Raw genomic sequence first — 103,374 nt, 5'->3', positions numbered from 1 at the left:
ATTCTATGTACTGTGATAACACATGTAAGTCCAAATGAATTTTAAATTAAAATTACTAATATTGAGAACAAAAGTTTTGGGGAACGTCTATTACCATCACACCAAACTTAATATTTGGGCTTATATTCTCTACCAATTCTAATTGTTTAAGGTAACTTTTCACAATCTACTGTTGTGCTGTTTTGATTAAGGAATCCTTGGGGAAATAAGTTTCTTCACGAGGAAGTTCAAGGTGTTAAAGCCAACAAAAAGCTTCGTAAATCATGCAAAGTGAGGCTTTTTGAATGTGTTAGCAAGACAACACCACCTCTGTACAGAGCTTCTATTTTATCCCTGCTAAGGTGAAGATAAAATTCCCTTCGGGGTAATTATGAAGTCTGCAAACTTCGTGTTCTTCTTGGGTGCAAGGCATACTGGACCTCTGCAGCAAGAGAGAAGCTCTGGCTTGGCAAAATAGGGGCTCCCCCGGCTGGTAATGGCCGCAGTGCACTCAGCAGTGCTGTGGTTTAGTAAACCTGGGCAGAATCCTGGGGCTAATCAGTGGTTGGTCAGAGCACAGAGGGAGGGTTTCTGAGCGGTGGTTCAGTTTAGGAGCCAGAAAAGGCACTTACCAAAGTGTTCATTATGCCAGCAGGCAGGGCACGTACTAGCCGGATCCAGTCACAGGGAAGCCAATGTGGTAGGAGCTAGTTAGGTTTCCATGGCACTACTCACCATGGGGCCCAGGGTGGAGCCACATGGAGAAAGGATGGCAGTTGGTATCTATACCCAGACCCAGGGAGACACTGTGAGTCTAGGGAGCACAACTGATTCCAAGCTAAGAGCCGAGACTGAGCCTAGGAGGTGTATGGGTGAGCATCAGGAGACCTGGAATTGAGGAGGTAGGAAAACAGAAGCAGTCAAAATGAATTAAGGTTGACATCAGCCTCCTCTTTCTGTGCCCTTTTATCAACTCAGGAGTGACCTGTTACCTGCTTCAGACTCCCAAGTCCTTCTTGTTTCCTTCACCTCCTTGCCCCTATCAAAAGTAGGTATGATATGATTTTGCTATTGATCAGTAGACTGATATGATATTGCTACTTATTTTGATGACTAACTGAAATTTACTAAGCATTTTGGGGGCTGCCCACCCAGAGCTCATTTTGAAGATGTCCCACCTCTAGCTCATGCTATGTGAGTGGTCAAGGGCAGACTGGCTAACCAGGGCCTCTGAGTGACTCTACCACAAAAGCCTCTGCCCCCAAATAGGTGATCCCAGCTAAGGGTTTTCCTTTCTGGGGAACTTAAATTGAAAGATATAGAAGTAAGCAGCCAATTGATGGGGTATTGGAACTGAAAGATTATGTTGAGTCAGGCTGGGACAGCCATTTAGGGACATGAAGAGCTAAAGTTATGGAAAGAGTAGAAATTACCCTCAAGGAGAAGAGGCCAGTTGTTTGAGAGCACACAGAGCAGATGCAGAAGGAGTCTCGTCTCCTTGTGGCCCTCCAGCGCCTGGTTCCAGAGCCCTGGGCATCTGGCTCAGCTGTACCGGGTTCCTGTCCTTGGGTTTCTATGAGAGTCCTCCTCACAAATTTCTTGAACTGCCTTGAGAAAAATATTGTTCCTTGCAACAAAATGATCCCCAATCTACAATAAAACCATAGTGTGCTCAAATCAATGCATGAATTCAACCTGTCACTGTATTTTTAATCTTTATGTTTAGTTGCAATAAACAGATGTTTTATTCAGTGGGAGCAGGAGAAGGAGAATCACAAAATCATTCAGGCCTATTTTTAAAGCTGGCCCTAAAAGTAAAACTGAGCCTCTCCTTTGTTTTGGGTGAATTATGGGTGTAAAGGTCAGAAGAGATGTCTTCCCTTTTTGCTGCTGCCAGCCTTCTCTCCACGGCTTCATGTATGCACCAGCACGTGTGTGCACCTGCTGGAAGCCTATTTTCTGTCGCCTCAGGCTGATCTTGTCATGGGCCTGTCCACCAGGATCTGCAGCACGCCCTGCTCTGGCTCAGCGCCTCCGCTTCTCACACCTGCCTTTATCTTTACTAACACTTACCCTGTCAGCCCTGTGCCCTAAGAACCTTAGATATATTTGTTGTTCTTTCTGATCCATTAATCTTTAGTACTTAATGAAACTGCTATCCCAAAACTTTCTTATCTCTCTGGAGAACATTAGCCCAAACCGTGCATATTATTAGACCTAGGGTAATAAGTTTCTGATGATATAGCATTGCTGCAACAGTTTCTTTCATTAATAGTGACGTATCTGAAAGAAGGATCACAGATTTACTTTGCTGTATTTCTACTCACCCGTGCAATAAGCCAGAACTAGCTGGCATATGATAAACATCATTCACCTCTGGAGGGCTTCTTCTTTCCCAGCAGGAAGTTAGCCTTTTCCTCTCGGGGGCTGCTCTAGTCTCCTGCTCGGGCTTCATAATGTAGTGCAATTACCTGTTTTCATGTCTATCTCCTTTGGACTGAGCTCCTTTCAGAATCTTTTATAGACTGAGCGCAGAGTACACAGACTAAATATGGGTTATGATAGAGCCTTCCTTTTGGGGCTCTTATGAGAATTAAAAGTAAATTAATTTAAATTAAGTGCATGCAAAGCATTTGCAGTGTTGCAAGTGTTCGGTAAATATTAGCAGCTATTGTTACTATTATTATTAATAATAAAATTTGCTTCCTCACACCTGGATTTGTCTGGGTATCTTTGCGGGTGATGTGCCATGTAGAAACAGGGAATGCAAAAGGAGATGAAATTTGGGAGTTGGAGCAAAATAATAAGTTCATTTTTGGACATTAGCTTCAGCGCTTGTGAAGAGACCCAGGCATGAAGCTGACTTAAAAACATATAAACCCATAGCTGGGACTCAATATATGCTGACTAAATGAAAGAATGCTCATTCAATAAGTCATTCATTCATTTAATGAAAGAGTTCTTGGCCCTGATTTAACTCTAGCTATTCAATAACTTTAAGGGAAAGGATCAAAGTTTACTTTAAAATGTATGCACCATTAGCGCTATTACGAGTGTCATAATACCAAAAAACTGGAAAACATTGATCTATTAGATGTTTTTAAATCCCTCTCACCAAATAATCAAATACTTATTTAGTACCTTCTAATATGGGGCTGTATGGCCCTGTATAAATCACCAATGTTCACTGGGTTGCAACCAATTTTGGATTTATTGCTCAAACATCTAAGCTGACCATGAATGTTCTCTAAGGACTTAAGAAGCCTGACTTCCTGAGTATCCCTTCTTGCCTATGACATAGTCCTTAAGTTTCCCTAGTATATGGATGTCACGCTAACTTTGAAAAATATTCCTAATCTGTTCTGTAAACGTAAAAATGTAGAAGAAAATGAAAGAAGAAGGAGGAGGAGAAGGACGAGGAAGTGGAGGAGAGGAAGGAGGAAGGAAGGAAAGAAGAAAGGAAGGAAGGAAAAGACAAAAAGACCGTTCTATGTCCACATCACTAAATAGGTACACGTGGGGGAAATCAATTGCTCTTTTCCCTTCCTCTTTTCTGAAAATAAGATGAGTTGGGATTATTTAAAAAGAATAAGTTGAATAACAATCTGCTTTCTCTGGTTCTATCAAAGATAAGAGTTGTAGCAGTGACCAAGTGGTAAGACTTAATAACAAAGCATTTGATGCAACTTCTCTTTCCTAAGGGGCTACTATAAATCCTTTGTATTTACTAACGTTTCTCTGTCTCCTGAAGCAACCCTTTCATATCACCACCATCCTTACTTCCTTCTTCAGGGTTCTACCCTAACAACCTCACTTCTTAAAACATATCTGTCCATTTTATTCCAAAAGATTTTGACTGGTAAAGTTACGTTTCAAAATGGTCAAAATCATGTTCCATTTCTAGATTAGTAAAAAGCTCAAATTATAGGAAATTGCTCATGTCTTTAACCCGTCAGGTTTGGTTGAGTGCAATTCACTGAGACATCACTATGGAAACCACAGGTTGTAGAAGGAGGTAGTGCCAATGACTCAGCAGGTGGTACTTCCTTTCAAGTCAATAGTACCCAATGCCCTGACAAGATGCCAGGCAAACACCATACTAGGGTTGTTTTGTATTTTAGGTGGTATATACATTGACATTCACTGGGCTAAGGTGCAACCAAATTTTAGATCAGCCAAAACACGAGCAGGAAAAACAGCAAAAGAGAAAGACTAGAGTCAAGCAGTGGAAGACAAAGAAAAAACTATTAAGTAAACTTCCATTGTACTCAACTTTGGAAATCACTTAAAAGTTGACCTCAGTGACTGGAATTGATTACCCAGAGGGAGGCTGTAAGGGAAGGATGCTCTTTCCTGTTAGACTCATTCTTATTGCCTGTAAGAGTAAGATATTGCTAGATAATGAAACAGCTTTCCTACCTGGAAATTTTATTTTCTTAATGAATTACAAACCTCTTAAAATTTGTGGTTTTGAATTCTGATTTAAAAAGAGAAGGATCCCTGTTGTTATTTCTGCAGTGGCTTGGCTAAATTTGACTAAAGCAAGGTTTCTCAACAATGGCACTATTGACATGTTGGACTGGATAATTCTTAGCTGTGGGGGTGCTGTCCTACGCATTGTAGGATGTTTAGCAGCATCCCTCCCTGGCTTCTACCCACTAGATGCCTATAACAAGCCCCCAGCCCCACCTGGTCATAACAGTAAAGAGTGTCTCCAGACATTTTCAAATGTCTCTAGGGAGACAAAACTGACCCCTGTTGAGAATCACAGGACTAAAGGTAAAAAGCCCTGCTCCCAGGTAACTGGGACCTGTGAATCCAGACTCTTCTTAAATATTTTTGAGAAAAAAATTAAGTTTTTTATTGAACTTTTAAGCTTCAACGCCAGAGGAATAAGACTCATTTCAGAAGTGTTTCCCCTTCCTGGATATTTGCAATATATGTACCAAGTGTTCTTATTTTTTTAACATTATTTTATACTGTTCTCTAAAAAATGCTAGATGACATGATATTATATATAGAAAACCCTAAAGACGCCATCAAAAAAACTATTAGAACTAATAAATTCAGTAAAGTTGCAGGATACAATATCAATATACAAAAATTGGTTGCATTTCTATATGCTAACAACAAACTATCAGAAAGAGAAATTAAGAAAGCAATCCCGTTTATAATTGCATCAAAAAGAATAAAATATATAGAAATAAATTTACCTAAGGAGGTGAAAGACTTGTACACTGAAAACTATAAGACATTGTTGAAAAAAATTGAAGAAGACACAAACAAATGGAAAGTTTTCTGTGTTTGTGGATTAAAAGAATGAATATTGTCAGAATGTCCATACTACCCAAACCAATCTACAGATTCGATGCAATCTCTATCAAAATTCCAATGACATTTTTCACAGAAATAGAACAAACGATTCTAAAATTTGTGTGGAAACACAAAAGACCCCAAATAGCCAAAGCAATCTTGAGAAAAAAGAACAAAGTTGAACAAAGTTGGGCATCATATTCCCTGATTTCAAACTATACTACAAAGCCATGGTAATCAAAACAATATAGTATTGGCATAAAAACAGACACGTGGATCCATGAAACAGAAGAGACAGCCCAGAAGTAAACACATGCATATACATGACAAGGAGTATATGACTCCTTGACTCCTTTCTATATTTTGGAAATTAACTCCTTGTTGGATATATGATTTAGGACAAAGGAGTCAAGAATATGAAATGGGGAAAGGACAGTCTCTTCAATAAATGGTACTAGGAAAATTGGACAGCAACATGCAAAAGAATGAAACTAGACCACTATCTTACATCATACACAAAATTAACTCAAGATGGGTAAAAGACTTGAATGCGAGACCTGAAACCATAAAACTCCTAGAAGAAAATATAGGCAGTACACTCTTTGACATTGGTCTTAGCAGTATCTTTCAAATACCATGTCTACTCAAGCAAGGGAAACAAAAGAAAAGATAAATAAATGGGACTACATCGGATTAAAAAGTTTCTGCAAGGTAAAGAAAACCAGGAACAAAAAGAAAAGACAACCCACCAACTGGGAGAAAATATTTGCAAATCATATATCCAACAAGGAGTTAATTTCCAAAGTGTATAAAGAACTCATACAACTCAACAACAATAAAACAAACAACGCAATCATGGGCAGAGGATTTGAACAGTTTTCCAAAGAAGATATACAGATGGTCAACAGGCACATGAAAAGATGTTCAACATCACTAATTATTAGGGAAATGCAAATCAAAACTACAATGAGATATCATCTCACATCCATTAGAATGGCTATTATTAAAAAGACAAGAAATAACAATTGTTGGAAAGGCTGTGGAAAAAAGGGAACCCTCATACACTGCTGGTGGGAATGCAAATTGGTGCAGCCACTATGGAAAACAGTAAAGAGACTTCTCAAAAAATTAAAAATATAAATACCATATGATCCAGCTATCCCACTACTGGGTATTTATCCAAAGAACATGAAATCAACAATTCAAAGAGATTTATGCATCCCTATATTCATCCCAGCATTATTTTCAATAACCAAGATGTGGAAGCAATCCAAGTGCCCATCAGTGGATGAATGGATAAAGAAGATGTGGTATATATACAATGGAACGCTACTCAGCCATAAAAAAAGACAAAATCGGGCCATTTGCAATAACATGGGTGGAATGTGAGGGTATTATGCTAAGTGAAATAAGCCAGACAGAGAAAGACAAACACCATATGATTTCACTCATATGTGGAAGATGAACACACAGATAAGGAGAACAGACTAGAGGTTATCAGAGGGGAAGGGGGTGGGGGGAGGGTGAAAGGGGTAAAGGGGCACATATGCACAGTGACAGACAAAAACTAAACTATTGGTGGTGAACACGATGCAGTTGATATAGAAACTGATATATAATAATGTACACCTGGAATTTATACAATGTTATAAACCAATATGACCTCAATAAAATAAAATTTAAAAAGGTACAAACTTCCAGTTATAAAATCAATAACTCCTGTGAATGTAATTTACAGCATGGTGGCTATAGTTAATAATAGTGTATTGTATATTTGAAAGTTGCTAAAAGAGGAGATCTCAAAAGTTCTCATTACAAGAAAAAAAACTGTAATTATGTATGGTGATGGATGTTAACTAGACGTATTGTGGTGATCATTTTGCAATATATACAAATATGGAATCATTATGTTGTACACCTGGAAATAGTATGTTATATGTCAATTATATCTCAAAAGATGCTTATCCTGTATATCCACTTTATCGCCATCTTCCTTTGATTTCAAGTTGAGAACTCAGTCATCATACATGACAGTAAGCTCTGTGACCATTCACCTTCCATCATTCCCCTCAGCACTCTCCTCAAGTAAAAATGAAAAAGGAAGATGGCAAATATCTAAACTTTCAAAAGTGGTCAGATGGCTTGTGGATGACTCTGTAATAGCGTTTTTCCACCACTGAAAACTCTTGCCCATTCTCTTCAATAAGTAGAGAAATGTGCGGTCCTCCTTACATTTTGTAAAATTAAAGAAAAAAAATATCATAGTGAGAAAGAAATAAGGCAAGGGGGGAAACTAGGGCTTTGTTTCTTAAGTGCACCATCTGATACACACATTCTCCCCATGCCTTAAGAATCATGGTTGGGGGGCTGGCCTGCTGGCGCAAGCGGTTAAGTGCGCACGCTCCGCTGCGGCGGCCCGGAGTTCGCCAGTTCGGATCACAGGCGCGCACCGATGCCCCTCTTGGCAAGCCATGCTGTGGCGGCATCTCATATAAAGTGGAGGAAGATGCGCATGAATGTTAGCCCCCATGCTGTGGCGGTGTCCCACATAAAGTGGAGGAAGATGCGCGTGAATGTTAGACCCCGGCCAGTCTTCCTCAGCAAAAAGAGGAGGATTGGCAGATGTTAGCTCAGGGATGATCTTCCACACACACACAAAAAAAAGAATCATGGTGGGGGCCTGCTTTAGTTATAGTGATTATTCTTCAACAAAACAACAAAATCAGAAAGATATTTTGTAACATCCATTTGGCCCCATTTAGATATTTGAGTGCATTTTTGTGTATGGATATATTTTCAAGGATTTTAATTAATTATTTTAATTAATTGATTCAAATTGAGGGAAGGTATAGATGACAAAAAATAGCTTGAATATTTTCATAAAGGTGAATTTAACCAGTTATGATGCAGAATTCAATGGCTTGAATTTAATTAACTATTTATTTTATCAAATAAATTTTTTGATATTAGCATCATGAAAATTGTCACATTTTTGTTAATGCATATGGACAATATATTTTTTAATATTTCAGGACAAGGTATATTTTAACAAGGCACTCTCCTTAAATAGGGATATTCTGCATTCCCAGGCTCATGGAGGACAAAGGAATTAGGAGAAAAGGGTTAAGTCGAAAAAATATATAGTAAATATTCTACCACGAACATGAGTCTGGGTTTTATTTTATGTCAACAAACACTTAATGAGCACCCTCTATGTGCCAAGTGCTAAGTGTTGAACTTGGCTCCTTTCTTTCCCTTGGTCACTTCTAATGCCATGACAGTTAATATCACTTAAGACCACTATTAAGTTAATATCACTTGAGACCAATATTTTAAATAGCACTTTGCAGATGAAATGCACTGTCACTTACATTAAGTTTAGGATAAGTAAAAAATTACTGTGCACTTAGTAAATGATCTGAGATTTCCTATATAGAAATACAAATAGAGACTAAATCATAATGACAATGGGTATAAAAGTGGGTAGCTGTGGCAGCCACGGAAATGTGCCACTCAAGTCTCCTTCAACAGAATTGGCAGTGGGGAGCATAGTTGACTAAGAACCCCAACTGCAACCCCCCTAGATCCACCACAGGCTCCCACCAAGGCTACACTTTCCTCAGCTGTTCCCAGACAATGACTGAGCACCGCGGGGGTGTTAGTGCTGGCCCATTCCTGTGAGATTTAGGACTTCTCTAATAGGCAACTTTGGCTCAAGGACTACCTATTGGCTTGGCTAAAGCTTTCTTAGAACTGCACTGCAGTCTCAGGCTCTTCCTACCCAATTCTTCTTCTTTTCCAATTTCCTGTCACAGATGTCAAGCCTACAATACAGTCAGAAGTTTCTCCCTGCCTACTCCTGCTCTCTTCTCTTTATCCTTCACGGACAGTTCCCTCCAATAAATCTCTTGCTTGTCTAAGCCTGTTTTGGTGTCTGTTTCTGAGAACCTGAATAGACCTAGGTCGTAGTGGGGGTCGGTCAAGAAAATAGGCAGTAAGATGGAGTTTGGAGATAGGCTCACTCACTGCCTGGCTGATAAAAATGGCCCCATTCTAAGCGGCCCAATTGCTGAAGATTTCAGGGGTGATGACCTAGGAAAACGTCCTGATGGAAGAAACTTCCCTTCTAGGTGTGATGATTCAGCATTTGAAATATATGAGCGGTGCAACGTTTATAAGGACCACAGTGTCACTAGTTATTAAATTGTATTGGTGCCTTGCAGAGGAATGATGAGAAACTGACATTAACAATTAAAGGCTAAGCAGGGAGCCAGAGACCAGTCTTTGCTAGCTTACAGAGAAGCCCTTATCTCCTACAGTGAAAGTGCAGACAGACCTGAGGAGCAGAGAGAGGATTTGATAACAAGAATTGCAGAGTTCCTGAGACATTTAAATGCTCAGCCAATGTAAGTCTGTTTTGCTAAGGACAGAGCTCTGGTAGGGAAAACACAGGACTTTGACACATGAGGTGGGAGATCTCTGAGGATGTGGAGGCAACAGGCGTGAAGCACTCCCCACCTACACTCTGGGCAGCCCAACTAATCACTAGAGTTAAATTCCAGCATTTCTTGGCTGGACATATGTTGGGCCTGACAAGAGAGGAATGAGATTACACACCAAAGGAGCAGCGAGAATTAGCTTGTGTATACTGGCAGGAGCCAGGGGAGTACTGGTGGGATTGGATTTTGAGGGTACTTGATCAAGGGACAGGAACATAACACTGAAAAAGGAAGAATGCATCGAATTGGGGGCACTTTCTTATGTCATGGGTTTTAGCACCCTGGCAAGGACCCTAAGGGATGGGGCAAACTCACTGCTAGGGTGGCTCTTAGAAGCCTGGAGAAAGTGCTGGTCAATATTGAGCAAAGTGGAAACATCTGTGTTGCCCTGGAAGCCAGTAAAGGAAGAAATAAAGAGCTGAGGGGAGTTGGCATGCTGGAGGGATATATTATGTAAGGCCAGAAGACTACCAGATTATGTTCCATGGGAAAGCCTAGAAGACACATCATTCACCAAGGTCAACAGGAATGTGCTGGAGAGGGGAGCACTAACATCACCCAAACGTTCAGTGCTGGTTCTCCTCTGTAGGCCAGAGCTAATGGTAGGAGAGGCAGTCACAGAGCTGGGCTCTTTAAATTCCATAGTGCTCATGCCCTTGCCCCTAAACACATGCCAGTAATAGGGGCCAGGTGGTGGTGCTTAACCATTAGAAGCCAGGAGGCCATAATGGTTTGGAGAAGCAGCCAAATAGCTTTAATCTGCAGGGATTTGTGGAAACGAAGCATAGTGTCCTTGAGGCAAAATACATGGGCATCCAATGAGGATACTCCTTGACATCTACAACCAGAAAAAGGCAAGAATGGAGGAGTAGGGGCCGAGTGTAGTCACAATAAAAAGGCACAATCTCTTGCTCAGTTGCCAGACCTGAGTCAATTTTCATCTCTGGAACCACTGACTGAAGAGGTGGCTGTTCCTTAGGGGGAAGGATCTCGCAAACCCACAGCAAGTATATGCTATAATAGTTCCTCAAAAGGACCTATGGCCATTTACTCAGGTACCTGTGCACTGGGGAAAAGGAAATACCCAGATATTTCAAAGACTATTGGACCCAAAGTCTGAGTTGACATTTGATTCCCAAAGACCTGAAGAGTCATCACAACCCCGTTAGAACGGCAGCTTATGGGGGTCATTTAGTAAATGGATATCTATCTAAAGTCTAACTTATAGTAGGTCCATGGGTCTCTGGACCTATTAAGTTGTCATTTCCTCAGTTCCCAAGTGCATAGTTGGGAATGATATAGTTGGAGTAACCACCATATTTGGTCCTTGATCTGTAGGGAAGAGCTGTGATAGTGAGAAAAGCCAAATAAAAACCTCTTAAATCTCACTCCATCTCCCCACCAAGATAGTAAATCAAAAATAATATTGCCTTAGGGGTGGGGAGATTAGCACCACCATTAAGGACCTAAAAAATGGGGGAGCAGGTGTGGTCTTTCTCACATCTCACTTTAATTTGCCAGTCTGAACTCTGCACAAACCAGATGGATTCTGGAGAATGACTGTAATGTAGACCACCACAAGTGGTCAAAAGTAGTAGCCTTGATTAATTGCTGTGCTGGACATCGTATCTTTGCTAGAGCAGATACGTTGCTAGGCCTCAGGTACAGGATATGCAGCTATCGATTTGGCAAATGCCTTTTCTGTTCTGGTTAGAAAAAAGGATCAGAAACAGCTCAATTTCACATGGAATGAACAATATTCATCTAATTTTCCCCCAGGGCTGTTAACTCTCTTGCACTCTCTCATAGTCCAAAGAGATCTAGACAGACTGGACATCCCACAAAACATTACATTTATCCATTACATTGATGATTTCCTGCTAATTGGACTGGACAAGCAAGAGATGGCTAGTACGCTGGAAGCCTTGGTAAGGTACATGCGGTCAAAAAGGTGAGACAGTAATCCTACGAAGGTTCAGCCATTTGCCACACCAGCAACTTTTTAGAGGTCCAGGATCATGCCATGATATCTCTTCCAAAGCATAAGTGCTGCACTGGAAGGAAGCACTGTGCTTGGTAGGCCCCTCCGAGTTCTACAGCCAACACATTCCACACCTAGGCTGACTGCTCTGGCTCATATGTTAGGTAATACTGAAGGCTACCAGCTTTGCATGGGGCCCAGAGCAGGCAATAGCTCTGCAGCAGGTCTAGGCTGTGGTGCAAGCAGTCCTGAAGCTTGGACCACAAGATCCAGCAGACTTTACAGTGTAGAAAGCATCAGTGCTGGGAAAAGGCGTAGTGTGGAGTTTACGGCAATTCTCCAATGGGAGAATCACAACACAAGACTCTAGGGTTCCAGAGCAAGGCCATGCCATCTGCAGCAGAGAATTATACCTTTTGAGAAATAGTTCCTAGCATGTTACTGAGCATCTTGATCATGAGCACCAAGTAAACATGTGTCCAGAACTGCCCATTATAAGGTGAGTTTAGTCAGACCCACCAAGACATAAAATTGTATAAACTCAGCAGCAGCCCATCAGAAGACAAAAAAGGTACATCTGAGATTGAGTCCAAGCGGGACCAGAGGGCACAAGTAAGATGCTCAAGTAAGCAAGTAACACAGAACTCCACGTCACCCAGCACAGTTGCATCAGTGCCTTCCTCCCACTTGCACCTACAGCCATATGGGGAGGGGGTACAACCAGCTGGAGGAGGAAGAGAATGCCCAAGCTTAGTTTACTGATGGGTTGGCTTGGCTCAAATTGTGAGTGTAAGACACAAACGGACCACGGCTGCAATATATGCATAAAAAGAGGTAGCCTTGAAAGATGGTAGTGCGGGAAAATCTTCCCAATGGGCAGATCTGTGAGCAAGGTAACTGGTCATTTTATGTAGAAGTTGCCTTAGGTGAGATTCCTGGGCAGTGGTCAATGGCTGGCCCTCTGGTCAAAGTGTGGAAGGAAAAGGGCTAGATCAGACGAGGAAGTTTGGGGTAGAGGTATGTGGATGGACATGACGGAGTGGGCATCAAGAGTAAATACTTTTGTATAACATGGTAACGTCCACCTGAAAGCATCTACCATGGAAGAAGCACTGAACCACCAAGTTGACAAAATGACTCCACCAGTTGACATCAGCCAGCCTGGAAGAGGCACAATGGGCACATGGATGGAATGGCTTGTGGCAGATAAAGAGGCTATGAACGACCTCAATAGATGAACTCCCACTTACCAAAGCTGATCTAGCTACTAGGTCTGTGACTGTCCCAGATGTCGGCAACAGACACTAATGCTGTGCCCCAGTACGGCACTATTCCTAGAAGAGAACAGGCCACTTGGTGTCTACTTGCCTACGTTGGATCCCTCCGATTCCAGAAGGGTCAGCAAATCATCTTTACAGGGATACCTATTCTGGTGTCCCTAGATACCAGAGCCATAAACTTCAGCCAGCACCATTACCTGGGCATTTATGGAATGCCTAATTCACAGGCATGAATCCCACACAGTATAGTGTTCATCCAGGGAACCTACTTCAAAGCAAAGGAGGCGAGAGAGTGGGGCCAACCGTAAGACCCACTAGTTGTCCCACATACACACTACCCTGAAATACAGCCTCATAGATCACTAGAATGGCCTACTAACGACACAATGTAAGCACCAGCTCAGATATGACATGCTGAAAGGACACAACATCCTTCAGGATGCAGTATATGCATCAAGTCACAAACCTTTATACGGGTCCGAGAACCAAGGGAAAGAATCAATTACCATCACTCCCACTGACCCACTGGAGGACTCTGCTTCCCATTCCTAAAACTCTGGGCTCTGTAGGGTTGGAAGTACTGGTTGCCAAAGTGGGTACACTCTTGCTAGGAAACACAGCAAAAATCCTACTGAAGTACATGCCATGACTGTCACCAAGGTACTTTGCATTTCTTATGTCCAGGGACCAGCAGGCTAGAGCAGTCATCCTCCTGGCAGAAGTAATCAACTTTGATCAGCAGGAGTGGGGAAGATGGGCAAATACATGCAGAACACAGGCCATCCATTTGGTGCCTATTGGTATTCCCTTGCTCCACTGCAACTGTGAATGGATATATGTAACAACCCCAGCCTGAGAAAGCTATGATTACCAAGGGTTCAGACCCCTCAGGAATGAAGGTTTGGGTCACACCCGTAGGTAGGCCACCAAGACCTGCTAAGGTGGTAGCCGTGGATGAGGAAAATTTTAAATGGATGATGGAAGACAGAGAGGATGAGTACTAGTTGTGGTCCTTCAGTGACAGGGGATACCAATCATCCAACCAAACTCCCTCTTCTAAGAGAGGTACATGGGAATCATGGAGTTGCTCCCCAAACCTGTGAGAAGTAGATCTGTGTGGTACAATGGGTGCAGCTATAGATACACTCTGTTCAGAATTCCTCCAAGAGAACTGGCTGCAGGAAGCACAGCTGACCGAGTCCTAGCTGAGGGGTGCTAGCTGCCAGACCTCTGGACTCACCACTGCGTTCACGGCAAGGCCATGCTTCCCCAGGGCTGCTCCCTGCCACTGACTGAGCATGGGGAGGGTACTAGCGCTGGCCCATTCTTGCACAACATGAGACTGACTCCCCATCAGCCTGGCCCAACGTTTTTTAGAACTGCACTACACTCTGAGTCTCTTTCTACCCAGTCCTCCTTCCTTCCCCCTCTCCTATCACAGGAGTCAAGCCTACTGTAGAGACAGAAGGCTCTCCCCACCTGCTCCTGCTCCCTCCTCTTCATCCTTCACAGACAGTTCCCTCCCATAAATCTCTTGCACGTGCTTCTTGAAGGACTCAGTGACACAGAAGCTCATGTTCATGAATCAGTATTTGTGTATTTTCTTTGAAACCACACCCAAACTAACAGCAGTATAGGCACACAAGAGAACTTGGTTCACCTTGAAAATCAAGTAATCTGAGGCCTACAATAGATCATAAGGATTACAAGGTAGATGACTGATCTCTTCTTAGCCTTAAGAAAAATATAATGAAATATTTAAGATATCCAAGAAAGCACAAAAAATAATAGAATTAAACACAGCTTAAGAAATAATCTTACTAAAAGAGCTGGTGTCTCCTGTGTATCCCACCCTGACTGTATCCTCCTCCCACTCTCCAAATTCTGATCCCTGTGTATTTCTTTATGTTTTTACTACAAATATATGTATTCTTAAACGTATTTTTTCTTTGGATTTTTAAAATCTTTTCTTCACTGAAAATTTCCTAAAATTTAGGTTTATATATATAATAGAGTATATATAATGATTTTAAAAACACAAAAACCAAAGCTATGTCACACAGAACTACTTACAATTTAGTGAGATTGAAGAGAAATTATTTAGCAGAAATGGATCAAAGCTACAATGTTGAGAAAAAGGATGTTTTATTATCTTGACTTGACCATAAACTACAATTATTACTATTTATAAAAGTTATATAAATGCAGGCTGATGATCTTTACAGTCTCAAAAACACAATATAAATAGAACACAAAAAACAAATGCAATTAAAAAAACTTTTGACATAATTCTTTTACATGTTATGTGGAATTGTAGGAAGAAGCACTGCAATAATTGCCCAAAATAATATTAAAGGTAACAAAGGAGATGTCTGGTCTGAAATGTAAATTCAAATGTACAGTGTCTATAACAATAGATCAGAGCGAAGGTACAGCTGAAACTTCTAACAGCAAAAAATCAGTTAGTTTGCAATACTGTATTCTTCAACGAAATAAGAAAGCAGATCACAGAAAAAACAGTGCATAGTCTTATCAGCCAGGCCACCTTATTTAAAGGTAATTTTTCAGGGTAGCTAAAATGACCAACGACAAAGCTCTACACATTTGACTAAACCGTTCATTACGCTAGAGCCAGTACTTTTATTTTTAGAGTTCGCAAATTAAAATGTAACAAATAATTATACATCAGCATTGGTAGGAATATCAAATATTATTTCACAACTGCCACTATGTGTTTCTTCTTCTCTGACACAATTGGCACAGATCCAGGCTTGCTATGTTTGAGACGATTCACTTCCCTAGAAATAAAATAAAATATACAAGATATAAGCAAGTTTATGAGGAATCACCTTAGCCAAAGAAAACTTTCTCAGAAAAATCACAAAGCGTTTTCTTTCACTGGAAAACTACCAACTGAAAAAAAGGTTTTCACCATGAGATTAGGTAAAAAGTAGCGAGAAATCAAATTTGTTAACTTATTTAATTGCTTCTTCTAAGACATCAGTGTCCTTAACTAAGTTTAAAAGCCTGCAACAGTTATTAAAACATTCAAGTGACTCAACCCTGTATCTTCCCAAAGGCAGCAAAATAATAATCATTTGTACAGTCTAATTAAAAAAAAAAAAAAAGGAGCTCTGCCTTAGAATTTCTATAATACTTTGCATGAATTCAAGGATTGCAAAGAAGAGACTATTTCACAGGGGAAATGGTGGTGGCAGTGGTGGGGAGCTCTGCTTTAGAGCCAAAATGTTAGGTTCCAAATGTTATGATGAAGCATATTAGAAAAATTTTTATTTAAGAAATGTGTACAAGGAGCTCTTTGCATTCTCTAATTTGGAAAAAACACAATACCCCCTTAGTTCCAGCTACATTAGAAATTATTTTTTATTTATTTATTGTTTTGATTGGCTCTGAGCTAACATCCGTTACCAATCTTGCTCTTTTTGCTGAGGAAGATTAGCCCTCAGCTAACAGCTGTGACTGTCTTCCTCTAGTTTGTATATAGGACGCCACCACAGCATCACTTGAGGAACCGTGCTTAGGTCCACTCCCGGGATCCAAATCTGCAAACCCTGGGCCGCTGAAGCAGAGCACGCAAACTTAACCACTATGCTACTGGGTCGGCCCCTAGAAATCATCTTTTAAGCATTATATATTTACAACAGTTTTTTTCAGTATGAGCAGAAGCATTTTCTTATTTTGATCCAAGTTATTTTCACTATTTGTCTTTTAAATATATTCTCAATGGTAATTGTCACAATCTTAAATGATCACTGCTCCCCATTTTATCAAGAAAAAGAAAAAAGCCCAGCAAAGTCTTCAAAAACACCTCTAATGTACAACAGCACATAAACTATTCCCTTGAAAGGCAGGTTTTTGTTTGTTTTTGGTGAGATGAGAGTGCTAAGTTAGAAAAGAGTACTGAGATACAGTCAAACGCCCCAAAACATACTTTCGTCGCCGAGCTTCCCTCATGATGCGCTGTTCCTGAATCTGGCTGTAGATAGATTTTGGTAGATGTCGGTGTCGAGCAATACGTTTTATATGAGGATGATGTTGAAATTTTTCCTTCAACTTCTGGTTATAATCTTTGGCTGCTTTTTCTCGTGATGTGAGCTGAAAAAATGCATTTTGATATTTTAATGAATGGTGTGTTCTTTGTTTTGCTTCAGTATAACAAAGCTAGGAAGCACCCTTTCCCCCCAAAACTAAAATTTTATGACATGCAACCAAATGTAATTCTACCCTTTACAAGGTTACATTAGTAATACCAGCTCTGCGAGCACTAAATTTCCTTTTAGGCAGCACGCCTACAATGCAGATAGATGCCACCAAACGAAGAACAGCTGTGCTGAGGGAGTAGGGCTAGGCGGACCACTGAGCTGGACCTTACCTAGGCATAAATAACATAGAATAAGCACCTAAATTAATCACTCGAATTTTTATTCTGTAAAAATAACTACTGAAACAGAAAAGAAAAAGTCTTCAATTCTGTAATAACTAGGCTTTGTTTAACAAATGTTAAGGATGATGTGATTTACAGGAACATTTAATGATGAACTGAAACCTAGACATAGTGTAATGCTTACCAATCATTAAACTTAAAACAGAATTGTCTTTACTGCTTATCATATCTTGATTTTCCTACTGGGGCTAAGTATAAAATAACTCACACTAAGCCTTTCCTTCTTAAACTTAATATTTGTTTCTGATATAAGCACTCTATAAGTTTATTAAAGAAAACACGAGACATTCAGAAAAACATCAAGAACAAAACAAAAATCAACCATAACCCCACAACCCAGAGGTAGCTAGCCAATGATAATATTTGTTTTATCTCCATTGAATCTTTTATAAAGTCTGAAGCCTTTTGCATTTTTTTTTTTTGTGAGGAAGATCAGCCCTGAGCTAACATCCACGCTAATCCCTCCTCCTTTTGCTGAGGAAGACCAGCTCAGAGCTAAAATCTATTGCCAATCCTTCTCCTTTTTTGCCCCCAGAGTCCCAGTAGATAGTTGTATGTCATAGTTGCACATCCTTCTGGTTGCTGTATGTGGGACGCGGCCACAGCATGGCCGGAGAAGCGGTGCGTCGGTGTGCGCCCAGGATCCAAGCCCGGGCCGCCAGTAATGGAGCGTGCGCACTTAACCACTAAGCCACGGGGCCGGCCCTGCATTTTTTTTTAAAGTTAAGTGTTTTACTGTGTCTTTGATATTAAAGACAGGGACTTGCAGCCTTTGATCTGCCTGATTACTATTCCTGTAACAGAAGAAATAGGCGTTCTAAGCTTCTAGTCCCTACATCTTCTCTCCCTACCTTGAGGAAAACATCAAGAATTAAGACGGTTCAAATATCATCAAACATCTGAATTAACAAAGGCCTCTGAAGGTGCCTATGACACGAGAAAAGTAAATCTAAATACAGCAGTGTCTGTTTTGTTGCTAACTTATTTTTTTGTATCACAACAATGCCAATTTTATCAAAATATCTAAAGCACTTCAAATAAATTCTCTTTACAATATAATGATATCCAATAAAATTAGTTTCTAGCTTTATGACAATGAAACAAAATGGGGTCTCTTACCACACCCAATTTCTCAGAAGCATTAGCTTTCCACAGACGAATGTTCATTTCATCAGATCCACACATAATGTACTTGCTGTCGGAAGTCCATTTTACACAGATGACATGTTGCATTCTCTTTGTGTGATAGACTTCCCTATAGAAGAGGAATTAAAGTTAAAACCCTTCAGATTTTGATACAGATTTTCTTTAACCACTGCCTATCAAGTATCAGGATACCATTTTTGAGTCCTAAGAGAGTATAAAAGAGAATTCAAATTCATTTAAATGTATTTTTATTGAACCAAATCAACAAGATTCTATGCTAAGTCCTGGGGAATTAAAAAAATTCCTACTCTCAGAGAAGTTACAATCCAATAAGAAAAACAATACAAGTATACTAAGCAAAACTAGATGCCCAGAAAAGTTCACAAAATAACTGAAGGCATATAATACAAATAAAATATGTTGAAGCTGGAGTAATTTTGTAACAATAAGAAACGGATTGCTTTTAATAAGCCTCCCCCCTCCAAATCAATTCAGGTCAACCACTACACTTCTTTTTTTTTTTATGTTACTGGAAAATAAAATAAATGCAATGGCATTCAAAGAGCACGTCCTGGTATGTTGATTCTAATGTCTGATTTTTGTTTTGTCCAAACTTTAAAAAGCTTAATTGAAGTGAGACTTGATGATTTACACGTGTGAAAAGAAAGAGAAGGCTACAGAATTGTCTGATGAGTTGAGGTAAGAATCATTTAATAAATGGAGATGTCAAATATCATACCTAGTTGAAAAGGCTGTGAAACATGCTAAGTGAATTCACAGAAGATACTATATTGGGAAGTGTTAAGAAGAGCATTAAAAAGCAAGCAAAAGACAAGGTCAGAAAAAATAAAAAGAGCAGACTTCTGGAGAAATAAATTTTCCATACCTGGATTAAATGATTCAAAATGCAGACTACTTGAGAGAAAGAAAACAAGCTCTGCAAACTCTGTCCAGTAGAAGAAAACCCACAGATGATGACCAAACCAAAGAGGATTCGTATCTATAAAACATCTCTCTGGGGCCGGCCTGGTGGCTTAGTGGTTAAGTGCGCGCGCTCCGCTACTGGCGGCCCGGGTTCGGATCCCAGGCGCGCACCGACGCACCGCTTCTCCGGCCATGCTGAGGCCGCGTCCCACATACAGCAACTAGAAGAATGTGCAACTATGACATACAACTATCTACTGGGGCTTTGGGGGCAAAAAAGGAGGAGGACTGGCAATAGATGTTAGCTCTGAGCTGGTCTTCCTCAGCAAAAACAGGAGGATTAGCACGGATATTACCTCAGGGCTGATCTTCCTCACACACACAAAAAAAAACAAAAAAAACCCAAACATCTCTCTGAAGTACACTCACAAAAGTGTACTTTTTACACTGTTTCTAACAGATACGTTTTGAGCTCCAGAATGAACATGTAGATAAACCATAAGAAATTTATTTCTAAAAGGAGGAGGATGCTTAGAAAGAATGTCCTATTAAAATGAAAAGTAGATGAGACAAAGACTGCTTTTTCTTCTCTCAATGCTCTGCTTTTGCAAGACTCAATTCTTATAATCTCTACCTATTTAAAGGCCTCTTTTTTCCCATGGCAACACAATAAATTTAAATACTAGGAAATTCAATCAGGCTTTGGTAACCATTAAAAATCACCTGTTCGTGTATTAGACCAGTCAAATCCAACGGTTTAGTCACTTAATCAACTTAGAATCCTCCTTAATGGTAAACTATGCAGAGCTCTTAACTTCTCGATATGTTTATGCTTGCACACATGATGGATACATAAAGCTCACTACAAGTTATACTATTGGGAGATAAACACATTTTCAATCTTAAATTCTTTATATACATAGTCAAAATAATTGTTCTATGTGAACGCAATTGATTTACTTGTTTGCTTAGTAAACATGGAATGAAATCCCAATAGAAGCTTACTTTCAAATACTGATTCAACTGTAGTTTTTAAAAATCTACTCAAAATTTATTTTGAAAATACTAGAACCATTTTAAGGTGTTTCAAAAGAAAATATTTTAAAAATACAGATCATTCAAAGCACTGCCTATGTTATTTGATGTTTGCAATGATAGGAAACTAGAGCAGACCACAGAAACAAACTAGAACTAGCTTTCAAGCAGACGAACGCAAAGGTCAGAGGGAACACCACTTATATCTAAACCCAAAAGGAAGTAACACATATTTAGACTGTGATTACAGAATCTCCAAGTGATATCAGGAGAGAATTCCCCAGAAATGGTGTGTAAGAACTCCACACTTCATACAATTTTTGAATAATTTGAGCTTCTTAGCTAGACTTGCATGTAGTTGTCCACATTGGCTTTGGAATAATTCAGCTTGAACTAAGCTGCTAGGCCCTTGGGAACAAAGGTGCTTACACATTCCATTTCTCTTACTCTTTCTTTGTTCTTTTCCCATGCTATGTGTCTGCTTCTGTACCATATTAGAAGAGTATTGTCCTACTACCTTTGGAGGTTCTGGCGCCAAGAAATGATGGAGGGCCACATTCTCCTGATTCTTAATATTTTCCAGAGAGGTGAGAAGAATGGAAACTATCAGCCTTGCCTTGGGCATGACTGAATAACCCCAACAAACCATTCGTGACAGTTTGGAGAATATCAAGTTAGTTGCAACAGCCATATAGGAACCAGCACCATGAGTTCTACGATGGAGATGATGGAATGAAGATCTAAGTCATCAGAACACTCCAGTCAGTATGCTTTTGATTCCAACACATTTTTGATTGATTGTGATGATGACAATTATTTGTTGGCAATAAATGATGGTTTAGGAATTTATACAGCTTCTTGAAATTAGAGGGGAGAAAGACGCAACTATCACAAGTAAAAACACCAGAGAGTTAGACAAGCAGATTGGCCATGACCAAAAATGGACGAGTTGACCAACTCTCAGGAGGAAGCTCTGTCTGAAGGATCTTTTGGTTGTAAATACAGGGCTGGGACTAGAGTGAGGCAAGTGAGGCACCTACAGTGTCAACTTTAAGGAGGCTCTCACTTTCAGGGTGGTGCAGATGCAGGGCTGGCACTTGCACTACCCTGAGATGAGTAACTCCTTGAATTCTGCACCCTAGGCACCTCACTTAGGTGCACCCTAGTCCTGGTCCTGCTGGAACAGAAAGGCAGTGAGCCAGGAGAAGGTCATGATATGCCTTTAAAAATGAACATCATTCTTTCAGAAGGTTCAGAAACCTTCAGCACTGTAGAAACTAGGATAGTTATCATTAAGAGTAAGGATCAAAATTCTCATTATTGCAGAAAATGGTGAGATTTCTTCACTCTGTGGTAGCTACACCACCAAATTGTACGTTCTACAGATTTTTAAGTGAAGGAAGGGTCCCAGAAAAATTCTCTGCTATCATCAATCTTTATGAAGCTGGGTAAACTGCTTTACCAGCTCCACACTGTTGTTGTCCAGCACAGATCATCACCTCCCACCCTCATTACACAGGTTCTCTGTTCCTTCCTTTCTCTGATTCTACTCACTTGTCTCCTTTCCTTTTCTACCACCACCAATCATTCCCTGTTATCTTTCACCAACTCCATCTTCTCCCCAATGAACTAGAATTCCATCAAGCAAGACTAGGCCACTCAATCAAGTATGTATGTATGTGTGTGTGTGTATATATATATGCATATGCATGCATTTATTGTTTATATATATACTATATTGCATTTTAGTTTTATAGGAAAATTTCTTCCAGTTTACTTGGATTTGCTTTGAATATGTTCCCAGGAATACATATAAAGCCTTACTAAGGAACAAGAATGTGTATGAAAGTGCTCTGTAAACCATAGTATGCTATTACGAGAGGCTGTATTTTCCACAGGAGTTAGGTTTTAAAATCAGCCTGTAAAGCAAAAAATTAAACACAGTCAAAATTACCCTTGAAAATCTTAAAAATGCCATAGTTTTCTGTAAACTACCTCAATACAATTATATATGATATAATACAATATAGACGTATAATTCTATACCATATTCAGTAATGTATAATATGTAGTAGAGGGCCAAGCTGTACAAAACAACACACGTCTTAAACACTACAATTACACTCAGTGTGCTTATAGGATGAGACACACACAAACAGAGAACAGGAAAGCTGAGTATTCCTCTCTCTCACCTCTTCATCATTCCAGGTCAGATACCTACTAAGTGGAATGGACGGACAATGGTCCTGACAATTTAAACTGTTATTTTTCTTTTTAATTTTTGCCTTAGGGTATAAGAAATGAATTTGAATAAGTAAGAAATAACAAATGTAAGGTATTATTGTTATTAGTTGCTCTTAAGTTGTACTGGGGAAAAACTTATATAAGTTCTTCATTATCAAATTAAAATTTTTAAAAGTTCATCCTATTTTAGAGCAGTGAATATACTCTGTATGATATTACCATGATGGATACACATCATTATATACTTGTTCAAACTCACAGAATATACAACACCAAGAGTAAACCCAAAGGGAAACTATGGATTTTGGGTGATTATGATGTGTCAGTGCAGGTTCATCCTTGGTAACAAAAGTACCATTCTGGTGAGTGATGTTGATAACACGATAGGCTATGCATATGTAGAGGCAGGGGATATATGGGAAATCTCTATTCCTCTCAATTTTGTTGTAAACCTGAAACTGCTCTAAAAAAAATAAAGTCTTTATTTAAGAAAAGTTTACTATAGGGGCCGGCCCCGTGGCTTGGCAGTTAAGTGCGTGCGCTCCGCTACTGGCGGCCCGAGTTCGGATCCCGGGCGCGCACTGACGCACTGCTTCTCCGGCCATGCTGAGGCCACGTCCCACATACAGCAACCAGAAGGATGTGCAACTATGACGTACAACTATCTACTGGGGGGCTTTGGGGGGGAAAAAAAAAGGAGGAGGATTAAGCAATGGTTGTTAGCTCAGAGCCGGTCTTCCTCAGCAAAAAGAGGAGGATTAGCACGGATATTAGCTCAGGGCTGATGTCCCTCACAAAATAAATAAATAAAAATAAATAAATAAATAAAAAATAACTTCCCAGACCTTCTGGAAAAAAAAAAAGAAAAAAAAAAAAGTTTACTATAGAACACTTAAAAATAATTCTAAAATAAAAGGCTTTGCTCTAAGGCAAACACTAAGACTTCATATCAACAAATTATATAAAGATAATACCCTGTTCCATAAAAGAAACTGCCCAGTAGGCTGATGTTTTGCTCCTAGATGATACAGTAGAAGTTGGTACCCCAAGTCACAATGCCTGGTTATGAGCCTATCATATACACACAACCAAATAACCTTTCAAAAAAGATAAATGATGATCAAGACAAGGAAAAATCAAACAAAAACAAATGGTTTATTGGTAGTAACATACCTGCTTCTACCTTTGTCCATGGGAAAGATGCGAATAGATTTATCAAAACTAGCAGACACAAACTCTTTCCCAGTGGGAGAGTAATCCACATCAAGCACCGCAGACACATGATCCATATGTACCATTACAGGAGTGTCCAGTGCACGCATATCAAAAGTATATAAGCTGTAAAAGGATTTTTAATTATTTGATACAAATTTCTATAAAGAAGCATATGCAGTACTAAGACACTAGTGAAAGTAAGGCCGTTGGCTAAATAATGCACATGTAAATAAACAGCTCAATTCTTTTCACAGCAGGTAGGAGATAGGAAAAATATCAACAGCTTTTATTATTCCTTAAGATTATACTTACATACTTTCATCCGTATAAATCTCATTGTAGAAAATGTAGAAATTTCAGAAAAGTACAAAGAGTACAAAACTTACCTTTAATTCCATCCCCCAGAGGAAGTCAGCACAGCGTAATTATCTCTAATGTTTTCACTCTGCTATTTAAATATATACTTTTAATAAAATTGAGATAACAATGTATAGAGCTCTGTATTCTGATATTTCATGTTGCATATTATGGGCATTTATCCATTAAATAATCTTTGAAAATATTTTAATGGCTACATATTTAAATATGAGTTAAAATAATTTATTTAAATAATTTATTAATAAAAAATTGGAAACTATTACTATAAATAATTCTTAAATGAAACTGATATTTCAATTTTTGACATTTAATCTTTAATTGAGTGGGACAGATTCAATGAAATCTGGACAGATTCCTACAAGTAGGACTATTAAGTCCAAAGGCATGAGCATTTTTAAGGCTTTCGAGTTGACAAATCATTTCAACAAAGTTGCACTAATTTATACCCCTGTCAGTGATATATAAGAGCGAGCACAGCTTTTCAAAGGGTGTACTAAAATTAGAAAACTATACCTTGTGCACAATTGGTAAAAACAATGACTTCACGATTTTCAAGGTTTAAAAATTCTTAACCAACAGCCAAAAGAAGAGTGCTTCAAATGAGCCACCACAGACAGTGGACAATAGTAATACAGCATTACTGGGACCAAGTTCCTAACATCAAAACACTTCAAGATGATAAAATTAATGAGAAAACGTTTGAAGAGAAACAGGATATCTACATAATTTCAAAGTATTTTCCCCAAAGATATGTATTAATTACAAAATGAAAAAATTGTAACTTTATAGTGGAGAAACCCTGCAGATATCTCCTTAACGAAGTGATCAAGGTTAACATCACCAGTAATAAAACATATTGACATCATGTACTCGATCTGATGTGTCAAAAAGGGCATATCAGTTTTGTAGTATTTTTGCCAAAAATGCATAATCTCAATCTAATAATGAGAAAACATCAGTTAAGCCCAAATTAAGGGCAGTTTACAAAATAACTAATAAGTTAAGCCCTTTCCAAAAGTGCTAAGGTCGTGAAAGACAAGGGAAGACTGAGGAACAGTCACAGACTGAGCAGACTAAGGAGATATGACAATCAAATGCAACGTGGGATCCTGCGTTGGATTCTAGAACAGGAAAAGAACATCAGTGGACAGACTGGTGATGGAATCAAGTCTATAGTTTAGTTAATAGTACTGTACCAATGTTAATTTCTTGGTTTTGCTAATTAAACTGTGGTTATGTAAGACATTAACATTAGGGGAAGGTGGCTGACAGGTACTATTTTTGCAACCTTTTAGTAAGTCTAAAATTATTTCAAAATAAAATGTTTAAAAAACCTAACACTTCAAAAAGAGTACTTTTTAATACCATTACTACGAAAAGTCTTTGATGTTAATATAAAATAACCCAAATACCATGAAATTCTCATCTAGAGACAACTCACTGTTCTTTTTTAAAATCTTCCAACATAGTGCAGGATTGTCAGCCAAGGTCATACTGATCTTTGAGGTTAAATTTCTGAGTTGACAACTACTTGACAGTTCCTGTCTAGAGCAGTGGTTCTCAACTAGGTTTGTTTTGTTTTTTAAAAATCTGTTGTATTTTTGCTGGGAAAGATTTGCCCTGAGCTAACATCTGTTGCCAATCTCCTCTCTTTTTTTTTTCCTCTCCAAAGCCCCAGTACACAGTTCTATATTGTAGTTGTTAAGTCCTAGTTCTTCTACGTGAGCTGCCACACAGCATGGCTACTGACAGATGAGTGGTGTGGTTCTGCACCCGGGTATCGAACCTGGGCCACCAAGGCAGAGTGTTCTGAACTTTAGCCACTAGGCCATCAGGGCTGGCTCTAAAAAATCTGTTTTTTTAATAAACTGTTTTAATTTCTACATGAGAAAAAGTTTAAAAATTTATTCAAATCCCAAGCAAATCAACCCATGTGGATGAAAAATGTTTACATAAACAAAGTTTCAAGAGTTACAAGACTTTTTAGGGATCATCTATTCCAACTCTCTCTCTCTTTTTTTTTTTGTGAGGAAGATCAGCCCTGAGCTAACATCCATGCCAATCTTCCTTTTTGCTGAGGAAGATTGGCCCTGGGCTAACATCCGTGCCCATCTTCCTCTACTTTATATGGGATGCCGCCACAGCATGGCCTGACAAACGGTGCCTTGGTGCGCACCCGGGATCCAAACCCACGATGCCAGCAGCGGAGCACGCGCACTTAACCACTACGCCACGGGGCTGGCCCACCAACTCTCTTATCTTACAGTTAATGAAACTATAGCACAGAGCTAGTTCACATGACTTGTCCCAATTTCTACAGTAGTTACTGGTTGGGTCAAGACTTGAACTTGGGTTTCTAACTCATAATGATTAGACTATTTAAAGGGTAATAAAAGAAAGAAAATATTAAAAACAGAGAAAAAGGATACCACAGCAAGATCACTCTCAAGTAAGAATAATTATGGTAATCTATCTAACAGTCGCTCCTTACAAAGGATATGCTCTTTGTTTCAGGTGCCATATGTAATTCTTCCCAATGCAAGAAATGAGGAATGGCAGGGATACTCTAAAAAAAGATATCTTGCCAAAATAGCTAATTAGAACAAACTTTAGAAACCTTAACAAGGTTGGTCAGCAGGCCATTATTTTATTGCCTTTAACTTGAACAAGGCCATTTAATTTCAAAATGTCAATAAAGGCTAAAAGGATTTCAATTAATTTGGTTTGGTACTGCTAGTTAATGAGAGTCCAACTGAGTTTCTTTTCAGTATAGAAATTCATAATAGATGTTTTCAGTTGGTACCACTAAAACATCATATTATAAATCCTATTTCTGAGCTAATTTATGCTTTCATAAATAATAGAACACAGAATTTAAACACAGAAGATCTAAAGTTCAATCCAAAACAAACTTCCACCTTCTCAAAAAAACACGTACTAAGAATCTACCATACCCAAAGCACTACAATAAATGCTTTGGATTAAAGAGATGAATAACGGCCAGCCCGGTGGCGTAGTGGTTGAGTTCATGCGCTCCACTTCGGTGGCCTGGGGTTGGTGGGTTCGGATCCTGGGCGCAAACCTATGCACTGCTTGTCAAGCCATGCGGCAGCAGGCATCCCACATAAAATAGAGGAAGATGGGCACGGATGGTAGGCCAAGGCCAATCTTCCTCAGCAAAAAGAGGAGGACTGGCAACAGATGTTAGCTCAGGGCTAATCTTTCACACACACACAAACAAGATGAATAAAACACACTTTCCTCACCAGGAGATTAAAACTCCTACTTCAATAGCCTCATCTCTAAAAAGGGGATAACATACATGTCCTATCCACCTTACAGGGATACTGAAAAGATAAAATAAGATAGCCAATGTGAAAAGCAATATATAAGGAATCTAAAATTCCATCTAGATCAAGAACATAAGGCTGCTAAGTCACCTTTACATGGAGTCACAGAATAATATATTGTAAATATTAAGGTAAAGATTGAAACTATATTTTTTCTTTTGTCTTACTGAAGTAGGAGTGATAGCTGATAACATGACTACATGAGTATCAGCCACCTGAAGAGCTACAAATTTTGAAGGCAGATATTTTTAGTTTCTATTAAAACACATACGGTTCAGTCATTATTTATATGATCTACACCAGAGATCAGCCAACATTTTCTGTAAAGGGCCAGATAATAAACATTTTCGGCTTTGTGGGTCATGTGGTCTGTGTTGTAGCTACTCAACTCGGGCATTATAGCACAACAGCAGCCATATTCAACGCATAAATGAGTGTGGCTATATTCCAATAAAACTTCACAAAAACAGGCAGCAGACAGGATTTCGTCCATGGGTCACAGTTTACTGGTCTATATTATTTTGAAAACAGAATATTCTTCTAAGAAGCTCTTCTCCAATTTGGAAAATATTTTTTTCAGCAAAACAAACGACAGTTTTCTAACATATATGAAGGAATACTACCTAGGAAAACATATTTCATTAGTAAGACTTATACAACTGAGCCATTTCTGATAGAATAAGTAAGTTTTAAAAACAGGAAAACTTACTTGTAATCTTCATTTGCTGCAGTAAAAATGAAAGCTTCCATAGGGTTCCAACAAATTGTATTAGTTCTCATATCTAAGATGACCTGATAAAAGAAGCATACACTAACCCATTACTATGAAATTAATTCTCTCTAAAATGAATAAATTTCCTACTTCATTTCCTTTCCTTCTTTTTTCATTGATTTAAGCAAATATTTAGTAAACACCTATTATGTGCAGAGTACTCCACTTGGTGAATAGGAAATCAATCAATAATTGTTTCCTGAATACACAAGGCAGAGTGGTAAATATCAAAAATATAAAAGTGCTTAATAAATGGTCCCTTGACCTCAAATAGCTTATAGTTTAGTCAGGAAAATGAGACATATATAAGAAAAGTTAAAATATAAACAATGAAGCAGTAAGTGATTAAGTATCAAATTAGGGGCAAAATTAATGGTGAGCTTAGGGTTAACATGGAGAAGAAAGATTTCAAAAGACAAGCATGATTTGAGCTGACCTGTGAAGGACAGTAGATTACGGTGTTTCTCAAAAGGGACATTTTGGGTAGGATAACCTTTTGTTGTGTGTGACTGTCCACTATAGGATGTTTAGCCTCTCAGGCACCTGTCCATTAAATGCCAGTAGTAGTCTCTAAAACGCCCCTCCCACATTCCCCAAAATACACCTGGTGGGAGGAGTACAACCCCTAATTGAGAACTACTACATTTAGGAAAGAAGAGACAGAAGAAACACTGCAAGTCTAGTGGATAGAACAAAGAAATAATAAAAAATAGCATCTCTGCATCCATCAAGACTTGCAGGTGACAAACCCTATTTAAAATGTTGCCTTACTAACTGAAACAAATGAATGAATATAATACAATTCAGGACGAGATTCTGGAGGGCCTTGAAAGTCAGGCAGGCTACGGTTCTTTTCTTCAGCTTAGATGTAATGGAGCGCCATTAAAAACTGAGAATGGAGAGGGGCCGGCCCGGTCGTGCAAGTGGTTAAGTGCTCGTGCTCCGCTGCGGTGGCCTGGGGTTCGCCAGTTCAGATCCCAGGCACGCACCGACGCACTGCTTGTCAGGCTAGGCGGTGGCAGGCGTCCCATATAAAGTGGAGGAAGATGGGCATGGATGGTAGCCCAGGGCCAGTCTTCCTCAGCAAAAAGAGGAGGATTCGCAGATGTTAGCTCAGGGCAGATCTTCCTCACCAAAAAAAACAAAACTGAGAATGGAGAGGCAGACGGGGCAGAAACTACTGTTTGTTAAACTAGTACTTCAGGTTAGCATTCTGCTAAATGCTTAAAGTATCATGTTTTATTCTCACCAATGTGCTGCAAGGTAGTTATTAATATCACCATTTTAGAGGAAAAACACAGATTAGGTTACCTGCTTAAAGTCTAACACTGAAGTTCATGTAGGATCCTACCACTATTATCACATAAATAAGTGAAATGATTAAAGTAGTACTTTGAAAAGATTATCATATTTATCTAGTCCACACTTCAATGAATATACTCTACTTTTAATATTTCTGAATTTATTACGTTTTAAAAATGATGTGGAAACAAAAATATTAAAAGCATTTCTTTCACATGTGGACTATGACAATGGACTTGTGGTACATGAATGATGTCTAGCCCTTTCTGTACTCACAATTTTAACATCTGAAATCAACTTTATATCCTTTTCTTTATAACGGCACTCCTCTCTTTACCGACAATATTTCTCTCCCTCGTTAGAGTCAGCTGAAGGTTGTATTAGCTTTGATACGTAAGTCCTGGAATGACCGCCTGAGAACTAATGGGAAATCTGGCACCTTGAACAGGAAAGTGTTTGTCTGAAGGAAATGTCAGACCAGTACCCATCAGTATGGAACTAAACAAAACTGGTTATGTGAATAAGTTATAAAACTTTCCGGAATAAGGTACTGTACATGTCATATGATAATCATGAGGCCTGAAATAATGGAATGCAATATAACCATGGGTCACTTAACAATGGGGATACATCCCGAGAAATGTGTCAGGCAGTTTTGTCGTCGTGCGACCATCATAAAGTGTACTTACACAAACCTAGATGGTATAGCCTACTACACACCTAAGCTATGTGGTACTAATCTTATGGGACCACTGCCATATATGCAGTCCATTGTCAACTGAAACATTGAATGCAGTGCATGACTGTACTTTTTAATTCACAAACTTTCAATTCAATAAGTACTAACTAGATGCCTAAAATTTACTGGCATTTTGAAAGACACAAAGAAGACTAGATATAGTACCTAGTGGAAATGTAAGGGTCTCTAAAAAGCAACAGGGAGCTGAGAGAATGCCACAATGATCACTTCGGGGTCTAAGAACATCTCTATGAAAAAAAAAAATTTTAATTCTGAAAAAACATTTGCTTCATATTTTCAGTCACTCGATTTACAGAGGACTGCATTAACAACTGTATAAAGCAGAAAAGAAACTGAAACTCACCTTTTTCAGAGGAGTAGCTTGCCTCATATCATATAGTACTATATTCCTGTCAGAAGCACAACTTCCCAAGAGAAATGTCTAAAAATAAGTATGAGAGTCCCCAGGTTAAAAGCCAGGTTTGGCAGCAAACCTCATTCATGCAGTGAACAAATGATTTAATTACCTTTAATGTTTAAGATGCAAGGTATAACCATAAAGTCCATTTTAAGAGGGTACAATTAATCACAACCTCAGCAACCTAAGTCACGCATTTTCATTGTTAAATCCCCATGCACGTATTTTAGATGCCAGTGATGACAGTGTACAGACAATTGTGTTCTATTTTATAGCAGAACATATTTTACTTATCAATTCTTCAACTTGGACCTGTTTTGTTTTTCAGTATTATAAATAACACATCAATAAACATTTTCATACATTTAGTTCTTCTTTTTCTAAGGATAAAATTTCAGTAGTAGCATTACCAAATCAGAAAGTATGAACAAATTTATGGCATTTGATATTCAGGGCTAAGTGTTTTTCAAAGAGTTGTACCAACACCCACTGCAATGTGGGAATACGTCAATTTTACTGCAACTGAGCAGCATTAGGTAGTGTCCTTTAAAAGTTAGTATCTGTATGGCAATATTTCCTAATTACATAAATTGTTACCTTATTAGTAGTTAAACATTTCCTTTTGTTTATTAATTCTGTATAAATTAAGCCTGTCTTTTGTCTAACAGTTTCAAGATGTTTCAAATATTTAATTTATTTGTAAGTCAGTTATAAATGTGTAAGGTACTTAGACAACCTTTGGCATTACATGAAAATAAGCCCTCTAGCTACCAGTGGAGCCCTGAATCCCACCCTTTGTAGCACCGTTCCTCCTCACTCATGGTTCCTGACTAACTCTTGGCTTCTGCCTACTAATTACTTCCTACTGCAAATGGAGGAGGAACAAGAAGTGTTATTTGCTAAATAGCTGTATGGCCAGCTAACTCCTAGTACATGTCTGTACAAAGTTCAAATAAAACATCACAGAGCTAATGCCGTAATTGTGATCTCTTCTCAATCCTTTCCAAAACCTTCCTTTTTAAATCACTTCCTGAGACTTTCCCCTAGTTAGTGACTCCTCTCAACCTTTCTTAGTTTCTCACTATGTCACCTCAAGGTCTGACCAGGTTCCATTTCTTAAAATAAAGACTTTGATCTGAGCAAAGCAAAAAATTATACCTAGACTGAAAGCCAACTTTCACACTGAAAAATGTGGCAATACTCAGCATAAACTTCTGGCTTTATCAGAATTCTAGGCTTCAATATTTTAACAGAAAATTAATCATTAATGATTAGAGGAGACAAATACACTCCACTTGTTCACAGCAACATGCCCTTTCTATTAAGTCTCATATAGGATAAGAGATATGCACACCATTTGTCTTTACCATTAAGTCAGTTCATAAGGTTAAAAAAAAAAAAAAAGCCAAACAAATACAGTTGTTACACAGGCAAATTTGAAATATATGGTCGCTAGGTATCACTAATAATTAATTATGATTTTAGAAGTGGCCATCAGCTCTTCTGACACAGGTGTCACCAAAATAGAGAAGGAAATGATCTTGTTTCTCCCTCAGAGAGGTAGGAATAAATATCTGTCTGTTTCTTTTGTTTTTTTTAAATAGTAACATCATCATCTTAAATTTGGGTAGTGCCTTTTAAAAATATTCACATATATTATCACCTTTCACACTCACAACAAACCTATGAAGTACACCGAAAGACAATCTCTTTTTAAAAATAAAGCAACAGGGGCCGGCCCTGTGGCTTAGTGGTTAAGTGTGTGTGCTCCGCTCCTGGCGGCCCGGGTTCGGATCCCAGGCGCGCACCAAAGCACCGCTTGTCAGGCCATGCTGATGCCGCGTCCCACGTACAGTAACTAGCAGGATCTGCAACTATGACATACAACTATCTACTGGGGCTTTGGGGAGAAAAAGGTGAAAAAAAAAAGGCGGGGGAGGACTGGCAATAGATGTTAGCTCAGGGCTGGTCTTCCTCAGCAAAAAGAGGAGGATTGGCATGGATGTTAGCTCAGGGCTGATATTCCTCACACACACACAAAAAAAATTCATAAAATAAAGAAGGAAAGAAACAAACAAGTATAGAGAAAGTGTGACTTGTATAAGGTCTAAAGCATGTGCAAAAGCACACGGGCAGGAAATACAGTTCCAGCTTAGCTCCACACCAAGCAGGACATACAATATTCCCACAAAGCGCTTGTGTTTGTAGCCTAGTGTCACCTTGGCCTGGCCGTGCAAAACTGGCTTGCCGCTTCATGCCATATCTCACTTTGACAACCAAGGGGAACAGAGGGAAGGGAGATGGAGGATGGAGTGAGGAAGATATAGTAGAGATAGATACTCTAGACTAGGGATCAGCAAACTTTTTCTGTAAAGGTCACAGAGTACTTATTTTAGACTTTGTGGGCCATATGGTCTCTATAGCGTTTCCTCAACTCTGCAGTTGTATTGCCAAGGCAGCTACAAATAATATGTAAGCAAAAGGCCGTGGCTGTGTTCTAGCAAAACTTTACTTATAAAATAAAACAGGCAGTGGGCTCACAGACCATTGTTTGCCACGCCCTGCTCTAGAGCTGTAGCCTCCCCTGAGAAGTGTTCATGCAGGAATGTGCTAGGGCAGGGTGTCTCTGACTGACTTCTCAGCAGCACAAAGCCAACCTCCAGGTTGCACTGGAGGACCTCATGTTCCAACACATCACACGATTTCTGTATTTTTATACCCTGCTACTTTAACTTGGCCTTTCTTCCCTCCTTTTACCAGCTTAGGTCTCTGAGAACGTAAAACTTGAATAGCAGGATTTTCTTTTATACCACCTAACATGATACTCTCATGATAACTTCTAAAATCAGCTTATACATGCAGCAAAATCTCCTGTTCTTTCTGCAAGAAAAGGCACCTCTGCTGAGTCTTCTGAACAATGAGTTCACCTATTGTTATGTATTCAGAAAAAGCTCTGGGAAAGATCTGCAGTCCAAGGGCTAGCTTAGCCTTCGGGGCAGCCTCCTTTCCTAAGTTCAGACCTGAATAAACGATAAGTAGTGGTCAATCTCCAACTCTCCCTTAGACTTGGAAGAAACAGGAACCACAATTCAGAGTTCTGAGCAAAGAAAAATATAACTGTAACTAATTATCATGAGGTACAATATAATCAAGCATATTATTAAAAAGCATCGGTGCCCTTGTCACTTACAAATAATTAGAGAAAACAGTGCTCAATGATCCTTCTGACCTCCAGGAGAGTTAACATTTTCCTAAAGATACAATTATGTCATCTGTGGAACATGAGTGTTGAAGGCACGAGTAAAACTCAAGTTGCACAGTACAGTATTTGCTTCAATTCTACCCCCACGAGCACATGCACACACCCTCCTCTGACACTGCTTAACTCTGGTATCTGGGACTAAACTGTGGGCAAATATGTCAAGATTTGACCAAAGGTATCAGAACTCAGATATAATCTGAAAATTGACCAAATGCCAGAACACCATTAAAACTCAGAAAATTCTTATATCACATTCAAAAGTTTCCTAAACAGAACTGAAATTATTAAATAATAAGGAAACAATAAGCAGAAAATATTTCAAAAAGGAACATTACCTCAATTGGGTTAAATTTAACACTACTTATACTGTCAAATCCCCAGGTCATTGAACATATAGGATTGGTTCTTTGTTCATCCCAAATATCTACTTGCTGTCCACATGTGGCAAAAACAGCTTCTTTCCAGTGATGATCAATTCCTGTATACACTGTCTTTAAAAGCAAAGAGGTTGTTATAGATGGGTCTTCTCGTTAATACTTCAAATATACATAATAACATTTCAAATATATTTATCTCCACTCTCATTTTTTTTCTGAGAAAATCTCTGTTCACAAAGAAACAACTTTGAAGCCCTTACTTAAAGGAGAAAACAGTACCATAAGGAGTGATGTTTCTTATCATACATTCTGGGAATAAAGAAAAATGGTAACGTGGGATGTATTTAATTAAGTCTGAATACATATCATTGAAGTAATTTTTAAATCATCATTGGGTATTGAAGGATCTTGGAACCAACTAATGAAATGCAAAGGCAATTTCTAAAAAACATCCTTCCACATTTAACACATGAAGTACTGATTCCCAAGACAGAAACATAGATACCAACAACTGGATTAAAATTTAGAGGGAGAAATAAAATTGGTGAGAGTGGCTGCTAATATTGTTAAAAGAACTATAATCTCATAAATTTGGCATTATTCACTTAAAATATGTGATTAATCCATTCAGGTCCAGATTATAGTCTGCCTTTGGACCATATGGGAAAAAAATGTTTGCAAAGCAAATTAAAGGGAAATATTTAGCCAATACTTTAAGCTTTTAAGAACTCTTAGCAGCATCTGCAGGTTTCTACTATTTTCTATTCATAAGGGCAAGTCCTATAAACTTTTCCACAGTAAGAATTAATCCCCAATAACACAGAGATAGGGGTAAGGCTAAATATTTCAACAATCTTTTGGAACACCTAGAGAAAAGACATTTTACAAGAATGAAACCAATTTTGTTTTAGGAATTACTAATTTTTTACCACCTGCAAACTATTTCTATCTCATACTCATACCCCACCCTCCATGTCCCTTTAAGAACATTTAGAACTTCTGAAACCTAAAAAGCAGAACCTAAATATATACTAAAATACTGAAATGACAAAGTGCTTTGGAAAATGCATATATTTAAAGATTAAATCTAATTTTTGAATTTTGCTTAATATCAAAATGTAAGCATTATAAAACCTGGGTAGGCCAAATGTTCTGAATTATACTTAAACTATAACTAAACCACATCATCTGATTTGCAGAATAATGTTGTAAGAAATGTATATGAGATTTATAAAAAGCATCATATTATTACATTTCTTCATTTCCTAAAGGATTCTTTCAAGTAAGAAATTCTGAGCTTTGTGTGAGATCTATGGTGATATAAATCAGACAGAAGCTGATGCACTGTTTTTTCTGATGTTTTACCTTACAGACTTCTTCCCATGGTCTTGCTATATAGGAAATGTTTCATTGCATCCTTTAGCTAAAGACAGAAATCAAACACTACTACCATGAACACCAAAGAACTGTTCAAATTCTTTAGCTGCAAAAGACCTTAATTGCATTAAGTATTGCTTACATTAGGTCAATTATTACAGCCTAAAGTCTTTGATTTCTTATTTTCATCTTTTTTGGAAATAAAAATTATAAAATAACTTTAAGTAAAAGAGAAGAATTTTAATAGACAAAGTATGTGTCAATTTATTTTTCTACCTTTCCTAATATTGTATGCAATGGTTCTTCTTCTTCTCCAAAGCCTGGTCCATCCATTTTCCACTGCTTCACAGTTTTGTCATCACCAACCTAGAAATATTTATGATGATGATGATAATGAACAACAGTTATAAATTATAAACTTGCCAACATATACAAATAATAAACATCTTCAGTTTTAAAAATAACACATACTGTACTCTTTCAGTATATTTATCGATGCATTTATATCTTACGTTGTTATAGTTAAGGTTTGTGACAAATACACACAGTACATAAAATTAAAAATAAAATACTGTGAGTAGAGCAAAAGAAAAATAAAGAGTAGGAATAAAGTTAGGTCATAAATACAGCAAAAAATACATATTGCAATAAGGATGGCATTTCAAATTAGGGAGAAAAATGGGTTGCAATACAATGGTATTGTAATATCAGGTTAGTCATTTAAAGTTGAACCAATCTGACACCTGACATAAAAATAAAATTCCAGATAACGTTAAATGTAAAAAATGAAATAAAAAACATGAAAATATTAGAGAAGGCATTTTTATAACCTTGGCATGGATAAAGTCCTTCTTCGCATGACACAAAACTCCAGAAACTATCAAATTGGTGGTTTTCAAACTGTGAACTACAGACCTCTGAAGGACCCTGAGAACTTCAGGGGACCACGAGGTCAAAACTATTTTCATAGACATCATCTGCCTTTTCACTGTGCTGACAGCTGCACAGATGGTAAAAAAGCAATGGAGGGTAGAACTGCTGGCATCTTAGCCCAAATCAAGGTGAGGCAATAAACTATGGTCATTCAGACTTGGGTACGTGGCAGATATGTTCAAAATACTGGGTGAAATAAGTTGCAAAAGAGAATACATAATATAACCTGGTTTGGAGTTAAACACATAAAATAATCATGTATGTGATGCTGAACAACTATAGACATAAGAAACCGCTGGTTTTAACCGAAAGTAGAATTACAGGGTACATTAATTTTCTGTTTTTTGTAGATTTCTATATTATATACAATCCACATCCACATTTTAAATAAAAATATTAACAAAGATATGTATTTATCTATGGGAGGAATGTAAATTTAGCTCCCTTGTTGCAGCAAATTAAAAAAGAGAAGCCTTTCCTACAAAACAATCTACAGTGGCCATGATATTAAAACAGATAAGTGATTAGGAGAGAAATTTTGGTACTAGGGTCAGACAGGAATTTCTTTTGTTGAAGATGCTAATAAACAGAACCCTTAACAACACCTTTATGATAGACAAAAAGTATTAAATAGGGCTTTATCTTATTAATAACTCTGAATCTGAGCTACTGGTATCATACCAAAACTCAATTCTGGAAACAATTCTACTGGGAGCTAGGAAGATGTAATCTAGGTACTGAGGTCTTGGCTGATCTGGCTTGACTCAATGAAATATGTTAGCATTTTTGGAAGACAGGATAAACTGTCATTGAGCATGCCCTCTGTGAAGACTCTTTCAATCAAGCTTCTGATAAATAATGTCTGCAAGCTCAAGACTGAACTTCCCTGTAAATGACTAAGCTGCTCTACACAGTCTATTGAGTATAAGCCTTACTAGACCATCAATCCTGAGAAAGGTTCAACATTTTGTAGAAATGAAGAGCCAAACAAGAATATGTGCCTGGCTAGACTCTCTCTCTCCTTTAGGCTGAGTAAGCTGAAGAAGAACCTGAATGGACCACAAATTGGGATATCATAGATACTAAGAAATTTAGGTAATAAAGGTTTATCTTTTGCAACATTGTGTACTAAACATTTTTTAAAACATTAAGTGATGAAATTATGCCAGCAAGTAGTTTTCACACGTGTCTTATCTTTACCCAAGCAAACATTACTTAAAACTATCTGAAGAAAAGGAGAAATGAATAGTGAGCAAGAAACATTTTCAGCCTTCATTTACTATAAGCAGTAAAAAAAAAAAAAAAAAACAATAGAAAATCCTCTGGTTGGGCTATAACCAGAAGCAGCAGCAACGGGAAGAAGTTTAGCTGCAGTCTGCTCCCACTTCCCACCCAACACCTTCCACAACATACAGTACAGAGTCACGAAGCCTGTCTGAGCCCCTAGTGAAAAGCAACTAAAGACTTTGCAAAGTAGCCTACTTTGGTTTTTGACAGCAAATAGGTTTTTCCTTACACCAAAATCAAATCTTTTAACATTAACATCTATTCCTAATGCTCCTATAGGGAACAACAACAAAGTCTATTTCCTCTTTCACATGACAATCTTTCAAATATTTAAAGGTGGCTATCAGGTTTCCCAGAAGTCACCCCTTCCCTTCCTTATTCTCTTGCAATCTGGCTCTCGCACCCAGCATGCTACTCAACCTGTTCTTTAAAAGAATCCCCAGTAGCTCTTCCAGCTCTCTAGCTACTCTCTGAGTTTTCCCACTTCCTAGAGTGGGGGCATTCCCCAAGGCTATTTCCCTGACATCTCTGTATTTCTACGTTTTCCCCTCACTTCCCCCCAGTGATGCCATACCATGACTTCAATCATTATTCTGTATTGATGATGCCAAGTTTAGCTCTGACTTCCCTCCTGAGCTCCAGACCCGCATCTGTAAAGGTCTGACAGACGTCTTTATTCCAATAGCCCAGTGGCAGTCCCGCTGATCACACCAAATCCTTTCCATTCCCACTCTCCTCTAAACTTGCTGATACTCCTGACTTCCTCATTTCTGTAACAGAACCACCATCTTCCTAGGCACTCCTCAGTTGTCAAGCCTGTCAAACCTCCAAAATGCTTTCAAACCTAACAACTACTTTCCACTGTTTTCACTCCCCAGTGTTGACTCTTATTATTGCTTACCCAGATTACCCAGCCTCCAAACCGATCCAAACCTCCAAACTTACTCTTGTCAAATTAATCATCTCAAAGCCCAGACTAGATTCTGTCATTCCCCCATTAAAAAACTTTCACTGAACTCGAACAGATATTTGTACACCAATGTTCATAGCAGCATTATTCACAAAAGTCAAAACATAGAAAACAACCCAAAAGTCCATTGATGGATGAATGGATAAACAAAATGTGGTATATATATACAATGGAATATTATTCAGCCTTAAAAAGGAAAGAAATTCTGACACAAGCTACAATGTGGATGAACTTTGAGGATATTACGCTAAGTGAAATAAGTCACACACAAAAGGGCAAATATTTAATGATTCCACTTCTATGGGGTACCTAAAATGGTCAAAATACATAGAGACAGAAAATAGGACAGTGGTTACCAGGGGCTTGGGGCTAGGGGGAATAGGGAGTTATTGTACAATGGATAGTTTCCGTTTTGGAAGATGAAAAAGTTCTGGAGACAGATAGTAGTAATAGGTGCATAATGATGTGAATGTACTTAATGCCACTGAAATGTACATTTAAAAATGGTTAGAATGGTAAATTTTATGTTATGTATATTTTACCACACACACAGCTCCTTAAATGATTTAATACTATCTGAAAAAGGAAGCACAAATTATTCATCCTTAGCACTGACAATCCTCCAGAGCAGGGCAAACTATCTTTCTAGCCTCATTTTTCATTAATCCTACTTCTCAGTGTTCTATAAATATCAGTTCAATAATATGTTAAGAAATTTTTATAAAAAATAAAAAAGTATGGGAAAAGCTGGATTACATAAAGAAAACTAGGACTTTTCAAGGTTTTAGTAAGTTATTTTGCATTGTGAAACTCCAAAAGGGCCTTGGAAGAAATAAATGAACTCAGAAGATATTCAACTAGATCAGTCTTATACAGGTTGAAAAGAGTTAATGATTTAATTGCATTATACTTACAGTAAAAAAAGAAGTCCCACAAAAGCGAGTACATATTCCTCGTACAAAACCCTCATGGGCTGGTACTGCACGGATACATTTTCGTTTAGTCAAGTTCCAAATTCTAACCTATGATAAAGCATACCAGGAAATTTCAGTGAACTGTAAATATAAAATATTGAGGCACAGGTGTACTACATTCCAAGAAAAATAAATTCAACACTCAAAAAGCTACAAATCACTCTACCAGACAGCTAAAAACAAAATGCTCTGGATCAAAATAATGCAATGCATATGGATAAGTATATCAACAAGTAGAAAATTCAATCTGTTAAATACTCCACTGATTCTAGTATAAAGTGTTTCAAAGCTTTCTTTCCTTGCTGGAGTAGGAAATAATTAAATGCTGAATCATCAATAACATTCTCTGTGGAAAAAACTCACACTTAAATATCTTTATTGTAAACATCATTTATTATTTACTGTCAAATTGAGCCTTAAGTTACTACCGTTTTAATTTCTTAGGTTTAGATAAGAAACTAATGAATTACTAATTCAAACAGAATTTAGTTTTGAGAATTAAAAGAAAATAAGATACAGAAAAATGAAATCAAACCAATTAAAACCCAGAGCAACTAAAACTAAAGGAAGAACATCTGTAACGTACAACTATTTTTAGTTTACAATATCAACGTTTAGAGTGACACTTGCCTCGCCATCACATGCCCCGGAAAGGACAGTAGCCAGGCTCTTGGGATGCTTTGCCAAGCAACTGACTCCATCTCGGTGACCATCCAGAGACGCAAGGAATGGCTTTGCAAATACCCGTTCCAGTTTGGTAGCATTTAAAGCTCTCATGTATTCTCGTGGGACCTCAAAAGGATGTAAGGTAGGATCATAGTTTCTTGGAACTGAAATAACAATGACTCCTCTTAATAAAACAATTCACATTTAATATTTTCTGTGGTCTTCCTCAGCTAATCATTCAATAATCCTTTATAAGAGACACTGTTCTATTCCTAATACTGTGAAGAATACAAAAGTAGAAGACCTTTTGTCCAGAAACCTTTCTAAAGTTACCAGAAAACCATGGAATGCATACATCTTGCAAAATAATGAGACTCTATATATACACACAACTTTTCCTTTTCTGTGTCCTACTACACTCTTCAACTGGGTTGTAAGCTTTCATGGGCAGGGCTTCCACTGCATTCTTCATTTGTACTCCTCCTGCCTAGCACAGCGCCTGGCACAAAACAAGGGCACCATAAATGTTTGCCCGACTGAACCCGAAGTTCCCCGTGGGGCAGGGAACACTATTAATCTCCAGTGATAACAATACTGCACTGATAGGCACACAGTGTGGTGATTACGATTACAGCTATTATTTATTGAGCACTTTCCATGTTTGTTTACTTAAAAAACACAGAGTTTACCATGTGCTGGGCACTCTTCCAAATATATTAACTCATTTAATCTCCACAGCACTCTATGGGTTAAGTTCTATTACTATCTCCCACTTTACAGATTGGGAAACTGAGGCACAGAGAAGTAATTTGCCTATGAAGTGACAGATTCAAACCAAGGCAGTCTGGCTCCAGAACCCATGTTCTTAACTATTATGCTATGCTGCCAAACATGTTGTCTCAGTTAACAATTACACTTAGGATATAATTCTAAGCCCACATGTCTAAAAAACCCTCAATGTCTAAAAGTAAACGCATCTTCTTACCCCATGACTTCACCCTGTTGTCTCTTCTTTCTCACTCCCTGTCAAAGGCACTATATCCCACATTCAATCAAGCTCAAATGTCAGTCATTCTTATGTATTCCATCCTCCACATTCCCCAATGCCAAAACTTAAAGTTCTGCTTCCACTATCTTTGAAATAGTTCTTATTCATTCTTTCTCTTCTTTTCCTACCTCTAGTAACTTAGTTTTGGCCTTTATTACTTTATATTTGGACTACTGTAATATCATCCTTACTCTATTTGGTGGCAGTTTACACTATTTTCAGATTAATCATCTTAAAACAGCTTTTTACATGTCACTCCCATGCTCAAAAACTTCCAAAGCCTCCCTATAGTGGTAGTCTTCAAACTCCTTTGATTGTGTGCCCCATTAGTAACAGAGTTTTTGAGCAGGTCTCTCCTCCTCAACATATGTATACTTATTTAGTGACAGCACATTATTAAAGATGCTTGTTTAAAAAAATCTCAATTTAACAGTATGATAGAGCGACTCAAAGGTTTGAACTTTAGTTTATTTCAATGTTTGGTTTTAATCACTACCATAGTTGAAAAGATACAGGCAGAACTCGCTTTGCACAGTACCGTGTCATTGGGACCACAGGCATACTAGAACCAATTCCTTGTTTTGCACGGTTTTGTGGTAACAGCTGTGACTTCAGTCACTGTGAACCTGTCAAAGAGCGGGAGTGGTTCAGTTAACAGCATACTATGCAAAGTGAGGACTGCCGGTACAAGCAGATCCAAAGAGAAGACATCCATAGTTGGCTATGTTTATTTACTATATTTAATTTTCAGTCCTATCTACCAGTTTTGCAAAGGTTATTTCTGAAGTATGTCTGGAAAATTTCCATCTACTCTGATGTCAATAACCGTTCCTACAACTATTCAGCATTTTAATAATTTTAACAGTTAAAAAAAAAAACAAGGGGGCTGGACTGGTGGCATAGCAGTTAAGTTTGTGCACTCGGCTTCAGTGGCCCGGGGTTCGCAGGTTGGGATCCTGGGCACGGACCTTATCAAGCCACGCTGTGGCAGGCATCCCATATATAAAGCAGAGGAAGACGGGCACGGATGTTAGCCCATGGCCAATCTTCCTCAGCAAAAAGAGGACTGGCAACAGATGTTAGCTCAGGGCTAATCTTCCTCACCAAAAAAAACCCAAAAAAAACAACAAGGTAGATCATTCTTTTTACCAATTTTTTCATGTTGGCAAAAATGAATTCTTACACATGACACTTCCACCATTTTCAGTACAAAATTTTTTAAATGATGGGAACATTTCCAAATATACATTTTCAGAATGATCATAGCACAAGATTTTTTGAAAATTAATCACTAAAAGGGACCTTAAAGTTGCAGGTTATGTATTTTTTATTTTCAAAATAAAAACTGCTACCCAGTCTTCACAGCCACAAAATGTTTAGCTAATTTTAAAAATTCTTAATTCATGGTCATGCTCCACAGCTCTTCTAAGAACTTTACAACGATATCACCTCTGCAGGAAAAAAGATTTTCATGGTCCCTCTCCAACACTTTACAAATTATTATAAAGATTCTATGATTTAAAATAACAGAATCCCCCAATAAATGTAAACTGCGATATGCTACAATATTCTGAAGGCGGAAGCAGGCACACCTTTGTCAACCCTCCAGTCTTTTCTTGGGATACCTGAAGTACCACATAAAACATGTGATTACGTATTTAACATAGAGCCGAAACAAGGATGTCAGTGTCAGTGTAAGTTTTATTAAAGTAAACATTATTTTTTTAATATAAGAAATATAAATTGAAGTATTAATTGTTTTTTGCCACTCTGCAATGGGTAGCCTAGTACCTCCATTTTAGAGACCTCTGACCAATGCAATGAAGTTCAAGCTCCTTTCTGGTCTTCCACAATCTGGTCTCAACCTACCTCTTCAGCTCCAAGTAGTACTTGCTGAAACTCAGCTACAGCCAAACTGGTTTATTCACTGTCACCTAAAACTGCCTAGCACTTTCCCGCTCTTGAATCCTTGCAGAAGCCATTTCTTCCAATAAGAACATACGCCAACATTCATCCTAACCTATCTAAAACCCATGAATCCTTTAAAAATATTCAGCTTAAATCTCATGTCTTCTATCAAGTTTTTCAAATCACCACAACCACGCCTCCCTCTAAATTCATACACTCAGTCAACAATAAACATTCAATAAATATATATGGAACACCTGCAATATGTCACAAGGCTACGAGGATACCACAGCTAACAAACTGATGGCATGTACTTATGTAGGCTGTTCTCACAGATCTGTATGTTAACGACCTACGTCAGAATTGCCAAGGGAGTTTTAAAAATACAGTTTCCCTGATGCCTACCCTGGGTTTATGAATCAGAATACTCAAATAAATATTTGAACACTGCACAAAATTTACAAGGAAATAAAACCTAAACAAGAATGAAAAAACAAAGGAAGACAACAAATGTCTTTTTAATTTTATGATTTAAAGAGTTCCACTACTTCTATTGTTCCGTTTTGCTATCCATTAACCTTTCCTCAGACAGATAAAGAATAGGAAGATGTTATAGAAAATAAGACCCTTAACAAGATCAGATGACTAATAACCTTCTAACATTGGGATTCTATGACCAGCCAGTCACTCACTCATTCCCTCATATAGACATTTATAAAGCAACTACTATGTGCCAGGTGCTGTCTAAACACAGCAGATATAGAAAGAAATATGATTCTACTCCTCTCCGCAGGCTGTCTGATGGAAAAGACTGATAATCAAAATAATAACCATGAGACAATGTGATAAACACTCTGATATCAGTACAAAAACACGTGATAAAAACAGAGGAGGGGTGCTTAAATGGGGGGGGGGTATGAAAAGGTTATTGTTCAGAGAAAGCTTCCCAGAGGAAGGAGAGAAATTGGGTAAGGGTGAGCGCCACAGGATGCCTGAAAGAAAATGCCTGAAATGCACTCAGATTCGCGAGAGTAAACGTGAGCTACTTGCGGGAAAAGTAGTGACTGGTGAAACCAGAGAGGAAGATGGGACCAGGTTCAAGGAGTAGGGATGATGTCAAGTCCAAGTGACACAACCTAATTTATATGTTAGAAACGTTACTGTCTTGTTACTTAACCTGTAAACATCTTTTGAGTAGAGGCCATATATTTACTTCTTAGCTATGCTCACATATATGTTGATAACTACTACTCAATCAAAACAGCGAAATATTGTTCCAGCCTCGTTCGTCTTCTATCACTTACTCCAACTGACGACATGGCCCTTCTGTTATGCCTTAAGTCATACTTGCCTTAAGGCCTTTGAACTTGTTATACCCTTCACTTAGAATACTCTGTTCATATATGGTTGGTCCCTTGTCATTCAGATATCATAAACTATAATTCATCAGCAGTCAGCATGTTAATGGGGGAACAGACCAGTCACGGATAAATAAAACTCAATTTCATTTTATCCATTCCCAATTCCAACAGCTGTTGATAAGAGAAAACTGATGGCTTTAAGTTTCATCTTTGTCTCTTTCCACATCCCGAAATACGTAATTTTAAGTAGTAAAGTGGCCGGAAGTTAGAGCAGCAGGAAGGCTTCAAGAAGCCTATTTAACTGTTAAATCCTTCAATCCACGAGTTTGGCTCATTCAAGTTCCACTTCTCAATAATGGAACCCAAGAACAATCAGAAAGCAGCACCTGGAAGAGGTGAGGCGGAAGCGTTCGCCATAGAGCCAACTTTCCCACGTACCACTAGAGAAATTCTTAGAAAAAGGACTTGAAGACAAGTCGGCTACCGAGTCGCGCAACGGCCTTATTCACACAAAGTCAGCCCTGGCGAAAAGAGCGAGCCTGGAGAGCCAGCCTCCCCCCAGCTTTACTCGGTGGAAGCTGAGGCCAGACCCAAGGCTGGCGGCCTCCCTACTAACTAGTCTCACCTCGCTGTAAATCCAACTTGGTTTCGCGGACGTAGTTGTCCGGGTTCCGGCTCAGCATCTTTACCTTCATCTTTGCTGCCGGTTCTCCCCGACTCCACCGGCCTCGCCCTCCGCGTTCGGGTTACCTCCGCCTCCTCGGGCACATGCCACATCCGCTTCTTCTAGACTACTTCCTGTCACGTGACTTCCCCGGAGTGGAAACCGGTCGATCCAGTTGGACCCTGCGGCGCTTCGTAGTTTTGCGCAGGTTGGCCGGGGGCGGTTCTCCAGCGGTGCTTTCTCATCGGCGTCCCTCCGCCCGAGCGGGCCGCAGCTGTGGGCGGGGCGGGGCCTCGGCAGAGGCGGGCGCCCCGCCTCCTTCGCTCTCTGCCGGCGTGACCTACGCCTGCGCGCCTCTCCTGCTCCGCTGCTCCTGGCGCTCTCGGCTTCTTGACGGTGCCCTGGCGTCTGAGGCCGCGCACCGCTCCCGGAAGTGGGCTCGCGTCCCGCGTCTCCTGCTTCAGGGCGGCGACCGTCCTCACGGTGGCGGCCACTGCATCTGGTCCCACCTCCGCGGCCCTAGGCGCGGTGGTATCAGCGGGCCCCGAGCCTATGACGGGTCAGGGCCAGTCGGCGTCCGGGTCGTCGGCGTGGAGCACGATATTCCGCCACGTCCGGTACGAGAACCTGGTAGCGGGCGTGAGCGGCGGAGTCCTGTCCAACCTCGCGCTGCACCCGCTCGACCTGGTGAAGATCCGCTTCGCCGGTAAGAGCCCGCTCAGGACCCGGCGCTCCTCCTTGCTGCCACCCCGATTTGGGGGATAAAGACGCAAAAGGAAGCCTTGGTCTCCCCTGTCTCTTCATACTAACCAAGCAAGAGTTGAAGAAGATGCTGTTTGTCCGGGCTCACCTGGCACTAGATTTGAGGAAGGGGAGCCTGGTAAAGAGGTGTGGCCGCCGTCGCCCCGGTTCCCCAAGACTAAGGGATGGAGAGAGAAGTCTGAGAAAAGTCCTTATTGGTGTAGAATGTAGGATTCCGAGCCTGATTTGTAAAATAAGAAAGGGATTGTCACATTTTAGGGCTTAGCCCTCACACGTGCAAATCGTTCACCCTTGAGGGTGCTTTGAAATCTTAGGGGAGCCACGTGTTTGGCAGCGCGGCTGAGAGGAAAAGGCAAGTGCCAGGGGTAGGGTGTAATCTTCAGCAGGTGGTTGGGAGTAGGTTTGGGATAGGATTCCCTTGAAGGTTTGTTTTTGGCGTTTATAGTGTGGTACAAGGTCCTGTGGAGGAATAAGTCACTGGAATTCAAATACTATTTTGCTTTTTATTTAGGCTTATTGAATTAAGTGCACTGAGTTAAGTGAATTAAGTATATTGAAATTAACAAAGTAGTTTAGAATAAATTCAGCACTAAATTCTGGAAAAGATAGTTTCAAAGGTCTGATAATTTTATTTGGAAACTGTCTTCTGGCATGTCAGTTTTCTTATTACTACGAGTTAAGTTCTGCCTTGAGGATTAGATCTGCAGAAGTGGTTTATCTTAAAGAGTCAGATTAATTCTATTCCCCAATATTTTGTTCTCTTAATAGTTCTAGACTGCTGTGTGAGATACAGAAGCATTAAGCAAAGTTCTTGCTCTCAGGGAACTTAGAGTCTAATTGGAGGCTTGAGACTTAGTCATATAAAAGATAATTCTAGACGGCATAAAATCAAGGGCAAAATGGAATAAATCCAAATACCAAAATATGAGTAGTGGTAGACTATCAAAATTATAAATTGCCGATGGTTCCATCAGATCTTGAGATTCCCTGTAGAAAGACTAATATTTTGACAGAGAGGAGGTGAGAAGCCATTCTGTGAAGGAAAATCAGTGAAAATTATGGAGTATTATCCCTAGAAGAAAACCCACAAAGGCATGTAATTTCCATGGAGTTTATGATGTATGCACAAATAAAAATTATGATAAGTAACATTCATTGAGCATTTACTAGGAGCAAGGCAATGCACTAAGAGCTTTAGGTGCATTATCTAATTTACTGTTCTGAACAAACCTGTGAATTTATTATCCCCGTTGCACAGATGAGGATAATAGAAATTGACTAACTGGCCCAAGTCACAAGTTTGTAAAGACGGATCTAGGATTTGAACCCAGGCAGTCTAACTCTAGAACCCTGTGGCACTTAATCACTCACCATACTACCTCTAGAAATCCCTAGTATACAATTGCTTGAACATGAAGAAAAGAATTCTGGACTTGGCTGCAGATGCAGACCTATATGACTTGGTGTCTCTCTTCAGCGTTTTGTCTAGGAGCAGAAGGGGGGACAGTTGAGATGATCACTGAGGAATAATGGGGTTGGCCTGATGAGTTTAAACAGTGCTGTGAAGCACACCGTGCCTGAAGAAAGAGAATTCTTGGTTCCTGAGAAGATTGGTAATCTTGATGAAATGGGGAGAGTATTAGGGCTGAAGTGACAGATAAGTTGATTGAGATTGGATGGGAAGACAAAATTAAAGATCTAGGAGTCAAAGCAGGACTTTGTAATCATAAAATGTGGCTGTGAAATGGTGATAGAAAAGAGGAAAATTTAGGAAGATGAATAACTGAAATCAAAATAGTTGATTGCCCATCAGCATTAATGCTAAAGTTTTTATACTTTCATAAAATTTAAGCCCTTGTAATAAAATTGTAATATCTAGTGACAGGGGTTGTTAGTCTTGAATGTGCTGTTAAACCAAACCTGGAATATTTCAGTGAATTCAGTTCAAATTGGAACTCAGAGGTGTCCAGAGTGATAGAAAGATTGGAAATCATTTCATGTCAGGGCTGGCCTCGTGGCTTAGCGGTTGAGTGCGCGCTCCGCTACTGGTGGCCCGGGTTCGGATCCCAGGTGCGCACCGATGCACCGCTTCTCCGGCCATGCTGAGGCCACGTCTCACATACAGCAACTAGAAGGATGTGCAACTATGACATACAACTGTCTACTGGGGCTTTGGGGGCGGGGGAAGAGGAGGATTGGCAATAGATGTTAGCTCAGAGCCCGTCTGCTTCAGCAAAAAAAAAAAGAGGAGGATTAGCATGCATGTTAGCTCAGGGCTGATCTTTCTCACACACAAAAAAAAAAAACAAAAGAAATCATTTCATGTGAGAAATGACTGGAGGAGCTAGTTTAGCATGGGAGGTGGAGTGGGACTTAAGGTGTTTAGAGATCAGCCATGTGGGAAAGGAAACTGCCTTATTGTGGGTTGATCTAAAGGGCAGAGAGAGGTTGGGTGGAAATTACAGGGAAGCAGATTTTGACCTGGCAAAGTGTTGGTGCTCAGAAATGAAACTGGTGATGACTGGAAGTGGTTCAGAAGTTGGATGACAGAGGTTAGAAGATATTCCTGTATTGGGTGGAAAGGTGGGATTACGTGATCATTGAGGCTTCTTCTAACTTTCAGATATAATTCTAAATCATCAAGAATGATGAGAGAGAGCCCCAACAAAGAACGTGACTGAGGTGTAAAAGTAGTGATTTTCTAAAATAACCTGAAATTTACACAATGTTATAAACCAAAGTGACCTCAGTAAAAAAAAATTTTTTTTTTAAATAAAATAATCTGAAAACCTAATAATCCATAAGTTAATCGAGGAACCAAAGTGTAGAGTCTGGTAACAAGAATAGCCTACAGTCCAGTTTTGTATGTATATAGTTTTGCAAGACCCAGTAACATAAATGAACTAATACTTATTGAATGCTTGCTACGTGCCAGGCATGATTTTAAGGGCTTTTTATGTATTAACTCACTTAACTGTTTGTGATTTTTAGTTAGGTTCTATTTTTCCCATTTTATGGATCAGAAACTTCAGGCACGGAGTAATCAAGTAACTGACTCAGGGTCACACAGTGAAGTGTTAGAATTGGGATTCAAACCCAGAAAATCTGATTCCATAGCATATGCTGTTAGCGTGAAACCGTAAGTGGGTAGTTTGGTATAGCTAAAGGGTAAAATGCTACAGGTAGAAATGAAAATGATTCCAGAAAGTTAAGAAGCTGTCAGATTGACACATCTTTTATGCCATGTAAAAATGAGGCCAGGTCTAGATGTTAGGAATAAGATCAGGACTAAAGATGTAAAAACTATAGTGCAGGGACGTGATTGCAGCGACTTAGTGATCGAGAGACTTCCCCTATTGGGACAGATTGCCTGTAAAAATCAGCATTTAAAGGATGGGCAGAAGAGAAGGAGGTTGCAAAGGAAATTTCGTAGCCAAAGAAGTAAAAGGAAAATCAGGAGACTGTGGTGTGAAACTAGCCCAAAGAAGAGTGTTATAGGAGGTAAACAATGTCAGGTGCTGCTCAAGGGTTAGTAAGGAAGAGAGGACTCCCCGAGTACACTCTGAGGTCTTTAACTAGGGCACTTGCAGTAATGGGTGGATGTCCAAACCAGATTGCAATGGATTGAGGCACAGTGGAGGTGAGAAAGCCCCTGCTGAGATTGTAGTTCTCTCTACCAGAAGCTTAAGTGATAGGGAGGCCCTGCTTAGGGCTTCAACATAGGAATTGTCGGGGGCAGGAAGCATCAGAAAGATTGTAAAGTACGCAGCAAAACATTTCTTGAGAGAAATGTTACTTGCTCTGAAACTTATCTTGTATAAACTTCATAACAACCTGTGACATAGGTGATCTTTATCCCTATTTTATACATGAGGATGCTGAACCTCAGAGAGATTGTGACTGTATAGCTAATTAGGGAAGATTTCAAACCCAGGTCTTCTGACAAAGCCCGGCGTGCTTTAATCTCATTTCATGGTGTAACCTTGTCAGGTTAATGATGAAGGAGATTGAGTTTTCCTCCTTTGCTTGGCAGTAGTAAACAGTCAGTGGTTCTTCTTTGCCAGGCTCCATTAAAGTAGTAGCAAGGAGACAGTGAACTGGGCATGCTTGTATATGACTAGTGGACTGTAATCTGTAGAAACTTTCTGTGAGGCAGTTTCAGTATGTATTTGTAACCTTAAATTTATACCTTTTGACCCATATTAATTCCCCCTTCTAATAGTTAATTCTAGTGATATAATAATTTGTACAAATTGTTGTACAGAATATGCTCTAGAGACCTGTTAGTAATAGCAAAAAAATGAGAAACAATTCACATATCAACTATGGGAATGGTTGCACAAACGGTAGGATATCTATGAGAGAGAAAACCATCATCAATTTTTTTAAATCTTATTTTTTGGAAGCCTGTTTAATAACGGAGGAATGCTCACAATATACTCTTGAGTGGGGAAAATATGCTCTTGGAAATATGCTCTTGAGTTTGTGTGTATACAAACTATGTATAGTAAAATACAAATTTTATAAAAATATAATCTAGATTATAAATTTGGTGTTCTCTTTCGTTCTGTTTCCCTGTAGGAAACAGCACATTCAAAATAAGATAATTCTGGGGTGTGGTGGTGGTGGTGGAGGTGGTGCTTAAAAGGACTGTTAACAAAAATGTGAGCAGATTATAGGAAAACCACGAGGATACTGCATTATTCTGGGGCTGGAAACAGTTGCCACCTGAAGGGCCAAAGGACAAGGGGAGAGAGTCGTAGAGAAAGGGCCACCCCGAGAGGAGCTGTGACCTTTAATAGAGGAATGCAGCCTGCCCAAGGCAACCTCATAGGAAAGGGGCTGGAAGAATAAATACCTGCATCTGTTCTCTTCCATCCCTCTGATCTCCTGCTAGGGCTCCCCACTAATCCAACTCAGCTAGAAGCTGGAAGGCAAGGTCAGGCTTCTGGGGCAGAACATGGTAGAGAGGGGTAGACAGTGGACCTGGAAAGGAAACAGAAGATATTCAGGATATATTAAGTGAACAAATATGTATTGATTTTTTTTTTTTTTTTGCTGTGGAAGATTTGCCCTGAGCTAACATCTGTGCCAATCTTGCTTTTTTTAAAAAAATTTTTGAACACATATATATTGAGAGCCTACCATGTACAAAGCACTGTGATAGAAGTAGAAATATTACAATGAAGAAGTAGTAGTCTCTGCCCTCACAGAGTGTCTTCCTATTGGGAAGCCAGAATAATTGAACAAAAAACTAATAATTGCAATAAAGAGTGTTTTATTATGGTAGAGAAAGTGTGGTATGCCATGGAAGCAAAGAAACCTGACCTCATCTAGGGGATAGGAAAGGGATCCCCAAAGGAAGTGATTATTAAACTCGAGACCTGAAAGAGGAATCAGAGTTAGCTGTGTGAAGGAGTAGGTGAGTGAGAGACAGAGAACATTCATGGGAGACAAAATAACCTGTGCGTAAGCTTTAAGGTCAGAGACTGTATGAGAACTGAAAGTTGTTGAACATGCTAGCAGTTTTCATCAAATGTTTTAAAGTGTAGACTTCAGTGAGCCAGGCACTGTGCAGGAAGTTCAGTACAGCAGCATCATTGAATGCAGGGAGAGAATAGAGAGGAGACTGAGACTCTTGGCAGGAGTGAGTGATGAAGGATCTTATGTACTTATGTATATGTTCTTTATCTTATGGGCTAGAGAATAGTTTTAAGTAGGTAAATGATTTATTGAAATGCATATATTGAGAAAGATTACTCAACCTACAGTAATAAATGGGGGGTGGGGGGTGGAGCCAGAGGCTTAGCATCAAAACTGGAGGCAAGAAGACTAATTTAAATTCTCTTGCTAGTTGAGAAATTATGGTGTCCTGAAGTAGAATAATGACAGTGTGAACCGAGAGATGTGGACAGGTCCAGGAGAGATTTGTGATAACAAAATCAAAAGGACTTTTTAATTGATAAGAGGATTTGGAGGGAGGAGGGTTCATGGATGGTCCCCAGGTTTCTGACTTGTGCATCTGTGTAGATGGTAGTGCTGTATATTAAGCCATACAGAACACTAGAATAAGAGCAGCTGCAGAAGAGATGAAGAAAACTGGTTCAGTTTTGGATATGTTCAAGCAAAATATCTAGCTACAACTTTTGTTAGTTGCATGTATCTATATAGATCTGAAGATCAGCAGCAAGGTCTGGTCTAGAGAGAGAGAACTGGGATTTATATCCACAGATAAAAGAAAGGAACTGTACCACAATAAGGGCAGTCATCTCTGAGTGGTGGCTTTGTGGGTGATTTTTATTTTCTTCTTTATTTCTTTCTATATTTTGTAAATTTTCTACAGCGTGCATGTTTTGCTTTTTAAAAAGCCACTTTTAACGATCGTATGCTAGTTTAATATTTATTACATGAAAAAGATTTTTAAATTTTGTTCTATTTCAGTTGCAGATGTAAAGCATCTGAAAATGTTCTTGGGTGAGGGATAACAGAAATAATTGAAATTTAAAAAACTTTTCCCTATGGCTGCTTTGTTTTATTTTATTACAAAAGTCATATGTCATCTTTGTTTACTTTTTACATCCTCTAATTTGGATTGTTGAATTGTCTGTATCATTCTCCCCCTACAACCACCCTCTGCCAGTCTCATTGCCTGTAGGTAGCTACTGTTAACCATATGCAATGTTTCAGTCCATTCTTTTTTCCACGCATACCCAAACATATATAAAAATACATATATAGATGCAGAGGATGATTTAAAAATAATTAGTGTATTCATTTTTAATATAATCAGACATCTTTCTACCTATTTCAGTCTTTTAAAATGTTTAGAGTAGTCCATAGTATAGACGTATCATAGTTTATTTTTAAACATTTCCCTATTGATGGATATTGAGATTACTTTCACTTTTGCTGTCACAGAAGATGCTACAGTGAACATCCTTCTATGTGCATCTTTGTAGATTTGGGCTAGTATTTCTATAGGATATGTTCTTAGAAATGGAACTGCTGGGTCAAAGAGTATTACATTTAAGTTTTTATTAGATACTGTTAAACTGCTCTCAAAAAGGGCATGAAAGTGCCCATTTCCCTACACCCTCACCAACACTGAGCATTAACCAACCTTAAAATCGTTTTCAATCTGGAAGGCAAAAAAAAGCTGACTGGCTTTAATTTGCATTTTATCCGTGAAGTTGAACATCTTTTCAGTGCTTCTTGGCTATTTGTATTTTTCTGTGGATTGACAGTTCATATAATTTGCCAATTTTTCTTAGGTGCTGTTTGTCCTTTTCTTATTGATTTGCTGATACTTCTTGTATATTAGATATATTAACTCTCTACTACAAATATTTTTTTCTCAATCTCCTTGTGGAGTCTTTTGTGAAATAGAAGTTTAAAGTTATTTAGTCAAGTAAGTGTTATCTCTTTAATTTCCAAAACAGATTTGAATTTCCCTTAAGAAACATAAAATGTATATAATGTAACTTAGTTTTTGCTTTACCCTATTATATTTTATTAATTTAGAACTTTTGAGAGTAAGAAAACAATGGAAGGGAAGGATACTTTTTCTACTCTCTATTCTGATTTTGGTTTGTGTGTGTTGGTGGGGAGGGTAGAAAGAGAATCTCGAGGAAAAAAGTTTACCCCATCCTCCATATTTTCTTTCCTGCCACTCCTCACATCTTTATCCAAGTTTTTATTGAGGACATACTAAGCACTTAAAACTTGGATAAATTCAGAAATGTATTAATTTTAACATATTAAATAATCCTGGAAAATAAATTTCTCTACCTAAAAAAGGTTTTCTTCTGAATTTATCTCCTTAGTATGACTGATTTTGTAATACTTATGTTTATATGTGATACCTAGAACTTTGTTCTCACCTAATTTTATGTGACCTTTACTGCAGTGAGTGATGGATTGGAACTGAGACCGAAATATAAAGGAATTTTGCATTGCTTGACCACCATTTGGAAACTTGATGGAGTACGAGGACTTTACCAAGGAGTAACCCCAAATGTGTGGGGTGCAGGTTTATCCTGGGGACTCTACTTTTTCTTGTGAGTAGATCTGGGAGATTTTACAGTATTAAATAAAAGGAACTTTTGTTTTTAGTGATTTTTTACATATCACTTGATGAAGCAAGATGAGGCATTTAATCAGTTTCTCTGAATTGGAAGGGTCAGAAAGAGCAAAATATCTCATTAGTTTCATTCTCGGTCAGCTATTAGCAGAGGCATTTGGTCTGGAAGAAAGTTCTTAATAGGAAGAAGTTGAAAGGATGAGATAGAGAAACACTCTTACAGAAGCCGTTTCTGTGAGATGAATTCGGGAAGATGTCTTAGCAAAATACATTTGGTTCAAAATGAAGTTGGAAAAGCAGAAGAGGGCAGATCTTGGGGTCTTCATAAGAACATGCACCACAGGAGATCCCTGTTGGGAACAGAAAGTAAAGGCCAGTTCATGGCTGAGAGTTTGAGGCATGTTCCTTCTTAGCTCTTGTTTGACCTGCTCCATCATCTTTTTAGCTCATTCATTTCTTTACTCTGTCACCTGTCGGGTATCATCACCATTTGAAAAAGGGCCATTGCATGCTCACTGAAGAAGCCACAGAAAGCGCCTATGGCCGGCACATTCAATTTATTGAGTGTACAAGAGTGTGGGAAAAAAGCATCATTGCACTTCAGTGGAGGAGCACCTGCTGCCCTGAGCTTGCCTCTGATATTTGAAACTGAATCCATAATGGAGAGGCTTTTCTTGGTTTTAATAGACAGCATTTTTAGGAAAACATCAATACCTGGTATATTTGCCTTTTTCTCTTTTGTGTCATATAGTTTGCTTTATCTTTCATAGAATAGCAAACTAATCTTAAAATATTTAAGTGCAAGCAAAATAAAATTCGGCCTTAGTATTGTTTAAATATTTTTCTTATTTTCAGTTCTAAGACGTACTTAGATGGATGAAACTATATGCATAAAATTTATTCTATTATGAATTTCGGAGTTGTGTACCTTCTCCAAAGAGAGTTTCTAAGGACAAGCCATATGGATATAAGGTTTATATGATGAGAATTTCTTATAATAAAACAATATACTTGTTTCATGTTAGAATGGTACTGGTAAAGTTCCAAAGGATTTATTTAGCTTTCTTCTTCCAAGAGGAAAGTAGAAATTAAAGTCAGAGAGAATAGGCTGATTTGACTCCCCAGCTGAGAAACATTTAGTGGCTCTCTATTTTCTGCCAAATAAAGCCCAAATGTCAGTTTATCATTTAAGTGGGGCTCAATTTTCTCTGTCTTCCCATCCACCCTTCTTATAACTTTTGCTCATGCTCATCTGTTTCCCTAGTGAAACTATACCTGTCTCTCCCTACCAGCTCAGTGCTACCCGCTACACAAAGTCTTTGGTGATCTCCGTCATAGTTTCTGAATCTCTTATGATAATGTCTATATTGTCTTTTATTGTGATTGCTTGTGTGCTGCTGTGGTCCTCGTCAGTCTGCTCGGAAGGATCTATGAGTGTTTTATCTGTCAGAACTGCCAACCATAGTCCCTGAACATAGGTGTTGAGCATGTATTTGTTAGGTGCCTTTTTTTTTCTCTTTTGTGTTGTCTGCCCAATCGCTGCACCACCCTTCCCCCTCCCAGTTTTCCTTTCTGTTGTTTTTATTAATTGATGAGTGTGTGATTAAAATATTTTACATATGTATTGCTAGCCATATACATTTGGGGGGAGGGTGGTATAGTCTTACAGTAAACCATTTCCAGCAAATCTTTCCTTGAAAAGGTCTCATTTTGTGGTTGCATTATGTGTTGACTTTTACTTTTGGGGTACTGTTGTTAAGTTACACACATTTTAAAACAGACTTTACTGCTTTATGACATCTATTCAAATATTTATCCAGCTGCTCATGTTTAATTCTTTTAGTTACAATGCCATCAAATCATATAAGACAGAAGGAAGAGCTGAACGTTTAGAAGCAACAGAATACCTCGTCTCAGCTGCTGAAGCTGGTAAGGCAGCGTGTGAAATATAAAACATCACCTTCCAACTTGATTCTCACTTTGGTTTTTTATTTTATTTGCCTTTTTTCCTTTGAACATCCAAGTTTAAATATGCTTGTCTAACTATACTAATCAGTTATCACATGAAATTTCCTAGAAAGCAGGTATTCTTACTGATTACTCGGGATTGATTTCAAGAATTTTATTTATCACAAAGGGAAGTAAAATTTGGAAAAGTTATGAATCCTACTAGTTTAAGATGATTCAGTATAGTGTTTCTTCAGTTAAAGTATAATTTCAGTTTTCATGTTAGACAATTTAGTAGCCTTGTTTAATTGCCTCATGTATGTCTAATATTCATGTATGTATAATATTCAGAAGGGGAAAACAAAGTAGGACCCGTAAGTCTTTATAACTCATACTTTGATACCTTGTTTACTGAATACCTAGCCCCTAACAGAGACCTGAATCACAACAGGACTTAATAAATATTTGTTGAATAAAGAACTGTGTAGGAAACTCAACAAATGATGAAACTTAACCAGAAGAATTTTTTTTTTTTACAAAGTTGTTACTTTCTATAAAGAATGTAAAATGTTATTTATTACATTACATAGTTCTTTAATTTTTGAGGTATAGCAGCTACTTTGAGGAAGATTGTGGTAAAGCTGGGGTGGAAATATGTGTGCATATGCACAGATTATTGAGGTGCTGACTTCCTGGTCCTTTTCCCCTAATCTTCAGCCTCTCGAGGTTATACTGTGTCCTGCTCCTAAGTATCTGTATCTCCTTATCAAAGTTTGCTTCCCAGGACTTCCATCTGTTCTCTACACTGTTTAGGAGTCACAGTATCTTTACTGTTCTCACACCTCAAAGGGAAAGTGTTTCACATTTCTATCTCTCACTAACCACATGAGGAACTTTTTATCACTATGAAAAACTATGTCTACCGTTTGACTGTGCATCAGAGCCTGTAGGTATGGCCCCTGGGCAACTTCTTTCTTTATATAAATGGACTGTTCTTAATTTGTATTGTCATAAGTGAGAAAGTTACCTGTATGCTGAATAATCTTATTTAATCTGATTTTAGGAGCCATGACCCTCTGCATCACAAACCCATTATGGGTAACAAAAACTCGCCTTATGTTACAGTATGATGGTGTTGTTAACGCCCCACAGCGACAGTATAAAGGAATGTTTGATACACTTGTGAAAATATATAAGTATGAAGGTGTGCGTGGATTGTATAAGGTAATGAATTATCATCAATATATTTTGAATAACTAACAATTGTAATTTCCCTTGGCTTTATTGTCTAAGTTCTGAATGATCTGTAGTCCTAAAAAGAAGCCAAACTTAGGCAAGAAACAATTTAATGAAAACTGAAAGCTAGTTTAAAGTATTGAAATTGTACTTTAGGCTGTTTGTCTTCATTACCGTAAGACGTATCATCCTGAGACTGGTGGGTGTGAGAAGGACTGGCTGAAACTTCATCAAGTAACCATTTCGCAGAGTCACACATCGAGGTCACCCGTTCCTGACTTCCCTCCCAGGAAGCTGTGGTCCCTTGGGAACTTGCTTAGTTTAGCTTTTTTTTTTTAATTGTTCCCTTTTAGGGATTTGTTCCTGGGCTGTTTGGAACATCGCATGGTGCCCTTCAATTTATGGCATATGAATTGTTGAAGTTGAAATACAACCAGCATATCAATAGATTGCCAGAAGCCCAACTGGTAAGATGATTCTTGAAAAAAAAAAGGTATCATTTACTTTTATGGCCATTTCATAGATGGAAATTTTGTCACATTTACTTTGGTAGTATTGCTATGATAATGAGTACTGACTCTGCCACTAATTTAATTTATAGTTAAATATTTTATAGGCTAATGACACACGAATGTTAAAAATAGTACCCCTTAATTGCACAGAGCTTGTGTTAAGAGGGTAAACAGAGTTTTTCGCTTAAAGATCCATTTAAATGTTTTCCTATATAATTTTTAAAGAAATCCTGTCTAAAGAAAAACATGTTTTGTCTTGTCATTTTAGAGCACAGTAGAATATATATCTGTTGCAGCATTATCCAAAATATTTGCTGTAGCAGCAACGTACCCATATCAAGTTGTGAGAGCTCGTCTTCAGGATCAACACATGTTTTACAAGGGCGTATTGGATGTAATCACAAAGACATGGAGGTGAGAGCATGTGGTGTATCACAATGGCTCTTAGGAGGTATCTTGCAAATCTTAAACTGTCCAGTTGATGTTAGTTTTATAGCAAAGGCTAGCGTGCTATGGCGGAAACACAGCTGGTGGGCCTTGCTTTCCCATTTCCTACATATAGGGCCATGGACTTAATCTCTCTGAGGCTTGATTTCTTCATTTGAAAATTAGAATGCCTAGGCTGACAAGGTTGTTAGAAAAATCAAATGAGATCTGTGAAAGTGCTTTGACAAATTAATAAAACAAAACTTAGATATAAAATATTTGAATGGCATTGAATATAGGAAGTCATAAAAAACCTAGTTTAATACAATTAAGAAGGCCCCGCTATGGGCTATGGCACTATAACTTTTACGTATACTTGTCTCCATGTATGGAAGAGGTGCTTGTTCTTCAGCATGGGAATAAACTGTAATAGGTAGACATCCTCATATTTCTTTTTAATTCTAAAAAGCCAGAATAGAATGTTTAAAATGTTTAAATTAGTTCAATTCAGTAAATATTTATTGAGAACCTAAGTGACAAGCTTCAAGGCCATATTCCTATTCTAGGCATTATGGAAATAAAGTTTTATTTTTGTGTGTGCTGTATTTAGAGTTGTCTAGCATCTATGAGATTTTTTTTTTTAACCAACCTCCTGGGCTGTTAGGACTGATAAATGAGTTAACGCATACGAAGCCCAGGGAGTGTTGCCTGCCTGGGCCGTGGCTGTTTCTGTTGACAGTTAATATGTTGCACCTTTAAGGAAAGCCTGGAAACTTCATGCTGACATCATTATTAAAAAAAAAAGACTGTCACTGATTTTTCAGGCTAACCATTGTTTCCTGACTTATGTAATTTAACTAAACAGTGTTTTTGAAGCTTGAAACCAACTCAAGCTTAAAAGGTCTCCCACGGAGAAGAAGAGCTGGCGGGTGTCCTCGGTGTCAGAGGGTTCTCACTCCTTCCTCCTGGGGAGTCAGAGACTGGGCCAAGAGTCCTGCCAGAACTAGAGCAGGCTTGGGCCCCCAAAGGCCCCTGGCTCACTGGCACGGGCCTTTTATGGATGGGGGCCTGCCTTCATGTTTCAAGGAGAAATGCCTATCTTGGATTTTATTTTATTTTAATTATTTTTTTTATTGATGTCTTAATAAACATTGTGAAATTTTACTTGTACACTATTGTTTGTAAGTCACCCTATAAATGCTTCCCTTCACCTCTTGTGCCCAACCCTCAACCCCTGTGCCCCTGGTAACCACCAAACAGTTCTCTGTATGTGTGTTAGTGTATCTTCCACATATAAGTGAAATCATGTGGTGTTTGTCTTTCTTTCTCTGGCTTATTTCGCTTAACATAATACCCTCCAGGTCCATCCATGTTGTTGCAAATGGGATAGTTTTGTCTTTTTTTAGGGCTGAGTAGTATTCCGTTTTATATATATACCACATCTTCTTTATCCGATCATCACTCGAAGGGCACTGGGTTGCTTCCACTTCTTGGCTATAGTGAATAATGCTGCAATGAACATAGGGGTGCATAAGCCTCTTTGGATTGTTGATTTCAGGTTCATTGGATAGATACCCAGTAGTGAGGTAGCTGGATCATAAGGTATTTCTAATTTTTTAAGGAATCTCCATACTGTTTTCCATAGAGGCTGCAGCCAGTTTGCATTCCCACCAGCAGTGGATTAGGGTTCCCGTTTCTCCACAACCTCTCCAACATTTGTTGGTTTTTTGTCTTGGTGATTATAGCCATTGTAACAGGTATAAGGTGATATCTTAGTGTAGTTTTGATTTGCATTTCCCTGATGATTAGTGAGGTTGAACATCTTTTCATGTGTCTATTGGCCATCTGTATATCTTCCTTAGAAAAGTATCTGTTTGTATCCTCTGCCCATTTTTTGATCTGGTTGGTTGTTTTTTTGTTGTTCGGTTGTGTGAGTTCTTTATATATTATGGAGATTAACCCCTTGTCGGATATATGATTTGCAGATATTTTCTTCCACCTGTGGGTTGTCTATTCATTTTGATCCTGGTTTGATTTGCCTTGTAGAAGCTCTTTAATCTGATCGAGTCCCACTTGTTTATTTTTTCTTCTGTTTCCCTTGTCTGAGTAGACATGGAATTTGAAAATATCCCTTTATGACCAATGTCAAATAGTGTACTGCCTATATTTTCTTCCAGAAGTTTTATAGTTTCAGGTCTCACCTTTAGGTCTTTGATCCATTTTGAGTTAATTTTTGTGAATGGCAAAAGCAGATGGTCTGCTTTCATTCTTTTGCATAAGGCTGTCCAGTTTTCCCAGCACCGTTTTTTGAAGAGACTTTCCTTTCTCCGTTGTATGTTCTTAGCTCCTTTGTCGAAGATTAGCTGTCCGTAGATGTGTGGTTTGTCTCTGGGCTTTCAATTCGATTCCATTGATCTGTGTGTCTGTTTTTGTACCAGTACCATGCTATTTTGATTACTATAGCTTTGTAGTGTATTTTGAAGTCAGAGTATTTGATGCCTCCAGCTTTGTTCTTTTTTTCTCAGGATTGCTGTAGCTATTCGGGGTCTTTTGTTGCCCCATATGAATTTTAGTATTCTTTGTTCTATTTCCATGAAGAATGTCATTGGGATTCTGATTGGGATTGCATTGAATCTGTAGATTGCTTTAGATAATATGGACATTTTAACTATGTTTATTCTTCCAATCTATGTGCATGGGATATTTTTCCATTTCTTTGTCATCGTCGATTTCTTTCAATAATGTCTTATAGCTTTCATTGTATAGGTCTTTCACCTCCTTGGTTAAATTTATTACTAGATATTTTATTCTTTTTGTTGCGATTGTAAATGGGATTGTATTCTTGAGTTCTCTTTCTGTTAGTTCGTTGTTAGAGTATAGAAATGCAACTGATTTTTGTAAGTTGATTTTGTGCCTTGCAACTTTGCTGTGGTTGTTCATTATTTCTAATAGTTTTCCAATGAATTCTTTACAGTTTTCTATATATAAAATCATGTCGTTTGAAAATAGTGAGAGTTTCACTTCTTCGTTGCCTGTTTGGATTGCTTTTCTCCTTTTTTTTGCCTAATTGCTCTGACGAAAACCTCCAGTACTATGTTGAATAAGAGTGACGAGAGTAGGCACCGTTGTCTTGTTCCTGTTCTCAGAGGAATGGCTTTCAGTTTTTCCCTATTGAGTATGATGTTGGCTGTGGGTTTGTCATGTATGGCTTTTATTATGTTGAGGTACTTTCCTTCTGTACCCATTTTCTTAAAAGTTTTTTTTTTTTTATCATAAATGGATGTTGGATCTTTTCAGGTGCCTTCTCTGCATCTATTGAGATGATCATGTGGTTTTTATTCCTCATTTTGTTAATGTGGTGTAATCACATTGATTGATTAGTGGATGTTGAACCATCCCTGTGTCCCTGGTATAAATCCCACTTGATCGTGGTGTCTGACCTTTTTAATGTATTGCTGTATTTGGTTTGCCAGTATTTTGGTGAGGATTTTGGCATCTATGTTCATCAGCAATATTGGCCTGTAATTTTCCTTCTTTGTATTGTCCTTGTCTGGCTTTGGTATCGGGGTGATGTTGGCCTCGTAGAATGTGTTAGGAAGTGTTCCATCTTCCTCTATTTTTTGGAATATTTTGAGAAGGATAGGTATTAAATCTTCTTTGAGTGTGTGGTAAAATTTTCCAGAGAAGCCATCTGGTCCTGGACTTTTATTTTTTGGGAGGCTTTTGATTACTGTTTCAATCTGTTTCCTTGTGATTGGTCTATTCAGATTCTCTATTTCTTCTTGGTTCAGTTTTGGGAGGGTGTATGAGTCTAAGAATTTGTCCATTTCTTCTAGATTGTCCAATTTGTTGGCATATAGTTTTTCATAGTATTCTCTTATAATCCTTTGTATTTCTGTGGTATCCATTGTAATTTCTCCTCTTGCATTTCTAATTTTATTTATTTGAGCCTTCTCTCTTTTTTTCTTGGTGAGTCTGGCTAAGGGTTTGTCAATTTTGTTTATCTTCTCAAAGAACCAACTCTTTGTTTCATTGATCCTTTCTACTGTTTTTTTGTTTTCAATTTCATTTATTTCTGCTCTAATTTTTATTATTTCCCTCCTGCTGCTGACTTTGGTAAGCTATGAGATTTTTAATGCCTACATTAGATCAGTTAATACTCCTGCATGTTCATACATTTACAGGCATTTGAAAGATGGTTATCATTAAAGCACTTTTCAGTTCGGTTTTGGGATATCCCTTCCCTCTCTTCCTCAGTCAGTCCACAAAAGGGGTGTAAGCCCCCACAAATGTAGTTCATAGTGTAGTAAACTACATTACTTCAGGACGTTGAAAACATGGACTTTAAATCACAGTGAGGTGTGACTGCTGGCTTCTTGCCCAATGTCAGTTAAACTTTTGTTATCTTCTGGCTTGCTATGTAGGATATTAAGCATGTGTCTATTTTTCCCTCTAAAGGAAAGAAGGCATCGGTGGATTTTACAAAGGAATTGCCCCCAATTTGATTAGAGTGACTCCAGCCTGCTGTATTACCTTTGTGGTATATGAAAATGTCTCACATTTTTTACTTGACCTTAGAGAAAAGAAAAAGTAAGCTAAAAGAAGATAATTCCAGTACATCTCCCAAAGGCAACAACATGCTTCTTTGTGTTTGAGATGTAAAACTCAGAAGAATACTGCACAGCAACATGGCTCATAATCAAAATTGGTCTATAATCATTAGAAGTCAAAGGACTGCTAAATCCTGGTAATATTTTTCTTCTTTTTGCCTTCCCCACATGTATGGGACTTGGCTACGTCTGCCTGAAATGGCTGCCATCTACACAATGGTAAAACTGACCTCAAGTGGAGAGTTTCACAAATTTCTCCATTTCGTTGTTCAAGTAGAAGCTGCTTTGCAGCATTTGCTAAGTGAATTAGATGAATGTGCTGCTTTTTCTGACCTTATTTGCCTGGATTGGCTTTAAAATTGACCTCTGTGCAGTAGCAAGAAAATGGCTTCTTAAAAGAATGTCATTGCTATTTCAAGGGTAACTTAAACTTTAAGGATTTGCTGGAAAAGGCATTGCCCAAATCCAGAGCATTCTAGAACTGGGAGATTTGGGTGAGAAAAAATAATCCACTATAAATGTGCTTTAGTTTTAATTCAATTGGAATGCACTAACTAGAGAAATTTGAGATATACTTCTGTTAATTCAAGAAATATCTAACATCTGTTGTCATTCCGTTGCTAATTTTTTTTCCAGAGGCTCTTCCATAATTTAAAATGTAATCCTGGATCCAGTTATTATTGTTATTTGTTGGCATAGATACTTATATCAGCTCTTATTTAGCATGTTTGGCTATAAATCACTTATTGGAGTTGCTAATAGAGCACCTTATACAGATACTGGAATGATTGGGATGTGTTTGTTGACAAACTATATGGAAATGAGAAACTTGAACTTCCTACTTCAGTTTTTGAATATATGGGTCCAAATCCCAAATAAATGATTAATCTACATTGGTTGTTTATATTCAGGCTTAAATACAAATTACATTAAGGGCCATTATTGATTTTACTTTTATGAGTCATTGTAAATATCTATAAAGGCCTACTCCAAAAGGATACTAATATTTTTATTTATCATCAACATCTATGAATGCTGTTGTATTACATCTATTTGTTGTAAATAAAGCATTGTGGTTTTCAAAGCCATATTTAAATGGTTCTTTGAAAATAGGTCTATTTTTTATATTTTGAAAATGGCATTGTTTTAAAAATAAAGATGAAATAAGTACCTAATTGTATTCACTGTAATCTCTTGTAACATGCAAGGAATGCTTTATAAATTAAATGTGATATATTTTTTCATACTTCTGGGTTGTATTATAATTCATATGAAATCCTGATATTAGTCCCTGTATGGAAAGATAAGCTGCAGTTGATATTTGGAGTTTTAGAGGTAGTGCCATTATTCGAATGCCTCCTATGTACCCCCAAATTAATGAGACATAATTCCTGTCCTCTAAGAGAATACAAGCTTGCAGAATAAGCCTTCAGTAACCACAGTTCTAGATTAAGAACGCACAAGAAGATTTTTACAAAGCCCTGTAAGAGTTCTGAGAAAAGAGAACTCATTCTACTCATTCAACAACAAATGGTTACTGAGCTCCTGCTCTGTGCCAGGGATGTTACCAGGCATTGAGGGTAGAACAGAAAATAAGACAACATTTCTGCCCTTGGGGAATTTTCATTTTAGTGCAAGTGACAGAAAACATACAAATCTATTCATAATATAATTTCAGGTATTAAATGCTATAAAAACTAAGGCAGAGTTGGAAATAGTGTTGCTATGTTAAGTAGGATAGTTGGGGTCGGGAAAGGTCTCATTGAGGGGTAATATTTGAAACAGTTTAACATAAGTGAGGAAGCAAGCCACAGTGAGATGGAGGAAACACATTCTAGGCAGAAAAAATACAAAATATGAAGACACAGAGAGGAATTAACTTGGCGGCTGGAGGGGATGAGTGGCCAGAGAGGAGGTTGGAGAAGTGGCCGTTACAGGTTGACAGGAGGGTGCAGGTTGGGGAGCCAGGCTGTCTGGCTTCATACTCCAGCTTTCACATTTTCTGTTTGACCTCAGGCAAAGCACTTCACCTCTCTGTCTCAAGTTTCCTCATCTGTAAAAGGGTGTCTTAGGTCAGTTCCTTTGTAGCAATGCCTGAGATGGGAATTCTTGAGCAAGTGATTTATTGAGGGAGTGCTCTTAGGAGAAATCTGTAATGGAGTAAGAAAACAGGAGATGGCAGGGGAAGAAGAGGTTTCAGAAGTCCAACCTCAGCCTGACCCTACAGGGCGCTCTGCAGTGTGGATTGGACCACAGAGATTGTCCTGCCCAGAGGTGAGGGGCTGGGCTATTATGTTCCCACATTGACTACCTGCGGTAGGAGAAGGAGCTGGAGGGGTGGCTAGGTGCCTCTCCTCAGCCAAAGGTGATCCTCCAAATGAGGCGGAGGTGTGAGCTGTTAGTAGCCAACACCCGCAGCAGCTGGGCTATGGCTGCACCAGTCCTGTGAAAGGCATCTGGGTGGATCATCAACAACATCTACACAAATGAGGATGTGAAAAGTACGTAGCTCATAGGATTATTGATAGGATTAAGTGGATTAATCCAAGTAAAGTGCTTAGCAGTGTCCCTGGGTCTGTAAGCATTAGCTGGTAAGCGGTTTAGACTGTATGAGAGCTCATTCTAGTGGTTGTATGGAGAAACGAGAGACAGGCAAAAAGCAGGGATACTAGTTAGTAAGCTTTCACAGATATCTAGCCAAGAGCTGTGGTAGTGTGGACTTGCTTGATGGAGTTGGAGGTAGTTTATAGCTTGGGGGGAACTAGAGCAGAGTTCATGGAGGGGAAAACATTTAAGCTGGGCCTTCAAGGAAGAGATTTGAAAGGGAACCTTGAGGGAACCACAGAAAAAAGCACATGTGACATGTCTTGAGCGGTGAGTTGTCAATCAATGTAATGAAAGGAAGAAGTAGAAGAGAAAGCTGAAAGATTGGGCCCAGAAAATGAGAATTCTCAGAGCCTTACTAAATGTGTTTGGGTTTTGTTTGGTGGATAAAAGAGAAGTGAGAATCATTAATAGAACAGAGAGACTTGGCTACATCTTAGGGGTAACAAGAAGACCAGATAAGAGGAGCAAACTCAAAAAGAAGGGGTTATCAACCATGTAAATACTTCAGTAGGATGAAGATTAATGCCACTGATAACTTTAAGCGGCTTTAAGTTATAGAGGCTGCAGACAGATTGCAAGCAGCCGAACAGGTGGGGCAAACTGCAAGTATTCGTTTCACTATAGGCTCTTGGATTTCAGCAGATGAAGGAAAGGTAAAGAACTTGAGCTTAAAAAAAGTACTGGGAGTCTAGGAAGGAGTAGAAGTGGGGGAGGTGGGCAAAGGGAAAGCCAGAATATAATTGTAGGGAGAATGCTTGAAGATTAAGATACAGGCCAAAAAAAAAAAAAGCTTGCTGGAGCTTGGCACCGGAGAAGGAACATGTAGAATGTGATCCAAGATAATGATGGGTGCCATGCCTTGTGAAAAGAAGGCTGTTACGTTTCAATATGTGCTTTTGTGGTCTGGCGATTTTAGAAAGTTGTTTTTTAAAACCACACTAAAAAAGGGATATCAACTAAAAAGTATGTTTGAGTTCATGTTTTATCAGAGGGAGGATTTTCTTTTGAATGTGGACCCTTTACTGAATTTAAAATCCTCCAGATAAAGTGTGTAATACCACTTTCATTGCAGGGTCTCTTTAGTGATTATAAAATTACTTGCAGAAATAAAATACTGTGAAATGATTTATTTAACCTTTATGTCTGTTTTCTAAAAAAAGTGTTAGGTAACATGCAGAAAATATGTGAAGTTTTGGGTTACTTAAGGTCTTAAATTTCTTTCTGAGTAAATAGAAAATAGAGTCTGGAAGTATCTCTAATGAATACCAGTTATTGGCTGCCTGGCATCTTTTTCTCTTCCTTCTTGGAGTAATAGCTTGAATTTCTTTTCAGAACGTACCCCTCCCTCCATTCTTACCTTTGTGATTTAAATGGAATGTGCCTCACCTGCCCCAGAGGAAGGCCCTAATTAGCAGAGCCAATCTGACTGTGCCATCTCTGTTCATAGTGAGTGGTTTGGAATTGGCACAGTTACCTAAGCTGGTCCAGTCAGAATGACTCTTAAAGACATTTTTTTCTGAGTGTACTGACATAGATTCTCTCTTTGCTGTTTCATGAATGAAGACTCATATAATTCTCAGAGCTCCTCAAAGCCAATTTAGGATCATGTATTGAGGGGAGTGTGTGTGTCCAAAATGGAGTCAACACCAAGGAAATGACAATAAAAATTTGAAAGAAAGAAACTGGGTCCTAAATCTTATTATATGAGATTCTGGATCAATTCTCACCCCTAGCAACATGTACCTCTGTAGTTTTCAATTGAGTGAACGGATAAATTTCCTCTATTTTTTAAGCCATTCTCAATTGGGTTTTTCTATTACTTGCTGCGACCGAAAGCTTCTTAGCTGACACAGAATCTGTATAGACCCTAAAGTCTATATATCACTTTCCCATCAGCTGTCATGATGTTGGTGAACTCTCGTTTCTATGGATATTGCTGTCGCCTTTATGAAAAGTGAGCACTTTGGGACCTTTACATGTGTCGTATAGGTTCTTTAAAATGTTTTTAGTTTTACAGAAAAACAGTAAGTTATTTAGTGTTTGTAAAAATTAGAGATTATTCAACTGACGGAAAAGCATAAAAGAAGGTTCACCAGTAAACTTAGAAAAATAACTAAAATCTGCTTATGTAGAAGGCCCACTGTACAAAAATTGGATGATTTGAAAGTTGTCCCTAGTATATTTTCTGACATCAAATATTACAGGATTGTGTGTTTATATTAAATTTCAGTATATATTAATTATGACATTAGGCTTATTCTACTCAAGACTAGAAAGTGATGAAACCAGTTAACACTCAACATGTCAAAAGGCAACAAGCTGCTTTTGTTAACAATTCACATTAGCCTCTTTCCCACCCAGTTTCTAAACTAATTCAGAAATAGACAAAACAAGAGATAAGTGGAGCATGAAATATGATCTTTATTAATGATAAGGCTGAAATTAGAGAATGAGTCTTATATCGTGTAAAAGTGGGCTTCCTTATACTAAGCCCCAGAATCATTCAGACACACCCATCCAGCCACAGACAACACTAGACCCAGACTACTTTACAGCCTGCCCTTGTAAAACTCGTGGCAAGGAAGAATGGGGCAGAATGCACACTTTCTGTGAGCAGCTTATTCCCAAAGAGAGATGAGAGAAAGTGCTACTCATGCTCACTTCCTTGTCACAAACTCATCAATCAAGTAATCACGCTTCTGTCAATCTAGGTCCAACCGGGAGACAGAACACACAGAAATTTAGCCAGGAGAAGCTTAAAGAATTGTTCAGCTAGGATAGAGTAATGTAAATATGTTAAGAGAATTCTAAACGGAACCCTAGGGCTGAGGGAGAGTATCCAAGGAAGGACGAGCTTGAAAGAGGATCCCCTCTGGCATTCAGACTTCATTGGAGAGGGTGTGGTTGCAGAACACTAGGTGGTGAGAAAGTGCTGGTTTGCCTGGGCCAGAGCTGGTTTAGAATCATGTGATAAACAGGAAATGATCCTCTGGCACACAGGCAAGCCCAGGCTGGTGAACAGGTTGCCAAGGGAGTTAAGACGTTTCTGCAGGTGCAAAGCCAGGAGCAGACCTTGTCCACACTGGAAAGGCCTCAGGAATAACCCTCTAGAGGGAAGGCAAGCTGAGACGGCTGGGTGGGCATGCTGGGGAATCCAGGGCACTGTTACAAGCAGGAGGCCAGGAGCATGTGGTGTCCCTCTCAAGAAGACTGCAGTAAGGTGATCCCAGGCCACCTGGGCTGGGGCTGTGAGGTTGCTGACAGACTGTGCATTCTGGGTATGCAACTGGAGCAAAGCACTGCCAGGTGTCCACACACACACAAACACACACACACCACCGACACATCATGCAGCAGGAGCAAGAGAAAGCAAATTTCAGTACACCAAAACCAGGAAGAGAAGCTTCTTTCCTCCTGCAGTGTCTCTCCAGTATCCTCTACTTAATATGCTCATTCAAAAGGAGAAATGCTTCGAGTCCAGTGCATTATCACAGAGCAGGTACTGAAGGATGAATTTGGAGTTGAGGGTCAATAAATTGATAAGTGGCTCAGTCGACCCCTTTGACTACTAAGCTTCCGTATGCACCCTTCTACAACATTTGAATTCCTGCATAACAACAAAGCAATTAAGTCGATATTTTAGCCTAGCAAGATGCAGCTATCCTTCTGATAAGTGAAGTTCTTGCCCTTCTTACAAGTGAAAAGACACAAAGCCCCAACAGTCATTTTAACCCATTGCTGGCTGTATTAATTACTCCTTACATTCAGTCATGGTCCCACTGAATATTCTGTTAACTAAAGACTATATTGTAAAGTTGACCTCCACCAGCTTCTATATAAAATAAAAATGGGAAGACGAGGATGGAAGAAAAGGGTTAGCATATATAAATAAATGCATGCATATAACGGAGAAAATATGCAAAGCTACCACAGTCCTGGTTTCTGTCATTTGTCACGATTATGGTTGATATCTGTGGCTTCCACCTTCACTTACCTATTCCATATTTTCCTTGCCCACAGCCAGAACCCACAGCTCTGGGTTCTTTACCTGGTGGAATGATCCAAACCTTTCTTCCCGAAGCATTTGAATCCTCAATCATCCTGCCTTTTTCTGGTTCTTGTAGTTTTCCATCAACCTTTACTGTTGCCTTGAAAGTACTAAGAGGAACCTCAGAAAATCTCCTGGGTTCCAGACATGGTCCTCCTTGCTTCCACTGTAGCAGCAACCAATTTCCCTTGGTAACTGGGATCAATCACTATAGCCAATAGATTAACCTTCTGTTTTTCACCTGTTGGGTCAGTGGTATAAAGAGTGCAAAATGGCAAGGTGGCAGTCTGTGGTAGGCAGAATTCTAAGATGGACCCCATGATTCCTGTCCCCTGGGGTACACACCCTGTATAATTTCCCCCTGAGCATTGTTAGGACCTGTAAATATAACTGGATATCACCTTCATGATTATGTTATATGGCAAAAGGAATTTTGCAAGTGTAATTAGAGTCCCTAATCAGTTGACTATAATCCACAGGGAGGTTATCCTGGGTAGATCCAACCTACCTAATCAGGCAAGTCTTTTAAAAGCAGAAGAGTTCTCTTGCTGGTCTGGGAGAAAAACAGCCATGTTGTAAGAGGAGAGGCCATGTGGCAAGGACCTGAGAGCAACCTCTAGGATCTGAGAGCAGTCCTCAGCTGATGGCAAGAAAACAGACTTGAATAGTACAGCTGCAAGGAATTGAATTCTGCTAACAGCCACATGAAGTGAGGAGAGGATCCTGAGCCTCAGATGAGATCACAGTCCCAGTCAACGCTTTGATTTCAGCCTGGTGATACCCTGAGCAGAGGATTCAGCTAACCTGTACCTAGACCCTTGACTCACAGAAACCATGAGATAAATAAATTTGTGTTGTTTTAAGCCACTGGATTTGTGGTAATTTGATATGCAGCCAATAGGAAAATAATACACAATCTCATCTTCCATTTCAGTGGAGCCATTGTTGTGTCTCCTGTTGGAAGCATTCCCCTCTTGGATACTACGATCTCCAAATCAGTAGAGCTCAAAGTTGCCAGGACACGAAGCAAAAAATCTGCAAGTGGGTTATAGGTTTAATAGTGAGAGAAGCCACTCCCATTTCTACCGCTTGTATTCTGGCTATAGAAGAGCTAACACCATATAATGCTTTCTCACCCAAAGCATATACTGCCCTCTGTAAGACAGAACCCCATTCTTTCAGGATGTTATGTATCAACTAGTACCATAATGAGTCCTTAATAAGCAATTTCACCTTTCTTTTAGCCCTGCCACTTCCAGGTAATGGGGGTATGTGGTAAGACCAGTTAATTCCATGGAGTGAGCTCCATTGCTGCACTTCTTTGCTGTGAAATGAAGTTTCTTGATCAAAAGCAATGCTGTGAATGCCACGACCATGGATAAGGCATTCTGAGTCCATGGATGGTAATGCTGGCAGAAGCGTTACAGGCAGGGAAGGCAAATCTGTATTCAGAATATATGTCTGTTTCCATGAGAACAAATCTCTGCTCCTCCATGATAGAAGAGGTCTAATATGGCTGGCTTGTCCTTCCAGGGAATGGTGCCATATTAGGGACTCAATGTTGGTCTCTACTTGGCAGTAGTGCTAGCCAGGCCAGCCTTAGTAAGGGAAATTCCACGTTGTTGAATCCATACATAACCTCCCTCCTTGCCACTGTGGCCTCTTTGTTCATGGGTCCATAGAACTAGCACTGGAGTGGCTGGGGAAAGAAGCTGACTGACATCCACAGCATGGTATTTTGTCCACTTCATTATTGAGAGCCTCCTCTGCAGTGGATGCCCTTTGGTAGGTATTCACGTGGGACACAAATATCTTCACAGTCTGCGCCAACGCAAAGAGGTCTTAGCTAATGTTCTTGTGCCCACCTAAAATTTCCTTAATCCCAGTGCCCATTTATCAAAATTTTTACCCATGGTTAACTTCAACCTATCTGCAACATTATTTCATCTAGCGCCCCACTCACCCACTTTTCCTTTCCAGATCATTTTGAAGCAAATTCCAGATATCATATCACTTTATCTTAAATATTTCAGTATCTCTAAAAGATAAGCAGTATTTAAAAATAACCATAATACCATTATCATACCTAAAAAATATGTAATCATTTAATATCAAATATCCAGTCCATGTTCAAATGTCCTCAACTATCTCAAGCACCCAAATAGAGTCCAAACATTGAAATGGGTTGATATGATACTACATCTTTTAATCCATATGTTTTTTTCTCTCTTTCTCTTTTCTTGCAATTTATTTGTTGAAGAAACTAAGTTGTCTTTCAAATTTCCCATAGGCTGGATTTGCTGATTATAACCCTTTATGTCAATTAACATGTTCTTCTATCCCCTGTATTTCCTTAAATTTCATGGTTATATCTGGAGGCTAAATCAGATCCAAGTTTGATTGTTTCTTGGCAAAACTTCTTGAGTAGTGTTATGTACTTTCATTTGGAGGCACATAGTCTGGTCTGTCTTTTTGGAATGTTATCAGCCATTGACGATCACTGCTAGATTTCTTAATTTATGAGGGTTTGGAAAAGGGTGATATTCTATCACTCTTTCTTCATTTGTTATCTATACTAATATACGACATTACTATAAAATACAGACACACATATACACACACACTCTTCTACAAAGAGAAATTTCCATTCATCAACAATTTGGTTACCCAGAAATATAGTTCATATAGAGAAAGCAGAATAAATGCTTGGTTTTTTCTATTTACCAGCTTTTAAAGTAATAATTTGCTGGCATCCTCTAAGTTGACCAATGAATTTTATTTTAATATCATTATGAACTCATACATTTAAATATATTGGATGTGTTTCAGACCATTCCAGTTATTATCTTTATTGGTGCTTAAATCGCATCATCTTTGCCAGTGGAAACCAATTCAAGTTGGCTCTTGGATCCTTTTGAGTTGTCTTTCATAGTTGCCTTCTTTTCTAGTACGCCAAGGTGTTGCAGGCTCATATTGTACGTGTCCTGCCCCAGAGCTGAGATCACCCATTTCTTCAAAGAGCCTTAGTTCCTTTTAGTAGGAAATGGTATGTAGAGATCATAATATGGGCATTACTAGGTCAGTCATTGTTTCTAGGCCTTCTCAGTACACAGAGCTAGAAGATTATGTTGTTATTGTTTCATAGCTTTATTTAAGATAAAGTACTTTATGAGTTCATACTGATATTTCCAATTCAAGCCCAGGATTTACTTTAATAGTCTTATATCTGTACTTCCTTCATCATGAATTCTTTCTGATCACTTCAGCCAGGAGTGATAGATCTTCCTTTGAATTATACCACCCCCTTCAATAACTTTTATGGCAATCAACATATTAATCCTTATTGTTATTTTTGTATGTATCTTAGCCTCCTTATCAAATGCAATTTGATGGACCAGAGTCCATGCCTTTTTACTCTCTGTTAAATAAAGATAAAATTCCTAAAGTGCTAGTGTATTTACTGACACATAATTACCCCTTTCTCTTTGTATCCCTCAAAATATGGAACAGTACTATACATGTACTAAAATTTAATGATTGTTAAATGGATAAATACAAAATTAGGTTTGTACTCAACTTTTCAGATATAAAGTACTAGAAGCTGTAATTTTAGTGGCAACTAGGTTAAAGATATTAAAGTTGTTTGAAATAAGTTTTATTTCACAGATATAAAACAATTCTGAACATTTACAACTTGTACAAAGACTGGTAGCTTTTATATTTTAAAAATTGCTATACTAAGAGAATAGGAAAAATTTAAAGACCACAATGACATTCCAAATTATAGGTTCAGGGAATGGGAATATGAAGAAAGTATTCTAATCAACTACAAAATCCTGAAACCATTTTTGATTGAAGGAAAATGAATAATACTGGATTTAAATACAGTGTGGAATCACACTTTGGTATGTAAACACGTTAGTTTTGTTTTTCTTTCAGATGTATACACAAAAATTATATAAAGTGTCACTAAAATGAACCATTCAAAGGTATAATAAAAAAGAGGTAGGGAATGAAAATTAAAGAATTTATTTTGGTAGTTCTTCAATAATGATTCGAGACACTGAATTCCATCCAGTAGAGGCGTCTCCTTTTGGGTAATCTGAACAAGTACCAACCCAGATAGCAATATCCACTAATCCGGCCCCGATTCCTTCACAAAGTCCTTCCACTGCAAAACAAAGATGAAAGTTACATCTCTCTTGAGAACAAAGAGCAAAAACTTTTAGCTAAATTTTATTACTTTAGCAAGCTAGATTATAAATCTATTTAATGTACAGTGATTTAAAAATCCTAATACTTGATCAGGGTTTCATAAAGATAAGTTCTCTTTTTCTGAGTTAGTACATAAATATTTTTTAAAGATGTATAGACAGTCCTCATCTTACAATGGTTTGACTTACAATTTGTTGACTTTGCAATGGTGGGAAAGCGATACACACTCAGTAGAAACCATACTTCGAATTTTGATCTTTTCCCGGGCTAGTGATATGCTGTAGATGCTCTCTTGTGATGCTGGGCTCCCAGTAAGCCACGCAATCATGAGGGTAAACACCGATACACTTACAACCACTCTGTACCCATATAATCATTCTGTTTTTCACTTTCAGTACAGTATTCAATAAATTACATGAGATATTCAACACTTTATTATAAAATAGGCTTTGCGTTAGATGATTTTGCCCAACTGTAGGCTATGTAAGTGTTCTGAGCACACTGAAGGTAGGCTAGGCTAAGCTATGATGTTCAGTAGGTGAGATGTGTTAAATGCATTTTTGACTTAGGATATTTTCAATTTATCAGGTTTATCAGGACGTAACCCCATCGGAAACTGAGGAAGATCTGTATAAATATCCATTCTATGATATAAGCTTAACAGGCGGTTTTCTTAAAGGTTTCAACCATAAAACCAGAATTCATTTAGTTACAGAAATAACCTAAAACAAAAAGCAATTTATTTGACTAAACAAAGGAAGCCTATACTTTTAGAAGCCAAGACTTTGATTTGATATGTAAGTCTTTTTTTAAAGAAAGCCCTTTCCAACACTTACCTGTACATTTGATGGTATTCAAGTAGAAGAAAGGACTTTTATAATATTAAAAGAAATTCTAGCACAATCATTATGCCAGTCCTTCAATCTGGGAATCCCATTTTACACAGAATTTCATCACAGTGAGAAAACAAAAATCCTGCTTTTCCTCCGTGTTCTTATGCTTTATAAATATATACCTTTTCTCAGGTCCTCTGGACTTTCACATTCTAATACACAACTTGCTGTCCATCTTACCAAGGTTCTTGTTCTACATTAAAAAAAAATTCCCCCATTGGTCATTTTAACAGGCGAAAAGATACAGCCCTTTTGATGTATAAGGGAGAAAAGGAACCACAGGTTGGCCGATTCTTTAAGAAAATGAGTGCTGACATATAAGTCGTGTAGGGATGACCTCATGTGACTGGTTGGGTTTCCTATTTGGCTGAGGGTAGCGCATTCCAGCAGAGCCTCGGGGACGCAGGCCTGAAGCAGTCGGCTTCCATTAGCTGTCGCATCAGTGACTCTAAGGCAAGTCTCTCAGAATTCAGGGACCTAGCTCTGGTTCACGTCCCTTTCAAAGTTGGGAGAACTAAGCAGTGTGCCCATAATTCCATTTAATCTAGTATTCTCAGTACCACACCAGGTGAGCATGCCCAGAAATACTCATGTTTTCTGAGGTCTTGACATCCACAGCCTAGAAACTTGTTCACTTCACCCTGCAGGACGTCAGATAAGCTCAGGTCTAGCGTCAGCCTCACACGGAGAGAGTCCAATGGTCACTTCATGGTCTTTAACAAATGAAATGATGTCTTTTGAATGAATGAACATTTATGCTGCAATAAGGTAGTATTGCAGCTTATTAAGCACCTAAAATATGTTGGATTAGGGGTTCTCAATCTGTTTTCCTCCTAGACCCGGGTAACAGGATGACATTCAAATGTCTGTCAAACTCCCATGGGCACATCCGAGGCTTTAAGTCATCCTCTGATGTGCTAACTATAAGTGCATCCCCCTTCCTTTCCCTCAAGAAAGAGCATCAGTGTGTAAGGGAAAATGCTTTTATTATAGAGGTAACCTTCAATTCATCTTAATACAAAAACTGTTATGAATGACAAATTACTTCTGACATTCTACCCAACTGTTAAGTTTCAAAACCATGGTTGGGAAATGCTCTGTTGAATAATTTATAAAGTATATGCATGTATAGGTTACAGTTCCTGGGCTTTAGGGTTTCCGTTAGAGCAAGATATTAACACACACACCATAAAGATAATTTAATAGAAAGTAAGTTGCTTATATCAACTACGATCTAAACATATCACTTCCTAATCACATTTTATATTTTATACCTAGATTTTTCTTATTTTAGAGACAAGACTGCTTCTCAGATGGAAAGCACATCTTCCTTTCCAGGACATGTATCTGAGGACTTAGTGAAAAGGCTATTTAGTTTGATCAAAGAGAGGGCTGGGGAGATAAGAGAGCATGGCTCTGATCTCTGCTCTCCTGAGCACTGATTCCACTGTCCTGGGTGAAACACTTTATTTCCTTGGGCCTCTCTATGTGCAAAGAGAGGGGGTTAAAATATCCTCTTTATATCTCGAGGATATTGTGGGGATTTGAGGAAGAAAGTGGAAATGATGCCCTCGATTTCTTAGGGATAAATGTGCTATATTAGTTTTCAGGTTCAGTATCTGACTTGGACCCCCCAAAGAATGCTGAAATATAATTCCCTCTGGTTAACAGTAGGGGAGATCTCTTCTCTTCCCTCTGCCATTTATTTATTTATTTATTTATTTACTGTGATTAAGATCAGCCCTGAGCTAACATCTGCCAATCCTCCTCTTTTTCTGCTGAGGAAGACTGGCCCTGGGCTAACATCCCTGCCCATCTTCCTCCACTTTATATGGGATGCCGCCACAGCATGGCTTGACAAGCGGTGCGTCGCTGCACGCCCAGGATCCGAACCTGCAAACCCCGGGCCACCAAAGCGGAGTGAGTGAACTTAACCGCTACGCCACCAGGTGGGCCCCTCCCTCTGCCCATTTTTAAGTACAAGATTAGTGAAAAATCCCTTCAAGAAATCAGGGAAATGAAGCCAGTGATTCTCCCAGCATGTGCTGCCACGTGTGTCACCCCCACAGCAACTCAAGAAACCAAAATGGCTGGCAGCCAAATATTGATAGTGGTGTCTCTGGGTTATAACACTCATAGGTAGTTTTTTTCCCCTTCTACTTTTTGGTATCTTCTAAACTTTCTTAAATGAACCTTAAAACAGAACAAAACAAACCAATATTTCTTTTTCTTACAGCTTAAGTGACCACTGGTTTAACTGAACGTCTTTTCTCTCATACTAGGAAGAAACAAACACAGGATGCAGGAACAATATAGAAATTTTCTCTTTTACAAATCCAGCAGACTGTATCTACCCTTTTTTTTTTTTTTTTTTTTTTTTGTGAGGAGATCAGCCCCGAGCTAACATCCGCCAATTCTCCTCTTTTTTTGCTGAGGAAGACGGCCCTGGGCTAACATCTGTGCCTATCTTCCTCCACTTTATATGGGACGCCGCCACAGCATGGCTTACCAAGCAGTGCGTCGGTGCACGCCCGGGATCCGGGCCAGCAAACCCCGGGCAGCCGCAGCGGAGCGCGCGCACTTAACCGCTTGCGCCACCGGGCCGGCCCCTGTATCTACCCTTTTAAATGACAAGGCAGAGAAAACAGCCTCCTTATCAATCTAAGATAGTGGTTCTCAACCCTGGCTGAACATTAGATTTTGGAAGTCCCAGTGTCTAGGCTGCCCCCCAGACCCCCTAAGTCAGACTCCCTGGAGGGGTGGTACCTAGGCACGGGGATGTTTTAAAGTTCCCCAGATGAGCCCAATGTGTAGGCAAGGTTGAAAACCACTGCTCTATGGCATTATTGGCTGTTTTGCCATTTCCTCTAACTCGGTTATTTTCAACCTTGGGGATCTTTTAAAAAATACAAATGCTGGGGTCTTACCCCCTGAGTTTCTGATTCAGTTAGTCAGAGATGGGATCCAGACATCTACTTTTTTTTTTAAAGATCCATTGGAAATTCTGAAGTGCAACCAGGATGGAGAATTATGGACAGAAAACTTGCTATGACCTGACATGATAGTGGATGCAAAACTAATCTTTGGTCTCTACAGACATGAGGCACATTCTGCAATGTCACTATTCTACGTACCAGAAGAAGTGCGATGAATATTAATTGTCGAATTCATTTCGGGGCTTCCTTGATCCAAATAAATTATGGCTTCAATGGGAAGAGGTCCTGAACACTCAGCTCCATTGAACGTGAAATACCAACGCTGACAGCAGGCGTTTCTGCATTTTAACCGCAGTGAGCCACTGAACAAAACTCGCAGAGCACTGTTCGAACGCATCTTTGTAAATGTACACTCCTATCACAACACAGAAACAGGGTTTAATCAGCATTTTCAATTTTAATTAAAAAGATGCTTTCAAATTGTATTGTGATTTTTATTTAACTATCCTTTTCCCCCAAACTGCAATTAAAAAGCTTAACTTTTATAGAGGGAGGGAGATTCTCTGCAAGGTAGATAAGAGACTCTGATATTAGGAACACTACGAAAATCAAATTATGGCATTCTTAGAATTATTCACCCCATTGAATGTATCTTTCAGTTTTACCAAAAACAGCCAGTTTTCAGTATTTTAGACCAAACCAATCTATATATTTACTTCTTTATCCATTCCAAAAATATTTCCTGAGCCCTATGTGCTGGATGCTACAGATACAGCAGTAAACAAAACAGAATCCCTGCCCCGTGAAACTTACAACCTAGACTAGCACTGTGCATATACATTTACTCTTGACCTGTTTCTTTTTGAGCAATAGCAAATAGTATACCTGTATGACACAATGATAAGGCCCAGGGTTTTTTTCTCTAATTGGTCTGAAAAATTTGTCTGTCTATTGGCTCATGGTCCCACTATCTTTTATTTGCATAAGACTCCCAAATCCATTCTGACCACTGCTAAAAGGAACATATTAATAATTCAGAGTCCACAGAGCTAGCTTTAGAGAACTCAGCAACTTTTGACGAACTATAAAAAAGCAACTAGTGTCAATGTCAGATGTTTAAGAAGGAGGCAACAGTTTAATAAAATGCTTTCTAAGAAATCACATATGAAAATAAAAATGGTCAGAGTCACCAAAACTATGGAAGCTATATGGAAATTCTATCACACAGAAATCAAACCAAGACAGTCTCAAATATTTTAATGGATAATAGAGCAGACATTAAAGAGCTGAGATGAGGCGCAGGGATAATACACAAATTGCATCTTAAAACCTTAGCGTTTTATAAAAATAAAATCCCTTCTATTTGCCTGGTGGTAGTAGTGGTTAATATTAAGTAACAATTTATTGCGGATATGGAACCACGTAGAGAGTCGGTCAAGAAAAGAACAAAGAGGCTTAGAAATAGCACAAACCTCTTCAACTCGATGCCATCCCAGTTGACTTGCCAGTTACTTTTGAAGCAAACATTACTCAAAATGACTGACTCATTAATCAAAATGCATTGCCAGACAGGTCATTTTAAATAATTTTCCCCCCTAAATGTTGCAGAATAATTTTAAATGGTCACTGTAGTACATTTCTGGTCCATTCCACTTCTCTTAAGCTTAGCAGTTTTAAGCTGGGACTGCAACCCAGAATAAGGACAAATACCAATGGACTTCCCACTTCTAGATAATTGCTATCATATGGTAATTTCTTGGAAATTTCTTCCCACCTCTATGTCTGGAGCCACAGCAGAATTTCTTAGACTAATTTAGATTTAAATTCACTGTAGAACAAGATTGGAATGTTGTTTACTGTCCAACACAGGCATCTATGCTCTCCCTTTCTGTTTGCATTTTTTAAAAAATAGTAAGCTGGGGCTGGCCCAGTGGTGTAGTGATTAAGTTCGTGTGCTCCGCTTTGACAGCCCGGGGTTCACAGGTTCGGATCCCAGGTGCAGACCTACACACCGCTTGTCAAGCCATGCTGTGGCGGCGTCCCACATATAAAGTAGAGGAAGATGGGCACGGATGTTAGCCCAGGGCCAATATTCCTCAGCAAAAAGAGGAGGATTGGCAACAGATGTTAGCTCAGGGCTAATCTTCCTCACCAAAAACACCCAAAAAACAAAAAACAGTAAGTTATTTTAGGTATTATCAAGGTTAAAACAATACAGTAATTTATTTGTCTTAGAAATACCTTTATAAAATTAACTCTGACATGTTATCAATTTTTTTCATTAATTTTAAGTTAAAAGTCACATGGTACCTACTCCTTAATTTTTAAAAAAGTCTTTTAGTAAAAATAAAATAAAATCTCACCAAAAATTAACACTCAACTATGCAAACCCTTAAGTTTTGCTTCAACTTTAAAATAATTCAGACTTCACTTACCGCAATTTTCCCAAGATCTATGCCATAATTCAGCGAACTCCACGAACACTGCTTGTAGTTAGGTGTCCAGGACTCCTCGAAGCTTTCCCTCAGGCATTCCCCCTTTTCTCCTTTGAATCCATCCCGACCTGGGATCCCAGGGGTACCAGGAATGCCATTGGCCCCAGGGCTCCCGTCTCGCCCAGGTACCCCTGCAGGCCCTTGTAAGCACATTCCATTATACTACAGCAAAAAAAGGAAAGGGGGGGGGGAGTCTCTCACCATTTAAGATTCAAAGACTCAATCTGATTAGAATTGCTTCTATTTTGAGCCTTTGGAGTCAAGAATCCCTTCATACCACTTGCCCATGTTCTAAATAAGTTATTATAGAGAATTGATTTTAAAGTTACTTCCAAAATATTGAGATTTCTTTCCTATTCTTTTTATTGCACAGACTTTACACACACACACATCAAAGAAGAAGACAAAATGTTTTCATTTGCCTGCTTTTTTCTACTGCCCATTAAAAGCAATTTTTACATAGCTTTATTCCAAGGCGGACATAATTTGATATGCTGCTTTTTTCTTCTAACCCTATATGTTGTAAAGGGACTTGGATTTCAGAACCATACTTTTAAAATTTTACGCAAACATTGCACTATTTTGGGATACTTAGGTTATTTCTATTTGTTCTATCAATATTAATGAAATGAAAATCATCCATATAGCTTTTTTCTTCTTTTGAATTATTTCCCTAAGATAAATTCCTATTTATCTGGGTTATAAAATTATCTTACACTGCCAGTATCTCTAAGTTGGATATGCACACCTCCTGCTTCTCCTCCCTGTTTTCATGTGGAGGAAGTGTCACTAGGGCAGCACTTCTGGCCTCCAGCCTCAGAGTAAATGACTTGGTTGCAGGTGACCAATGGTCTTCAATAGGGTGGCAGTACTCTACCAAATCTCTGAAGCGCTAGGATTCTCTTTGTTTTTCTTGGTTGGGGGGGGCGGCAATAGTATTATATAGAAGTTAAGAGCATGGATTCTAGAGCCAGATTCTCTGGATTTTAATCCTATGCTCCACCACTTATTAGCTATGTGAGATAGGGCAAGTTATTCAACATTTCAGTGCCTATTTCCTTATCTGTAAAACGGGGAAAATAATAAATATTCTTACCTTGTAGAGTTTGTATGAGATTTAAGTGAGATAATATATAAAACGTGCCTAGAACAGTGCCTGACGCACAGTAAGCACTGCATATGTCAGCCGTGGTTATTCTCATTACTCCCCCAAGACCATGTGAGGCAGTGACGCTAGGCAAGTATGTCCACTCCCTTGGGTGGACCGTACCAGGCTCCGGGCCTGGGGAAGAGAACATTAGCAAACCTGCCAGCTAACACATACGCCACGCACACCAATGTGGTTGGATCAGTGGTAAAGGTGAGATTTTGATCTCCATCTGTCTCATTCTTGTGTCTATCCCTGAATTGGTCCATGTATTAGGACCCTCCAAACCTCAAACCCAATCCACTTAAATTTTTACTTTAACATTCCTCTGTTTGGGTAAATTCTTCACTACTATCATTCTGTACAAATATACCGTCCAGTAAGAATAAAAAAACAAGATTCTTTATATATTAAAAGAACTTCAAAGCTTATCTTTTCATTTCTACATCTGGGAATAAACATGGGCATATTATAAAATCCAGTAATGACACTGTCTAGGAGGATCCTTATGTATTTAATTTTCTGCCAATCAATTTGCTTCTCACATCACCAATTTGATCTTTGTTTTGATAAATGATTTTTGTGACTTTGACTACTGCCATTTTCCTGATATGTAAGAAAAAAAGAGACACTGCCATTTATTTACTGCCAGAGAAATAATAATAAAAGTATTTAACAAAATTGCAAAAGTATTTGAAGACACGCTCAAGTATAAAATATTCTGAAATAGTTTGGTTTATTTTAGACAATTTTCATTTTAGTAATCTCATTCACTTTCACTAGCAGATGTATGCAATGCTCGGACATAGATTTCAAGTGGGAAGGGAGAAACAATAAGACTTCTTCTGGTATTGAGTTTTTTCACTATTTTTCCCCTCAGAGCAAGATGCTACACAAAGTTTTATTTTCCTATATATCAGTAGTTCTCAACCAGGGAAAATTTTGTCCCTGAAGGGACACTGGCAAATGTCTGGAGATATTTTTGGTTGTCACAACTTCAAAGGGAGATTGCTATTGGCATCCAGTGGGTAGAGGCCAGAGATGCTGCTAAATATCCTACAACGCATAGGGTGGTCCCCACAACAAAGAATTATATAGTCCAAAAACGTTATCACTGCCATGGTTGAGAATCTTTATTCAGCTTTTTATCTAAAAACTTCATTTCAGAGACCACATAATTTTACTGAATTCGGTTCCACAGGTATTACATCTGTCTTCTTTCACTTTAAAATGCTAACTCAGCATGCTTAGTACCAGGTAGGGGTTCAGTAAATGTCTGCGGAATGAACCCCTGTTTCTTTCACTGGCCACCAGGGGGCACAGCTTGCTGGAAGCTTGAAAGGAATGCTTTGAAAGATCCTGTACAAAGAAGTTGCTTTATAGAATGTGTCGAAACCTTTTTAATGATTATGTGGACCTTTTTTTCTCCAGCAAAACCAAATCCAATCTACAGGATGCACCTGAGCCTGGCTGCACAATAAGCTTTTCCAAGTTAGGCTGGCGTTGTGGGAAACCGCAGGTACTGTAAATCCTTGGAGGGAAATAAAAAAATTGCTAGCTTTATGGGGAAAAGGGATATTTTGTGTTATTATAATTACAAATTCATAAAATGCAAACTGCACATGAACCACACTCATTTGGTACAGTTTTTAACAATTTCGACACTTAAACTAGAAATGCAGTCCTGAACACACAGTCTGCTTTGTGGAGCAAAATTACACAGCGTGTCACCAAAAAGTGCAGTGTGAAAGTGCAGGAATTTTTTTCCAGAGCTTTTGAATCTGGTATAGAACTAGCTGCCAGGGAGCTTGGTTTATTAACCTAGTTTACAATGGCAGCTTAACAAATTCAAAACAGTTTTTATCAAAATATGCTCCCCTCTTTTTGGTCCTGCAATACTGGAAAACTATGTTTGTCTGCAAATAAGATTGGCTTAAGGACTGAAGAGTATTACGTGCCAAGGATCATGGTAGTTGTGAAAAGATCACTCTTGCCACAGGGCAGAGAACCGCTCTGCCTCCACTGGGGCTGTTGACGTCCAGAGGGAAAGAGCTGTAAGCAGACAGACCTCCCACAGATCAGCCCTGGCAGAAAGCACTTGGGCTATTGATTTGCTACCCCAGAAACTGCCTTCTCCCTTAGCTCAGCTGTGATGCTCCTACCTGGTGGCCACAGGCCGAAGACCCAGGGCATCTGGAAGGACTGACTGCCCACCTGTCTAAATAGAACAATGAAATGGGTCCCCGGATGGTTGGTACCCGGCCCCTTCATTTTCCATTTCCGGCCTTAAACCCTCTAAACCACTCCTGGCCCAGCTGTGGTCGTCCAACAAAGTAAATTGCAGCCCATACTCCCTAGGAAGATGACCCAACATGACTCACAGTCTTCAAGTTACAAAGAGTTGGACGGATGCTCTGTGAGGGCTGTTATTCTCTCTTACTGGCAGACGTGGCCACCAGCCCCAACAAAGGACACGTTGCAGGGCCCTGGCCCAGGCCCACCCAGGGGACCAGGGAGTCCAGGGTCTCCCAGGCAGCTCCCAGGCCCACGTTCTAACCTACACAAGCTCTTCATTCTACTCTCATTGTAGCCCTAATTCTTTCCATCCTCCCGGGGGGGGGGGGGCGGGGGGGCACAGAAGCCAGAAATTATTGGGCGACTCCCTGTAATTTGGGGCGTCCCACCCGACCCACGTCGCATCTCTGCTCCACGAGGTCCCTCTCATTTTGGCCTGCCCTGCGAGTTCCAGGACTCCACTACACGCATAGCCCAGGTCCTTCCTTACGCGTAGACTCAGACAAAGCGGGACACCCAGGCGCAGGCAAGACACAGGCACCCAGCTGCACAGACCGCCCCAACCCCCAACAGCTGGACCGACGCCCTGCCGGGGCGGCCCGCGGCTCTGTCCCCTCCACCGGACTCACCAGGTCCACCACCTCCCTCTGCCGGAGCAGCGCCTTTTGCTTCCCCTTGGGGGCCTCGGAGGCGCTCGACGGCGCCCGCAGCTGCAGCAGCAGGAGCAGCAGGAGGCCGAGGAGCCGCTGCGCGGAGGCGGCGGCGGGGCTCTGGGGGCGCATGGCGCGCGGCGGCCCCGGGACGCGCGGAGCAGGACAAGGAGGAGGAGACCGGGGCGCCGGGACGTGATCAGAGTCTGGGCCCGCCGCGCTCGGAGGCCGCCGCAGGCTGCATCAATGCGCCTTTCACCCGCGCGCCTCCCTCCCTCCCTCGCTCCCTCCCGCCCCCTGGACACCCGCAGTTTCCACCCGTAATAGGCCGGACCCCCCACCCCGAGCCCGACAAGGGGCGGGCCGAGAGGAGGGCCCGCCCTCTGCTGCGGCCTCCACTCAGCCCGCCCGGACCCTCGAGGGGCTGTGCAGACCGCGCGGAGAAGCCGCCTGCAGAGTCGGACCCGGTGGCCGGGGTCAGGGCGCCACAGGTGGAGGCTTCGAGGATGGGAGTGGAGACAGCACCGCCTAAAATGAACATTGTAGGGACCCGTGCCTTCACCTGGGTCCAGGAACCGCATTCAACCCTGGCACCGTGTCAATCTTGTCAAACCCTGGCACCGTCAGCAAGCTCTTTTTTGGGAGGTGACATTTTTTGAGGGGAGTGGGGAGGAACCATAGGTATCATCAGGTTCTCCCAGGAGCCCATGACCCAAACGATGAAGAACCCGTGTTTCATAACCAGTGCTAACACTAAGCTCCAGGAACCACGCAAAGTCTTTGACACATACCCTCCGTCCTCTCGCAGTGCTGTGGGTGTTGGTACCTCCTCTGCTTGGCCCCTTCACAGGCGAGGAAACTGAAGCCCAGGGAGGTTAAGCAACATTCAGTGGGAGAAGTTCACCTTTGAGTAAGCATTCTGGACCTCTGATTGATATTATCTTTCTCTAACCTCTTCTGTCCCTCCTTTCATCTGTCCTCCTTGGTCCGTTTTGGAAGAAAGCATCCTCAGGGACCAGGCCAGGCACCAGGTAAGGTCAGGTTGGAGCAGGAGCTTCTCTATACCCACTGGCTGGAATCAGGCAGGACAGAAGTCTTGCCACACCTGTAACAACGTGGAGGTTGCTGTCAGAATGGCAGTGCTGCTGAGGTCAAATTCAGCTCCGCAGGGTTCTCCTTAGAGAACCAGCCAGGTTCCAGGAAGTTATAGTGGGCCAACAGATGGATATTAAAGAGAAGAGCAGGTCAGGGCAGTTCTGAGAATGTTCACTCTGGTCCAGTGCCTAACTACAGGTAAATTTCATTCCTGTCTGTCAGAAGAAGCAAAGTCCAAATGGGTTCTGAAGCCGGGATTGGCAACATAATATGCAAAGCCCAGTGCAAAATAAAAATGCAGGGTTCCTTGTTAAAAAATTGTTAAGAATTTCAAGGGGCCGGCCCTGTGGCGTAGCGGTTAAGTGCCCGCGCTCTGCTTCCGCGGCGCGTGGTTCACAGGTTGGGATCCCGGGCGCCCACAGACCAACCACTTGGTAAGCCTTGCTGTGGCGGCGTCCCATATAAAGTAGAGGAAGATGGGCACGGATGTTAGCCCAGGGCCAATCTTCCTCAGCAAAAAAGAGGAGGATTGGCAACGGATGTTAGCTCAGGGCTAATCTTCCTCACAAAAAATAAAAATAAAAAAGAATTTCAAGACAGTGTCAACAGAACAGTAGTACCCCAAGGGTGGGACCCTTTTAAGTGCAGCCGTGTAGTCACTCACACGTGAAACTGGCCCTGTGTAAAGCTGAAAACGGCCCTAGCTGATGCCCTCATGTAGTGAAACCACTGTGGTGGCAGCAGTCACAGGGTGAAGAGGAGAGGAGGGGAGGGCACTACCAGAGTCCATCTTCTATCCAATCGCAATTCCTGCTGCCCTTGCTGCTGCTGTCATCCAGTGACTTCAGATGGTCCCTCTTTAAGTAAATTTGGGGTCCAGACTGGGGTTTCAGCAAAGACCTAATCCTGTATGGATGCACTCTTTAAACTACACATCCACATAATTAATCAAATTACACTGTAAGATAAGTAAACCAGATATCAATATCTGTATTTCAAAGGTAATCTGTAATAATGCATAAATGCTTTACAGCAAACAGAGGGCTTTCACATATCTTGTCTCCCAGGTCCTCAAATTTCACAAAAGTACCCACACTGTGGGTTTGATTAACTTCACTGTCTCATGTTTACTTCTATACCTTCGTGGGTTTGCAAAGTCATTTAGCCTACCACCTCTGGAATTTACTGTCTCAGTCCAGTTGAGTTTTCTTGGTCTAAAACTTAGGCCCATTCTACCATTATAGATTTTAGTTCCAGTTAGAGATTATGGATTAGTTTAGGGTCCTGGATGCTATTTCCAGTGATCTTTCCCGAAGCTTTCCGAATGTTCTGCATATTTTCTGTTCAAATATTTTACTTTTTTTTTTTACTATTGAACTGTTAATGCATTTCTTATCTGTCATAAAAACTCCTTTAAGATTTACATCTTTAAAACATTTAATCTTCCCATTTAGGGACATAATATGTCTCCCATTTTTCCAAATCCTTAATCCTTTTTTATGCATCAGTTAAATTTTATATTTATCTTTATATAGGTCTTATATATTTCTTATTGTAGCTATTATGTATTTTGCTGCTGTTGCAAATGAAATCTAGACCCTCCTCTCATTGATTGTACTATTTTCCTATTACCATGTAACAAATACCACGATCTTAGTGACTTAACACTACACAAGTTTATTACCTCCCAGTTTTGTGGGTCAGGAGTCCAGCTCAGGTTAGTACATTAGAAAGCTGAAGTCAAAGTGTCAGCCAGGTGAGTCCTCATCTGGGAGCTTGACTAGGGAAAGATGCATCCAAACTTCCTTAGATTGTTGGCAGAATTCATTTCCTTGTGGTTGTAGAGCTGAGATCCCTGCTTTCTTGCTGTCTGTTGTCTGGGGACCATTCTCAGCTGCTAGAGGCCACTGTCAGGTCTATGCCAGGTGGCCCTCTGCCATAGGTCCTCTCTGTCACACTTTGAATCTCTGGCTTTAGGAAGGGTGCAGTCCCCTTTAAGGGCTCACGTGATTAAGTCAGGCCCACCCAAGATATTCTCCTTTTTGATTAAGTCAAAGTAAACTGAGTAGGGAACTTAATTACACCTGCAAAATCCCTTCTGCCATATAATGTAACTTAATCATGGAAGTGACATCCGTCATATTCACAGGTTCTCTCATACTCAAGGCGAGGGGATTATACACCACAGGGCAGACATCTTAGAGGGCCATCTTAGAAGTCTCTCTACCACATATATCAACAGATGATAGCTGGAAGCTTTTGATTTTCATCACTTGCCTCCTTATAATATAAGCTGCATATTTTATAATATAAATTTTATAATATTATATCATAAAAATATAATATAACCAGTCTGGCAGGTGACAAGACTGTCAAAATGTCACCATTTTTTGACAAAATGGTCAAAAAAATATTCTAATCACACTAGTGTAGGAGTCAGCCAGCAGAGTTCTATATTTCCTTTGCAGGAAAGCAAATACGGGAGGTTCTCCACTTCTAGATTGTTAAGCGTCACGTATCTCTCAATCACTCTTCGCATGCCGTGTATCTTCATGAATCAGCTGATGGTGAACATTTCAAAGCATCACATAATCACTGCCTGCCAGTCAAAAATTCCCTTTCAGCAGCATTTCTATCTTTGTAAACAGTATTTGTGCAATTATTTGACAATTTTTGTATATTTTCTTAAAAAGAGCAAAAAAAAAGGAAATGAAAAGCAGTGATATTAATGATAAGAGCTCATAAACAGTATAGCGGAAATAAATATAGAAATAAATGGGCTAAAGTGTCAATTTTTTAGAACCCATGGGAAACTTACTGGAATTAAGGTAGAAGAACCCTTGTATCAGTCAAAGTCTAGTCAGAGTAACATAAACCATGCTAGATATTTCAACCGGAGATTTAATACAGGAGACTGGTTACCCAGATGTTGGAAAGCTAGGAGGCTTAGGGAAACCAGATCGATTACTGAAGAAGCAGCTACCACTCCTTCAGGGCCGGAACCCCAAAAAAAAAGAGGTGGTTCTGGGGGAGGTGAGGTTTCCTCTCTTTTGCTGAGGAAGACTGGCCCTGGGCTAACATCCGTGCCCATCTTCTTCTACTTTATGTGGGGCACCTGCACAGCCTGGCTTGATGAGCAGTGCATAGAACTGTGCCCAGGATCCGGACTTGTGAACCCCAGGCCACCAGAAGCAGAGCATGTGAACTTAACCGCTATGCCACTGGGCTGGCCCCACTTAGTAGGTACTTTTACCTGGTACTTATAAAGTGCTCAATATATATTAGCTATTATTGTTTTTGTTATAAAAGTAGAGGGTTCTATATAAAATTAAAGGAAGCCATAATTCAATAGATGACACTTAACCTGTACATCAGTTGTGTCATTCAGGATCCAATTAAGAAACAGAAACCACTCTGAGTATTTAAAGCAGAAGGAATTTAATGTAGAAAATTGACCACAAAGGCTAGAAGCTCAACAGGGGACGCTGAAGCAACCCCAAATTGGCCATAGCTGTAAGCTGCTACCACTGCTAAGCTGGAGAGACATAGAGTGACCAGTCAAAGCCGGAATCATGTTGGCTCATCCATTGGAAGCTGGAGCCATGAAAGAGAGGAAGCCACTGCCAGAGAAGGAAGATGAGCAATACTCTGGCTTTTCCCCTCTTCCCACCCTCCGACCTCTGATTGGCCAAACCCAGCTAGAGGCCCCACAAACAGGAGGCTGGGAAAGAGCCTGTAGAGGTCAGCCTCCTGCGTTACAGAGCAGAACAGAAGTATGAAGAATGGATCTGAGGGCAAACAGCACTGATTAGTCTAGAAAGGGGGGACTGAATTCCTCCCTCCACTGGCTCATGTTCACACATGCACGCACAGTCGGTCATAAAATCCACAACAATGTAGTGGCTTCATCCGCATTCCTAAATACTTCCATTACCAGACTGTTTGGGTTGGTATTAAATGGTTAATCCATCCACATCCTGCACTGATAAACATTAAGTATGCAGCACCCTTACCAGCTCATGAATGACTGGAATTTTTATAGTTCCAAGAGAATAAAAGTTGATGGGAAAACTGTGGAACCTAAATCATTGATGAAAGATGAGTGCAAGTCCCTTGCTTGCGATCTTGCCTGCAAGCACCGTAAGTACATTTCACATGTATACTTTTTTATTTGTGCATATTTATACTACTGGTAAATGGCGTCCTTTGCAGTGCTGAGGGCAAGCACTGGTCTATGTTAGACCTGGAAGAGTTAACATTTTATTTATTCTGAATCATAGCATGTGATATGCTTTCTACTTGGGTAGTCTTCCGTTTTCCATCAAATTTTCTTCCTTTTCCTCTTTCTTAAGTTACCCGAAGCTGTACAATTTCTTCCCCTCTTCATTATGCCCTGTGCACAGAGGTTTTCAAATCAGCATCCTCTGAACAGACTCTGCATTGTAAGAATTCCTCAGAAAATTGTTCACCATGGAGATCTGTGTTTGAAAATGGTCGAGATTAAAGACATTTCTGGGCAGTTCAGATGACTCTTTGCAGCCTGTGTGTCTCTTTCAAGGCACAAAGAACTGCCTGTTTTATGATAAAAGAAAGCCAAAGTAAGCAGGATATTTGGAATTACATCTCAAAACATTTAGGTTTACAAAATACACCCAGGTCTTCCTTCAGATCTCCAACAGATCTCTAGCCCCATCAGCTAAACCGTGATTTCTGGTTACCTTCCCCCCAGCTCCTCCTGACAGTTATGGATGTGATTGCTTTGTTGATGTAAAGTCAGGTCATTGCAATGGAAATTGAAACAAGCCAATAATATTCATCTCCTCCCTCACCTACCGGAGTTTTAGCAAATGACACAGCAAGCTGAATGCAGTTGCACCTCTGCCCAAACTGCCCAATAAAGAATGCTAACCAGTGGCATGAGAATGGACTGGTGACAGGAGGGAGAAAGAGGTCAAGAGGTTTGGATACAAAACATAGAAAAAGGTAACCGTCCAAAGAAAAAATAAGAGTTAATGGAATAATTCATTGTCAGTTATGGCATAGAAGTTATCAGCTGTAAGCCTTGCTCATCACCCTGTAGAAAATTAGAATTCAGTCTAGGCAAACTCCCTTCCTGTGCTTTTTATCATGATTTGAAAATAACCCTTTGGAAATACTATCAGATACTTCGGCAGTATTATCAGAATCAGGAGTATTACATAATTATCAGTATTATCAGAAACATCCTTGCATGACCTTTTCCTTCTAACTCTTGCCTAGATTAATGATCCTTATTTTTATGGACACTGTTGACCCCCTAATTTATTTATGGATTCTATAGAAAGCATGCTTTGCAACTTATAGATGACCCAAAGCTGGAAGAGATAGTTCAAGCCGCCTGCAGCAAAGCCAGATGGGAAAGATCCACTTGGCAGCAGTTTCTGAGAAAAAAGATCAGGGTGGATAGGTCTAGGAGGTGGGGGGAGCAGGGCAAATATTGAATTAGCCACTTGCCAAATGAAACCAAAGAATTGTTATACAGAAGAAAGTCACCTGAAATTGATAAGAAGAGATAATAAAAACTCACTTATTCATTAAACAGATACAAACATCTACTGATCTCAACCATATACAAAGGTTCTTTTGTAGCTTAAATTCACCGGTTAGATGCTGCCACTAGTTGTATGTAATTCCCATACCAGGGGTGATAAGAGGGCCCTGGAGCCTGATCCCTTCATGGTTTCATTGTGAAATCTCTTCATCAGGTAACTGGAGTCCTTGGGATGGGCCTTAATTTTCAAGGTGATTGCTCTCTTGGGCATCACAGGAAATTTATATTCATGTCCTAGTTAATTATTTTGGCATAGAAGTTACCCCTTTCGTTTAGGTAAAATTCTTCTAGGAGCAGGTCACATCCTCAGCATCTGCTTAATATGTCTCCAGGAACTTCTGCTTCTTGGTAACCCTTTATTAAGTGTCTGATGACATGTCAAGGTTATGGTTGGAATATTACATCCCTGGGCTATCTCTCTGTCACCTCTCCTCCCCAGTCGATAATCATGCACATAGACAAAGGCCAAGTCCTGCGTTTCGGCTCTGATTATAGTTATATTGCTCCAGATTCCACAATTATCAAGGCCAGGATGATATGGCTACTGAAAACCAAGGTAATCTTAGTGATGTCGTAACCACCATAAGAAATAAGTGCGTTGAAAGACATAAACTGCCCTGCGTGGTTAAGAACACTGCTGGAATACTGTGTTCTATTCCAGGCCACATGTTTTAAGGGAACATTGGCCAAGATAGCACAGGAGTGATTCTAAGCAAAGTGAGCATGATCCTGAGGAAGTTTAGAAACCGTCTCAAAGAAGGAACGGTTGAAAAATTGGAGCAGGGTGGCTAAGAGCAGACAAGATGCCAAAATCTGAAGGGCTGTCACAAAAGGGAGAGAGGAGCCTTGGTCTACTGTGCTCAAGAGGACGTCTAAACCTCTCTGCTGTTATCTGCTGCATTCCAGGAAGTGCTAAGAGTGGAAACAATCATCGAGGATGATGTTTGCATTAATAATAGTCCAGTTGCTCTGGCGGTGAGTACGTAGGAGCAGAGGCACTGTCGGAATGTGCAGTGGTACCTGTGAGGCCTCCTATTTGGGGTAGTTTGCAAAGGGCAATTGCAGCTGATTCTAGAAGACAAAGATTACATTCCAGAAATAGGCTATGAATTGGCAATGTCTAAATCCCCAAAACTGAGCTTAATAGGTAGTGCATGTCTCGGGGACTGAAATTGGACACCTGCTCTTGAAAGAGTCTGGAAGCATAGCCAGCGTAAGAGAGCGAAGCTGTGGGGGGACAGACCTCAGGCTTTAAACGGCAGGGCTCAGGCACACCATTGTCCTCTCCACTTTATCTCAGGACTTTTCCTTTGGAAGATATCCCACCCAGCCCTGCCTTGCCCAGCAACTGTGCCAATCCCCTCCTGCCCTGTGGATTCTCTCTGACTCTTGAGCCGCTTGAGTTAGCTCCATTATTCCTGGAAGTCATTCGTTCACTCGACTAACGTTTGTGGAGCACCTACCATGAATTAGGATCCTGTGCTAGACACTGGGAATAAAACTAAGGAAAAGACATGGTCTCTGTCCTCAAAGAGCTCTGAGTCCAGGGAGAAAGACAGATTTCTGAAGACATGAGTGTAGAACAGGGTGGTGAATGCCGTGGTAGAGGTGAGTAGAGGTTGCCTGAGATGGGGAGCAGGAAGAGAGGAAGAGGCACTGCCATGGAAGCCTTCCTGGAGGAGGTGACATCTGCTGTTATAAAGAGTGTGGCACAGAGAGTAATGAAAGAAGAGTGTCAGTCAAGGTGGCTGCATGCGGACTGGCATAGAGATAAGGAACAGCCCGTGTTCAGGGAACTGCAGAGCTGCGGTTGCCAGAGCTTATGGTGCAAGGCTCAGAGTGTCCGGAAATGAGGCTGGAGAGGCCAGCAGGGGTTGGAGCATGGGGAGGTCTGTGTTCCTTGTGAAGGTAATTGGGTTTTGTCCTGTAGTCAGTGAGAAGGTTCAGATGGTTTGTCCCGGACTGGCCTGGTCCAGGTGTTCAGGCGGAACCTTCCCGCGGCATGTAGAGGCTGGACTTGAGGGATCCAGTTGTATCCAGAAGATCTTCTATAAGGCCATTGCTGTCATGCAGGCCAGCGGCTCTCAGCGATAGTGCTATGTCCTGATCAATCTGAGGACCGTCTCTGGTTCCTGCTGGGGGCCAGGAAACTGCCCAGGGTCTGGAGCCTGTTTCATCTGTGCTGCATGCCCATAGCCGAGGGAGTGTCCTGTGCATTATATATGAGTATATCATTCTCAGCCAGCCCTGGTGGTCTAGTGGTTAAGATTCGGCGCTCTCATCACTGCGGCCTGGGTTCATCTCTGGTCAAGGAACCACGCCACTCACTGTCGGTTGTCACACTGTGGCTGCTGCGTGTTGCTGTGATGCTGAAAGCTATGCCACTGGTACTTCAAATACCAGTAGGGTCACCCATGGTAGACAGGTTTCAGTGGACCTTCCTAGCTTCCAGACTAGGAAGAAGGACCTGGCCACCCACTTCCGAAAAAATTGGCCGTGAAAACCCTATGAATAGCAGCATAGCGTTATCTGATATAGTGCCGGAAGGTCAGAGGATGGTGCAAAAAGACTGGGCAGGGTTCTGCTCTGCTGTACACAGGGTCACTAGGAGTCAGAATCAACTGGACAGCACTAACAACAAAAATATTTTCCTCAAAGGGAAAAAGATGGGGCCTGCTGGTGTAGGTGAGAGATGACGAGGATCTGAACTTGCACAGCAATAGCTGGGTTGGTGAGGAGGAGGTGATGACAAGAAAAATCTAGGCGATGCAGTTGGAGGATTTAGTGATTGACTGGTCTTAGGGGGTGGCTGGAGAGAGTGAGAAGATCACAACGATCTGCCACCAGCACTTCTAGCTTTGGTGACGACTCACGGGTTGGGATGCCCTCAACTGGGACAGAAAGTACAGCAGAGGAACAGTTTTCAGGGCGCACAGAGGAAAGACCATGTGACGACTCAGTGAGAAGGTGGCCATCTGCAAACAAGGAGGCAGGCCTCAGGAGAAACCAGACCTGCTGACACCTAGATCTCCGACTTCTGTCCTCCAGGACGGTGTGAAAATTAGTTTCTGTTGTTTAAGCCACTCAGCCTGTGGTATTTTGTTGTGGTGGCCCTAGCAGACTAAGACAGGTGCCTAACCCAGAGCAGGAACCACAACCTCTCCAGACTCGCATTCAGAAGACTCAGCACGTGTTTCAGCTCACCTGGGAAAGATGATGGGGATGGATGTATTAGAGCAGTGGCTCTCAAGCTTCCATGAGCATGAGCATCATCTGAAGGGCTTGTCAAACCCCGATTGCTGGGTCCCACCTCCAGAGCTTCTGAGTCAATATGTCTGGGGAGGGGCCCAGGAATCTTCATTTCTAATAAGCTCTGAGGCTGTTGGTCCAGGCACCGCACGTTAGAAATTGAAACTGAGAAATTTTTAAAATATTTTTTATTAATTTATTTAAAAATTACAATAATTAACCCATTATATGCTAGAATAAATAATGCATTTTAATGAAAAATAGCTATATTTCCTAAAACAAAAAAATTAATGAGGAGAGTGGCATTATTTTGCAGTTTTGCAAATCTCTTTGCAGCTAGATTCTTGTATTTGCTTCTATATTCAATCTGTTGCCATATCACACATCATGTAGCCTCTGGAAAACTCCACTGTGCACGCAGGACAGAATGAGAGTGAAAAAAGCAAATAACATCTTATTATTATTATGAAAATAGTTTTAATAGCACATTTTCCCTGAGAGTGTGTCAGGGACCCCCAAAGTTTCCTGGACCACACTTTGAGAACAGACGATTTACAGGAGGGGCAGAAGAAGCAAGAGCCCCATGGAAGAGGCCGGAGAACTAGGAGGAATCCAGGAGAGGCCCCTGTGACAGGAGCAGAACTTTGGTCGGTGCTGTAATGAGGATCCACCCGACTGGGTTGGACTCAGGCTCTCTTTCACCACATGCACATGGATGAGCACACACATGCCTGTGCAGTGGAGAAGTTAAAACCACAGCAGAGCAAACACTCTTATTATGAGATTAGAAGTCTCACCCTGTTCAAGCACGCGTTGGTCTTCCCAGATTCTTGGACTGTTGGTTCTGCGCCCCAGCCCGGGACTTTGGCACTACATCTTCCTATGAATCTTTGGTGACCTCTTGGGTTTGGGAGTTGGTTGATCTTCCTGGAACCCTGGTGCTTCTCGTCTACTTCCTATCTCCTTGCCGTTAGCCTTTGTCCACAGCATGCATTTCTCTCCCTGACCTTTCCACCTACCTAGGCCTTCAGAACTGTCTAGCTAGAGATCCAGCTCTTACTTCTTCTGGTCTGCTATTTCCTTTACATTTCCACTCTATTTTTAAAGAACAGGATTTTATTAGAAAGTGCCTTTGAAACTCACTTATATTTTTAAAGCCATTCCTTTCCAGTTCAAGAACAGATAGACTTTGGATTTCAGGACACATGCTGAGCAATAAACATTTATTAAATGAATAAATAAATATAGATTAGCATTCCTCCAAAGGCAGAAACATGAAATGACCCTGTCGTGTGTTCTCTTTCGAGAGTAAGAAAATTCTTTCCAGAGTCTTCCCTGCACACTTCCCTCCTGTCTCAGTGGCCAGGATTGTGGCACATGCCTGTTGCCTAAAACAAATCACTTGGCAAGAGACATTAGCCCCATGGGGCAAGAAAGAGACTGTGCCTCCCTTGAAGGACACGGCTGCTTGGAGGACAGCAAACAACATTTGGGTTTTATTAGCAAGGAAGAAGGATGAGTGGCAGGTGTACCTGGTTGACTATTGGGTAGACAGCTGAGAGTGTCTGCCACAAAATACTGTCTTTCTCAGTAGTGATAATCTCACCATTTCCCCATTCCTGTCAACCACAAGAAAGTCCTGGCTTGTTTGTCCAACCTATCATCAGTAGTTCTGGGTATCTTTTGGAAATGGGAGACCTCCAGGAGGCAGGCTTAGGATAAAGCACCAGGGCAAGTGAACCCTAAATTCAAAAGATGTATCACAAAGTTCCATTCATAGACATTAACCCATGATACCTACTCTCTTCTTGTACTGGTAGTTTTTCTAGTACACAAAGGCTAGTGAGAAAACCCAGTTCTATTTTTAGGGAAATAGCCCCATTTCAGTGTGGTTGCAGTGGAATGTTCCTGAGAAGATCCATTTTCCTAAGTGTTTTATGCAAAGTCCAAGAAGCTTACACAAATTTCCCTGCTTACTCAGAGTCTTGTCTATAATATTTGCTTCCTGCCTTCCTAGGGATTCTAATCTCAATGGAATGTGCTTTTTTTCCTTCCTGTGGTGATCATTTGTGGGGCCCCACTCACTGAGGAGCCTTGTGCAAGTCTGAGAAACGTCACTGAGAAGCTGTATTTTGCGGTCAGTCATTTTTCCACAGGCGTTTTGTTATCTCTTGATAATTCTTCAGATGAAACTTAGGCTCTCTCTTAATGCTTATATTCTTTCTTGAACTCAGTATAGTCTTCAGGTTCCTGAAGAATTGGTCCATTGGCAGAAACTCAATTATTAGGCATTTATTTCCAAATTGCTATTAATGATTGCTACCATACTTCCATTTTAATGATCATTATTACACTTTAGCTCACTGGTTGCTTTATTTCCACCCCCAAGAAGAAAGTATACGTCCCTGTGATACATTTTCTCCACTTACAGGTTCTCCACCAATTTATCTATTTGAAAGAGGTGTAATAAGAGAATTGTTCCATTCTCTCTTCTATTCTGCCCACTGTAGTTTAGTGTACCAGTAAAAAGGAAATGTATATACTGTTTCTAAGTTTATAGATTAATAGTTCTCAGTAAAATACTTGACTTGACTAATTGATCATCACCTTTCATAAAATAACTTTTAAATGTATTTATATAGAAAATTTGAGTTTCAATTAGATTTTTTAAAGTTTCATATGGAAGTACTTAGAGGGGATACCACACATTTGATAATTAACAATTTACGTCCTTTAGTGTTGTTTAATTTTTTCATTGCCATATTTTTGGTTTCCCCAAAAATTGCCGAGATGGCAGGGACTGTACCTGACATTTCCTTTATCTTCCATAATTCTTAAAACAATGTGTTGGGCACATAATAGATGTTAAATAATTCATATCACATTGAACTGAAATTCCAGCCTTGCCTTCATAGGAGTTTCAGAGCATCTAGAAGAGATGGATAGACTCGGATTGGGAAGAGGATCAATCTCTTTTGAAATCTGTCACCAAAATGAAGTTAAAAATTCGGCTCAACAATAAGAAAACAAACAATCTGATTAAAAAATGGGCCAAAGACCTGAACAGATACCTCACCAAAGAAGATATACAGATGGCAAATAAGCATATGAAGGTGTGATCCACATTATATGTCATTACGGAATTGCAAATTAGAACAACAATGAGATGCCATGGCATACCTATTAAAATGGCCAAAATCCAGAATACTGACACCACCAAATGCTAACGAGGATGTGGAGCAACAGGAACTCTCATTCATTGCCGGTAGGAATGCAAATGGTACAGCCACTTTGGAAGACAATTTGGTGGTTTCTCACAAAACTAAACATACTCTTACCATATCAATCCAGCAATTATGCTCTTTAGTATTTACATGAGTTGAAACAAATTTAAAACTTATGTCCACACAAAAACCTACACATAGATGTTTTATAGCAGCTTATTCGTATTGTCAAAAAGTGGAAGCAACTGAGATATCCTTCAGTAAGTAGATGGATAAATAAACTGTGGTACATCCATACAATGGAATATTATTCAGCACTAAAAAGAAATAAGCTATCAAGCTATGAAAGGACATGGAGGAAAGTTAAATGCATATTACTAAGTGAAAGAAGTCAATCTGAAAAGGCTACATACTATAGCATGATTCCAACTATATGACATTCTGGAAAAGGCAAAACTATGGAGATAGTAAAAAGATCAGTGGTTGTCAGGAGTGGTGGGGGAGGGATGAATAGGCAGAGGATTTTTAGGGCAGTGAAACTATTCTGTATGATACTATAATGGTGGATACATGTCATCATACATTTGTAAACCCATAGAAAGTACAACACCAAGAGTGAACCCTTAGGTAAAGTATAGACTTGGGGTAATGATATATCAATATAGGTTCATCAATTGTAACAAAGGTGAGCAATGGTGATAATGGGGAAGGTTACGTGCGTGGGGGGCAGAAAGTATACGGGAAATCTCTGTACCTTCTATTCAATTTTACTGTGAACTTAAAACTGCTCTACAAAATAAAGTCTGTTTAAAAAAATGTTGGGTATAATTGGGTGGAATAGTACAGTGTTGACTAAGGTCCCCATGAAGTCATGGCTCTGGGTCATTGTTTGAACAAAGGTTTCTGAGAATTGCCATTTCCCTCACTGCAAAAATCACTTTGGCTAAGGCAATATGCAAAGCAGATCCGTATGGAGTGTCATTTCTCTAAATACAAAAGAGTGCAGTAACTCAGGGGGTATCCAAAAGCTTTAAACCTTTTGTTCTAGAGGCTATGTGTTTCATTTGTCTTCACCAGATCTCAGATTGGGAAAAGCTTTCAGCTTATCACTGTTTTCCTACTCTGCCAGCATTCCCCCATGTTTATAGCAGAGTTTTCAAGGATTTCATACTGAAGGTTGAACTCCCTGTAGGCATAAGTCACATTTCCCTAGCCAGATGGTTACTGCGGCATTCCCTGCTGACTCCTGACCACCAGCGATTCCCAGATGTACTCACTCCACATAAATCCTGCCCTGTCCTCTTACTGTGCTACTCATTTTGCAGTATAAACAAGCTCAAATTCAGGTTTACTTGGATGAAATGATGCAACTCCAGTGAAGTGATCAGAGGGTCTGAGATATACATTCTTATAATATTTCAACAAACATTTATTGAGTGGCTTTTATGTGACAGACACTCTCTACTGGGGGCTATGTTGTCATACCAGTTAAAATGCTTTCAGCAGCAAGTAACAGAAAATTCAACTCAATGTGGCTTAAACAATAAGGAAATATATTTTCTGTTTTAACATGAAGTTCAGAGGGAGGGTTGCTGCAGAGTTGATTAATTCAGTGACTCAATCACATCATCAAGGATTCAGATTTTTTCCATCTTTATGTTCTGCCACTCTTAGGATTTTGGCTTTGTCCCCACATCATTATCCCCCTTCGGAGACAGTCAGTCCAGGTGTCCCTGATGGATGCAACAATGGCTAGAAAAGAAGAGGACCATCTCTTGTGGTTAAGATGAAGAGAATCTTTCCCAGCAGCCCCCTGCCCTTTTACATCTCATTGGCAGAAGGGGGTCACATACCCAACCCTAAAATAATCCTTAACCAGAGGAAGGAGATAACCATGAAGGAGTTAAGCGAATCAAGAAGAAACTCCATGTAGAATAGAATTGCTGCTTGAGTAAACTGGGCTTCTGTAATGAAAAAGGATGAGAGGATCAATGCTGGGTTTGTAACCAACAGCTTCTGGTTGAGGATACAGACGTGTATAACAGGATCTTAAAGATGACTGTTTCTTTTTACTCAGAACTTTGGATCATCCCAAGTAGATGACATATACCCACATATTCTACGAAGAGATGCTAGACATGCCTATACAAACTTTGACCCCTTAGCAGGTCTAGCCTCATCACTCACCCACTTCTAGACTATATACTCCTTGTGTACTCATTTGTGTCTGGTTTCCTTTGCTGAATGTAATGTTTTTGAGATCCATCCATTATTGCAAGTATCATTAGTTTGTTTCTTTCCATAGTTTCTTTTCCATAGCAAAATTCCATAGTTTGTTTATCCATTTATCTGAGAAGACTATACCCCATCACTATTTACAGTTTAGAGTGAGCAAGTGTACTAGCTCCCTTCTGGAGAGCAAGGTTTGGCTGCGGTGGCCTGGAGCTCTGGGGCACTCCCACTGCAGAGGGATGACCCCCAAGGCCAGGAATGTGCTGAGAGAAGATGACAGTGTGCCAGTGAGCACTCCCTCTGCTGCTTCCACTGCTGGAGGGGGCCCAGAGTCCAGTAGAATTGTCCTGGGGGATGCTGGGGATTCCCTAAGAAGGCAAGGAAGTGCAGATTTTCCTCCCCTGATAACTCGTCACCAGGACTGCTTTTGTTCTAAGTTTCTTGGACTTTGCATCAGAAGCAAGAATCCAAGTTACACCACAGGCTGCTGCAAAGATATTTTTCCCCTCTTGCCTGACAGAGTCCTGGAAAAAAGAAGGCAGAAGGAGACAGGGAGGTTCCCCTCCCGTCTGAGCCCAGCAGGGTGCATTATTAGCAAACTCTTGGCTTTGAAGTTAGGAGTCCAGTCCAGTATATCTAATTCAATTCCAATTTTCTGTTGGAATTATAATAATCCTAGATCTCAGCACATCCAGAACTATGAGCTAAACATTTAATTCGTCAGTATATTTAACTCATGTGGTTGTGAGTCATGGTTAATAAGCTCAACAGATATGCTGGTTTCCAAGCTGCACATCCAAAGTAAGTGTTTTAATTGTTTTTCTTGGTGATTTGCTCATGTCTGCATACCAGCAGTCAGGCTTGGCTGACCAAAGCCGTCTTGAAATATTTAACTTAGAATTCAGTATAGGACTAAAACATGTCAAATATTTCCAGGATCTCTACCCAAAGACACAGATCACTCATCAAAGTGAAGTTGCAGACCAAGTTACAGTAGGAGGTAAAACCAACTATGTATAATATGCATTAATATCATATATGGAATGAATAAAATTTTACCTGTCATGTAGATATTGTTTTGCATGTAGGAACAAGCATATTGCATTTTTTTCAAAATTGAAAAAAGGAAGTATTTATTTGTTGAGCAATAATTTGAAAATTCTAGGATAATATTGAAGATAATGAAATTCATAAAGCTGCTTATCTTCATGTTGATGTATATCTTGAACTGCAATATGCCTTACCTGAAATGTCAAATCAAACAAATCAAGTAATAGAAGTTTGCAAAAGAGGATGTTCTTTCTTACCACTTTGGGCACTCCCCACCCCCCTCCAGTTTTGGAGGGGGATGGGGAACAGCATATACTCATAAATCAAACAATATAGTATATAAAGCAGAAAGTAAACAGTCTCCCTGTTACTAACCCTAACCATAATCTCACTTCTCCAAAAGAACCATTGTCCATAGTTTCTAGTCATTAAATATACACACCCAACAGTATATGAATATAAATTAAATAAGATTATTGTATACATATGTGATATTGTGATTTATAATAAATATTTATTTGGTCTTTGTCCGTATTTCTGGCACAGAGCTCTGACAATCCTTGGAATTTCTGAAGTGATGAGGAAGATAAAGTTATCTTGATGTTGATAACAAACCCCACACCTAAGTTTATATTAATGAGGTACTTTTAGAAAGCTCCAAAGAACGGGGCTGGTTGCCAGGGGAACTGACAATGTGATTAGAGGGTTGGAACTTTCACTCCCACTCCCCTGACCTCTGAGGAAGGAAGCTGGGCTGGAGGTTCAATCAATCGCCAATGGCCAATGATTTCCTCAATCATGACTAGGTAATGAAGCCTTCATAAAAACCCAAAAGGATGGAGGTTGAAGAGCTTCTGGGTTGGTGAACACGTGGAGATGCTGGAAGAGTGGCCGCTCAGAGAGCATGGAAACTCCAGTCTCTTTCTCCATACTTGGCTGTATGTACCTCTTCATCTGGCTATTTATCTGAAACTTTTACACTTGTCCTTTACAATAAACTGGTAAAGGTAAGTAAATGTTTCTCTGAGTTCTGTGAGCCACTCTACCAAATTAATCAAACCTGAGGAGGTACTTGTGGGAACCTCTGATCTATAGCAGTGGGTCAGAAACTGGCGACAACTTGGTCTTGCAGTTGGCATCTGAAGTGGGGGGCAGTCTTCTGGGACTAAATCCTTAACCTGTGGGATCTCCAGATAGATGATAGTGTCAGAATTGAGTTAAATGCTTGGTGCTGTTGAAAAAAACACACACGTTGGAACGTATTATGCTATAACCTGGTTTTTCATTTACGATACTTCCCAGACATCTTTCTCTATGAACATTTATAGTTTTTCCTTGTCCTTTATAATAGTTTCACCGTATTCCATTGAATGGGATAAATTATATAACTAGTCACGTATTTGTAGACACTTAAGTTTCTATAATAAATGATGCTTCAATTAATATCACTGACTAATATTCTAGTATAATGCTAATCCCTATCTGAATTCATGTGTTTGTCTTCTTTGTATATGTAGTTACTTGCTTATTGTCTGACACCCCCTGCAATGTAAGCTCTGTGAAAGCAGGGGCCTTTTCTCTTACTCTCCATTGTATCCTTAGCACCTGGGACAGTACCTGACAAATAATATCACTTGTTCTTATTACTGGGAGCACTTGGATATTTCTAGATCCTTTCCATGATCCAAGGGCAACTTGGGGTGAGGTGGCTACTTCTGGCCCTCTCCCTTGGCCTCCTTGCTGAGCCACTTAGAACTCTTTCCTGCCTAAGTAGTGCCTTTTTGGAGATTCTACTTCTCTAAGACCTTGAAATCTTCACAATTTGAAAATTAGGAACCCATTCAGGTCTCAGGAATTCCACCCCGACCCTTTGCAACTTATCTGGCTGTATGGGGTGGGTAGGGAGACAGGACACATTCCGTCACTCACATCCCTGGCCCCCTCTGCTCCTGGTAGGATCTGATGGCTAACTTGCCATCTGTATATCTTTCTCAGTGAGATGCCTGTTAAGGTCTCTTGCTCATTTATTAATTTGGTTGTTTGTTTTCTTATTGTTGAGTTTTAAGAGTTCTTTGTATATTTTGGTCAACAATTCTTTATCAGATGTATCCTTAGCAAATATTTTCTCCCAGTCTGTGGCTTGTCTTCTAATTCTCTTGACATTGTCTGTCATAGGGCAGAAGTTTTTAATTTTAATGAAGTCCAGCT

At 39.7% G+C, this 103,374-nt stretch overlaps 3 protein-coding genes across 3 annotated transcripts; 1 reads left to right on the top strand and 2 right to left on the bottom strand.

Annotated features, from left to right (window-relative positions):
- Positions 1-15,180: 15,180 nt before the first annotated feature.
- Positions 15,181-45,976, bottom strand: DCAF13 (DDB1 and CUL4 associated factor 13). The gene is made up of 11 exons (XM_058564758.1): positions 45,829-45,976; positions 40,851-41,050; positions 40,161-40,268; positions 36,333-36,422; positions 34,638-34,793; positions 30,987-31,064; positions 28,519-28,601; positions 24,040-24,204; positions 18,637-18,772; positions 17,005-17,168; positions 15,181-15,850 (listed from the first exon to the last, which is right to left on the bottom strand). The coding sequence occupies exons 1-11, from the start codon at positions 45,896-45,898 to the stop codon at positions 15,763-15,765; spliced, it is 1,338 nt and encodes a 445-aa protein (XP_058420741.1). The 5' UTR covers positions 45,899-45,976; the 3' UTR covers positions 15,181-15,762.
- Positions 45,977-46,207: 231 nt separating this feature from the next.
- SLC25A32 (solute carrier family 25 member 32) lies at positions 46,208-64,683 on the top strand. The gene is made up of 7 exons (XM_058564760.1): positions 46,208-46,573; positions 54,536-54,686; positions 56,553-56,638; positions 57,720-57,880; positions 58,246-58,359; positions 58,673-58,818; positions 63,289-64,683. Exons 1-7 carry the CDS (start codon positions 46,420-46,422, stop codon positions 63,422-63,424), a joined length of 948 nt encoding a protein of 315 aa, XP_058420743.1. The 5' UTR covers positions 46,208-46,419; the 3' UTR covers positions 63,425-64,683.
- A 9,425-nt stretch (positions 64,684-74,108) lies between these two features.
- CTHRC1 (collagen triple helix repeat containing 1) lies at positions 74,109-84,955 on the bottom strand. The gene is made up of 4 exons (XM_058564446.1): positions 84,706-84,955; positions 80,575-80,796; positions 78,338-78,554; positions 74,109-74,266 (listed from the first exon to the last, which is right to left on the bottom strand). The coding sequence occupies exons 1-4, from the start codon at positions 84,856-84,858 to the stop codon at positions 74,124-74,126; spliced, it is 735 nt and encodes a 244-aa protein (XP_058420429.1). The 5' UTR covers positions 84,859-84,955; the 3' UTR covers positions 74,109-74,123.
- Positions 84,956-103,374: the final 18,419 nt, after the last annotated feature.

Source organism: Diceros bicornis, chromosome 21 (genome assembly GCF_020826845.1).
Source record: "Diceros bicornis minor isolate mBicDic1 chromosome 21, mDicBic1.mat.cur, whole genome shotgun sequence".
In the NCBI taxonomy this organism is placed as follows: Eukaryota; Metazoa; Chordata; class Mammalia; order Perissodactyla; family Rhinocerotidae; genus Diceros; species Diceros bicornis.
This window is presented reverse-complemented; position numbering and strand designations above follow the sequence as displayed.

Coding starts and splice junctions, on each gene's coding strand:
- DCAF13 (XM_058564758.1), bottom strand. CDS start 45,898: ATGAAGGTAAAGATGCTGAGCCGGAACCCGGACAACTACGTCCGCGAA. Junction 41,051..45,828: donor CAAGTTGGATTTACAGCGAG/GTGAGACTAGTT, acceptor TTGTTATTTCAG/TTCCAAGAAACTATGATCCT. Junction 18,773..24,039: donor ATGGACAAAGGTAGAAGCAG/GTATGTTACTAC, acceptor CCTCTTCTATAG/GGAAGTCTATCACACAAAGA.
- SLC25A32 (XM_058564760.1), top strand. CDS start 46,420: ATGACGGGTCAGGGCCAGTCGGCGTCCGGGTCGTCGGCGTGGAGCACG. Junction 58,360..58,672: donor GATTGCCAGAAGCCCAACTG/GTAAGATGATTC, acceptor TTGTCATTTTAG/AGCACAGTAGAATATATATC. Junction 58,819..63,288: donor GTAATCACAAAGACATGGAG/GTGAGAGCATGT, acceptor TTCCCTCTAAAG/GAAAGAAGGCATCGGTGGAT.
- CTHRC1 (XM_058564446.1), bottom strand. CDS start 84,858: ATGCGCCCCCAGAGCCCCGCCGCCGCCTCCGCGCAGCGGCTCCTCGGC. Junction 78,555..80,574: donor TAGATCTTGGGAAAATTGCG/GTAAGTGAAGTC, acceptor GTGTTGTGATAG/GAGTGTACATTTACAAAGAT. Junction 74,267..78,337: donor TATTCATCGCACTTCTTCTG/GTACGTAGAATA, acceptor TTTGTTTTGCAG/TGGAAGGACTTTGTGAAGGA.